Source organism: Chionomys nivalis, chromosome 5, assembly GCF_950005125.1.
Source record: "Chionomys nivalis chromosome 5, mChiNiv1.1, whole genome shotgun sequence".
NCBI lineage: Eukaryota > Metazoa > Chordata > Mammalia > Rodentia > Cricetidae > Chionomys > Chionomys nivalis.
In genome coordinates this window covers 84,685,636-84,823,489 of record NC_080090.1, presented here as the reverse complement: position 1 = coordinate 84,823,489, position 137,854 = coordinate 84,685,636, and the positions used below count along the sequence as shown (strand labels likewise).

General features: G+C 48.3%; 5 protein-coding genes across 10 annotated transcripts; 3 read left to right on the top strand and 2 right to left on the bottom strand.

Moving 5' to 3' along the window:
* Positions 1-26,576: 26,576 nt before the first annotated feature.
* LOC130875046 (NADH dehydrogenase [ubiquinone] 1 alpha subcomplex subunit 1) lies at positions 26,577-26,984 on the top strand. The gene has a single exon (XM_057770671.1). It carries the CDS (start codon positions 26,660-26,662, stop codon positions 26,870-26,872), a length of 213 nt encoding a protein of 70 aa, XP_057626654.1. The 5' UTR covers positions 26,577-26,659; the 3' UTR covers positions 26,873-26,984.
* A 16,557-nt stretch (positions 26,985-43,541) lies between these two features.
* Positions 43,542-45,979, top strand: Myog (myogenin). Its single transcript, XM_057770482.1, has 3 exons — positions 43,542-44,048; positions 44,627-44,708; positions 45,254-45,979. The coding sequence occupies exons 1-3, from the start codon at positions 43,578-43,580 to the stop codon at positions 45,373-45,375; spliced, it is 675 nt and encodes a 224-aa protein (XP_057626465.1). The 5' UTR covers positions 43,542-43,577; the 3' UTR covers positions 45,376-45,979.
* Positions 45,980-51,655: 5,676 nt separating this feature from the next.
* Positions 51,656-98,431, bottom strand: Ppfia4 (PTPRF interacting protein alpha 4). 5 transcript variants are annotated; one of them, XR_009057164.1, is made up of 30 exons: positions 98,296-98,431; positions 86,757-87,393; positions 83,658-83,759; positions 83,167-83,331; positions 82,800-82,874; positions 82,492-82,581; positions 81,756-81,947; positions 81,312-81,458; positions 80,934-81,068; positions 79,156-79,239; positions 78,744-78,875; positions 77,687-77,778; positions 75,703-75,811; positions 74,278-74,489; positions 72,090-72,330; positions 71,691-71,726; positions 71,337-71,470; positions 70,896-71,059; positions 68,232-68,325; positions 67,693-67,774; positions 67,136-67,336; positions 66,696-66,758; positions 66,191-66,217; positions 64,719-64,894; positions 59,577-59,674; positions 58,851-59,026; positions 56,180-56,248; positions 54,184-54,361; positions 53,920-54,028; positions 51,656-53,721 (listed from the first exon to the last, which is right to left on the bottom strand). XR_009057164.1 is itself a non-coding variant. In XM_057770670.1 (29 exons), the coding sequence occupies exons 2-29, from the start codon at positions 86,988-86,990 to the stop codon at positions 53,672-53,674; spliced, it is 3,558 nt and encodes a 1,185-aa protein (XP_057626653.1). In that variant the 5' UTR covers positions 86,991-87,393; positions 98,296-98,431; the 3' UTR covers positions 51,656-53,671. The 5 variants fall into 5 exon arrangements, 1 of the variants encoding a protein (XP_057626653.1); XR_009057167.1 differs by having other exon boundaries at positions 86,757-87,055; positions 98,296-98,369; XR_009057166.1 differs by lacking the exon at positions 98,296-98,431 and adding an exon at positions 96,188-96,208.
* A 1,463-nt stretch (positions 98,432-99,894) lies between these two features.
* Tmem183a (transmembrane protein 183A) lies at positions 99,895-116,659 on the bottom strand. Of its 2 annotated transcripts, none has more exons than XM_057770498.1 (8): positions 116,461-116,659; positions 116,239-116,328; positions 115,163-115,330; positions 112,620-112,776; positions 111,694-111,874; positions 109,311-109,391; positions 103,289-103,444; positions 99,895-101,954 (listed from the first exon to the last, which is right to left on the bottom strand). In XM_057770498.1, exons 1-8 carry the CDS (start codon positions 116,567-116,569, stop codon positions 101,769-101,771), a joined length of 1,128 nt encoding a protein of 375 aa, XP_057626481.1. In that variant the 5' UTR covers positions 116,570-116,659; the 3' UTR covers positions 99,895-101,768. The 2 variants fall into 2 exon arrangements, with proteins under 2 accessions (XP_057626481.1, XP_057626482.1); XM_057770499.1 differs by having other exon boundaries at positions 112,620-112,773.
* A 12,099-nt stretch (positions 116,660-128,758) lies between these two features.
* On the top strand, positions 128,759-131,553 carry LOC130874165 (alpha-1,3-mannosyl-glycoprotein 4-beta-N-acetylglucosaminyltransferase-like protein MGAT4E). The gene is made up of 3 exons (XM_057769148.1): positions 128,759-128,866; positions 129,528-129,684; positions 130,424-131,553. The coding sequence occupies exons 1-3, from the start codon at positions 128,759-128,761 to the stop codon at positions 131,551-131,553; spliced, it is 1,395 nt and encodes a 464-aa protein (XP_057625131.1).
* The last annotated feature ends 6,301 nt before the right edge of the window (positions 131,554-137,854 follow it).

The following is a 137,854-nucleotide window of genomic DNA, read 5'->3' as shown; positions in this document are numbered from 1 at the left end:
TCTCCTGAGTCATTATATCCCTTTCGTATCCATCTTTCAGGAGGCTTGTCAGGCTCTCTGCATTTCCATTTTGCAGATGAAAATCCTGAGGTTCAGAGAAGTGACCCCGCTTCTCCATATCACCACCGTCAGTGCCACACTGTGGCGCTCCTTTCTTCCCCTCTTCTTCCTCCTCCTCCCTTTTACCCTAGCACCTAAGACCACACAGAATCTAGTCCAGTCCCTTGTGTTCCAGAAAAAGAAGCAGGCTGGGAGAGGAAAGGAACTTGCCAAAGACTACAGGCTCCTTAGTCAACCAAGCCGCTGCACAGTGCTCTCCCCACGCTGCCCCTAGCTCTCCCTCACTTGCTTCCAGTCAGTAGGCACTGGCTCACACCCAGCCCCAAGCCTTCCCTCACAGTGCCTTATAGAGATCCCACCCTGAGAAATCCTGTTTGCGTGTTGGGGAAGGGCCTGGGCTCCACAGTAGCTGGATCAGTGAGGCTGGGGGAACCCCAGATCCTACTGCTCCCTTGCTGGATCTCAGGATAAGAAGGAGGGAGAGCCACTGCTTCTGCTGAGATTTGCTGCAAGATCACAGTAGGAAACAGGCTCCAGACCTGGGTCTGGGAGGGAGGGTGAGGGCAATTCAGTTGTCTTCAGAGGAGGAAGTCCAGTGTGGGAAAGACAGCATCTGCCACCATCAGAGAACCAGAAATCTGTGTCTGATCACTAAAGGGCAGTCTTTTTGCAAAGGCCAGCTCACAGGTACCCTCCCTGCCTACCTTCCATTTCTCCCCGCTTCTAAAAGCAAACTGACATTCTACCACTGCCCACACCCTGTCAGCAAGAGGTTGAGGTCTGTGTGGCATCTCTGCCTCTTGGCTCTTTCTTTCCTTGCCTCAAAGCCTTTAAGGCACAAAGTCTTCCTCTTTTAACTAATTTAATTTTTTTAAAGACAAGGACTTGCTATGTAGCCCAGGCTGACCTTGATCTCAGTCATTTTAGCTCCGCTTGCCCAATGCTGGAATTATAGATACAATCCAGTACCATGCTGGGCAAAGAGAGTGGGTTTTGTTGTGATCTGGTTGGTTGGTTTTGTTTTATTTTGTCTTGTTTTGGTTGCTTGTCTGTTTGTTTGGTGCTGAGGAATGGAACTCAGAGCATCATGCACACTAGCAAAGCGTAATACGACTGAGTTATACCTGTGATCCTGTCTTGAGTTTTGATTTGCCTCTTGTTAGTCAACCATATGGCAAACCCAGTGTGGGACAGGCAGAGGCCTGAGGGAGGGGAGGACACTGTGGAAGGACAGAGGCAGAACAGAAGGAGCCAAGTGACTGTCTGGGATGGACGCCGTGCCAAAAAATGTGATGCTGTTTTTCACACATGCCCCAAATCCCTGACTAGATGACCCTTCCTGATTTTCCACACCTCCATCAGAGCCCTGATTTCCTCATCTGTAGGATGGCTTGACCAGGAATAGCACCTCCTAGAAGGCTATGAGAACTGCATAAGCGGGCGTAAGGAGAGTTGCGCACAGACTGTGTATTAAAACGGCAAGCAGAAGGCCAACAAGATGGCCCAGTGGGTAAACGCATTTGCTGCCAGGGACCCACAATATGGAGAGAACTGTTCACCAAAGGTTGTCTTCTGACCTCTACATATGCACTGTAGCACACACACCACACACATGCACTAAATAAATAAAATGTGATATAATCTTTAAAAACAAAAAAGAAGCAGGCAGTGCCAGACCAATGGGGAGAAGGGGAGGGAAGGAGAGTCCAAAGTTCAAAATACTGAAATCTGCCCTGTGCTGATAGTGGAGCTATGTTGGGACCAAATCCCACAGGTACCAGGCTTGAGTGCCCTTAAAGTACCCAAGTAAAAACTTTTACTAAGCTTGAGACACTGGGGCAAGATGATGTCACAGGAAGTGGAAAGGTCCCTGGGCCCGGTCTTCACCCAATTTCTTCTCAATGCTGTCTTTTTCCTTCCAAGCCTCCCTGGCCCTGGTCTCTCCACAGTGGTCTTGGTAAGCGTGGAAGAGAGGGCAGAGGTGGAAAAGCTACTGGGGCAACCCTCTTCAGCAGCCCTGAACCTTCTTTCTGGAGTCCTTCACATTGTCCCCCCAAACTCCCCAAAGCCTACCCACCCTTGGGGACACCAACAAGGAGAAAACAGGTTAAGCTTTAACCCAGTGCTTCCATGGACAGACCAGAGAAGTGAAACCCAGAAATAGAATAAATTTACCCAAACCTCCCTGTAAGTCAGGGCACAACTGAGACCTGGTGATGAGCCAGGAGGTGAAGAGCTCCGGGCCCTATCTGCCAAGGTCTCGGGGGGCAAAGAGAGTCCTCTGGCTTTTATTGGTTAATGAATAAAGAACTGCTTTGATCCTCTGGCAGGGAAGAACAGAACTAGGAGAAAGCTAGGCTGTATGCTGGGAGAAAGAAGGGTGGAATGAGAGACAAGCCATGGAGCCACCGGAGACAGACGCTGGGAACTTTACCCAGTAAGACACAGTCACGTGGTGATATATAGATTAATAAAAATGGGTTAAATTAATATAAAAGTTAGCCAATAAGAAGCTAGAGCTAATGGGCCAAGCAGTGATTTCATTAATACAGTTTCTGTGTGATTATTTCGGGGCTAAGCTATCCAGGCAGCTGGGAACCAACAAGCAACCTTTCTCCAACAGTCCTCAGCTTCCAGCTCTCTCCATCTCACCAGGAAGGGGGACAGGATGCAAACACATCCTGTGGGAGCCAGGGACCCATGCTGATAGCACAAGAAAGGCCTTGCACAAATGTATAGCAGTTTGGCCCTCAGGAAAGATTTTCCCACAGACAGCATCTCTGAACTGCTCACTACACACCTAGGAGGTAGTAAAACTGAAGCTTTTAGCTCCAAATCACAAACAAGTCAAGTTTAGCAAGGCTCAAATGAAGCCATGTGCATGGCTGAGACTGGAACTGGTATCCTAGGTTCAGCAAGGGATGAGATCTCCCTGAAGGAGAACCTCGGCAGCCTACGTCATTTACTCGGCTGTACTGCCTGAAACCCACTGTGGGGGGGGGGTAGTACCACCTGCTCAGAGTCTGCCAGAGCTCAAGGTTGTGTGTTCCAGGTGCCACAGACTAGGCAGGGCACTTCCTGAGCAGGCACTGGCTGGACGGTTTCCAGAGAAAGCAAGTTGAGCCTGGGCCTGAGGAGAGGCAGAATGGTCTGTGTTTGTGGAGAAAGACAGGTGGCATGGGAAGGACCTTTATGGGTAGACAAAACAAACAGCTTGAAGGTGCAAAGTGTTTGCTATATCTTGGGGAAGATGAGGGGCTTGATAGGGTCTGGGCATCATAGTGACAGTGACCAAACCTCCAGGGTGGGGCACCAATAGTGCCAGAGGTCTCAGCTCCACCTTTAGCATAGGCAAGCCCAAAAGTCCCCCCCCCCGTTCCCTGACTCCAGTTCTCTTATCCTGTAGGAGAAATAGCAGCCCTGTCTTTCTTGTTAAAATGAAAGTACATCTCAGAATGTAAAATAATCAACCAACCATAACCTACTTTGTTGGTATTTGAAAGCTCTCAAGGATTTTGAACAGGGCATAGAAGGACCTGGAAGCTGCTACTTTGTTTCTTACGGTTCTGGGGATTGAAGCAGGGCCTGTGCATGTTTGGCAAACACTATACTACTGAACTTCGGTCTAACCCAATCTAACTTAGAGAGACAATCCAAAGGGGCCTGGAGGAAGGAGGTGAAGGTTGGACATGTGTCAGCAGCCTTGGTCAAAGACAGTGTGAAACCGAACAGGAGAGGAGACCGTGGGAACAGAGAAGATAAACAGATGTTGCATGAGAGGCCTCCTGGGCTCCGTGGTTGCCCACGCATAGCATCCAAGGGAAGGTAAAAATGTAAAGACGGTCCATCGGAGACACTGATGGTGGATGAAAAAGACACTGGCAGTGCGGGGTGGGGGGGGCGGTCAGGTGAGATGTGACCCTACAGGGTTCCTGTGGGATTCTGGAAAGACCAAGAGTGTCAACAGGAATCTGGTCATCTCTGTTCAACTGGGAATAAAGACTTTGGGGAAGAAGATTCCCCTGGGAGTGTGTGTGTGGGGGGGGTAAGATTACTGAAGGAATGGTGCGAGGAAGCTGGGCTGTGACTCCTAGAACCAGGAGGGAAAGCTGCCAGAGGGGAGTGGAGGCATTTCGGGAAGAGAGATGCCGAGCAGCCTGAGAGGGAAGCAGTCATATTTGGGTGACAGGAAGGGAATGGAGACCTGGAAGACTCCTCCTGGGTGTGTGAGGGCCTCTGAGGGGTTAAGGCTGCCGCAGTTAGTTCACGTTGGAAGTCGTGGGTGCAGACTAGTCTTTGAAAGAGCTTGGCAGGGAGAAGAACAAAAGATGGATGGTTAGCTGCAGGAGAAGGAGGTCAAAAAGAGGTTGATTTTAGCAGCGGGGAGATCTGAGCATGCTCCCAGCTTCAGTGAAGACGGCATAACAAGATGAATCAGAGGAAGAGATGCTGAGTACAGACCAAACTCTCCACACGGCCTCTGCGTGCCCATGGGGGCAGAAGCAGATATTCACCGCTGACCAGACTCGGCACTCTGCCCGCAGACCTGGAAACCCCTGCTTCCTCCCATCCCCAAGGCTGCGGGTCCTTTGATGAGTGTTTCAGGAATGCTCCCAGATCTTTGCAGGGACCCCCTCTCTATTGATGCACAGCCAACAGTTCGCTAACCTTTCACATCAATAATGACTTGTCCTTGCCCTGCACCAGCTCCACCCCTCTGGTGGCCAGAGCCCAGTCCACACCCAACCCAGCTCAGCAGGCACCCGTCATGGACTTCTTGGCTTCCCTGGCCCTATCTGTAGCTAAAGAGGCCCCTCTGGATGATCTAATTGCCACTCTTTGCCTTCCAAAAGACATAGACTTGATCTGCCACTTGACAGATTGGCAGAACCTATGCCACCCTGGGCAACCCACTTTATCCTGAGTAGCATCCTTCCTGGACTCCTCAACACGACCTCTAAGAAGACAAGAGAAAGTGACCGTCTGCTTCCCCTCCCCTTCACTGGGCAGAAGTGGAAATCAAGGCAGGAGGAGATCATGTTAGAGCTTAGGCCTGCTGGCTTCCAAATTCTCTTTGCCGCCCCCATTTGTTGCCAGCAAGCCATCACTGCCCTTCAATGAAGAGAAGCAGCCCCGGCACATTCTGTGTGCTTCATCATGGAGAACCAGCCCTCGAGATGTGCCAGGAGGAAGGCAAGATGGATTTTCACAGCAGTGTTACTTGGAATAGCTTAAGAGCAGAAACAAGCCAAATGCTCACCAACTAGAGTTACCAGAATATATTCAGGACACCCAGTTCAAAAAATGTTAGCAGCTTTATTGAGAAACAGTCTAAGTATCATAAAGTTCACTCATCTAAAGTGTGCGGGCAGTGGTTCTGAGACGAGATTTACAGACTTGTGTAATCACCACCACCATCTCGTTTTAGAACACTTTCATCATCTCTCTCCAAAAACCCCTGTGCCCATTAGCAACTACGCTCCCTCCCTAGCCCCAGACAACACTGAAAGGCTGAGACAAAGTCTCACTATGTAACCCAGGCTAGCCTCAAATTTGTGATCCTCCTGCTTCAGCTTTCATGACTTGCTAGGATTAAAGGTCTGAACACCATGCTCGCGACAAACTGCTCCTTCCATGGATTTGCCTGCTCCCAGATACTCGCCTGTGGTCCTTTCCTTTGTGACTAGCTTCCTGATACTCAAATACCTTATACTCAACAACTTCCTCCTCCTCCTCCTCCTCCTCCTCCTCCTCCTCCTCCTCCTCCTCCTCCTCCTCCTCCTCTTCCTCTTCTTCTTCTTCTATTATTGCAGAAATCAGAGGGTAACATGGGAGTTCTCTCCTTCCCCCCTGGGCTCTAGGGATCTAGCTCAGGTCACCAGGCTTGCTCATCAACTCTTTTACCCACTGAGCCATCTCACCAGCTGGTTGAATAAGATTTCATTTCATGGACAGTCCACATTTTGACTATCCAGTCTTCAGCTGATGGGCATCTGGGGCTGGTTTCACTTTGGGGCTATTGTAAACAAGGCTGCTACAGAAGTTCAGGCATAAATGTGTACATGAACACACACAGCTCAGGGGACAACAGCAGGGACTGAGAAGCAACAGTAGTTAGGAGCACAGTGGCCTTACAATGGCCCTCCAGTGTGGTGCCATGTGTACCAATCTGAGGCATGAGGGCTGACGCTGAAGCCAGAAAAGCTTTCTCCCTGCCAAGCAGAGTGCCAGCTGGGGTGGAGCACCGTTTGTTCAGCTGAGGCCCCAGGGCAGTGAGCATGTCAGAAAGCCTACGACACACACATTTTCATAGGCTGTGTTCCAATCCAGCAGGCATGGAAGTGAGGCATGCAGACAGTGAACATTCACTCATTCCTCACTCCTCCAAACCGGTCACACAGGCTTATTCCCTCTGCCTGTCTTTTCCCGGCCCCCATTTCCTGATCTTAAGCACAACTCTAAATGCCATCCTACAAACACTCCCTTCAGATCCAGAAGGAACTCGCACCCGGAGCAGGGTCACTTGCTTAATGCCAGGGAAGAAGAGAGGTAGCCTGTGGTCCAGCCATCTGACCCCTCTATGGACCCACAGATCAGAAATTAATTCCTATTCCTAAATGCCACTTATTCGATCTGGTTGCTCATGCTGGTGACACAGCGGGGCCTTCCAAAGACTAGGCTTCTTCATTTCCCCTTCCCTGATACTCAGGGCGTCACCCGCCCGTGCTTAGACAAGCCCTCTACCACTGGGCTATTTCGCTGACCACAAGTTGAACGATCTCATCACACAGAACCGGTGTCTGGGGCACAGTAGCATACGGCCGACGGTCCAGAATGAAGTGCTGTAGGACAGTGTGACCACGTTGTCTTTGGGGGGCTCTTTTGCCCCTCGCGGCTTCGAGAATGACAGGACAACGATTTTCCCTTTCCTCTAACAGAGAAACTGCGGAGCGCCGCCGCCGTTCTGCGCCCTTGGCTGGAGCTCTGGGTCCCTCTGCTGGAGGGATTGGAGCTTGGGCGGGTCATTGAGCCCGTAGGGCGGACCCCTCAGGTGACTTCTAAGAAGATCATCTAGATGGAATACTGTTGCTGGAACTCAGCTGAAGGGCCAAGGGACCAGTCCTAGGAATGCCCAGCAAGCATGCCACCCCGATGGTGACTCTGGCCTCCGGATGCACAGCCCAAAATCCTTTGCTCCCACCCTGCTACCTCGTGTTTTCAGGCAAAATCTCCTGAAAGTGCCCAAAGCGCATGTTCTAGGAGACCCTAAATCCCCCCTCCCCGCGCCCTGGGAAGATCTCCAAAGACAGGATTCCCAGCACCCTCTGCTTCCCGCCAGCCTGCCTCAGGAATCTGCTCTTCATGCTGACCTTCCACCTCCAGTACTTCTGGAAACCTTCATCAGGGCACAGAACCCCTGGTCTGCCAACTCACCTCAAAGGCTGTGAGTTTGGTCTCTAGGGCCTAGTAAATCTGCTCAAACGTCCCGTCTGAAAATGGGACTAAGAAACCTAATTTTTCCTGCCTGTAAAGTAGAAACTACAGAATTTTCTGAATGAGCAGCTAGGAAAGTTCCCTGGTATTGTGGCTGGTAGCACTTGAGCACCGAACACATTCACATGTATTGACATTTGCAGCTCCTCGGCCCCTCCTACCCTAATACTTAACACAGGAGAAACGGGTTAAGTACAGTAGGCAAGAGTGAGTTCTCCACAGACAAGTACGGCACGGCCCTGCCACGTGTTTGAGATTTCCCCAGCCAGGCCACCTCCTTGCTCTTCCACTCTGTCTCCAGGGGGAGGAGTGGCAGCTGCTTCCCTGGGCGGCCCAATCCCTGACCCAGCCAAAGGCCGGGCACAGCTGCTGGAGCGGCCCGAATGCCTCAGGTTTAGGGCTCCACAAAGGACAGCTGGGGCTGGGGCTGGAGAAGGAGGAGAAGGGATAGAAGATGGGCACCCTGCCCATTGAGTGTCTTCCCTCTTCTGCAGCTTCTTAGCCCTTTCCTAGCAGCCAGGGACCTCTGACCTCACTCTTGCCACAGCTTTGGGGGGGGGGGGCTGTCCTCGTTCCCTCCCCCACCCCTCCTGTCTTCTGCTCTCTAGGGCCTCCACCCCCAACCCCCCCACCCCCACCCCCCTTCCCTCTGTCGCCCACATGCTGCCCAGCTGTCCCTGCCCCTGTGCTGGGCACTCAGCCCGCCTGCAGTACTCATGAATCGCCAGCATTCACACTCTGACCCCTCAGCCTCCACCTGTCCCCCTCGGTCTGGGCAGCAGGGCTGTGTGGCCCCATCTGTTGTCCTCCATCTAGGACTCAGGGCAAAGACTCCACTTCAAAACTCCCCACTTCCACCTGCCTACAGTGGGTAGGAAGGCCTGACCAAGAGATGGGTTCCAATCGGGAGGGCTTCATCTTCTTTCTTCCCCAGGCCACCAAGGCTGTCCCAAACAACCTACAACCTGTCCTTCCACCTGAAGAAAGCTAAGCGCCCACTTTCTCCAGAAGGACCTTTGCATATTTAAACACATTCTAATTTCATTTCCTCATGGCCAGGCCCTTTATCAAGGCACACTGGCCAATAGAAAAACAAGATAGTAGGAAAGTGTGTGTGTACATGTGCATGATTGTGTTTGTGTGTGGGGGGGGTGTGCCATAGTGATTGAGGCATCTCCCAGCCAAGAACACGTTAGAATTCTTTGTTCTGCAAGTGATATGGGATGTACTTTTCTTTCATTCACTTTATTTTGTTTTTCTAAGACAGGGACTTACGTTGCCCAGGCTGGCCTTTAGCTCCCGATTCTCTTGCCTCTGCCTCACAAGTGCTGGGATTTCAGGTGTGGACCACCAGGCCTAGGCTAAATATACTTTTCTTAATTAAAAAAAAAAAGAAGTGAACCCAGTACAGTTCAGTTCAGACCAATACCCTCCCCAGATCTTTCGGAGCAGAAGCAACCACTATGATCACTTCGGGGTATTCCCAAGCATTTACTATGTATTTGAATAACCTGCCTGCATGTGTTATATATGCACATATATTACAGCACTCACATTATTATGCAGGTTGGAGTTTGTATTGCCTTTATGTAACTAGTAACCTACAAACAGTCTGCAAATGAGTTTGTTATAAAAAGCTCTACCTGGGCCAGGAAAAAGACTCGGTGGACAAAAGCACAAGATGCCAAATCTGCCAGCCTGAGTTCAGTTCTAGTGCCCCACGCGGGGGAAAGAGAACTGACGCATGAGAGTCATCCTCTGACCTCCACAAAAGCACACACACGCACACACCAAACAAATAGGTGTAGAAACAGAGTTTCAAAGGCCTACCTGTCTCCATCAGCACACACAGCCCTGCAGTCCCTTCTACTGCCGCTTCCTGTCCCAGCATGGGCGTGTGTCAGGCGTCATTTTGTCAGCATTTCCTATTGACAGCTATCTCCTCCACCCCTGTTTTCCTCCCATCGTAAGCAAGATGTCCTTGTAATAAGTCTGAGCCTTCTCCAACCTACCTCTTCCTGGTCCTACTTGGCCCTGGGTCCCTACTGCGTGAGAATAAAAAGTGCTACCATTTACACTGTTTCAAAAGCACAACGCCCTTAGATCATTTTAAAGATAAAATTTTCGTCACCTTTTTCCAAGATCTTGTAGCCTAGTCAGATGATTCCTCTTTCCACACAGAAGGGCTAAAAAGATTTAGAAGAAGAAAAGAGGATGGGAGTGAAGGAGTAAAAAGGAAGAAGAAGAAGAAGAAGAAGAAGAAGAAGAAGAAGAAGAAGAAGAAGAAGAAGAAGAAGAAGAAGAAGAAGAAGAAGCGGAAAATGTGCTTCCTTATACCAGCACTGTCTGCAATAGCACTACGGCCATCTGCCAGAAAGGAAACAGTTAAAGGAAACATGGTGTGTCCACTTGGTGGAATATTATGAGATCATTAAAGTGGTAATTGTGAAGACTGAGGAGGAGCATGGAAAATACTTCTATATTAAATTTAAAAGCAGACTACAAAATTAAAACTCTGTTATGGTTACAAGTATGCAGTGGGAAGAAGGCACACAAAGGTAGGAGGGAATATAGACCAATCCAGCCAGCCCGGTTGGACACCATGGTAGAAGCCCCTGTGCGCTGATACTGTTGCTTGCTGCAGCCGGTCAGCTGCTATAGTGCTGTCTGTGTAACAGACAGCTGGTGTTTAAGTGAAGCAGCAATGGAAAGAAGACAAGGACGGGAAGGAAAGTGAGTGGGGATGGGGGGTTGGCTAGTTTTATGTCAACTTGACACAAAGTATAGTCCTCAAAGGAGGGAGCCTAATTGAGAAAATATTTCCGTAAGATTGGACTGTGGACAAACCTGTAGGGCATTTTCTTAATCAGGGATTGATGGGAGGGGGCCCCGCCCACTGTGGGTGGTGCTATCCCTGGGCTGGTGAACCTGGATTCTATCAGAAAGGCTGAGCAAGCCATGGGGAGCAAGCCAGTAAGCAGCACCCCTCCATGGCCTCTGTATCAGCTCCTGCCTCCTGGTTCCTGTCCTATGTGAGTTCCTGTCCTGACTCCTTTTGATGATGAGCAGTAATGTGGAAGCCTAAGTCAAATAAACCCCTTTCCTCCTCCAGTTGGTCATGGTGTTTCATCACAGCAGTAGTAACCCTAACTAGGACGAGGGGGGAAGAAGAGCTGAGTGGGGAGGAAGATGAGAATGGAAGATTGTGTTTAGAAGGTTGAGCTATATAACAATGTGACAACCCGTGTCATTTAGATGCTTCTTTCTAGACCCTTCGGACTGACAGAGTTCTCACTGCACACAGAAGCTTGCATCCATCATCTGGTCCTCCCTGACTGTTCCTTCTAGTACTATCTGAAGTCCACCAGAGAGCTAAGGCCACCACACATGGCAGTCTAGTGGAGTGTGGAAGGCACAGACATAAATACATGCAGAACTATAACAGCTATTGGAAAGCACTAAAATAATATGCAATCTACTGGAAGTGGAAGATGTTGCATCCCAGAGGGCTTCTCAGAGTAAGAAGATTTAATGTGACCCTCAAAGGGTGGGCAGGAGATTGCGAGGCAGAGCCTTCTAAGGAGAAGGCACACTGGGGCCTAAACACACTAGCACCACATACCTGACCATTGAAGATGACTAGACACGGGGTTCAGAAGGAACAGGGGCCTGGGATAAGTCATGACTTATCCACAGAACAAGAAGGAGAAACATCCAAGAGCAAGAGCACCTTGATTAGTTGGGTAGGGGCAAACCCCTGGGATGGCAAGATAGCTCAACAAGATGCCAAGCCTGATGACCTGAGTTAAATCCCCAGAATCTAATGGTAGAAGGACAGAGCTGACTCCTGCAAGTCCTCTTGTCCTCCCCTCACCCCACCCCCCCCACACACACAATGTAATTTTAAAAATTTCAAGAGTGAGCCCTTTGAGGCAATGAAGAACACAAGCAGGAGTGGAGCAGAAACATCCTCAGGTAGAAACCATAGCATTTTCCATTCGCTCAGTGCAAGCCTTTGGAGAAGCTGAAGCCAAGAGACATCCTGACAGGGTAAGACAGACAGAGAGACAGACCCTTACAGATCAGCCTAGAAACCACACAACAGAGTCAAGCCAATGTGGTCACCACAGTCAGAGATGATGGCTGTGGGTGATATCCAGGCAAGTTTAGAGCCGCTCCTAGGTTGTAGTCTCATGCTTTGAAGGGGAACTGAGAAGGGGCTCAGAGACAGAGCTGCGTGGTAGAAAGAGGCCAGGAGCTGTCTGGAGGCAATGACCATCTTTACTTGGACTTCTGGCTCGGAGCAGTCTAAAAGTACAGTGTGACCTGAGGACCCAGTGATCCTTCCCATGAGTCATTTACACAGAAGTCTCTGGAACACTACCTAGCACAGTGTCCAATAGATACCAACTCAAACAAAGAACACAGAAATGCACAGCAGGGTTCATCTTCATCAGTGCCTTTCCCCATCTCTCCATGGCACATGCCCCTGGCCCTGAAAGGCTTTCCAGAGGAGGCTTCTGACAAAACTATAACTCAGTCTACCTTAAAACTACTAGTAGGGTGGGCGGTGGTAGGGCACACCTTTAATCCCAGCATTTGGGAGGCAGTGGCAGGCAGATCTCTGAGTTCAAGGCCAGCCTGGTTTACAGAGCGAATTCCAGGACAGCCAGGGATACACAAAGAAATCCTGTTTCAAAAAAAAAAAAAAACAAAAAAACAAAAAACTACTAGTATGGCTATAACTATACAAATGCCAAGCTCCCTGCAGTAAGATGAAGGCCTGCAGTGAACAGGAGAAGGGGAGAGGGAGAAGGGTGGAGGCAGAGAGGTCTCAGTGGTTCGTCCCTAGGGAAAGATGGCTGCATGAAAATGGAAGAGCATGTTCTAGGGGCCTGGCAAATAATAACCCTCACATGACGCTACTGAGGAAATTACCAGAATTGTGCATGTTTTTGTTCTTGTGTGCAGGGCTTTGAATGAGAATGACCCCTCTATGGTCATGTATTTGAACATTTGGTCCCCAGTTGGTAGCACTGTTTGGGAAGGCTTAGGGGGTGTGGCCTTGCTGGAGGAAGTTCCTGGGGGTGGAAGTCACTTTAAGGTTTCAAAGGTTTGCCAGTCCCAGTGCTCCCTGTCTCTCTGCTTTTTGCTTGTGGTTTGAAGATGTGAGCTGTCAGCTTCCGGTTCCAGTCACCACCGCCTCCTGCCTGCCACCCTGTAGTCACCACCATTGCGGACTCTAACCCTCTGGAACAAGAAGGCAAAATAAATTCTTTCTGCCCACAAGTTGCCTTGGTTCCAGTGTTTTGCCGCAGTAACAGAAAAGCAACTGATACATTGTGCTTCAGCTCTGAGTTAGCAGATACTTAAGCAGAGGCTGAGGATGGAAACACTGTTTATGGTGATGGTGTTGGTTGGTAAATTCATGGAAACTTACTAGAAAGATTTACTGAGCTGCTAGCCCAGAAGAAGGGCCAAGGGAATTAAAAGGCTTTCAGGGACCCAGCTCGGCAGACTGCAGCTTTTAGGGCTATTCAAGACATGTAAACACTCAAAACCTGCTTGACACACTGCCACCGCAGATGTCCATGTTGAACGTGTGGCCTTAGGGCTGACCCTGGGACTGCGCTTGTTTCTCACTGCAGGACCATCTGTAGCTGAAGAGAAATGGAGAACCATCTGATGGGCACCAAGTCACACGCCGGCACCAAGTCACACTCCTGGAAAGGGACTCAGGTTTGACAAGTATGAGTTTGTTTCAGGCTTATATTTTTAAGAATATTAAAAAAATTTTTTCTTTGGCCATTTTGTACATGTATCTTGAACATACGCACCCCCAATACCACCCTCACTGCCCAGATTCTCCCCAACATGTCCCCTTCCCGCCTCCATGCCCTCTTCCTTTTTGTTAATAAGCTACTGAATTCAGCTAGTGCTACCTGTATGCACATAGCGTGAACATCCTCACAGTGGCCACACCCCCAAAGAAAAATGACTCTCCCTCCCTCCCCTAGCAGTCACCCACTTCCCAGCCAGGGTAAGGCCGGGATGAGGGATGCTGACCGACTCGGTCTTGTGCAGGTGGCCACAGCTGCTGAGTCTGTGCGTCCAGCAGTCCTGTCAAGTCAGAAGAGTCCTGGGGACCCTCCTGGATCCTCTGGTCCTTTTGTTGTTTTGTTTTGTTTTGTTTTGTTTTGTTTTGTTTTGTTTTGTTTTGAGACAGGATTTCTCTGTGTAACCTCCCTGGCTGTCCTGGAACTTGCTCTGAAGACCAGGCTGGCCTCCACCTCACAGAGCTCCATCTATCTCTGCCTCCCAAGTGCTGGGGTTAAAGGCGTGTGCCACTACCACTCACCAATCCTCTGGTTCCTACATTATTTCCACATCATGTTCTGTGATATTCCCTGGCCTTGGGGGGCTTGATATAGACACCCCACTCGACACTTGGTAGTCAATGTTTCCAGCACTCTGGCAAGCTGTGAGTCTCTGCATTAATGCAGCCTGCTGTAAGACTGAAGGTAGCCCTTGTCTGTGGCTGTAACGTAGCAGTTTGATAACATGCCCATTTAACATAACAACAGTCATCAGGCACCCAGGGCCTATGATTTCCTAGCCTTGTGTGTTTATTTGCTTGTTCTTAAGGAAGGATCTGGTAGACCAGGTTGGCCTCCAAATCACAGGAATTTTGCCTCTGCTTCTGAAGTGCTGGGGTTACGTGTGTGTGTGTGTGTGTGTGTGTGTGTGTGTGTGTGTGTGTGTGTGTGTGAAGCATATGTATGCTTGGTGCCCTCAAAGGCCAGAAGAAGGCATTGGATCCTCTGGAACTAGACTCACAGATGGTTATGAGTCGATATGTAGGCATTGGGAACCAAAACCAGGTCCCCCCTTCAAGAGCAGCAAATGCTCTTCAACACTGAGCCATCTCTCCAGTGCCTCACTATGTGCTTTCAATCAGGCTTACAGAACCAGATATAGAATCCTTTTTGCATAGCTGGCCTCGAATTCAATGAGAAAGCCTGCCAGGAGTGGGGGCTCACACCTTTAATCCCAGTAGTCGAAGAGGCAGGCAGGACTCTGTGAGCTCCAGAGCTACACAGTAAGACCCTTTCTCAAAAAAATAAATAAATAAGAAGAAAAGGAAAGAAAGAAAGAAGGAAGGAGAGAGAGAATGAGAGAGAAAGGGAGGAAGAGCGAGAAGGAAGGAGGGAAGAAGGAAAGAAGGAATTGTGCCTTTCATAGAGACACTCAACGAGGTTAATTTCAAAATATAAAAAATGTAAAGCAAGGGGCTGGAGAGATGGCTCAGAGGTTAAGAGCATTGCCTGCTCTTCCAAAGGTCCTGAGTTCAATTCCCAGCAACCACATGGTGGCTCACAACCATCTGTAAGGAGGTCTGGTACCCTCTTCTGGCCTGCAGGCATACACACACAGAATATTGTATACATAATAAATAAATAAATATTAAAAAAAATGTAAAGCAAGATGCACCACTTGGTTCCATCGTGGCATGGCTATTATGAAGGAACCTGATGAGGTGAAAGCAAGCTGTGCTCTCCCAGAAAACAGTTCGTCTGGGTATCGTGATGCATGCCTGTAACTCCAGCACTCAGGAGGTAGAGGCAGTAGTTCCAGACCAGCCTGGGCTATGAGGACACCAAAACAACAGGAAATGGACGAGGAGGAAGTGGGGGAAGGAAGAGAAGATGAAGAAAAAGAAGGAGGAGGAGCCTGCCTTCCTAGAAATTTAGAGAGCACTGTGTAAGTCCCAGAACCTGAAATCCATTGTATTTAGGTCCACTTTTCTCCAAGTGAGACCCATCCTGAGAGCCATCGTGGCAAGTGCATCTGAAGACTTCACTGTCCTCTGAGTACACCCCGAGGCTCCATTTATTATACACACACCTTTGTGGACTCCATGGGTCTCTTAAATCGACACACATCCAGCACAGACCTGCGGGAATGCACGTCTGCAGGCAGCTACTAAATCGAGTTCTTCTGTACTGCAGGCAACAGCCCAGGTATTTGCTCCGGCAGCACAGACCTGCAGGAATGCACGTCTGCATGCAGCTACTAAGTCCAGCTCTTCTGTACCGCAGGCAACAGCCCAGGCATTTGCTCCGGCAGCCCCACGGCAGTTGTTAATCTTTAAAAGTTATAGACGTTAGTTCTGAGGGATAGCAGAGTGGTTTATTGACTAATCCTCTCAGCAAGGACAACAACAAATACTGGACCGCATATTTGAAACCTCTTTTGAAATGCATCAATAAACAAGACAGACTGAAAGATAAACTCCAAATCCTAAGGTCACATGAAAGGTATCCAGAAAGACAAGTGTGGCACCAGCATCACATACATTGGCCTTCAGTTTTCAGTAACTCTCAAGGCTGCAAGGGTTTGTCACTGATGGGGTCTCTGGCAGGTGACCCCACCCTCAGCACAAACCAGTGAATCTGGAGCCCAGAGGCTACAATTCAGGATAAGAGTGATTTCAAAATGAGTCAACACCCTTTCCGCTGGCCTGGAACCTGGAACTGTAAAAAGCCTCCCTCTTGAGAAATCACTGCCAGCTAACCTCATGTAGGTGCACAGTGATCCAAAACTGTGAGGTAAGAATTCATTTTCTTGTGATCCTGGCTGACAGCACCCACGGGCGTCTGACAATATCAGACAAAAGACACTGGGGCAGGAACAGATACAGTTCAGAGAATCATGAGAATGTTTGTTATTCGCTGCCTGTCACTGAGGCGCTGTTTGTTTTGGCTCATGCTTTCAGAGATTTGAGGCCATGTGTGCTCAGCCCGCTCACTTTGGAACTGTAGAGCAATGAGGTGAAGCAAAGCTGCTTACCACACGGCAGCCTGGGAGCAAAGAAGAAAGGAGCTGGGATCTTTTCCCAACTCTCCTAAAGGGGCACACCCCCAAGGGCTTAATTCCTTCCATTAAGCCCCGCTCTACAAAGGTTCAAAAATATCCCCAAAGCACCACCTTCCAGGGATCAAATGTTCAATACATGAGTCTCCGGGGGAATAGTTAAGATTACAACCACAATAACAAGCTTACAGTCAATAAATAAATAAACAAACGTCAGGGGGCTTGCTGACATCCAGCCTAGCTCCAGGCTCAGTGAGGGACCTTCTCTCAAGGGAATAAGGTAGAGAGTTAGAACTGGATATCTGAAGTCATCTGCTGGCTTCTACATGCACACTGATTTATCCTGAATAACACACATACACACAATAATAATAATAAAACAATAAAATTAAAAATATTTCAAAACACAAGAAACCAAACATCATGGGGAAAAACCCACACTGCAAAGGAAAGCCGGGTCATGACAGTTCACAAGCCAGGACACCTTAGTGGGGACGCCTGGAGAGTGGACAGGAAGTGCTGCTGGAGTCCAGTGTATGGGGACAGACAGGGCTGTTGCCCAACATCCCTTAGTAGCCGGGTGTCATGGTGCACACCTTTAATCCCAGTACTTGGGAGGCAGAGGCAGGAGGATCTCTGTGAGTTCGAGGTCAGCCTGGTCTACAAAGAGTTGTAGGACAGCCAGGGCCACACAGAGAAACCCTGTCTCGAAAAACAAAATAAACAAACAAAAATCCCGCAGTATACAGGAAATCCCCCACTACAAATTTAACAGCCCCGAGACAGTCCTGCCGAGGCTGAGAAACCCTGAGGTTATACATAATGTATAGCCCTAAGATTCATTATCGTATATAACTTAGAGCAACTCATGTACATTTGTTCAGATAAACAAAATGTTCAATGAATATACTACCCTTCCAGAAAGGAGGAAAATTAACTCAGGTATCCGCCAAGATCAAATGATAAGTTCTAACAATCAAACAGGAGAAGACTTCACAGCGGTGAAAAAAGATGAAACATGGGTGCACATGTGGATTAGCCTTCTAAAAATAATGTTAAATAAAAAGAGCAGACCCAACTACAACAGTCAAATATAAGTTTACACAGTCGGAACAGCTGATGGGATGATAGATTACTGTAAAAGAGGAAAAACATGAGTATGTGACCATTAGGGCGGTAGTTCTCAACCTGTGAGTCACAACCCATTCATAGGGGTCGCCTAAAACCATAAAAAGAACCTGCAGAAACCACAGATGTCTGCATTATGATTCATAACAGTAGCAATATTACAGTTATGAAGTAACAGTGAAAATAATCTTACGGCTGGGGGTCAGCACAAGACGAGGAACTGTATTAAAAGGCCGCAGCATTAGAGAGATTGAAAACCACTATATTAGGCTTTCCTTAGTGAACGGAATAATAGGGGTTGAGAGAGAAAATGCCATGTCATGACTTTGGAGCTACTGGTAATTTTTTTTATTACTCCAGTAATGATTTGGGTATTTGCTTTATAATTAACTGGCAAAGCATAGCATAGTGGTTCACACCTTTGATCTCAGCATTTGAAAAGCAGAAGCTGATAAATCTCTATGAATTCAAGGCCAGCTTCATCTACAAAGTAAGTTCCAGGACAGCCTAGTACTATATAGAGAGACCTGGTTGGGAGAAAAAAAGAGGGAGGAAGGGAGGGAAGGAAAAAGAAAAGAAGGGAAGGGAGGGAGGGAGGGAGGGAGGGAGGGAGGGAGGGAGGGAGGGAGGGAGGGAGGAAGAAGAGGAAAAGGAAGGAAGGAAGGAAGGAAGGAAGGAAGGAAGGAAGGAAGGAAGGAAGGAAGGAAGGAAGGAAGGAAGGACCTGGAGAGATGGCTGTGGTTAAGGTACTTACCCTTGCAGAGGACCTGGGTTTGGCTCCTAACACCAAGAGCAGCCTGGATGGCCTGGCTCACAATCTTCTGTAACTGCAGTTCCAGCGACTTCAGCACCCTCTTCTGGCCTCCATGGGTTCCTTCATACATGTGGTACAAACACACACATGCAGGCAAACACTTGTACACATAAAATTTCAAAAAAAAAAATCTTTCAAACAAAAAACCCGCCAAGCTTGCATTTATTATCTCATGCTTTTCTGAATGGGGTCACATTTTCCCAACTAAAAACATTCTCAAAGTAAAGTGGGAAAAGCTGAATTGATCATGCTCATACTAGAAGACAGCTCTAAATTATCCAAAATACAGTTCAGAGAGACAAGGGGATGGAATAATGAAATTATTAAAGATCAAATCGGAATTCCAGAAGACTGGAAAGAGTAAAAGGGCAGAGGCAACAGGTGCAGAGTAAATGGCTGAAAATTTCTCAGAACTGAAAAAGAGAGACCTGTGATAGAGTCTACCAACCCACGGTGAGCACCATAAATAACAAGCAGTACTTAAAAACGCCATGCTAAAAGGTTCAGGATACCTAAAACTTTAAATATCAAAAATAGAAAATGCTCAAAAGCAGTCGGAGAGAAAAGGAGGATATGCCTCACTCCGATGGGGTGTATTCCAGAGGCTCTGTCACTAGGATGATGTCATCACTAGGATGATGTCATCACTGCGGGCCTCCACAGCATACTGGTACACAAGCTAGTTGTCCAGGTCAGTCACATGCCACGGCCTCTCGATGCAAGAATTCACTCGAGCATTCAATATCAGATTAAACACCATGCGAGAGACGGTTGGAAAACTAGAATAAGAACCCACAGAAAATACTCAGATTAGAATATGGATTCTAGTGAAGAACCTGAGGAGACAGGTCAGTTGGTATAGAGCTTGTTGCTCAAATGTGAGAACCTGAGTTCAAGGCCCAGGAACACATGTCAAGCATCGTGGCAAACATTTGCAACCTTGTGCTCCAGAGACGGCAGAAAGAATGTTCCTGGGGCTCACAAGCTATCCAGCTAGTGGGCTCAGCACACTCCAGGCCAATGAGAAGCACTGTCTGCAGAAGAAAAATAAGACAGAAACCTCCCAGGGAACAAATCCCCAGATTGTCCTCAGACCTCCACATGCACATACATACGCAGAAGCACACATGCAGCACACACACACCAAAGTAATAAATACAATACCTAGCAAGATATATGCGAGAGATAGGGTTAAAAGTCCAACACGCATGTGCGCGCACACACACGCATACACACACCTGGAGTACGAGAGGAGAAGATAAAATTTGGAGATACCTAGAATGTTCCAAAATGAAACCGCAGATTCAAGAACATCTGTGACACCACCTCCCACCTAAATACCTCTAGGTATAGAGTACAGCACAGCAAGAATACGAAGACCCCAAACGGAGGGGCTCTTAAGATCAGGAAGACAGATGCTGCGGAAGAGTAAGATTGCTGGGTGAGTTTTCAACAGGAAAACAATGAAAGCCTAGAGAAACCAAATGGCATCTCTGAAGCGCTCACCATGAACATAACACAAGCCTAGAGAAAATAGGTCTGGAGAGATGACTCAGTAGTTAAGAGTGCTTGTTCTTACAGAGGACTCCACTTTGGCTCCTAACTGCTGTAACTCCCGCGCCAGGGTATCTGCCTCCTGGGCCTCCTGCACAGGCGTATGGTACTTATACAGGCAAGCAGGAAAACACACATGAAATAAAATAAAATCTTTAGAATGTTGACCACCAGTGATCATAAATGTAGAAAAGAATTAACAGCAAAAATAACCTTAAAAGTCTAAAGATCTTCAAACAAAGTAATTAAGGTTTATCACTAGCATACCAAAAATATACTTGATAATAAAAGCTATCAGAGCAGGCAAAGATGAACAGGACCAAGAGGAATAAAATACGAGCTCATCCTCACAAAAAGTGCCTCTGAGAAAGCAATGTCTTGGAAGCTGTTACCATGGTGACCTGGCCGAGGGGCCTGCGGGTTTGGTCCTCAGTGATTTCTCCTCCTTCCTCTCCCCAGCACCTTTCAGGGCCAGAACCACTCAGAGCTTGTTTATCCTGCTGCTCTTGGGGCAGGGAGAAGCCGTTGCCTCACACGGTTCCCCCAGCACACTGGTTCTTTAAGGTAACCGTCCAGTTCTGCTGTCGTTGGGGATCCAGAGTTCATGACTGCCTCGGGCCAAAATTTCCCAGTGTTACACTAAAGTCTATCTGGAAACAAATATATCTTGTGTGGCTTCATGTGTGTGTAGACTTACCCGATTATGACATAAGAAGGCATACATGAAAGTAGCAAGAGATCTTTATTACCTTGTTTGGAAAACATCAAACACCACTATGCTTGAATCTGACTGTGCACCCCCCCTGGGGCCAGGAGAGAGGGTGGGTTGGGGAGGGAAGTCCATATTTTAAAGACTTTTCCTCTAGTGAGTGGCACTGGAGAAAGGGGATAAAGATTCTTTAGGGCCTAGCTGGAGGAAGTGTGTCTCCCGGGGCAGGCTTGTGAAGCTGTACCCTGACCTCAGTGATTAGCCTGCCCGTCTGGTTGTGTAGAAGCATGCTGTACGGTGTGAGGAGCCTCCAGGGAAAGGGACCGACCCTCCAATGCCTCAAAACAAATGTTTTTTTGTTCAAGTAGTTTCTGTTAGGCATCCTGTCACAGCCACAAGCGACAAATTGAGGAGAAGGCAAGCCAACGATGCAAGCACATTTAAGAGAACACAGTACACCAGGCGGGGGTGGCGCACACCTTTAATCGCAGCACTGGCAAGGCAGAGGCAGGCTGATCTCTTAGTTCAAGGCCAGCCTGGTCTATACAGAGAGTTCCCCAACAGGCTCCAAAACTGTAGAAAAACCCTGTCCTGAAAAACAAGGGAGAGAGAGAGACTACAACAATGCAACACTATACACCGAATGGAGAAGAAGATGATGAAATAAACTGATTAAAAAGAAAATTAAGAAATTTTTTGTACATACAGGAGAAATAAAATACATATAGTAACATGATAGTGTTTAACCTCATATCTGTAACTGTTTGAATAATAATAAATCAATTACTTCAAAAATCAACTTTTTAAATGCTAAGTGATATACTCCATAACTTCCATGAAAATTAAAAGGTTGTAAAAACTATAACATACAAACACTAATCAAAATAAAGTTGGGAGACTGGAGCAATGGCTCAATGGCTAAGAGCGCTGGCTTCTCTTCCAGAGGACCCAGGTTCAATTCCCAGCTACCACATGGCAGCTCACAACTGTCTATAACTCCAATTCCAAGAGATTTGACACACTCACACCAACAGACATAAAATAAAAGTTAAACAAATTTTTAAAAAATAATAAAGTTGGGAAGCCAAGCACTTCGGAGGCAGAGGTAGGTAGATCTCTGTGAGTTCGAGACCAGGCTGGTTCAAACAGTAAATTCTAAGCCAGGCAGGGCTACATAGTAAAAGCCTGTCAAAGAGAGAGGGGTGAGAAAGCAAGTGGAGTAGTAATAATATCAGACAAGTAAGTCTTAAAACATATTACCAGAAATAAAGAGGCCAACAAGAACTAAAAGAATAATTCATATAGAGAAACCCTGTCTCAAAAATCCAAAAATAGAACAAATTCAACAGAAAGATTTTTTTTTTAAAAAAATCTATGTTTGTGTGCCAATAATACAGCCTTGAAATACACTAAGCATCCCTCCCCTCAAATGGACAGATAAACACACAATTAGTTAGAAATGTCACCATAGCTCTATCAGTAGATGACTTTGCGGATTAATTTTTGTCGATGTGGCATAGGCTAGAACGATTTGGGAAAGAGAACATCACCAGACTGACCCGTGGGTAAGCCTGTGGCACATTCTCTTGCTGGATGATGGATGTGGGCAGGCTCAGCCCATTGTGGGTGGTCCTCACTCTCATAAGAAACGGGTTGAGCACAGCAGGGAAGCAAGCCAATGCGCAGCATTCCTCAGTGACCTCTGCATCAGTTTTCTCTTGAGTTCCTGCCCTGGCTTCCCTGGATGATGGACTGTAAACTTGAAGATAAAATAAACCCTTTCCTCCGCTAGTTGCTTTGAGTCATGATGTTTTATTATGAAACTTATTGTACATTAGACCTTTTATATACACGTAAAACATGTAAATGCATGCCATTATCACACCCTAACTTACACAGTGGCAAACTAAAAGATCAAAAAGACTGCAAGGCCTAGAGAATTTGTTTACTTATTTATCTATCTATTTTATGATCACTGGTGTTTGCCTGCGTGTGTGAGGCTGTCAGAAGCCCTGGAACCAGAGTTACAGACAGGTCTGAGCTGCCACGTGGGTGCTGGGAATTGAACCAGTGCTCTTAACCACTGAGCCATTTCTCTAGCCCCCGCCTAGGGAATTTTTTAATGGAATGATTAGCAATCCTGACCCAAACTCTAAACTCACCCGGGCATGGTGCACTTTTCAAACACACATGGGTCGTTAACTGTGCAGCATCTCTCTCGAGCCCCTAAACCTGATGAGCTCAGTGCTACTCTGACCACTGAGGAGTGCCTTAGTCCGGCCTCTGCTGCTGTGGTCTAACAAGGAGCTGGAGAGATGGCTCAATGGGCAGAGCTCTTGCTGCTCTTGAAGGGGACTCAGCTTAGGTTTCCAGTGCCCACATCAACACTAACGCAGATAGAAATGATTTGTTCCGTTTCTAGAAAAGACACAAATATTAGCAAAACGTTCTCACAAGCAAAACTACAGAGTAGACAGGCATGGTAGGTGGTGGTGTAATCTCAGCACTTAGTCTGGAGGACTGAGAGTTCAAGGCCACCCTCACCTAATAGTGGCTTCAATACTAGTCTGGGGAACATGATCCTCTTTCCAAAACAAAACAAAAAAAACAGAAACAGCATCAACAAATCTCTAGCACTCACTGCAAGGGCCCCTAAGTGGAATCTTCTGCATATTTAATGAAGGGCTGAGCACCGATCTGCTTAACAAATTCCTCAAGCTAATGGAGAACACTTCCTAATTTGTATTATGAGAGTAGCATACTCTAGGTGCTGAACCCTTGGAAGGAAGGAAGGAAAATCACACAGCAATCTCTCTCATGGTCATAACTGAACCCCTAAATATAATATCAAATAATTAAACACAGTGATATATAAGACAAAAATTGTAAACATTATATATGAAAATAATCCAACATTTAAAAATCAATGCAGTTATGATAATACATAGCAAAGAACAAAACAAAAAGGGCACATTCTCAACATACGCAAAAACTTTTTTGATGATATCCAAATCTTTTTAAAATATCTATTTTATTATTTTTAATTATGTGTACATGTGTGCCTTTGTGCACATTACTGCAGTGCCCAGAGTCAGGGACCTTGGGTCCCCTGGAGCTGGAGTTACAGTGTGATGTGAGCCACCTGCTGTGGGTGCCAGGACCCAAACTCAGGTCTTTTATAAGAGCTGAGTGTGTTCTTACCTGAAGAGCCATCTCTCCAGCATTCCGCCCCCAAATCTCACTTAGAGAGTGAAACCATTGCAAAGCGGAGCTAGCAAAGAATTCCATTAATCTGATGTTTAAAGTCTCTCTATAAAAGCAACACCAAATATCCTGCTTAGTAATAAAATATACAAAGATTTCTCCTTTGAGATCAGGTATAAATAAGAATGTCTGCTACCCGAGGCTTCAACGTTACACCAGAGCCAGAGGCGCTGCAATAAAGCAACACAAAATTAAAATGGATAAGATGTAATGAAATGTGGTATATGCCTTTAATCCCAACACTTTGGGGGCCGGGGGAGGGTAGACGGTTGTGGAGCTCAAAGCCAGCCTGACCTACATAATGTCTTCTTGTCTCAAGAGAGAGGTAAAAGACGGGGCTAGTTCAGTGGCTCAGCAGTTAAGAGCACTTGCTGTACAATCATGAGGACGAGAGTTCAGATAGCAGCGCCCTGTAACAAGCCTGTAGGTCCAGCTTCAAGTGGGCAGAGATGGAGGGGCGGGGGCTGGGACTCGCTGACGTTCAGCCTGGAGGAGAAAATAGGAGCCTCGGATTCAGGGAGAGACCCTGACTCAAAGATCTGGATAGGCAGAGCGCTAGAGGACACCTAATGCACTCTGAGCATGCAGGGGCATGCAGGTGTCTCCATGCCCCTGTGTGTGTGTGCACACACACACACACACTCACACACATTAATTAATTAGAAAAAGATTTTCAAATCAAAGAAGAAGAAAAGTGGAGCAAAATGTCAAAGGAAAATCCTATTGTTAACTAATAACAGGATCGACTGTTAACAGAGTGTTTCTAAACAATTTATACAGTAACTATTAAAACTTGTAGGCTCATTTAGCACTTACATTAAATTATTATTAAAAACTATATTTATGTATATTGAAAACCTATTTTATCTCAATGCATATGCAATAAACCCACCGTGAATGTGGGCAGCATCATCCTGTGGACCTGGGTCCCAAATAGATGGAAAAGGATCCAAGCATAGGCATTCACCTCTCTCTGCTTGTGAGCGGCGGACGCAATGTGACCGGCTGCCTCACCCTCCACCATGACAGACCACACCTTCAAACTGTGGGCCAAAGTAACCCTTCTTGCCTTCAATTTTCTTTGATACGAATTTTGTCATAGCTACAGAAAAGCAGCTAATAACCCAGGTTATTATTATTGCAGGCATCCAAGCAATGAAACCAAAAAACTATGGACTCACACTGTGTACTGGTGAGTTGTTTTGGTCAACCTTACATAATAGAGTCACCTTCTAAAGGGAAACCTTAATTGAAGGACTGCCTCCATCAGATGGCCTGGAAGCAAGTCAGTCAGGCATTTTCTTGATTAGTCACTGATGTGAGAGGGCCCAGTCTATAATGGGTGGTGCCACCCCTGGGCAGGTGGTCCTGGGTGATGTGAGAAAGCAGACTGAGCCAGGCAGTGGTGGCTCCAGCCTTTGATTTTAGCATGGGAGGTGGAGGCAGGTGGATCTCTGTGAGTTCGAGGCCAGCCTGGTCTGCAGAGCGAGTTCCAGGAGAGTCAGGACTACACAGAGAAACCTTGTCTCTGAAAAAAAAGAAAAGGAAGAAAGGAGAGAGAGAGAGAGAGAGAGAGAGAGAGAGAGAGAGAGAGAGAGAGAGAGAGAGAGCAGCTGAGCAAGCTATGAGGAGCAAGGCAGAAGGCAGGCCTTCCTCTGTGGTGTTTCCTCTCTGTTCCTGGCCTGCTTCCCTCGGCGATGGCCTATAATTGGGTTAGTTAAGCCAATAAACCCTTTCCTCCCAAGGGTTGCCTTTGGTCATGGTGTTTTATCACAGCTATAGAAAGCAAACTAGGACCAGGAACCAAAATAAAGTTTCCCTTCTTCTAAGTTTTGTTTTCTCGGGTACTTCTACAGTGATGGAAAGTTCAACCCAATAAAAATAAACAAAAACGAATTTCACAGAAAAATCTCCATGACCAATAAGCATCGAGACAAAAACTTGCTAGAAGAACATGCAGACATTAACCTTATTCCTTAACCAGTTACCTTATTCCCGTGGGTAAATAATGATAGCAAGAATCTAAGTCTGAGGCTAGGAATGATGGCGCATGCCTTTAAGGCAGAGGTCGGTGGATATCTCTGTGAGTTTGAGGCCTTATTGTCTACACATCAAGTTCAAAGGTAGCCAGGGCTAATAGAGAGACCCTGTCTCAAAAAAACAACACCAAATCAAAATCTAAGTCTGACGATGTCACTATCAATAGGGTTATTTATTGGGGCTGGAAGATGGCTCAGCAGATAAGAGCACTTGCTGATAAAGATAAAGACTTGAGCCTGGATCCCCAACACCCACAAAAAGCCAGCTGAGGCTCACTGTACCCACCTAGATCAAAAGTGGTGAGCTCCAGGTGCAGTGAGAAACCGTCAGTCCAAACCAAGGCAGAAAGGGGTAAAGGAAAGTGGTGGGGGAAGTCCTTCTGTATATGTGTTGCTTTTATTGGTTAAAGAATAAAGAAACTGCTTTGGCCTGTGATAGGACAGAGTTCAGCTAGGTGGGAAAACTAAACTGAATGCTGGAAGAAAGAAGGCAGAGTTAGCGAGATGCCATGTAGCCACCAGAGCGGAAAGATGTGAGCTGCCAGCTGCAACCTTGCCGGTAGGCCACAACTCTCGTGATAAAATATAAAATAATAGAAATAGGTTAATTTAAGATATAAGAGGTAGCTAACAGGGAAGGAAGGTGAAGGCCGGTCACCTTTGAGGAGCCGGTTGCGGTTCGGAGTGCGAGGTACGGTTCGGAGTGCGAGTTACGGTTCAGAGATGTGGTTCGAGATTCTGCCTGGCCTCGCCATTATGGGCGTGTGCTTGACCATCCCCGGGGTGTCCACTGCGTACATCCACAAGTTTTCCAACGGGGGCAAGGAAAAAAGAGTTGGTCGCTTTCGTTACCAATGGTATTTGATGGAAAGAGATAGACGTGTCTCAGGAGTCAACCGCTACTATGTGTCCAAGGGCTTGGAGAACATTGATTAAGGAAGCATTTTCCTGGCTGATGAAAGAAATTACTCAGCTATGATCATCTGTTCTTGCTAAAAGGCAAATGCAGCATATTATATACTATGCGCAAGTTATATAATGCCGAATAAAAAATTAAAAAAAAAAAAAGAGGTAGCTAACAATATGCTTAAGTGATTGGCCAAGCAGTGTTTTAATTAATACAGTTTTGTGTAATTATTTCGGGTCTGAGAAGCCGAGAATGAACAGTCTCCACCAATAGGAAAACACCTTATATCCTCTCCAGCTTCCAGGCGTGGGTATAAATACATGCATATGCACATACTGGGTTATACCACACACATACGCACACAAAAAGGTGTGCATTATGAATTGGTACCATCACTTTGGGAAACAATTTCTACACAATCTAGCCACATTAAGGATACATGGATTCTGGGCCTCAGCAGCTCTACTTCTACATAAAGATTCTAAATAACTCTTCTGCACAGAAAATCAGGCAGCTTGAAACCCAGCACTCACTGAAGCAGTGTCCAATATTCTAAAACTGGAAAGAAAATGTACAGAATTCATTAACCGTGCTGTCATTCCCTTCAGAGTTCACCACATCATACAGAGAAGGATTGTAACACACAGCACCCATGAAGGGCGCGAGTCAGGAAAGAAAACACTCTTCTGATTCCGTAATAAATTATTTAAAGACACATCAACTGAAAAATACACCATCTGGAAATAAAAATGAGGCAATCTTATAAAAGAACCATAAGCACAAAATTAACAGAGTCACCTCCATTCACAGCGGGAACGGGAGGGAATCATCCCAAAGCAAGGACGTGGGACCCTTTCTCAATCCGAGTGGTAGGGAACACGAGGCACGACAGAAGTCTCGAGTGCCAACTGGACTGAGAAACACCTAAGTGGTCAGTAAACCAGAGCTCTGGCTGTGTCCGTGAGGACATGTCTACAGATAATCAGATCGTGAAAACTCTGACCTAGCAGGTGGTTCAGGTCACTGATGGGTTCAAATTCTGAAGATGCTGCTGGAAGTGGGAAGCGGGACCTCCTGGGGGGGGGGGGTGTTCATCACAGGGGGCACCCTTGGGGCTGCCACCACCATTTGAGAGGCACCTGCCACACCTTCTCTGCCATGACAGCCGGAAACCAGAACCTGCACCACTCCTTCCTCCCCGAAGCTGTTTCTCTCAGATATTTGGTAATCACCGGGAAAAAAATCTAGTTAACCCACGATTGTTGTTGACTTGTTATTCTGTCTATTGCAATTTATAAATATCCATCTTTGTTGTTAAATTTTCATTCACATGTGATTTGTGTGTGTGACTCAAACTGGAATGAAGGCAAAGCTGCCTCTGCCCTGGGCTTCACTAATGGAACAGCTACTGTCACTGGCATTGGGTACAGGAAGCCCCTGCAAACACTGTGAGAACACAGTGACCTGCCTGTTTGACTTCTATAGTTGGTCATCTCAGATCGCCATAACAAAATACCAGTGCCTGGGATGCTGAGGCAACACAAATCAGTTTTCTCCTAGTGCTATAGACTGGAATTGGACATCATCGTGCCTGTGTGCTGAGGTCATGGCAAGGTTTCACTTCCGGGTTTGGAAACTGCTTGCTGTTCTCACCACAGCCTTCTGTCCATGTACACATGCAGAGAGAGCAAGCTCCCTAGCGTCTCTACTTACTAGGGTGCTAATCTCATCATAAAGTTCTCACCCTCATAATCTTATGTAACCCTAATTGCTTCAAGCTTTTCCCTCAGATACCATCACACTGAGGTGATGATTCAACATATGAGTTTGAACATTCAGTGCACGGCCTACGGCCATTCCCATTAATTGTCTCTTTGGTAGGTTGAGAGGGCCCAAGGTACACAGCACTGGTGAAGGATATGCTTGCTTAGCAGAAGGAATGAGGAAGAAAGAGCCGTAGGACTCTAATCTCCTCTCCTAACAAGGTTAAGGAGTCACTTGGCTTTGGAGACACAAAGCCAGCTTCTGAGCCCTTTGCCTCGCAGCTCCTCATGCTTTCTGGCCACATCCTACCTACCTTGCAGCTGCCATCCTACCAGCCACGGGCTGAGGAGGGAGCACATCACTTCTGTGCAATTTCTTTAAATGGGCACTTCCTTCCCGGAGAAGTGTTCCCGGGAGATTTCCTCCACATCTGCTGTGATAAAGTGTCTGCGCACAGAAAGCGGCGCAAACAAGAGCTTTACATCTTACAGCAGAGGAAAAGAAAAGCCTGCCAGAGACAGACTAAGACGAGGATGGACGGCGGCAGGGACCTAGGATACGTTCGCTTGGGTCTGCCTAGTGGGGTTTCATAGACAGATGACCTGGGGCTATCTATGGGTCACCACAGGAAGAGATCTGTGAAGTGCAAGAGACTTGGCTAACAATGGTATGGGCCAGGGTAGGACTGAGACCTCCACAAACCCCTGGGATGCAAGGGTTTGCTTGTGTAGACTGCAGGGTTGGTGGCAGGGGTGTGGGGCAGATGCCACATAGAAATGCCATGGAGCCCGAGGTCAACCATCCAGGCTAAATGGAAAGTACTGCAGAGACCCACTACTTTCAGGAATAATTACAGTTCCACCAATAATAAATAACGGTTAACATTCTATTAGCAATGGTGTACCAGGCACCAAGCCAAGTGCCTTATTATCCTTAATTCCAAAATGGAAAAAAAAAAAAAAACAACAACAACAACTAAGGCTTGATGGGAGTGAGGAACCAATGTGGGGCCCGATCTCTGTAAGTAGAGGCTCTCTGCCAGCTCTGTAAAGGAAGGAGGAGCAGCCAAGGGTCTAGACGTCCTTCAGCTTGTCCCATTCACCGCTTGCCGCCTAACAGAGGCAAGATCCTGTGGGGTTTAACTGGATAAGCTTTAACTGTAGTGGATGGAGACAAATCGCTGGCTCTTAGAAAAGTAAGGAAAGGGGGCAGTTCACATGTGGTCATCGTTCAGGTAAAGGTAACGTAATTACTTGTGGAAGGCATGAGACATTTCCTGGCTCTTACGGACAAGGCCGGCCAACTGCTGAAGTCCAATATGGCTCACGCCACTCTGCCATCTGTCGCCTTAGGCAAGGCGCTGCCTATCCTGTTCTTACTTTCTCCTTGTTAAAATGAGACCGCTGGTTTACGACGTTCCCCAGCTCTGGTGATTTATGGATTTATGATTTCACTATGGTTAACGGTGTGTGTGTGTGGGGGGGGGGCTCAAGGTGTCAAAGGCCAGAGGTTGGCTCTCAACCTCCAAGGCCAGGAGCCAAGCCTTGGTGAGACAGCCAGCAAGAGCAAAGCCAAACAAGAACAAGAAGGCCGGAGTGCCACCTGCTGCAGGCCAGGCTCGCAACAGCGTGGGGCAGGGGTGAAGTTCGACCAGTTCCACAACAGCGTGGGGCAGGGGTGAGGTTCGGTCAGCTCTACACCCATCCTCACGGGAGGATGGAATGTTCAGAATCTCATAAATCGATAAGGCTATCTACCTGGAACAAAGAAAGCCCCAGCAACTTTATCAGTTCACCTACCTTTGAGTCAGCATTTCCCCTTAACGATCAAGGCACTGGCCCCTGGCCCTCTTTGTCTACCGTTCTGTGCCCTTCTGAGTGACACCCTCAATTTTCCTACTTGGTGACTATCAAGAACAGGAATTCACCAAGGTAAGAGCAGGAGGCTGCTGTGAAGCGGCCCTGAAGCTCCTCTGTGTGACTGATCGGACTTCTGATACCACGGCTCCATCGCTGAGCTCCATGTGTACTGGATAGCCATGACACGCACGCACACAGTGCCTACTGCAGATACACTCTGAAGATGGCCACTAAGGTTGCCTAAGGCCTGAAAGATATCTTAGCGAGGAGGACTGTCCTTGCCTAGAGGAAGTGAGGCTTGTCTGAAGCACAGGCTTAACATTCCACGAGCACCATTAGCAAATATCGAAGCCATGACTCTCAGTCTGAACGTAGTAATGAATCCTAACTCATCGACTCATTATGGGGACTAGACAATGTGTCCAAAGCATTTATCCTGGCGTCCGGTACTCCTGGCCTAAATGATGGCATAACTGCTGCTGCAGACATCTTCACAGTGTCACTGTCCCCTGCCTCCACACATCCTATGCTGAGCCCAGGGTACTTTCCCTGGCTACCCAGCTCCTATCACATGACACTACATGGAGAATGCAATCAATTCTGGGTTTAAGACTTGCAGAAAACATTGTTCTTCAGCCATGGACCGGGAAGTGTGAGTGCTTCCCTTGCCAAGAGAGAAGTGGCTCCTTCCAGCAATCTGCTTACTGTGCAGGAACATGACGAAAAGATAGGACTTGGAAAGCCAGACATCTAGTGTTGGAAGATCGGCGATTCACAAGGCTAAGGGTGCCAAAGCGGGGCCAAGAAGACGAAGCCAGGGCTGTGGGGAGATAGGGAGAGAGTGTGAATGTGGCATCAGTGAATGTCGGGCTGTGTGAACTCCCTCTGCAAGCCTAGGAAGCAACTACAGCCGCCACCCCCACCACCCCCACTCCACCCCAAATACCAGGAGACCATCTGCTTTCAGGGGCAGAGAGACCAGCAGGCCTCACCACCGGGGGCCTAAGCCCTGTAGGAAGAGAATGCAGACAAGAAAGGAGGCTTGGGGGAAACACTCCAGACCTCAGGGTCAGGAGGGTGGAACGCAGCGTTCCCACAGCCAGCTATGCAGGGAACGCAGCAGATGGACTGCCCAGACTCCAGAGAAGCATTTGGTCTCACACCAACTCACTGGAGAAGGTGGCAGAGAGGGCCTAGGAGAGACAAAAAGAAGATTGGGGAAGTGTAAGGAGGCTGAGCCAAGAAGCTGAGCAGAACTTTACAGTGATCTTTCCATAAGGCGGGTGCGAGAACCTTCTAGAACTAAATACAATTTTCTTATTTTACAGACCAGGCAATTCTGGGTCCTGGAGAATTCCACTGTGCTGTGGCGTCAGAGAGCTCCCCACGCAGCCAGCCTCTCTGATCCTCAAGCTTCTCCTTTGTAAAAGGGGGAGCCTGCCGTCTGCCCCATAGATACGTTGTAAGGCATGAGTGAGGTAATGCATGAAGAATGTGATGGCCAGCAAGAAGTAAGACTCAATAAATATTAGCTTCCAATTCCCAAGGTCGTGTAGGGGGTTAACGGCAGAGCTAGATCTAGAAACCAGACCCAGTGAGTTATGCCGCATTCCCCCATTCCAGCTCCAGAAGAGTCAAAGGAAAGACATGCCTGCCACTTACCATGGGGGTGGCGGTGACGCTGGTCAGGATTTTCTCATGACCAGAGCTCAGGAATGCATTACCAAGGGTTCCATTTTGGGAACTTATTTAAGTGTGTGCCTGGGATGGATTAAAGGCTGAGAATGAACTAAATGTCATGTCAATGACCTGGTCCACCCACAGACACTAGGATTTATCAAAGGCTAGTTAGACCGCTCCCAAATTCCCCCCAAAGAAAGGAAACAAATATGGATTCTTCCATTCAGGCTGCGTTCACAGAGCACATGATACCCCAGAGAAACAGGTTCTCTGGTTAGCATTTGGCCTGTGAGGAAACAAGGTTCCAAGATATTAAATAAAAAAGGTGGCTCAGCTAGCAAGTGGCAGAGCCAGGGCTCCATGGCATCTGGGTTTGCTGTGCCCATGCAACTAGGCATGCCCTGTCTTCTGGAGAGGAGTAAGCTGGATGTGAGTGACCCAAGGGGTCATGGGAGAGCACTCCAGCTCACCCCTTCCTGGGGGGAGAACGGCCCCCGGCGCTGCTTCATGTCTGGTGCTGAGAGCTGCTTGGCGTGGTCTACTTGCCTGCCCTGGATAGAAACCGCTGTCTAGGATCCCATGGCTCCTCTCCCAGGGCAGAGTCTCAGAGTGCCTCCCACAGCTTCCCCATTATCTTCCTGCCGGGTTCCCAGCAAGCAGCAAGCAAGGCAATTCAGGGTCCAATGAGAGATGGCCCCTGTCTGAGGAGACATCAGGAATGATAGGGAGCCATCAGGAACACCCACCCTTTAGGGGAAACGCAGCCCCTCTCACCGGAAAGTTCCCAGGCTGACAGAAAGCTACTACTTGTGCTCTTCCGATGGAGGGCAGGGCAGAAGAATTAGGGTTCACTATGAAGGAAGCTAGCCAGGAATAGGGAGACATGCCTATGGTTCTATCTCAAGCAATCTGGCTGAAAAGTATCTCAAGTGACAGAAAGAGAGGCACTGGACAGTGCCAGTCAGGAGGCAGACACTGACTCCTGGTGGACTCCAAGTAACCAGAGCAGTTTGAGCTAGGAAGACACCTGAGCTGCTCTTACTTAGAGCTCAAGAAGGTCCTTGGACCCTGTCCGGAAGAGCAAGCCTGTGGAGCTAAGAATGGCCAGCCAGGAACAAAGGCAGCAAGTGAAACCCCTGAGGAGGAAGCCCAAGATGACAGGGGGGAAGTCGGACAAGCCCCTAGGGAACATCAGTGAGACATGGGGAGGATGCTCACTAAGCAGGCTCAGGCACTCCCTGTGGCGAGGGCTTGAGGCACAGCCACTAAGAGCCTTTCTCTCCTTGGGGAGCCGCTGGGGAGCAGGTAGCAAATGCATCAGTCATCGGGATCCCAGACTCACTGCAGCTACCAAGGGCATCCTCTCTAGTGCAGTAGTCAGTGGAATCGCCGTGAACCCAAGCTGGGCTTTGGCTCGACACGAATCTGAGCTTCTGCTCCTATGTAGACCACATCTGTCACTTGCCAAGGGCCATCCGGAAGGATCAAATGAGACCTAGCTTAGCACAATTCCTGTTTCATCTTATTGTGGTCATAATTATAAATATTTAAAATTTACTGAGACCCATTTTTCTCCCCAGCATAGGATCTTGAATTGTGTTCCATGTGCGTTTGGGGGAAAAAGTATTCTGTTATTGTTTGGTGGGTGATATTTATACTACAAATATCAATTGATAAAGCAAACAGGGCTTTTTGAGGCCCCTATTTCCACACTGGCTTCAGCTACCTGCTCTACCAATTACTAAGATGAGTACTGAAATCTGTAAGCCTCTATATTTGTCTATTTTTCCTTCCAAGTTTTTGTTTTGTAGATATATTGAAGGCATATCAGAGACAGGACATCCTATCGATAAACCGGTCCCTTTATCCCTAGTGTATCAGGGATAGCGTTTGCTGTCATGGTGGCCAAAGGGCTCACAGAAGTAGCTTAATGGAGGAAGGCTGCACCTTGGCTCGTGTGTCAGGAGCCATCAGTCCATCATGCTGGGAAGGAGACAGCAAGTGTGTGGCAGTGAAAGCACGAACCTAGGGCTCTACACATCTTCAGGGACTAGGGGACAGACAGGGAACCAGAACAGAGCCAGGCTATACCCTCAAGGCCCACCCCAGTGGTCTGTAGCAAACAGCATCAAGGGCTCCGTAATTTCCCTCACAGCATCTCCATGGGGGACCAGGTACTGAAACCCAGGAGCCATGGAGGACATTTCACAGTCAGCCATAACACCCGGTAGAACTCCTCTTTCTCCAAGCTCCTTTTATCTGATACTGACGTAGCCACTGGTCATGCTTATGAACAGTGTTTTCCCATTGTATGTTTTCCCATCCCTTTACTGTCTACCTGACTACATACTCACCATAGTTCCTTCAGGACAGCCCAGAGTTGGCGCTTGCTCTATTCCTATCTGTGCACTCACACATCTCACGAACCATCTCTCCTCCTCTCTCTATTCCCTTCTTCTAGGTGAGCTATTTTTAAATATCCCCACGTATCTTCAGTTTGGACTCATTAGCAATAAGTCTCTGTGCTTCACTTGAGTAGAGCTGCTTCAGTGTTGGCAATGTGCGTCTTTAGCTCACCTCACCTGTCACCCTCACCTGTTACCTTCATAAAGGAGGAGCGCGAGCACAGTGCATCTCGACTTCCCACCTTCCATCTTCTTGCTACCGTTATTAGATACTTTGTTTCTCTCCATATATATGTTATAACCTTTAATGTGTCATTATTATTTTGCTTTAAATATGTAACTATATTTTAAATGAATTTTAAAGTCAAGGTAGTAGCCTTTTATATATTTATCTACTTGTATTTACCACTTCAAGCACTCTTTATTCCTTTATGTACATGTAAGTCTCTACTTTTCTTTTTTAATCAATTTCTTCTTCTCAGGAAATTCCCTGTCACATTTCTTATAGTAAAGATCTGCTGGTGACAAATCCTGCAGTTTCTCTTGGCTGAAAAAGTCTGTGCCCATCATCACTCTTGAAAGCTATCTTCACTGTGTGTAGAAGTTGGTTGACTCATTTTCTTTTCTCCAGCTTTTAAAGATGGTCTGCTTCTTCTGGCCTTCCTAGCAGTTAGTGAGAAACTGGCAGCCATTGTTCATCTTCATTCCTCCACATAAAATGTACCTCCCGGTGTCTCTCCCGGTGTTTACATTTTTCTCTCAGTCACTGGTTTTTAGCAATTTGGTTGTACTATGCCTCAGTGTGGTTTTCTTTGTGTTTATTCTTTAAGGGATTAATCGAATGCTTTAGATATATAAATTGGGTATTTTTATCAACTTTGAAAATTCCAGTTTATTTTCTTCTAATATTTCTCTTCCCCTTTCTGGGACTCAGTCACATATATGTAAATCTACTTGGTATGCTGTTTCCTATAGAACACTGAAGCTCTTTTGGGTTTGGTTCTTTAGTTCTTTTTTCTGTTTCATTTTATGTAACTTCCATTGCTTTTGTGTTTCTATTCAATAAAACTTTTTTTGCAGTGCAGTGTCTAATTATATATTACTCTATTATGGATTGATAATTTATATGTCCCCCTAAATTCAAGTTGAATACCTAACCTCCCTATAATATTTGTAGATGAGGCCTTTGAGACATAGTTAGGTAATGAGGGTGGCGCCTGGTCTAAGGGAACCAGTACTCTCAGAGGGAAAGACACCAACCAGCCAGGGGTAGGGGCACAGGTGTATAATCCTGCCACTTGGAAGAACTTGAGGCAAAAGAATCAAGAATTCAAGGTCACTCTGGACTAGAGACAGTGAGGAGGGAAGAAAGAAGGAGAGGGGACACACCAAAACAGACCACAGCAGCATGAAGGCTGCCATTTGATAAGAACAAAAAAAAAAACCATACTGGTACTTTGCTTTCAAACTCAGCCTCCAGAACTGTTCATTGTATTCCTGTTTTTAAATCCCTGAGTATATCGAGCATATTTATAGGGGCTTCTTAAGGGGCTTGGGTGCTAATCTACCACCCCCGTCATTTCTGAATGTATTTACATGAACTGAATTTTCTTCTAGGGGTCACATTTTTCCTTTGCTTCTTTGCTGTCTACTATTTTTGATTTTCTAGTTTTACATGAGTGAATTGCTGGCTTACCTGTAGATGCACCTCACACATCCATGCAATACCCACAGAGACCAGAAGCGGGTGTTGGACACCCTGGAACTGGAGTTACAGACAGTTGTGTTTGTGGGTGCTGGGAACCAATCCTGAGTCCCTTGCTAGATCAGAAAGTACTCTTAACGATGGTGCCATCTCTCCAGCCCGAGGTCTCCTGTGCCCATGTGTTGTAGAGTACTTCCCACTTTCTCTTCTATCAGGTTCAGTGTGTTCGGACTGATATTGAGGTCTTTAATCCATTTGGACTTGAGTTTTGTGCATGGTGATAGATATGGATCTATTTTCATTCTTCTACAGATTGACATCCAGTTTTGCCAGCACAATTTGTTGAAGATGCTCTCTTTTTTCTATTGTATACTTTTAGCTGAAAGAACAAAAAAATATTGGTGAATGGTGGCATCAGTCATCAATAAAATTAATACTGGAATGGAGGAAATATTTAACTTTAGGAGCCTGTAAGACAGCTAAGTGGAGCCACCTACCAAAGCTATGTATCTGTGATCTGCAACCTAAGAAGTGATGGCAGCAGAGTGGAGAAGTGGGAGTCGCCTGTTCATCACCTTTAGGAGCAACTCGCAGTCACAAGGCATGCGTTCACATGGTCATTGGAGCCTTGGTAAAAGGATAAGGTTGCCAAGAAACACAGTAGAGAACGGGACTAGAGCATCCTCCTAGAGAGTGGCTCGAGGACAGGACTAGAGCATCCTCCTAGAGAGTGGCTCGAGGACAGGACTAGAGCATCCTCCTAGAGAGTGGCTCGAGGACAGGACTAGAACAACCTCCTAGAGAGTGGCTCAAGGAAGAGCCAGAGGAGGACATAAGAGGCAGGAAGGAAGAGAGCAGGTCATAAGACAAGGAAAACCAAAGATGGGGGGTTATGGTGGAAGAAAGGGAAGGGTTCAGGGATGACATGGTCCACACCACCAGATGCTGACCAGCTGTCATCTGCTGAGGGTCTCTCCTCAGCTCAGGAAGAACAGCCTTGGTGACCCATGGGAGGTGGAAGCCAATGAGCTGACGAGTGAATGGGGGGTGAGGATGTTAGTTCCTCTTCTAGAAATGTGGGGCGGAAGGGAAGGCTGGAGACAGTGTCACAGCTGAGAGATCTTCACGAGGGAGGGGATCCTGACACGTTTATTAGGTCAGAAGCAAGACCAGCAGAGAAAGACATCCTCAGAAGAGGCACAAGTAATGGAAGACCTCCCTTAGTCTCTACAGTGGCAAATCAGCAGGGAAGACATCGGTCATCCACTCCATCTTAAAGACAGGAGGGTGAAACCCAACGTGGAGGAAATTTGCTGCACATCACGGAACTCTGGTGCTGACAGAGATTCTACCACCACTGACTTCCTGTACCAAAAGGCTCCATTGGATCACCCTGGAGCCCCAGGCAGTCCTGCAGAAATCTAGACAAAGCCAGTGTCTGGGTTGCCAAGAAGATAATGGAAGAAGCATTCTGGGAAGGGGTTGCTGTCGGCAGAGGGATGGGGCAGAGGACAGAGCCAAGAGAAAGCAAAGACATCTCCACCCAGGCAGCAGCTGCTCCCAAATATGTCACAACTTGTCAAAGAGGCAGAAATAGAAGCAGTTTGGGGAGTGGAAGGGGGTGGGGTGGCATGCTATGGCTTCTGAAGCCATGAAGAGGTGGCCAGGAGAGAAGGGGACAAACAAGGAGGCTGAGCCGAAGGTGAATACAAAAAACACATGTCCCACAGTTCTACTGAGGTTGAGCATGAATTTAAGACAAAATGCACTAAAGAAACCTGTCTATCTGATCCCAGTGGTTCACCCCACCCTTTGGGGCAAGACCTGCTTCAGCTAACCTATAGAGCACTCCTTCAGCTAGGAGTGTTCTCAGGGATAGAGCACTTGCTTAGGCTTAGTGTGTATGCCAAGGCCTTGTCCTCTGTGCCCAGTATCACAAGACCAACCCATCGTCAGCAACCACAAAAGTAATGTCTTTCTACCCCACATTCCATACCGAGAATGATCTGTGCGGGCACACTTCCTTTTTCGAAGGAAAGAGTTTCTCGGGTATGCGGCAAACAGAAGGGAAAGAACACATGGCAAGCAGCCCGTAGAGAACTCCACCAGCCTGGGCACCTACAGGACCAAGCAGAAGTGGCTGGGAAAACCCTGGAGAAAGAATCACGATGAAGCTCCCAAGTGAGATTTCTAGGCAAAGCCGGGCATTCTCTCCATGGATGTTTCTGGCCTCCACCCCCAAGGTGGGCATTTTCTGCTGAGGGATGATGGGATGAAGGACAGCCTCCTCCTCTGGAACTACTTCATCTTCAGTCATTCTCGAGGGCACCATGTTTTTAACGCCCTTAGCGGTCTGCTTCAGATCCCGGAGGCCCGCCTGCCCTAAGACAGGGAATCTGGAAGGACACATGAAATCAACATGGAATTTGAGATGGCGTGGGGCGGTCTGCTCTCAACAAGTACAAACAGCACAAGACAATTTGCCAATGTAATCTACCTTACATCCATTGGCACTTCCTCCAGGGCTACACGTTGAGTGGAGGGGAAGGCCATTTGTTTGGATCACCGGGCCCAGAGGGGCACAACACAGCAGCCTGCCCTGCCTCCTATCCTCCTTATCCATCCACTTCCCAGAAGTTCCCGTCAGCTTCAGCCACAACTACGAGCTAAAGGGCCCATTGTGACAGGGTGTGGCACCCTCACAATCCTTATCCTTACTTCCAAAGGCCCTATAGGAGCCAGGCCCTGGGTTCACATGGCCATGTGCTCTGCTGAGCCCTGCTCCAGTTATTTTGGTCACCAACTCTCTGCTTTGTCTCCAACAACCACCTCTCCTTGACCCCAACTCTCCTGGGACCCAACCTCTTCCGCCTCCAGGTTTGCCCCTTTCCCCACCCCAAAGCCAAAGATTCTTAGAGGATGATCCTGGCTCTAGCTCCAGATTCCAGGCAGGGATGGCATTTCCCCGTGGTCACCTGACACGTTGTCCTTATGGAAACAATGTGGTCCAAAGACTAGGGCCTCTCCACACCCCAGATCTAAACTCTGACCTCGTGTGCCTCTAATGTCTTGTTCTGAGGCCCCAGTCTCTCCTCTCATACTCATCCTGCCTCCACAACGGCTTCTCCCAGGATCTCCCAAGAGTCACAGACATTGGTCCCGTACTCCCCAAGAGCTGGTCACCCACCTGTGGCACCCTTCCTTGCTTGCAACCAGCTCCCAAAGCCTGAGATCAGGCCTTCCAAGAAGAGACTCCCTTGGTCCCCCAACTCAAGTACGCAGCATTCTTGAACAAGTCCCTTTTCTAGACCTCTGTTTCCTTCTGTGTAGAAGGTAAATGGACTAGCCAATCCTCAAACGCCCTGCAGTTTCGATGCCTATGGTCCTGTGATCTGTTCACACCCTACTAAAAAAGCTACCGTCTCATTAAATAGTGTTGATTTGTGCACATTGTATTTATGAATGCTGACTGAAACATATATATATTATCAAGACTCAATCCCCACATAGTCCCAGTAAATAATTCTCAGAAACCTTGTCTAGGAAAGCAAAAGGTGGGGCCTGTTTGGAGAGGTCAGAGGCTGCCCTCTCGATAGCTTCTCACGCCTCTGTTCCCAAGCACATGAAACTCCAGAATGAGACCCTTGCCTTGATTTTAATCAAGCAACCTGGCAGCCCAGGTCAGCTCTTCTGTAGGGACCAGAAAGGGTTGGAAGCCAGACAGCCATGGCCATGGTGGTGTGCAGCAGAAGGGGAAGCAACAGCAAGCAGGTGAAGGGGATTTCTGAAATCCGATGCTACCATGCAAATGAGGTCAGCCTCGCATGCAAATGGCCAAAGTCAAGTTGAGATGGTCAGGGTGGGAGGCCAACAGGCTGGATCTGAAGCCCCAGCAGGAGATGGGGGCTTCCTCTGGAGAAAGCAGGACTGCCTGGGGAGGCTACATCAGGGGCAGGGGCCCCCTATATGCCCACACAGCAGGGGCGGGGATTAAGGTCGGATGCCCTGCTGTCAGGTCAGCGCTGATGGATCACCACTGATGGTGGAACACAAAGGCTGCTCTGTGCCTGGCACCAATGTGTTCCCGTCCATCAGAGGGCAGCTCGAGGGGTGCTGGGGTGTGGAGGAGAGGGACACCAAGGACTAGGCATGGCTCACAGGTTGGTGAGAGAACTAGGTGTCTAAGGAGCCACTAGGACTTTGAAAGATCAGAGAAACCTGAGTGACTCTACCACCTCAGTCCCAAGAGCATCTTTGTCCCACAGTGTGGCTGGGTATGCTTGAGTCACCTTATTCAGACAAACACAAAGACGTCTACAGACAAGGATTCCCAGGGACCTAGACGCACAACTCCCAGCATGCCCTCGCATCCAGTGGTGTTTCCTGCAGACCAGAGTTATGTCCAGTCACAGCCTTCATCCCCACTCAAAGGAGCAAAACAGAGTAGGTTGAACAGAGAAAGGAGAAAGAGAATAGATTTCTCCTCTGGGTTATGCTTGTCATTTTTCTAGACTTCAATATCACTCAACTGTGACGCAGGGTGGCAGGGAGATGACATCTTAGTCAAGTCACCAGGCACCCAGTGCTCAACACACAGTCTCCTGACTGAAAGGATTGGGGGGAGGGTTCCCTCCCCCAGTCCTGATGCTGTGCTCCGTATGGCTAAAGTGGATACCTGATTGGGAAGCATGAGACTAAGAGCAAGAGCGGGCGCAGAAGCAGAGATATGGGAAGGACCAAGTAGGTCTTGTATTCACCGGGTGTTTTCAAGTGCTCGACAAACACACACACACACACACCTACCTACTGGCAGCTTGAAACATGTATGTTTTCCCAGTAAAATCCACCCTCCTGCCCACACCAATGGTTCAGTCCTTCATTGTTTCACTGCTGAGCTACTGCTGTGGGGTTTAGTAGTAATGTGGTTTCCTTGTCTCAGTTTCCAAGTCCCTCCATGCCCAGCTGGACCTCCTATATTGACAGACTTGTTGTCAGCCACGCCCCCTCACCAGAACCCCGAGATCCACACAAACCAACCCATCTTCTCACCTCTTCGTGTCTTTATTCTCCTAGCTCCCTAGGACCTGATCCAGCACTTTCCCCTCCTGAGCCCTCCACAAGGTTTAGCCCTCAGCGACTCTGCCATTTGTTTGCGTGTGATCCACGGTGTCCTTGTATGGTTTTTATTTTGTCTGAGACGGAGTTCCCCAACTAGCCCAGACTAGCCCAGAACTGGCAGTCCTCCTGCCTTGACCTCTCCAAGTATGGAATTAAAGGTGTATGCCACCACGGCCACCCGTCTCATTGGCTGTGGCATTACCAGCTTTGTAATGGAGCGTTCTCTAAGGGTCCAGGTTCTGCAGGTTCACCAGGGTCCTGCAAGCCGTCTAAGAACAAGTCCCTTCTGCTCCCAGTTCCGAGGAAGAAGACATTGTTTCGGGTTGGGTCAGATTGGGTCCCACAAGGACAAAAGATACCATTTTTAGGTTTCAATGGCAACCGTGGCACCTCCCCTTCACCTCCTTCTTCAGGGCTCACAGGACTGGAGCGCAAACTGAAGCAAGGTAAATTTTTGTTTCTTTTTTTTTTTTTTTTTTTTTTTGAGGGGGTAGAAAGTATCGTCTGGCCAAGTTTAGAACACACATACTGGGCTGCACTTTGTATCCATGAGTAAAGGCGCAAACTGAATTAACGCCTCTCTCTGTGTCCCAATTTGCTGGGGGCTCTTTTATTGTCCAGCCTGTGCCCTTCCCACTTGTCCCCACTTTCAAAGGACAGTGGCGTTTTCTTGGCTCTTCCCTGTGGCTTAAGGGAGGAGAGAAAGCTAGTCCCTCAAACCCCACGCAGCTCTCACCTCCACTAGGAAGTGAGTCCTCCTTGAGCCCCCACCACACATATCTCAATTTCCCCTTACTGTCTGGACTGCTAGTCACAGGATGGCTCACACTTAGTGTGCAGGATCCTGGGGAAAATCCTGACCCATGGCTAAGAGATTTTGAATTCCTAAAGCTACGGGTCAGTAGAACAGGCTGCCGTGTGACATCCTCAGGAAGAGGACTCAGGAATCAAGAGGTGGGGTAGAAAGGTGGCCAGCAGCCCGCGGCCCTTCTTAGAACTGTCCTCCCTGATCACCGATGCCTCCGCTGAGGTAACCACAGATGCAGCCCGAGATGAAATGGGAAGCCAAGCTCCCCCTGACATTCTAGAGTTGTATGATGCATTCAGAGATGGTGACTCGGGCAGGAGGGATAGAAGTCAGCCTGGCGGCCTAGTAAAGACACAAACAATACAAAGGACTATTCTCCTTACCACCCCATCTCCAGAGAGGAGTCAAGATGGTCCTTGAGTCAGAACAGGGCAGGAGCATCATTAAGGGGGAAAGCATCAAGAGATGATTAAGAGTGACCTGGGGGGGACACAGAAGACCAAATCGCTATTAACTGGGGGGAAAGATGACAATGCAGAGGCTGTGAGGTCTCATCCTCACTAGACACTGACTTCCCCTGGCCCCTACTACTTAAGAACCAACCCCCCTCCTTACTTAAGAAGTCCTCGAGTTCGCTCGCCTCAATCTATGCACAGCTATGTGAGACCTAAGAGAACATATAAGGTCCAGATTTCTATGGAAACCCAAAAATTGAACCAACTTGCCCTTCTGAGTTTCTGTATTCTGCCTCCATAGACAGACACACACACACACACACACACACACACACACACGCCCCGAATTTGGAGTGGTCCTGCTGTGGTGGGTGGTAAGCCTTTAGGGGTCCACGAGACTGGTGCAGTATGCTTTATGGTGCTCCCAAGCAGCAGAGAGTAGGCTAGATGGAGTCTGAGGGCCGCTTCTAGCCCAAAGCAAACTCTTTCTTGTGTCCTCCTGCCCTGTCCACCAGCTGCCTTGGACCATGGAGGAGAGCAGGCAGGCGGCCCGGAGAGGAGTAATTGAAAGGAGCAGATGAGAGGGGGAATGCATCCACCCCCACCTTCCCTACCCCACAGGGGCTGTGGAGAAAGGAAACCTAATCAAATTACAGCCGTCGGCCTCCGACCCGTGCAAGCACAGGAGCCGCCTGGGCCAGGGGCAGGCAGGCAGGGTGGGGTGGGGGCGAAAGGAGAGGGAAGGGGAATCACTTGTAATCCACTGTAAACGTCTTGATGTGCAGCAACAGCTTAGAGGGGGGCTCAGGTTTCGGTGGCGTTGGCTATATTTATCTCTGGGTCCATGCCAGCAGGGAGGGTTTAAATGGCACCCAGCAGTTGGCGTGAGGGGCTGCAGGAGCTTGGGGGCCAGTGGCAAGAACAAGTCTTTTCCGACCCGATGGAGCTGTATGAGACATCCCCCTATTTCTACCAGGATCCCCACTTCTATGATGGGGAAAACTACCTGCCTGTCCACCTCCAGGGTTTTGAGCCCCCAGGCTATGAGCGGACTGAGCTCAGCTTGAGCCCAGAAGCCCGAGGACCCCTGGAAGAAAAGGGACTGGGAACCCCTGAGCACTGTCCAGGCCAGTGCCTACCATGGGCGTGTAAGGTGTGTAAGAGAAAATCGGTGTCTGTAGACCGGCGGAGGGCAGCCACACTGAGAGAGAAGCGCAGGCTCAAGAAAGTGAATGAGGCCTTCGAGGCCCTGAAGAGGAGCACCCTGCTCAACCCCAACCAGCGGCTGCCCAAGGTGGAAATCCTGCGCAGTGCCATTCAGTACATTGAGCGCCTACAGGCCTTGCTCAGTTCCCTCAACCAGGAGGAGCGAGATCTCCGCTACCGAGGCGGGGGCGGGCCCCAGCCGGTGGTAAGTGGCTGGCGCACCAGTCCCAGGGATAGGGCCAGAGGGAGGTGCCTGGTCAGCTTGGGCTGGAACAGGTGCAAAGCCAGGGCCCTAGGGAATCCCAGGACCCCTTTCGTTGTCGGCTAGGCTATCCCGAGACCTTCTGTGCTCATACTGCTTCCAGACCAGACAAAGGCAATGGATAGTAAATACAGATGGGGAAGTGGGGGGGGGGGGGGGGGAGCGGGGCGCACAAGAGAACAGAAGGGGGCCAGAAACAAGTCTGTGGTAAGGGCTTAGGAGAGCCCAGGTGAAGACGAGGGCTGATTCCCATGCTCGAGGCAACATCTAAAAGGCCAGACCAAGTGGCCAAAGAAACCTGCTTTGTCCTGCTCAGAGGTCACCATAATGAAGCATTGTGGCTTATCGCCCTTATCCCCAAAGTGAAGGCAAAATTCCCATCCTAGAAACCAGGAAAGACCTAGAAAGTAGGCTATCTGTGGAGAACATTCTAGGGTGGTAACCTACCCAGGAACCCAAGCAGAGAGCTGTACCTGAGGACGATTGTAGAATTGACCTTGGATCTTGGCCTTGTCTTGCAGGTACACAGTGAATGCAACTCCCACAGCGCCTCCTGCAGTCCAGAGTGGGGCAGTGCACTGGAGTTTGGTCCCAACCCGGGAGGTAAGTGAATCCTGACCCTGATAACCATGGCTCAAATCGTTTAGACCCTAACTAGGCTGGGCAAGTCCCTTACCTTATTCCATGTTCCAGTCACCTTCCTGTGGTTTCCTCGGGAAACTGCTGACCTGAGGGCCCCAAACGGTGGGCTGGAAGCCCTGTACCGCCCTATAGCCTTGACCAGCTAAGGAGTACTCACAGCCTCCAACAGCATTCAGGCGGTGTCTGGTGGTTGACCTCAGGGAGAAGAGCCTGTCCCTGCCCCAGGGGTCCCTGGGAACTGCTGAGTCAGTGCTGCAAAACTGGGCCCGGTTCCCTAGGATATGCTATCCTGGCTTCACCTTGGGATAGCCACTTCCAAAACCTAAGTGTGTGTGTGTGTGTGTGTGTGTGTGTGTGTGTGTGTGTGTGTGTGTGTGTGTGTGTGCTGGAATGCTAGTGGCTGGGGGAACTCCTGACTCTCACTCTCCTGTCTGTTGGGAAAGCCTATGCCATCCCAAGGGTCCCATGCCCCTTGCCCAGGAGACACTCCCGTCTTCTCCTTTCAGATCATCTGCTTGCAGCCGACCCTGCAGACGCCCACAACCTGCACTCCCTCACCTCCATCGTGGACAGCATCACAGTGGAGGATATGTCTGTTGCCTTCCCAGACGAAACCATGCCCAACTGAGTTTGTCTGCCAGGCTGGGTGTCCACGTTTGAGCCCCCAGGATGGTGTTGAAGGCCACCATTTCTGCTGCAGGGGCCTTTCAAGCGAGGCTGTCCTGGTGCCAAGAAAACAGCCCCAGGCTGCCACAGGCCAGACTACCCACTCCCCATCCGTAAAAGGCTAACCCCCAGCCCAGCAAGGGAATGGATGCCCTTTTAGCTGACTCCTTAGAGCACAGAGTATCCCCTTCCAAGGAAAGAAAGATGGAGTCCAGAGAACCCCCTTGTGGATGCTCCCCAATGGGGCAATCTCGGGAGCTTTTTAAAAAAATCATAATATGCTTCTAATTCCACCCCCCAAATGAGAGCCCGAGACAGCGCCCCGATCTGGACAAGCATGCACACCCGTTCCAATCTCTCCCTGATGCCAGGGGCTGGGCTGGGCCTGCCCTGAGTTGAGAGAGAAGGGAAAGGAACTACCCTGTTCCAAAGTCCCTGGGGGCCAAGCTTTTGCAGTGGATATTGGGAACCTTTCAGTGGTTTGTGTATTGTTTTGTTTTGTTTGTGTGTTGTTTGTAAAGCTGCCATCTGACCAAGGTCTCCTGTGCTAATATTGCCAGGGACAGGCAGGGAAGGGGGTGGGGGCTCTTGGGGCAACTTCTTTTGTTAAACTAAGCATTGTGTGTGGTTTTTGCCAATTTTTTTTTTGTAATCCTTTTGCTAACTTATTTGGATTTTCTTTTTTAAAAAATGAATAAAGACTGATTGCTAGAAAAGTGTCTGCAATGATGTATCGGGAGAGGAGACACTGACAACACTGGGGGTCCATGTGCACAAGTGGAGGGGGACCACTCGGGATGGGTCCCTGTGAATGGAGCTGTGGTCCTGAACTGGTCACCAGACACAAGAGCCAGGCGCTGCACCGCTGGGGAAGAGACCAGATTCCTCAGAAATCCTGGGCACACCAAGACAGAAGTACAAAGCACTCTATTGTACTTTACATCAGACATCATTCACAGTCTGCTGTGTTCCAACTTACCCCAAGAGGTCCACTGAGCATGCTCACACCTTGTGCTCAGCCCACATGTAGGGTTAGGGGTGCAGAGCTGGGTTTGTGGGACTTTCCTTCCTCAGCCCTGTCTCTCCCCTGTATCCACATAACCTTGAGCTCTACAGAGAAACAGGAGGTGGCTACACAGAGCAAATGGAGCCAGACACTGTCATGTCTTCATAGGACAAACAGCATGTCCCCTTACCGCCCTCTGCCCTTCCCTCCAAGCACAGGGATACTCCTGTCCCCACCTACAGCTCAAAGACAGGCGATTGTGCTGAGGGAACCGAGAGACAAAGAACAAACAGGCGGGCTGGAGAGATGGCTCAGCGGCTAAGAGCATAAGGACCTGCTCTTCCAAAGGTCCTGAGTTCTATTCCCGGCAACCATCTGTAATGAGGTCTGGTGCCCTCTTCTGGCCTGCAGGCATACACACAGACAGAATAAGCTATGCACAGTTCTAATTGTTCGGGAGACTACTTTTTCAAGGGGAGATGGTGGATGGGAAACTGAGAGTGAAGATCACAGCTAGAGGAGGTCCGGCCGGGCGGTGGTGGCGCACACCTTTAATCTCAGCACTGGGAAGGTAGAGGCAGGCGCATCTCTGTGAGTTCGAGGCCAGGCAGGCTCCAAAGCTACAGAGAAACCCTGTCTCAGGGGAGGGAGGGATAGAGGAGATCAAAGGAACTAGAATGGGAAAGGACCAAGAACTTCAACTTTACTAATTCCAGTTGTGTCGTGCCAGATTGGTTTACTCTGGGTTATTTCCTAACTGTTGAGGACAGGGCTTTGGTGCAGGGACCCTTTGGCAACGTGACTTGAGCCAGTTTAAGAGAGTAGGCACTGACGGTCATTCTACACTTGCTCAAGCTCAGATGGGCCCCTCCCCAACTGCCTCCCCAACCTTGCCTGGACAGTATGAGGGAGATTTGCCAGAGCTTTGGGGGACTGCCACCCTTACCTCTAGTCTAGTGTGCTCTCTTATAACCACAACACTCGATTGCACAACCAAAAAGGGCTCTCCTGAGATTTGTGTCCTCTGCCCCAGTGCCTCCCCGTGTTCTTAGGTGGGCACTGCCCCACTGTCTTCAGCTGTGATGCATCTATCCCTAGTCCTCCCAGGCCCCTACAAGGGTCCAGTGCTAGCCAAGAGCAAGGGCATCAATGAATACCATGGAGTTCACGGCTCCTGCGGTTGTTGGATATAGTGTTAAAGCCCATTCTTTTCAGTTACGTCAACTGGAAACTGAGATGCATATTCACACTTGAAAGAATAACCAGGTCGTTAGAACCAACAGAACCCTGCACAGGCAGGTGTAATCATGCTTGCAAGGCCTCAACTCACCACATGCCAGCACAGCCAGATGTGAATGACTAACCCTGCCATACAGGAGTCCAGAATATTTTCACAAAATAGATGTTATTAAGCGTAAGGGTTTCCTTAAATTAACAAATTCTCAACCTTCACAATAGAATTAAAGATAACACTCAATGTTAATGAATAATGAGCTGGAGTTCTTTAGGGAAATTAACTTAAATTCCCTCAATCAGGGGAAGTAACTACGATAAATCAAACTGGGTTAATCAAATGTTGCCTAATAATAAGCTTTAAGGAATACACAGAATGAAGAGGCAAGAATTACTTAAAACTGGCATGCCAGTGTGGATGTAGGCGCTTCCTGGTGTTTGGCTAATTATTATAAATTATAGGACGCTTGCAGCGCCATCTGTGCGCTGCAGCAAACATTCTCAGGTGTCTGACTTCCCAGACCTTTCCACTAGTGGCTGCAGGTGTACTAGATGGTTGGGGCAACTGGCGTGGAAGAACAATGATAGGAGAAAGAGTCCCCTCAACTTGGGTGTCTGTTCCATGGAAGTAATGCCACCCTACTATCCCCTAACATGCCATGCCCCATGTTCTTTAGTTTCCTGGTTTCGAAGGCTCAAGCTGGGGCACAGATGCCTAGGGGAGCCAGAGCACCACATGAGATTGGCCAAGGAGCCCAGGTCAGGCCTGATAGGAACATATATCACCATCCTTTGTTGGCCTCCTCTCTGCACTCCCTCAGCTATGGGTGAATACCCAGACCCAGACTCCTGGTCTCTCACTCTGTTTAGAACATTTCCAGCGACAGCAAAGGAAAACCTTTTGAGGACCCTTCCCTAAAATGATTCTTCCCTGTTTTCTCCAAATGTTAAAGAAACATAATGATAAAGCTGGGAGGTGGTGCACGCCTTTAATCCCAGGCGGATCTCCGTGAGTTTGAGGCCAGCCTGCTCAACCAGGACAGCCAAGGCTACGTGGAATGAAGGGAGGGAGGGAGGGAGGGAGGGAGGGAGGGAGGGAGGGAGGGAGGGAGGAAGGAAGGAAGGAAGGAAGGAAGGAAGGAAGGAAGGAAGGAAGGAAGGAAGGAAGGAAGGAAGGAAGGAAGGAGAAACATGACACTAGCTAGGGTCTTATCTGGAGCCCAGCATCCCTGAACCACTTCCATACAGGACTGCTCTTCCTATATCCCCAATCCAGCGCTGACAGCACTGAGAAGTCATGGCTTTCTGGAACCTTCAGACTTCTTTCCTGTAGCCAGCTACTGCAGCTCAGCTCCTCAGTTCCACCTTTGACCATGGCAGGTGGGGCACTGAGAGGCTTGCCTGGGTTCTGCCTAAGTTAGATCTGGCTCTCTTCCTGTCATCTGTGCCCACGGACGCTCACTCTTGCCTCAGTGTTTGGGGCCCAATGGCTATGGAAGGGACACAAGAACGCAGTGTGCGTCAGGCCACATGGTTAACCACTCAAGTGAGTGGACTGTGGCCCCAGGATGATTCACAGGTAAAAAGGGCCACTTGAGGAGTTACAAATGAACGTATGAGGGAAAGAGAATTAGGATAGCTGGAGAAATCACGACGCTCTCTCAGAAGAAGCAGTTAAGCTATCAAGCACTCCGGGTACTAGATCAGGAATCCACCACACAGATTACAGTGAAGGACAAGGCATTGGACTCAGACCTAGGCTTCAGACCCATGTCTTTCACAAGGTGTGTGATCTTAACCTGACAGTTTCCTGTTCTATAAAATTGCAGTGATACCACACTGCTGGCTTCTGAGGACTGGATTAATTAATTAACTAATTTTATTACTATAAGTTAATCTGTTTACTACAAGTTATAATTTGGATGCTATTTATTTATTTGTTTGTTTATTTATTTATTTATTTTGGTTTTTCAAGACAGGTTTCTCTGTAGCTTTGGAGCCTGTCCTAGAGCTAGCTCTTGTAGAGCAGGCTGGCCTCGAACTTACAGAGATCTGCCTACCTCTGCCTCCTGAGTGCTGGGATTAAAAGCATGCACCACCACCGCCCAGCCAATTTAGATGTTTGAATTTCTTCAAAATTCACATTCAACCCATGTTCAGGGCTAGCTAAATGGCTCGGCAGTTAAGAGGGCTTGCCACTCTGCACAAGCTTGCATACCAACACCTGCATCGTGCAGCTCACAAACGCTGTACCTCCAGCTCTAAGGGACCCACGTGTCTTCTGACCTCCACCAGCACCCACACACACATGCACATTCATACTTAGATTGAGAAAAAATTAATCTTTAAAATACCTAATCCCTAATGCAATGGCATTAAGAGGTAGGCCTTCTGAAGGTGGTTAGGATATGAGGGCTGTGCCCTCATGAACAGTGTTTAGTGCCCTTATAAGAGGCACCTGTTTGGCCCTTGTTACCCTTCAACCTTTTCTGTTGTATGAGAACACCTTGACAAAGTACCATTTCTGAAGACTAAGCCCTCACTGGAGATTAAATCTACCGGTAGCTTGCTCTTGGACTTCTCAAACACATTTCTGTTGATTAAAAATGACCTATGTAAGGTTGTTTTGTAATAGCAGCTAGACCAGGCAAGGGTCTGGCACCCAGCAGTGCTTAGGGATTTGTTGGCTTTTGTTAATATTAATCCTTTCAATGATTCTTCAAGATGAGGTCCATCAATGTAAACAGTCAAGGAGACAACACAGACACCTGTTCAACATGTATAGAATGTTCACGAAACTGAAGGATGCTGGTTACCTAACTCTACTGCAGTGCCAGCCATTGCCTCCCGTGAGAGACTTAGAAAGGAGTTAAAGGGTCGAAACTACCAAAGCAAAGAAAAGAGCCACTGAGCTGTCTTCTGGAGGAAGCACTGTTGGACAGAACATTTCCGATTAGGCAGATTCAAGCTAATGGGAAGAGGAGAGGGCCAGGGACTCAAAGTCATGAATGGCTTCCTAAGGCCATGGAGGGGCTGGGCCCTGAACTGAAGCAGTGGAGACTATGGTGGTTTAAATTAGAATGGTCCCAGCACAGCGGTGGTGGTGTTAGAGAAGGTAGTGCAGGCAGCACACACCTTTAATCCCAGGCAGAGGCAGGCAGATTTCTGTGAGTTTGAAGTCAGCCTGCTCTAGAAAGTTCCAGGACAGCCAGAGCTGCTATGCAGAGAAACCCTGTCTCAAAAAACAAAAAACAAACAAACGAAAGAATTACTCCCATAGGCTCACATGAATGTTTGGTCCCCAGTTGGAGGAACTGTGTGGGAAGGATCAGGAGCATGGCCTTGTTGGAGAAGGTGTGTCACTGGGAACCGGCTTTGAAGTTTTAAAAGCTCATGCCATCCCAGTTAGCTCTCTCGCTCTGCCTCTTGGTTGTTGTCTCAGTATGTAAGCTCTCAGCTACTTCTCCAGTGCCATGTCTATCTGCCCGCTTGCCTGACCACCCTGCTGCCATCCTCCCTGCCATGATGGTCATGGACTCTAACCCTCTGGAACTGTAAGTGAGCACCCAAGTAAATGATTTTCTTCATAAGTTACATTGGTCATGGTATCTTATCACAGCAACCAAAAGGTAACTAAGACAGCTCCTAGAATGCAGAGATGCACAGAGGAGGCTGGGCAGCAACAGTGACTCCAGGCTCAGTGTGAAAGGATCCAGGTAGAGAAGGCCTGGACAGAAGAATAAAGGTGAAAGGGGAACCCAACCAAGCCTGAGAGCAGGCTTCTCATCCCTTCACCTTGCTCAAAACACTTGGTACACGCCACCCAAAGGCTACCTTTCCCATCAATCCTGTGCGTGCATAATAAACAGAAATGTGTTGTTCATATGCTTCAAAACTCTGATACCTCCTTCCCAGAGCACAGCAACCTGGAGGTCTGTGAAGGAAGCCGGACACATCAGGTGAGCTGAGTGTTCAAGAAAGAAACGGAGGCCATTTGTACATTGTCTTAAAACCAGGTTGTTTATTGGTACATAAACACCCACTCACGCCCACACACACCCACACACACTCGCACACACACTCCTGAAGCACTGAGCCAATACAGTACTGAGAAGGGACCCGGTGAGACACAGGAGGCTGGCAAGGAGGGCTTGGGCCACTGGTTACTCTCCAGAAAAAAAAATATATGCATATATACTTTAACTGTGAGGCAATGGGTACACCATGACAGCAGCCTTCCATCACTGCATGCAGAGTCCCCGTCCATCCTCCCTGCTGACCCTGAAAACACCTGGATCCCCAGTCGCTACCTATGACATCGAAAACCATGACAGAGCTACACGGTAGAGGAGGGGCAGGGCTGACTCTCTCACACAGCTAGCCCATAGAGAGTCCTCAGAAGGAGTCAGACGGGGTTGTCAAGCTCAACTCCTTCCGTCTCAGGATGCTGGTACTTCTGTGCAACTCCAGAGATCAGGATCGGGCTTTCTCACACTCTAACCAATTCATATTCTACTCAATTGTTTCTCATCTTCATCCCCAGCAGCCTGACTGGTAGGGATGCAGAAACAATGGGATCAAGGACAGGTAGCTTCCTGCCCCAGCCCAGGGGAGCCCATTCAATCACCCCATTAGCCAAGCTTTCCCCTACTGGGCAGCAGGGAGTTCTGGCTCATTTCTCCACATGCCAGCCTAGCCCCTGCTCAGAATCCCAGTGAATGAGACGGCATGCCAGTTACTCCACTTGCCTACAGGAGGGCAGGAGGGTACTGTCCTGCCTGCCTCCAACAAACACAACCCAGGCACGTCCTTTCCTCTCCCGTTAGGTATCAGCTTCCATCGACCCACCCTGATATGAGGTCCTGAGATTTCCTAAGGCTAAGGAATGGGTCTGGAAGAGGAGGTGAATGGTATTCCTCACAATCTGTCCTGCCCCACCATGCTGCCAGAAAAAGCAATTAAAATAGTGGGGAGAGAGGCGATCAACAATTTCTTGAGTAGATAGCTGACCCCCAAAGAACACTAATGGAGGACTGGACGGCATGAGGACGGACACAGAAGGAAGACTGCCTCAGTCCACATTAGATATCCTGGACCTGGGACATGGGTCCCTAAAGGGACCCCCCTCCCTTTCAGGGCAGACATAACAGCTCACGATCTGACCCACTCAGCCCCGCAGCAGGCTCCACTGTGGCTGGGGCTGAACCATTCCCACTGCCCTTTGGGCTTAGGTAGTAAGGCCATCTGTTCTCCTTCTAGTTTCCCTGACTGTACCTTCTACTGGGCAAGGAGTTGAAGATTTTCCCTTGCCTTCGCCCTTAGTCCAAAGCTCTGGGGTCCATTTCTCCCACATATTTGGGATTCTGCATCAGCTGGGGCTCAGAGTTTCCACCTTAGCCTTCCTCAGTTTCCTTCCTGGCGTGTCCTGGAGGGACTCGGGTACTCACCCCTCATTGCCCCCAAGCACGACCTAGAGGCAAGAGCTACAGACACTGTTGACCGGTTTGGGGAAGAGGCAGGGGTGATACTGTGAAAGGGTGTACCAAAACCACTCCGACCATTTGACACAGCCAGAGTGGAGGGGACCAGAAGGCCAACTAGTCCAAGCAGGACAGAGTCCGAAATGGCCTTTTATTGGAAGGGCCATCTCAGTCCTTGGCTTGGGATCATGAGCCTGATGAACCCAGAGTCCAGACCAAACTAGGTCCAGAAAAGTAAAAGGGGGCGACACTCACTCAGTGTTACCTTTTTCTCCCTCCCACAGAATCCCAAGCACCATCAACCTGGGTGCCGCCACACACAGGAAACCTTGGCCACATCCACCAGAGACTTACAAAAGGGGCACGAAGTAGGACTCGGATAGTGGGATGCCAAGGGAGTAGATGAGCATATTCTGAGATCCCGGGCAACTGGAAAGTCACAGAGAAGAGGCTGGGAGCCAAGGGAGAAAGGGAACGAGCAGGAGGGGTCAGGGCCGGTTGAGCCTGCGAAACCAGGGCACCCACCCTGGGGACCGTGGCTAGTCCCGGAAAGCGGAGAGCATGTGTCCGTAGAGATAGTGGGAGTGAGCTAAGAGAGAAGAGAGAGACAGGCTCTGTAAGTGGAGGTGGTTCCCGGAAGGGCAGCAGGTAAGTGCAGCATGCGGCCAAGCACAAAGCGAAGCGGGAAGGGCAAGCCGGGCGGTGCTGCAGCGAGGGTGCGGCGGCGGCAGGGCGGGCCGGAGCAGAGGCAAGGCGGGCGAGCGCAGCCACGGCCAGGCCCACTTACCCCGAGCCGGGGGCACACCCCCGTCAGACCCGGGGCGGGAGGGTGGGGGGTCAGCAGGAGTAGGTCCGGACCGTGGAGGGCTCCAGTCTCTGCGCCCCCGCCGTCCCAGCTGGCAGGAGTCGGCAGCGGCGGGAGAACACACAGAGCGCGGGTTAGTGCGCGCCCCACCGCAGCGTTAGTGCAGCGCAGCCTCGGCCTCGCCCCTCTCCAGCCCGCTTGGCCCCCGGCTGCGGGAGGGAGCCCGCGGCCAGTCCCTGCACTCACCTTCCGGCATGATCTTCTTGGGCGGAGGGGGTGGGGGCTGCAGCGGACCCAGCGTGGATACACGGAAGCCCACCGGGAGGGTCTCTGCCGAGGTGCCCAGCATGCCACCACTGTGGTGATCCCGGGGCCTGAAGCGTTTCCTCCAGGAGGGTGCTCGACGGAACACCTTCTCTTCCCCCTGCATCAAGGGACATATTGGAGTTGCCACTCCAACCTTCCCAACTGAGCTGGGAGAGCCCACTGCTTTTTCAAAGTATTTCTCTTCCTAGGCTCCCTGCGGGAGGTCACTCACTGGTCAGCAGCAGTCCTGCTATCCTGTCCTGGGGCCTCAATAAAGATACTACCCAGGTTGCTAGGAAAACACTGCCAGAGATCATGAGTTCTAGGTTGCCATTCTTGGTTCGGTGACAGGACCTCTCCGGGCTTCAGTTTTCTTATCTGTCAAATGGGAAGTCCAGCATCTGCCTCACCTATTTATGTCTCAGGCTACCTTCTCCAGTTGAACCAGAACACACAGACAGCGATGGGGCCAGACAGATGAGCCTCCGGAATCAGGCTCCTCCAAAGGACACAGGCCACCCTTCGGAGCCCACCTTTGTGTTTTCAGAACTGTGCAGTCCCCCCAGTATGGGAAGAGTGAGAAGGAACAGGGCCGCTGACACCTGGTTTTGCCTCGACAGTCCCTCCCATTGGGGTTTGTAATCTGTGCTCTTGGAATGATACATGTTCTAATCACCTCTAAGCCTGTCCTAAGACCTGTCCCAGGAGCATTGACAAGAGTATTCCATTACTGTTCCTTCCCCTCATCTCCCCCTGCTCCCCCCAGTCCCTTCACATTCTACTCCTTCTGTTTTCTTCTCCTTTCTCTATCATGTTCTATGCTCTTTGGAGCAATGAATGATTTTTGTTGTTCCAAAGAATGCATTCCCTGATCCTGAGTGGTGTCGTGGAATGCTGTCTGCCTCACTAACTGTTGATGAATGGATAGCTGGAGGCCCATTCCTTAATTTAGCAAGGTCTAAAGATGGAGAACCTAGAAATAAATGTGTGTGGGGTGTGTTCACACACGCGACAGGACATCTGTGGAAGTCGGAGGACAACACTGGGGAGCTGGTTATCTCTTTCTACCTTTCTATAGGTTCCAGAGATCAAGCTCAGGTCATCTGGCTTGTACGGCCAGCGCTTTCCTTCCTGTGCCGTCCTGTCAGTCCCGGGCTCTTTTTAACTTGCTTAAGCACAGTCGGGTAAGGCAGACAGACTGGCACATTCAAGGAAGGTTGGTGACAGGGAAACAGGTCAAGAGGTGGAGGAGGGAGTGCTGGCAGGGCCCTCCAAGACTTCCCTGAACCCCAAGGGAAGGCCTGATGAAATGAAGGTCAAAGGCTACTTCTACAGATCAGAAGGGCTGCAGAGTGAAGCTACGGCGAGATCTGGGGTGTCAGCTTGACTTTTTGTTTAGCAGTGTGCCAACTACCCTGAGGAGCAGAGGGTGGAGCTGTCACTCAGCACCTCAGCAGAGCGTCTGTCCTCAGACACCACACAACTAGAGGGCAGGCTGCAATCCCGCCCAGCAGGGAAAGACACAGAAACAGAAAAGTCACCCCGAAGAGACAGCCTCTGGGGAAGACCTTTGACCCTGCATGGCCGAGAAGGCTGAGTTTTGAGGTGGAAGATGCCAGAAGTATAACACGGGCTTTGGTTTTTATACCAGAAATGATTTTCAGAGACTTCCCCACAGCCTGCTGCTGCACAACCAACCACATGCCTCCCCGCCCCTTGCCATTCCTCCCCGCCCCCTTGCCATTCCTCCCCGCCCCCTTGCCATTCCTCCCCGCCCCCTTGCCATTCCTCCCGGCCCCTTGCCATTCCCCATCCCTGCTGGCTCTCCTCCCTTAGGCTAGCCACCACTCATCAGCCCTAGGGTGGGAGATCTCATGACCCTCAATCCAATCAGCCTACAATGACCAAGGCTCTAAATTCATATCCAAGTACTCACGTCATCCAACTTCCTGTCTGTGCCCAAAGCCAACAGGTTATTGAACTCTCTCTCCATCACTTGACGGGCCTGAAACCCACAGGGTGAGAGGAAGGAAGAGAGGCTCTAGTTAATAACATTTATGGTATCTTTCTATTTAAAAATTTATATTAATTCAGTTTTTATTATTATGTGTCTGTGTGTGCGTGTATGTACATGTGTATGTGTATGCACGCACACACATGTGGGCAATTGTGACTATGCACTGTGGAGGTTAGAAGAGAATGTGCAAGAATTGCTTCTCTCTTTTCACCATGAAGGTCCCAGGGATCAAATTCAGGTTATCAGACAAATTAGGGGCAAATGTCATTTTAAAAGCTGGATTACAGAGTACATGAATAGACAGGCTTTATCTATTGGAAAAAAACTATTTTCACTAATTGGACTCACAGAGTTATCAATAACAAAAAGAAAGAGGACAGGAAGGTGTGAGGGAGAACGGAGGCACCAGTGGGAATTGGAGGGAGGTGACAGACAAAGATGATCAAAATAAATTGTACAAATATGCCAAATTTTCTATGCATAAATAAAAATTATTTTTAAGCCTATATTTGTCTCTACTGGGAAAACATGGCTGAGCACCCACTGGTGAGGGCAGAAGGAAGAGCAATAAACACGCACACGTGGGTACTCAAGACTGCCCGGGAATAAGTGAGTTCATCTGGCAAGGCACACATTGCAAACTCAGACTAAAAGAATCCCCAGTCGCTGATAGTGGAAGCCCTGAGACACTTTTCTGGACCTCCTCAGAATTAACTCAGTAAGGAAACTACCCGCGTGGGTGCAGAGGGGGCTCAGCAGTTAAGAGCACTTGCGGCTCTTGCAGAGGACCCAGGTTCAGTTTCCAGCACCTATATCAGGTGACTGACAACTCCCCGTAACTACAGTTCCGGGGAACCGGAAGCCCTTTTCTGGACTCTGCAACACCTGCATGCATATGGTACACACACACACACACACACACACACAGAAATAAATTAATCAAAACAAAGAAACAGGAAGGTTTTCATAACTTTCTGTCACCAGATATTTTCAACCATGGTCCATAAAGGATTCCAAACTGTGTCACACAAATAGGTCAAGAAAATGCCAGGTGCTGGTAGTGGATGCCTTAAATCCCAGGAGGCAGAGGCAGGTGGATCTCTGCGTTCAAGGCCAGTCTGGTCTACAGATTGAGTTCCAGGACAGACAAAGCAACACAGAGAAAGCCTTTCTCAAAAAAAAAAAAAAAAAAAGTAGAAGGAGGAGGAGGAGGAGAGAAGAGGAAATAGGTAGGCATCCTTAGACAGGAAGTAGGAAAGAGAAAGCCCATTTCTGGGGGGAGTATGAAGCCCAGAGTTCTATCAGGATAGTGTTCGTCAGAGTGGAAGCAGCATGTCTTACAAGTGATCAGAGAGGAAAACGGTTGTAACGTTTCAGATATTCTGGGAAGTGAGAGGTTAAAAGGATGAGCATCAACTGTAGAGGAAACCTGCAAATGAACTTAGAGGTGGGCAAGTATAGAGAAACTGCATTTGGAGGAAATCCAAACTCTTACTAGAAAGGAAAGGTTCCATGCTATGTGTTTTGACTGGTCAGTGGGCGTCACAGCAGACGGTCTACAAACACATTGGCCCTGAATGCTGTCGTTGCCCCCAAAGCCAGCGCTACCCAGAACTGAGAGACAACACAGCCCCACCCTCGGTCAAGCCAAAGAGTGTCTGTTCCCAGAATAGCCAGCACAGCTAGTGGCTGAATTTCAAAAGCAATCTGACAGCTGCGAACAGTTCAGACAAGGGCAGCTAAAATGATCAGGGGCAGCAGCTCGTCTACACGAGGGACAGCTAAAAGAATTAAGACCATTCTGTCTGGAAAAACAAAGACTTGGGCCCAGAGGCAACATAATCAGAGTTTATGAAATTCACAGTTTTTATAAAATGGGAGAACAGGTCACATACAAACATCCTCATCAGGGACAGCCTGGCAGAGGCAGATTTAGGACAACTAAAATCAGGAAGTATTTTACCCGAGTGCATCTAGACTCCATTACCCACAGGAAGTCAGAAGGGCCAAAAATATAAATAGGGTCAAGAGACTTGAGATATATTCCTAGATAATCATTGTAACAATAATCATGAAATGTAATTGAAGGTGATGTCTAATCTTTTGAGCTGCTGACAGGAAGACAAAGCCCTCGTATGGAGTGTCTCTGGGCTGTGCCCACTGGTATATTTAGTCTGTTAAAGCCTAGGAGCTCAGGAGCAGATCCCTCGGGTAGGTACAGGCTCTATGGAACCTGCAAGGCCCAGCGCTTGTTCTTGCCTATGAAAAGATGGGTCAGAGAAGCAACTTAAGGAAAAGGAAAGCACCAGGCCTCAGTTTGGGAAGAGCTGGAGTGACTCACAGCTGTGAGGCCACAAGAAATGTAACTGCATGTGAAAGACACACATTCCCCAGGGGCACAGGCACCACTCAGGTTGGGACGGACAGCACGCATGTGCACACACACACACACACACACATGCACCCATATGTGTACACATACACACATGCACACGTGCTTGCACGCATGCACACGCGCGCATGCACACACGTGCACTTGCGCGCACACACACAGTAGGGGGAGGCGGGTGCTGGCGGACTGGAGGCCTACCTGGGTGTTCTGTGTGGGGATTTGCAGAACCAAGGCCAGGGTGTTGTGATCAAAGTTCTCATCCAGGGCCAGCAGAGCACCGTGCACACCACTCTCATGCAGATTTCCTGCATAGTCCCTCAGCCCAATAGACTGGACCCAGTGAACCACCTGGTCATTGGTCCAGACCAGCACATCTGGAGGGCAGAGGAAGAAACGGACAAAAAAGAAACATGGCTGGCCCAGGCTCTTCCAGGCACAGAAGGGATTTCCTACCCACAAAGCCCCGGCTACCCCTCTCTCCAGCTCCTACTCCATCCCTAGCTTCCTCCCTGGCATCTGGGCTCCCCCAGGGCCAACTCCACCTCACTGTATCTCTGCCACTTTTTCCCCCAGGGTCCCAGCTTGGGTCGTCCCCTCACCCCAGGCCAAAGTGGCCTTATTCTTTCTACTTTCAGGGTCTTATCTAAAACCTGCCTCTTCCCCATCCAGCACTCCCCTCCCCCACCACCAGGTCACCAACTTCGGTGAGCACATCAGTCTACAGCACCATACCAGAGGTCTCGTCAGTGTGGATGGTGGCCACTGTCTGAGGGAAGTGGAATCACATCTGAGTGGACATGGAATATTTCTCTTCCATCGGACAGGCTGGGATTGTAGCCACCTCTCAGCTCTGAGTCTTCCCTGAGGCTCACTGGGCCCCAGGCTGGGGGTGGAAGCAAGCTTCCCCAGACCCTACCAGCTTACCCTTGATCTCATGCTGACTCTCCTCCCGCCTCTTCTCCAGCTCCTTCCGGTCATAATTCAGCCTCTTCAGACACATGATGCCATACTGGAGACTGGTTCTGTAGGCACACAGCAGCTGAGCCAGGGCTCTGGTGTGGCCACATTCCCGTCTACATGGCCCCCATTCTGTAACCAACCATAATAGGCACAGACCCACTGCACCCAACACAAAACACACCCTGGGCCCTTCAGGCCCCTGCTGCCAGCGCTGCACTGATTCATTCAAGGCTACTTCCACCTCCTGCTGCTTACACCCCAACCCCCTCAGGCAGGTAGGGCATTGAAGGCTAATCCTGTCGGTCACCTTGGTTGAACTGCACCACCTAGCCTAGCAGATTAGGTGTCTTCAAGGGCATTTCCAGAGGTGATTAAGGTAGTGGTAAGACCCATCCTGAATACAGACAGCTCCATTTCACAGGCTGGGAACCAGATGAAATAAAAGGGGAGAAGGAGACAGCCTAAGGGCCGAGACATTCTCTCTGCTTCGCCCTTCACAATGGGCTCAACCCAGGAGCAAACCAAATCCTTTCTCTCCCAGGGTGTGTCAGATATTCTGTTACAGCAAACAGAAGCCAACAAAGGGCCTGCCTGGCGGAAGGGCTTTGGAGGAAATTAGCAAGCCCCTTCTTTGCAGCGTTGGGATGACAAAGACTAACAACCACTCACAATCAAAGTAAAAGGAAATCTAAGATACTCCTTAATATTGCTAGTTCACTCAGGCCTTTCAGTGGCCTACAAGATGCCACAGGTGTTCCCTTACCTGTCCAGCCTGCTGTCTGTGCTGCAGCCGCTCCTCAGACAGCAGGCGTCTGAGGCCTGGGGACCTCAGGGCCTTTGCACTGCTTGCCACCCAGATCATCCAACCCCCAGTTTTCTAAACAGTTCGCTCTTTCTTCACCTTTAAGTCTTTCTTCACGCGTCTCCTGCTCAGCCCAACTCAGAAGCCACCTAAAGCAGACTTACACTATACCATTACCTCCTCCACCCCACACTAACGAGGTCAGATTATATTCCTAGCTCCTTAACCGTCTTGCCTCGCCAAGTCAAAATGTACACTTCCGAGGACACGGACCATTTAACTTACTGGTCACAAATCTCTAGGGCATCTGAGGTGCTCTATAAGTGCTTAACGATGAAATGACACAATTTACACAACTTATTAATTGTACCAAATAAAACAAATATTGCAGTTCACAATAAGCAGTGAGTGGACAATAACTCGGGCAGAGGAACCTTGGGTTAGAAGGGACCCCACAGCCTCTAATGTGGGCTCCTCCGAATCTAGGACTCATCCACCCTACAGCACTTCCACAGTGGTGAGCAACACCAGAACCCTCCCAGTGACGGGCAGCTCGTTCACACTGGGACAAATGTAAGGGTCCTAGTTTGACTGGGCCACTACCTTGTCCTTTCCCCTTTCTGGGTTTTCCTTTACACAGAGCAACAGAACAGAAGGCCCATCCATCTCCAACAGCTTTGAGATTAAATTATACAGACTGCTCCCAAAGCCCTTCTGCCTGGAACACTCATGCTCAGAGACACATTTCTAGGCAGCCTGTATTTAGGGTGCAAGCTGCTGTCTTAAAGTTCTGGATGGCTATCAAGAGGCATCAGCTCACACAACCCGTGATGGGCTACGCCCTTGACATGAAGTCTCGCTGTAAACCTTTACACAGTTCCTGTGACTTTCAGGTTGTCAGACAACACAGCAAAACCATAAAGTCCTTGTGGTTAGGTCAAGACACGTCTGAATGCCAGCTCTGCCACATTCTCCCTAAGGACACCAGGCGTCTGTAAGATGGAGTCCCACCTCTCTTTGGTGAGGATTAGAAGTGACCATGAATGGAAGGGCTCAACACATCTCGGGGACTCAGAAAAAGGACCACTATTAGGAAGGTGTGATTGATATATGTGTGGAGTGGGGGTCAACCCAAACAGCAATACTCAACAGACTACCCCAGTCCAAGGAGAAGCACTGGGCGGGATGCCAAAAGATGAGGGCATCAGCCCGACCTGGCCAAGGAAGCAGGTAGAAACAACCTCTCCTTGATTTGCTACCTCTGTTGGTAGAGTAGGATGTACACATCCATTTCTTGTCATAAAAATAATGACTTACATGAACGTCTCCAAAAATGACTTGGTGGTGCAAGTCGGTAATCCAAGTTATTCGGGAGGCTGAGGCAAGAGGACCCCAAATCCAAGAGTTATTACAGAGTAAGTTTAAGACGAGACAACTTAGTGAGAACCTGTCTCAAAATGCAAAAAAGGATAGGGAGGCCAGGCACAGTGGGGCATGCCTATAATCCCTATGCGTGGAAGTAAAGGCAGGAGGATCAGAAACTCGAGATCATCTTCTGCTACACAGAAAGTTTAAGGCCATCCTGGGTTACATGGGTCCCTGTTTCAAAAGCAGGAAGGGGGCTGGGGATGAAGCTCAGTGTCAGAAAGCCTGGCTGCCCGTGTGGAGACCCTATGCTCGGTCCCAAGTGTTTCAACAAAGGAATAGCCAAGAACATGCTTTTGAGGCTAGACATGAGGGCTCACGCCTCTAATCCCAATATCTGGAGGATGAGGTGGGAGGGCTGTGAGTTTGAGGCCAGCATAAGCTGCAGAGTGAGTGTTTGTCCCCAAACTCCAAGAAAAAAGAAGGAAAGAAAGAAAGAAAGAAAGAAAGAAAGAAAGAAAGAAAGAAAGAAAGAAAGAAAGAAAGAAAGAAAAAAAAAAGAATGTGCTATTAGAATATTGAGCAGAATAACCCAGAGTGAATGGCAGAGGCAAAGTGTAGTGACACCTCAGAAGCCTGAAGCACCCACGCTTCAGAGCTGCTCTATAGCCCCTGGCAGGCTGGCTTTCTCCATGCTCCTCACAGTGGGGCTGCGTGCAGGAGGGCTCTGTCTCTCCTGCTAAGACAGGAGGGCCTTCTCCAGCAGTCTAGGCACACATCAGCCGGGCAGAGGAGCGGCACATCTCCCTGCCTATCAATCACACAGGAGGAGACAGGTGCAGCTGGGCCTGGCAAAGACAAAAGACTCCCTTTCAGCGAGGGGTGCTGGGCAGAGAAGACACAGCTTCCCTGCAGCCCTCACAAGTCGCTGTGGGGTCAGAAAGGCTAAGGGGTGCAGGACTGAACCTGAGTCCTCAGACTTAGTTCCGCCTGTGCTCTGTCTCCATCCCTAAGGTACTGCTCCTTCCTAGGCCTCGGTTTCCTCATCCACGCGGAAGTTAACCAGATCCCATCCAGATTTAAATCTCTACAGTGTCAACTGGAAGGCGTCCACAAAGTCCTGACGGAACTTGAAAAGCCACAAACACCGGGCGCCACCTGCTATCTTACTCTCTACTTGAGGCAAAGCCCTAGTTTAAGTGGCTGTGCCCACCAGCCTCACTCTGCAGTGCTGGTGGGGAGGGATCAGGCTGTCATATTGCTTGTTGTTCATGAGCAAGCTGGGAAGCAGGCTGGAGGGGCTGTCGAGTCCAGGTGGCAGTGTGGCCACGGAGCTGCCTACCTTTCCAAAGAAACCAGAATTCCAGACATCTAGATAGAAATTACATTGGCAGCTGAGGCTGGAGAGATGGCTCAGTGGTTAAGAGCACTGGCCGCTCATCCAGAAGACCTTGGTTCAATTCCCAGCACCCACACGGTGACTCACGTCAGCTCCAGATGATCTGATGTCCCCATCTGGCCTCCACAGGCAATAGGTACACATGTGGTTCACAGACATACATGCAGGTAAACCACCCATATACAAAAACAATAAAAGTTAAAACAAAATATTGTCAACCAAATTCATGATTTTTAAAAAACATGGAGGCTAAATAAAATGTATCTCTAAGCCAAATTCTGCTCACAGGCTGCCAGCTGTGACAGGTTTGTACAGAGCTTTTCAGTCAAAAGAAGACATGGATTAGATGTCACTCTGCATAAAGGGACAAAGCTGAGGGACTCCCATCGGCGATGCAAAAGTGTCACGAGCCCATTGCCTCCGTGACGGTGCGCGGTTTGTGTGTTTGCACACTTGGTCTCCAGATGGTAGTGCTGTTGGAAACGTCACGGGACTCTCAGGCGGTAAAGCCTCAGTAGGAGAAATAAGTCGTGGGGGTGCTTTTGAAGTCTGGTCTCACTCACTGTTTTTTCTCCACTTCCTGGGTGCAAATGTGATCCGATCAGCCAGCTTCCTGCTCCTGTGCCATGCTTCCCCTGCCTACTGCCATGTCCTTCTCACCATAATGGTCTGGGACTATAGCCCTAAATAAATCCTTTCTCACAGGCAGCCCCACTGTGAGGAGCAGGGAGAAAGCCAGCCTGCCAGGGGCTATAGAGCAGCTCTGAAGTGCGGGTATTTGTCAAGGTATTTTTATCACAGCAGCAGGAAAAAAAAATACAGATGCTCAATGCTGGTTATCAATGTAAGGGTATCTGCAATTGTCTAAAAAACGATCCCCAGGGCCCTGGGAGGAATTAATTGATTAGATTATGCTCTAGCCTGTCTTTGAGGGATTATCTTGATTGGGTTAATTGAGATATGAAGTTTTTCCTAAAAGTGGGCAGCACCTTTCCCTGGGCTGGGGTCCTAGACGGTAAATAAAGGAAAAAGCCAGCTGGAGCACCAGAATGCATCTCCCTCTTCTTCCTGACTGCTGGAGCAGAGCAGCCAGCTGCCGTCTTCACTGCTCCGTCATGACGGACTGTACCCCACAACCAAGAGCCAAAATAAGACCTCCCTTCTCTCGGTTGCTTTGGACAGGGTATCTTATAACCTAGAGACATACAGTCCCTCAGAGTCAGAGCCACTGTAAGGCTCCTTGGTGAACACAGAGAATTCAGCAAACCCAACGACAAGCAAGGAAATTCAGAGTCCAGAGGAAACTCTCAAAGATGATGCTAATGAAAACAACTCGTGCCCTGTGGGTTTAAAGGGACAGGATCAAATTCACAAACCGCAGAATAAGAGAACATGGGAACGTTCCATAACAGGAAAACATATTACTACCCAGAGCGGGCCCTGGAAAGAGACAAGGGGCCCCTCCATTTCTGAGGACAGAGCCCCAGGGCTTGGGGAGATGCCACACCAAAGAGGTAGCCCCAGCTCCAGCCTGGCTCACCGATGAAAACTGTCCACCATCTTGAGGTGGACCCGTAGGTCCTTCTTGGTGAGGTGATCCAGCATGCGTGCATCCACCAGGCACTCCATGAAGTAACTGCGGTACTGAGGGAGCCCCAGGCTGGGCAGCCATTCATTTCCAATCCACTCGTGATTCATGTCTCCATAGGCCAGGGTCTGGGGACATGAGAAGGAAGAGGACATGGCGGGGCGGTGCCGATAGGCCACAGGTGGCATATCTATTTGGGAGAATCCTAATCCCCCTCCACCCGTGAGGAAGGGCAGGCTGCTCACTAATACTTCAGCTTATTTGTGAGAAGCGATAGAAGTATTTCAGGATCTCAAAATGACCCAGTTCTGCTCAGGTACCAACTGTCTTTGCCAGCAAAGGAGCGACTGCCCATGGAGTAGAAAACAGTCTTTCCTGTCACCTCTGCATGTGTAGTGGTGTGTGGACGACATGCCTTCCTTACATCAGCTAGTCTCGGAGGCAAAAGAGAGGCCAGGTTCAGGGGGCCTGCGAAGCATGACAGCTGGTTCTGGGGAACGGCCAGCTCCACAGTCCAGGGAATGAGTAAATGTTAGCCGAAGATAGAAAACAAAGCAAGGGACAGTATCCTGAGCCTGAACAGTCGGTCTGCTTCCCTACGGCCTGCTCAGCACTCCAGGAGTCCTCCGGGCCCTTTGTCGGTGCTCCCACTCTCACGACCAAATGCAGGGGATGCATTTGCCATGTAATGTAATGTAATGTAAACAATACATTAGCTTTGTGTGTGTTTTATTTATCAAGTTCTATAAAGCCATCAGGATCAACATTTTTTCCTTAACTTTACATTTCTGATTCCTCTAGTGTTGTATCATGAGAACGTGCTATCCAACACCGGTGTGACCAGCGAGTGCAAGCATGGCTGCCCTGTCTCATTCTCCACCACAGTAACAACTATTCCAGACTATCCCTGTGTTCGTCAACACTGTCCTTAGATTCCATTTAAACTGCTCATTGATGTTATTCCTTTACTCATTTAGAAAGTTTAGAAAGCCTGATCTTGTAGATGCTCAATAAAGATGTGCTAACGAGGTAAGCACATATGAATGAATGAATGAATGAATGAATGAATGAATGAATGAATGAAGAATGAAAGTTTCATTCGCCAGAGTGCCCTTTGGCAGAATAAGGAATGGAAGAAGACTGTATGAATCTAAGTCTCATCGTTCATGAGGAGAGTCAAACTGTGAAGTGTCCAGCATGCTAGGGGCCCAGCCCCCCACTGCTCCTCACCTGCCACCAGTACAGAAGCAGAGAAGGAATGAAAATGGAGTTTGGGGACAAAAAGAAGAAACTTTGTCCAGGCCTCCACATGTGACGAGGACATGCACACACTGGACTCGGCCAGCTGAACCATCCAGGGAGCCTTGTGGAAGGATGCTGCCCTGACCTGAGAGGAGTTCTGATGAGGGAGGGAGGGGTCTTACCTGGGCCCAGCTGCCCTCCTCACTGTCCTAGCAGGAGCCAGTGCCGCATGTCAGGGGAGACACGAAAGTCAAGAAACCCGGAGCCTCCACCCAGGCTATCCAAAAGAGGGGAAAGCCACCCCGGTAGCTCATGGGTGACCAGGGTAAGCTTGCTGGGGCAGTTGAGAAAGCTGGCACATTATGTGCATGCTTGTGGTGGGGGTAACAAATTGGTGCAGCTAAACCATGCTTCCGCGGTTCCCAGGCTTGACTGGGGGTTAGCACGATGCCAGAAACTCCCATTCTTCCCTCCTTCTCCACCAAGGACCAAGCCAAGAACAGGGAGCTTGTAACTCAGGCCCATAACGGGGTAGCGCCCCCTGTAGCCCAAAGATGTCAAAGTCTTATGACCCCTGGGCGCAGAGCCTCCCACAATCAGGGACGCTAGGTCTCTGCCGGCCCTTCCGGCTTCCCACATTCCTCACTTCATCTTCAGGGCTGTCACTGGGCCAAGGGGCAGACTCACTGTTTTGGTAGATGTTGCCAGAGTTTCCATCTCTTCATGGGTCACCCAGACATTCCCTGAAGACTGCAGGCAAAGAAGAAAGCATCCTGGTCCTGGATGTGCCCTGCCCCCACACCGAGCTCCCCAGCAGAAGGCCCCAGGTACAACTCTCCCTTCCCCTGACTCCACCCATGGGTCAAGCTCATGGTTCCCCACAGTCCAGTTCTAAGCAGTCCATCCTAGAAACGACCCAGAGACCTGCAACTATTGTCAGGGAGGCATGGAGATAGGGAAGTCATGGGAGCCCCCTAGAATCAACTCTCCTAAAGACCAGGGAGAGCCTTCTGTGGTGATGGGAAGTTAAGGCAGAGTTCGATGTTCCCTCTTCCTGGAGACCAACGGGAGACTGTATAAACACCGTCAGGACCCCTGTAGATTTGAGGGTGAAAGAGGCTACTCACAGTCCTGGAGGTAGGCGGGGCTGAGGGGCTGGTCAGTGACACCATCTCCTGGATGGCCAAGCGGAGCTTGAGCCGGTGCAGGGCATTGCTGATGCCGATTTCCCGCTGGATCTCTGTGTCCGACAGGGCGGACATGATGGCACCACTCTTGACATTGGCCCGGCAGGCCGCCACATACCAGGCAGGCATTCCTACCCAGAGCTGCAGACGTGGGAGCACAGGGGAGCAACTCAGCATCACTAGGATGGTTACTCCTAGGGCAGCCTGATGGAAGAGTCAGTCAGCCTGTGAAAGACTGATGCCTCTATAATCTGCCCCCTTATTCTTGGTATGACACATACGTGTCTATCTGGGAGAAACACTCTGGTAAAGGTATAGGGACATCGTGTCTGCTGCTCAGGAGTCCTCATCCCACCAAACAAAGGTGTAAAGCAAACCCCAAGAGCAGACACAAGAGACTTAAGCTCAGAGAGGACCATCTAGACTTGGGTGGGGATGGGGAGACCACACACGGTCTTCCCTCGAGACCCCCGAGCATCTCCCCTTCTCAGGCTCACCTCCAGCCAGGAGACCACCGTGGGGCCATCCCATTGAGCAAAGGGCATTCCTTTTCGGCGAGCATCTTCAAGCAGCTGGTGTCTTGGGGGGAGGAACAACAGGCTCACTAGTCTTTTTTTCTCTGAACCAGGCTGACTCCTGGGGACCACTCCAGGCTGGGCCAAGAGCTGGCATTCGTACTTCCCCAGCTCCCCACCCTTGAATTCTTCTGCTCTATGCCTGAAGCAATCTGAAACTTCGAAGTGGGGCAGGAACACCCTTCATGCCCACAGTGCTCTCACACCTCACACACACTGACTTAGCCATCTCCATGTGCCCTGGAAGAGAACCACGGGTCCCAGATTACTCTCCAACAGCCCTCCTGCTTCCTGTTCCCTAGGATCATCCTAAGACCCTGTTCTCAACTCAGGGCCGCTCAGATGTGCCCGCATGGACCAAGTCTTGCCGGGCTCTGTCTCTCTGAGATCAGTCTATGACAAGACATGGGAAGGAAAGCAGCCGGGTGCCCAGGCCACCTGAGGTGGCCTGAGACTCTTACTTCTTTTTCAGTCGCCGGTCCTTCTCTGCCTGGGTCCCAAGCTTGGCAGGTACCAGTGGTTCCTGAAGACTGAGCTCGGAGTCTGTGAGCAGAACTGAAAGGAAGACATGGACATGTCAACAGCCATTTTGCTTCTGCCTCAGCCTGGACCAAGAAAGCGGGGAAGCAACAACAGATGCCTCCTCGGCACAGAGCACCCCAACCAAGTCTGAAGGGTCCCCACTCATTCCCTGGGCTGTCTCCCAAAGTCTCTGCACAATAGGCAGCCCCAGAGTGATACCAGTTGGTTTATCCCCTGGGGATCCTCAGCCCTAGGGAGTGCTGTCTAGAGAGATGGACCAGACTTGTCCCACTCTAGAGTCCTAGACAGAGCTCCTGACTTCTCTAAGTCAGGCTGCGAAGCACACCCTGGGTAAATATGAATAGACACGGACAAGATTTCAGGAATAACTACCCTGACTTGATAAACTCCTGGGCAAAATCTCTGGCTATACACACTGCACACCCCTCTTTCTCTCCCTCTCTCCCTCTCCCCACCCCCGTCCTCCCGTGTGTATCTGTCTCCCTCTGCCTTTCCGTCTCTCTCTGCGCCCCCACATGCGTTCATTTCATAGCAATCTCGCTCTACGTGCACTCACCACACACACACACACACACACACACTCTGAGTGTGCTCTCCACACCAGCCTCTTTCTCCAGGTGCGTCCACTTGCACAGGCTACAAAGGGGAACACTCGTCACTCTCTCCTATGGACAGTCTCCCAGATTCATGATGAAACCCTGGAGAATTCCTGAGAGAGGGCATTGTCACTGACGTCACTGTAGACCTGGCCGCTCAGGCTCACACGGCAGCAGACGTGGAGAGGGCAGAAACTACTCCGAGACACTGACAAGCTTAAGTGTCAGCACTGTGCGGGGAGAAAGAAATCACACAGCTTCTCACAACGCACCTCTGCCACCAAGCAGACTTCCTCAGGTTGGCTCTGCATGCCCTTCTTGCCTGCTTTGCCTTAGCTCCAGGCTAAGACACATCTCGAGCAGCAACACCCACCCTCCCAATCCTCCTCTTCACTCAGATAGCTGTGTTCTGATTCACGCCTTGCCTTTCCGGAGATGTGAAGTCAGGGAAGGTCTATTATGCACCATTATCCAAAGGTCCTTCTGATCAAGTCCCTCCCCCGAGGGATTCATCAGTGTTCCCACTGCTCTGGGGGACTTTGAACTCTCTTCTCAGGCTGAGGAGCTGGTCTGGGCTAGCCATCATTTCTCTACTCCCATCTTTCCACCTTGTCCTCCTCTACTCAAAGACAGTGGCACACACAGGCCTCCTCCCCACGTCTTCCCCTTCCTTAAGCTGCACCCTCCCACAATATCCCCCTCTCACCTTAGCTAAATTCTGTAAATCCACAAGCCTCAGCTCAAGAGTTCCCAGGGAATAAAACCTGTCATCATCCCAGATCCTCCACAGACAGCTACTGCCGGGTGCTGAAGCACCCAGGCCATCTCTACTATCGCAGTGTTTTGGAATAATCTCCTTGTTTTCCTCTTTTTATTAACTGCCAGGCCCCCTGGAGAGCTATGTACTGTGCTGAGCTGGGGTTACTCAGTGTGTGAACAATGGCTGGGGAAATGATGGAAAGAAGAGGAGGGAGAGAAAGGGGAAGAAAGGAAAGAAGCAGTGGAACAAGGAAAGGAGAAAGCAAATGTTTCTGGTGTGTCTCCCACATGCCAAGCATGACTGAAGCTTCGCACCAGACATATGGCGACAGAAGAGTCACCCCTGCTCAACCACCTTCTCCAGGAAAAACGCTACTAGGCCTGAAAATCCCAACACTCAGGATGCAGAGGCAGGAGGATTACCACGAGTTTAAGGCCACCTTAGGTAAGTACCAGGCCAATGGAAGCTACATAGCAAGACTCTATCTCACACATTCACATGCACACACACACATACACCCACACAAGCAAATAAACAAAAAACAACAACAAATACATTAAGCTATAATTAGAACCCAGCCTGGTAGCTCAGGCCTATAACCCTAGCCATTGAGAAACTGAAGCAGAAGGATCATAAGTTCAAAGCTAGTATGGACTACAGAGTGAATTTCAAGGCCAGCTTGGACAACATAGTGAAACCTGGTCTTAAAATAAACAGAGGGCTAAGGGAGATAGCCCAATGGTAGAGCATTTGCCTACTATGCGGAAGGCCCTGAATTCAATCCCTTCTAATGAAATAAAGAAACATAGCAGATTTCATCCTGAGTCCTGTGGAAACCAGATGTGCTTAGAAGCAAGTTCTAATGGAGATCCAACTCTTAGGAGCTAGGACAGCTGCCCTGAAGGTCCTATGTAATGCACATCAGGAAGCATCTGCAGGGAGCCAACGTTGACTCCATACAGACTCTCTACTGTGGTATGCCAGGTCAGTGGTCACCAGCCACTGCCTGGCACTTTTAGGCACAGGAACCCACCACCTCATAAGGTAACCCAGCCCAGCATGACGCAGCTCTAAGAAAACCTCAGTCTCTCCAGTCAAAAGTTGTTGGTGTTTGGTTCATATCCACAAGCCCGAGAGACAGGTAAACAAGGCCACACAGAAGCAGATCCTTCCGCTGCTGAAGCCCCAGTGCCCACCCAGCCCCCTGCTGGGAAGGGGGCAGAGACCATGGCCTGTGGCATCCCGGCTCAGCTGGATCAGCCTGCCTTTCTCCTTCTTCCCAAACAGACGGCCAATGGATGACTTGATGCCCTTGCGCTTGGCACCCTTGTGCAGCGAGTCTTGGCTGCTGTTGCTGCTGCTGGGATTGCTGTCCTGACCCTCCAAGGCACTACAGGATGACAGGCAGGAGGGGGTGAATAAGTAGAAATATACTTCAATGACAGCAAGAGAGGTAGAAGTCAGAGCTCTGGAAGGGGTTGAGCATCAGTGCTGGGGTGGGGGGTAAGGGGATGTGGCTAAAGCAGGTGACCAAGGAAGATGTGGGAACATCCATCCTTGATGGTGTCCCAAAGAGAAATGAAGCAGTCAAGCACCTAAGGCAGGTGAGACGCAGCCCCCTCGGAGGCTGTGGGCCCAAGACCGGATCTGCAGTCTGCCACACTTACCTCTTGCCTTCTTCTTGACTCAGGGCTGGGTGGCCAAGTTTCTCTAGTCGCAGCGTCCTGGGTGAGGAAGGAGGAGAAGTCTCACATTTTATGGTGGCTTTATCCTCTCGGTTCTCTTCCCGAGACACTGGCGACTGAACAGACAGTGGGGTTGTCAGGGGGTAGAGGAAGAGAGCTGGGGGCCTGCCTACCCAGCCCAGACAAGGCAGAGGATCAGAGAACCGGAGAACGCAGCAGAGGGGCCCTATGGCCTGGCAAGGTAAAACTCGGACCCCAGGGCTGGGGGCGGAAGCCCAAAGAGAAGGGCCTGGGAGCTGGTAACCCTCTAGGACCTGGGTGAAAGGAAGCACTCACCAGCAGCTTCCTCCTATGTTTTCTTAGGTCGCTGGGCTGAAAAAGAGAAAGAGAAGAGGGCGAGCCTGCTTAAGGTGGCAGCAGAGGAGCCAGGGACTCACACCAGCCTGGGAAAAGTACCACAGCAGAACAGAGCACCTGGAAGGATAAATCATGGCTCCCTTGAGGAAGAGAGCAGCTGGACAATGGGCATGGCTCTAAGCCTTCTGTCATCATCCAAGGAGGGAGCAGGGAAGATGTTACAAACCCTTTCCTACCCAGAAGGCCATGCTGCTGACCTCGTATGTCATGTCATGGGGGAAAGCATGCCAGCGTGATGGAGAGAGACCAAGCCTCCCCTGTAAACTCCCCAGCACAGGCTTATGGTTCGCAGGCCTCTCATACACCGCACAGACTCACCAGGGTCATGACCCCCATTCGGTCCAGATCCTGGGCAGCACTTCGAGAGGTGAGCTTGGGTGTGGAGCGGCCACTGAGTGGAGGAGATGCACTGGCCAGGGAGAGGGCGGTCAGAGAGGTGGGGATAGAGCCGCGCTTGCGCAGCTGTGTCAGGTTGAGGGCCTCCATGCTGCCGCTAGTCACACGGGTCTCAATCTCCTCAGCACGAAGCTCAGTGGACTCTTTCTCCTCCTGGATCATCCTGCAGGTCGGCAAACCAGATCTGGCCATTAGTCCAGAAGACCAGGCAGGGGGTGGTTCTAGGTGCTTGTACTCACCACCCTAGTACCAAAGGAGGGTAAAACCTAAGGCACCACCGGGTTTCCATGGTCTCTCTGGCTAGCCACCTTCCCAGCTGAACGAAAGCCATTTCTAGGAAGAGGCATGTTTGTCAACAAACTATAAATCATCTCAGTGGGGATCCCTGGCCTGCCCTGGCCACAGGAGTGACCCTGAGCTGGCTCATTGCTCTCTTGAATCTCAGCTTCTCAACAGATGCCATATTTGGGCTCATCTTTGTCAGGAGTGCGCAAGCAGGGCTTTTTTTTTTTTTTTTAAATTAATGCCAGCCCCTAGTGATGTTTCCTCTGTTCCACTGAAAATGAGAGACACAGGGGGATAGTGTGTTGTGCCTGAGGGACGCGCAGAGAGAGGGGTGTATGCACATTCACACACACTGATGGGAAGGCCACAGCTGTGCTTCAAAGAGAGGAATGTGTCCTTACTCTGAGATGACTCCTCTCCCACTCTGAAGCCGCTCAAATGCCTTTTCTTTTTTTTTTTTTTTAATTTTTATTTTTATTTTTCGAGACAGGGTTTCTCCGTAGCTTTTTGGAACCTGTCCTGGAACTAGCTCTTCTAGACCAGGCTGGCCTTGAACTCACAGAAATCCGCCTGCCTCTGCCTCCCAAGTGCTGGGATTAAAGGTGTGCGCCACCACCGCCCGACCCTCAAATGCCTTTTCTTTTGGGGAAAAAATGGTTGTGATGCTGAACGGGAGCTATCCCTACGGCTGTGATGATGAACAGTTATCCCTACAGCTGTGATGCTGAACGGGAGCTCTCCCTACGGCTGTGATGATGGACGGGAGCTATGCCTAACGGCTGTGATGATGAACAGCTCTCCCTACGGCTGTGACGATGGACGGGAGCTATGCCTATGGCTGTGATGATAGACAGGAGCTCTCCCTACGGCTGTGATGATGGACGGCAGCTATGCCTACAGCTGTGATGATGGACGGCAGCTATGCCTATGGCTGTGATGATGGACAGGAGCTCTCCCTACAGCTGTGATGATGGACAGGAGCTCTCCCTATGGCTGTGATGATGGACGGCAGCTATGCCTACGGCTGTGATGATGGACAGGAGCTATGCCTATGGCTGTGATGATGGACGGCAGCCATTCCTACGGCTGTGATGATGGACGGCAGCTATGCCTATGGCTGTGATGATGGACGGGAGCTATGCCTACAGCTGTGATGATGGATGGCAGCTATGCCTACAGCTGTGATGATGGACCTCGCCCTACAGATTACTCTGTAGAGCTAACACTGGAGTCTTGTTTTAACATGTGTGTCTTGATGCTGATTTCTCAAATTTGGAAGTCTGACCTCAGCAGCCTGTCCATTTTACCTCACTGCATGACAGTGACATAAATAAGCTCACTAAGAAGGGCAGGATAAGGTAAGGGTTTCGACAACTTCCCTGTCTCCGCTTCTATCTGACATCTCCTTAGAGATGAAACGCATGCCACTGGGGCATTTCTCCCTGAGCTTGGATGCTGACTCAGCCACTTATCGTGTGGCTTTGAGCAAGTCACTATACTCTCGTCAACTGACTGTACCACTGACGAAGCTCCCATCCTTAGCTAACTCTGTCACAATCAAATTGAATACCAGGAGCACAGGCAGCTCTATCTTCCCAAGCCCTGCCATCTCCCAGCCTGGAAAGGAGAGACATCACCTAGACTCATCTGTAGCCCTGCCCCTCTGGGATCAGTATTAGTCCAAACCCTTGTCTGATGCCAATAAAGCATCCCAGGATTGTGGTCCTAAACTGTAAGACAGGACAGAAACCAATACTTTAACTGTGTGCCCCAACACAGAGGGCCCCTCCTCCCAGGCACCTTGCAAACTTCACCCCTACCCCACCTGATCTCCTGGTTGATGGCATCCAGCTGCTCCTGCAGCATCATGGCCAGGGTCTGGGCATCAGAGTGGCCACCAGGTGAGACGACATCAACTTGAGTGCCCACCAAGCCCCCAGGTTCATCCTCATCCACATCAGAGATCTCAGGGTCACTGTCAAAGGCAGGGGTGGTGGTGGTGGCCAACACCCCCGGCAGTGGTGATGCCTTCCAGTCCTTAGCAAACAAAAGGAGCAGCAATAAGATCCCTGAATAGCTAGGCAGTAGGACATGCTACCTTCATCCCACGGCATCAGCATCTCTGGAAGCCAGCTGAAAAATGGGCCAGAGAAGGGCTCTAACACAGCCTCTCTGATCCAGGACCCCAGGGTCCCCTTGGGGCTATGTTCTAATCACTGCCTACTTTGTGCAGAGCTCCTGGGTGATTGCTGTGTTCTTGTAAGAAGCAAAGAGTCAGGAGAGGTAGAAAAGGAGAGGCCTTCAGACTGTGATCAGACTCACCTGCTTCCTACATGCCTGCCTCCTCCCTACATGCCTGCCTCCTCCCTACGTGCCTGCCTCCTCCCTACGTGCCTGCCTCTTCCCTACGTGCCTGCCTCCTCCCTACATGCCTGTTTGCTTGCTTGCTTTTTCTTTATTCTGCCTTCCTTCCTTCCTTCCTTCCTTCCTTCCTTCCTTCCTTCCTTCCTTCCTTCCTGTCTTTTTCTTTCTTTCTGAGGACTTGCCATGTTGCCCCAACTGGCTCACAATCCTCCTGCCTCAGTTTTCTAAGTATGCTAATACATCTACTCACCAAACTCAGCCTAGGTAATTCTCAGAGGTGAAGGAAGATAAATCTTCCCCCATCAGACTAGTGTTCCCTCCTCCATCCACACCTCCTGGAACCCCAGGACATGTGAGGATTAACAACTGGAGGGCAGTAGCTCTCTTCTCCTTAGCTTCTCTCACTGTCGTCGTCCCGCCTCCCCACCACCTCCCTGGGGCAACTCAGAAACTGGCAGCTGCTTCTCAGGTGCCATTCCCCAGGGCCAGCTAATCTGTCATCGCTCCCTCCTTTCCACTATAAGCCATGCTTTTGTTCCAGGAAGCTTGTTAATTCCATTTTGCCCCTGCAACCCTCTCTTGGTCACCAGAAATGAACAATGCACACCCAGGCACACGCGCACAAGCTGTAGTGGGGCCTCAGGGACCACTGGCCGTCTTCCACCCCTACCTCTCGCCCACCAGGAGGTTGAGGAAAGCGGGGGCGACAGCTGTTGCAGCTGACAAGAGCCCCAACCCCAAGGCTGCAGCTGTCATTGACAGGGGAGAAGGCCGGGCAAGGCTTTGCACCACACGCCAGTCGTCTGTGTAACTGGAGCCAGACACACGGCCGAACTAACCCCAAACTCCCCAGGGAGACCCACACACACATCCCTCCACCCCTTACCTTGGCAGACTCTTCCCTCAGCACCGCATAGCGCCGATGCAGACCCGGGGGTGCGTGTGTGGCTGCACTCAGAGAGAACCGCACGTCTGATGCACTGCCCACGTGTGACCTTGAGTGGCAGGAGGGAAAAGATGAGCCCTGAAGACTGACAGCCCCAGCTTACACTCAGAGGGCCCCACGACTGGGGAATGGCCAATTTGGAGAAAAGCAACCTGGAACACAGCTGTCTCGAACATCAGAAGAGCTGCCATGGAAGCCCAAGGCTCCACCTACGCCCTGGAGCTCAGGGGTCAAATTGACCCAGGGGAAAAAGCTGTCGGGAGCAGTGGTCCATTCTGCATAAGCAGGATCTCCTCCTGACAAGAAATGGATTAGGATGCTTTCAAAAAGTTGAGCTCCCTGTCAGAGGAGCATTCTGTGACAGCAGCCATGCAGGATGGCTCTGGGCCTGGGGGACAAAGAGGAATCCAAAGAGATGAGCTCTTGGGGCCTTTTAACTCTGAGGCTCTTTGCTTCTGGTGTTCTCTCTAGCAACTCTCTCCAGGCCTCCTGACAATCTGAACTGAACACCTGGATAAAATTTAACCCAGATGTGTCATTTGCATCCCCAGGAAGCCCTGGAGAACCTTGTAGCAACATCACAGGTACAGGCTAGAGAATCCATTCTGCCTTCCCCAGATGTCTGTTCCAGGAACAAGATTTTAGGGTCCCAGGGATAATGTCTGAGGTATCTAGGAGGCCCCTCTGTGACACTTCCACTCTGTCTTCTCAGTTCAGAAGCCTTGAAGGAGCCCAATACAGAGAAGCAATGGAGCCTACAATCCATACCGTGCAGCTGGGAAGAGGGAGCTCTTACCCAGCTCCCCCACCTCAGTTCTATGAAGAGTCCAGTGACTCTATGGACAAAGTCAAGAATTCCTAGTCAGCAAGGAAAGCAAGCAGTAGCAAAGGCTTGGTGAGCTCTGGGTCAGTTCTCACTCATTGAGAGCCTTCTCCATCTGGTCAACCAACAGGAAAGGAGAAATTGGAACAATCCCAGCTCCCTTCTCTTCATCCCCCTCCTGATACAAGAGTAGAATTCCTGGTGAACTTCCATGTCTACCAGCTCAGACCTCCAGAGCCTCTCACCTCCATTCCAGCATCCTTTTCCCTTGCCGAAGCACTGCCCATCCACACACATACATATAGGCTTAGCCGCCTTCCTAATAGCTAATGTCCACTTCCTTGATGCATCAAGAGCATGGGATGAAGGGAATGGCATGTCTAAGAGACTCTGCTTTACAGAGACAGTCAGGAACCGAGAACATTCAGCAGTAGCATCCAGTCATCTTGCTCCTCAGCCTACCTCGCTGAACTGAGAACTGAGTTCAGCGCCAACTGCTTCACACAGGACGGCTGCACGCCCCACTCAGCACGTCTTACGGTGCTTTTGGGTAAAGGGATGCCGTGGCCACAGGAGTAACACAGCATCTCAACTTCCAAGAGGAAGGAGCGTTTGCGGCTCCATTTCACTCCCCCTGATGTCTCTCTGTCCGCTGGCTCCTACTTGAACTTGGGTGGTCCTCGGCTCTCAAAGAGAAATCCTAAAAATGGTGTCTCAAGAATTCCAGTGAGAAGTAAACTCTACAGAGGGCCCTGTGGGATGGGGAGAGGGGGTGACCTCTGGCAAGGATCCCAGAAGCACACACTACTCCCACAGCTGAGAAGCAGCACCATTAATTCCTTGCCTTTCAGCGCCCCCTGGAGGACATGTGCTCCCCTCCTAAGTGTCCACATGAGCTGAAGGACTGGCCAAGAGCTCTGAGCCCCAATGTCCCATCCTGAATAGAAGAAAGACTCTGAGGTCCTGGCAGTGTTTTGGTGAGGGACTCTCCTTTCTCAAGGTCCACCCAGGACCATAACCCAGCATGCACTGAGTCCCATCCTTTCTCAAGGTTCATCCAGGACCATTACCCAGCATGCACTGAGTCCCTTACTCTAGTACCTGGAGTGGATGCCATCCACAAACGGCCCCCCTCGGCACTTCAGTTGGTCCACCTCTTGGCGCAGCTTCTCAATCTCTTCAGACAGGCGGCCCTGTGCCAGGCAGATCCAGGGTGGGACAGGGCCAGGGAGGGGCAGAGAGGGAAGAGTGGAAGTCAGAGAGGGGCAAAGAGGGCACTAGAGTTGGGGAAAGTAGAAGAATGCCCTGCAAAGTCCAAAGTCAAGGGCCCCACACAGGGCCCAGACGACAACAAAGAAAGAGGCGTGACTGGAAAATGAGCAGGAGATTGACAGAGGGGCCAGGCCAGAAACAGACCCTGCCTAGAGAAGACATCTACAGCCAGTTGACCCCTCAGTGCCAGACAAATGCAAGGCAAATGGAGTTGGGCAGCAGAGAAGACCAGGCTTTCGTGATACACACTGCTAATGACAGTGGCTGCAACTCCCAGCATGTAGGACTCTGCCCAGAGTAGAGCCAACCCCATGGCGGATATCAATGACCTCCATTTCTCTAGCCTCTGCATGGATAAAGCGTATGCACAGTCAGTAGCTTCTGTGTTGGGCAACAGTGGAGGGCGATGGCATGATGTGTGCATGAACTAAGAGAAGCCAGCATCGAGCAGCTGCGCGAACACCAGGCGTCGTGCCTGGGGCCCTCCCTTGCGGGTAGGGCTAGACAGCAGCTAGGTACCCTGTGGTAGTGCAGCTCTCCTACGTCCTGCTGGGAGCTCTCCAACTCCGGTACCAACGTGTTCTGAGGGAGAGCAGCTGTGAACCAGGAGCCCTGACTGGCCAGTGACCCTGCTCTCAGCCACCTCTCTCTCCCAGCCCACCTCTCCAGGACAGCATGACCTTCCCTGACCGGAAACGCTCCTCCTTTCCCCAGCTGTGGCCCAGGTGGCCTTATCTCTGTCCTTTATACGCCCTGCCACTAGTCACACACTGCCACATCCCAAGCCTGCTCCTCTAGCCAGCTGGGCTCCACCTTGACTGGGTCCTTTCAGGCAGCCACAGTCCCATGCTCACCCTGTCCACCCAGCGTACCCAAACCCCCTCACCTTCTCCTCCAGGGCAGCCATTCGTTCCTTGAGGTGGAGCTGCAGGCGCTCATTGGACTCACTGAGCAGACGGTCCACGGTGTCTGACAGTCGCTTGTTGTGGTCTTCGTTCATCTTCTCCCGCTGACGCACCTGCGCAGCCCACCCATCTTGTGCTAGGCCACCTCAAGACTTTGTCACCACCCTCCTCCAGAACCATCCATTTCCACCCGGGTTCTATGCCTATCACCGTCCCCTTGTCCGCCCTCTGGGACTCTCCAGCTCTTCTGACCAGCTCCTCCCTAACTGTGAGCCACCTCTTGCCCCATGCAAGCTTTCCCTGGCCAAGCCCTTCTTCTGTGTCCCTCCACAGACCATCCCATATCCTGCCCTGGAGACAGAGGAAGCCAAGATGACTGACTGGTGCCCTCACCCTTGCCAGCTCCTGGTTCTTCTCTTCCAGCTGCCCTTCCAGCTGCCGCAGGTGTTCCTCAATGTTGCCATGACGTTCCTCAGCCTAGGTGCAGGGACAGTCAGCCAGCCACCTTGGAGATCTTTGTTCCTTCTGCTCAAGCCCCATAGGCCACATACCCTGGTGTCAAGGCGGTCTTGGGGATCAGGGTCTCAGGTGCCACAGAAACCAATCTCCATCCTGCCATCTTGGAGCAGGCCCATTGTCACCTTTGCCCATCTCCTTCCTGCTCAGAGCTAACCTTAAAATGTATGCCCATCGGACCCTCGCAAGGACTAAAGGAAACATCCGTGGTAAACGTGGAAGTACAAGAAGCATGCCATAATGCTATTACCTCAACTACTAAACAAGCCCAGGTGGAAGCTTCTCCCTTCCTGGCCATTATTTCCAGAGATGGAGACCCTGTCATGTCTGCTTACAAGGTCTCCAGAACCTTGCATCCCTTATAGTCAGGAAACCCTTCCTTCAGATCCCACTGCTATGACTCACTGGAGCACATTAATCCCGCAGCCCACCCCTTCTCTGTTTATGCTCAGCACCCCACACACAGCATCCTCTACTGTAATGTAAATCTAGCGCCCCACTGGAGGTCTGAAAAGATCGCACTGACTACCCTAGCCACCATCAGAGGTCAGGAAACTGAGGCCCAGCTAAGGAGACGTTAACTTCTCTCAAGTCACAGAGCCAGTGGGAGCAGGAGCAGACGTGGCCCTGGGTCTTCAGAGGCACAGTCAAGGCCGTAAGCAAAGCTGTAAGTCCAGTCCTTGGGGCAGCCATCTGCCGTACTAGAAGTCTCTAAACGTCAAGCTCTGGGTCAGGCTCCAGTGTCTGGAGGTAGCTGCGGTGATCACACCTTAGCACCACATCCGGAAGCTTCCCACCAGTTAGGACTCCTAAATTCCTTGATTACAATACCATATCTCTAGGTCCATGCATTCCCTCCTCTCTTCCAGGGTCCACTGTTTCTAGCCTGCACACCTCTCGGGGACTATTGCTCCAGAAAGATACCTCTCCATTAGGCAGAATTATATCCACCTTTAATTCATTCTACAGCTACAGCTTTTCAGGCAACCAGAGCTGGCCTCTGTGTCTAGAATGTTTCAGTTTGGTAAAGAAAGATGCACTCGGCCTAAAATTCTACCTGCTGCCTCTTCAGGGGTACGCAAATTTTAATGGTATCTCCTCTGGGGTTTCATCTTTCCAGATGAAAATCCTATAACCCCAAACAAAAAGATGTGTCAGCTGGAAAAATACAGATGATGGTTAAAGTGCCCTGCGTCCATGTAGCGGTGCCTCCTTAAAGGACTTGCCCTAAGCCAGGTGGGGGTGGCACACCCTTTAATCCCAGCACTCAGGAGGCAGAGGAAAACAGATCTCTGAGTTTGAGGCCAGCCTGGTGAACAGAGTGAGTTCCAAGACAGCCAGGGCTACACAGAGAAACCCTGTCTCAAAAAACGCCCCCACCAAAAAAAAAAAAAAAAAAAAAAAAAAAAAAAAAAAAAAAAAAAAAAAAAGGAGGGGGAGGACTCTTCCTTGAGAGGTAATGAGGGTGAGGATTACTCTTCCAACTGAGAGACACAAGGAGGTGTGTTTAATGTCTCACATTGGGGAGCAACTCCCTGGCCTGGCCTGGCCTGCCCAGCCTGATATGCCTCCCACTCTCCTCATAGTCTGCCTGACTCTGTAAGAGCCTCTGACACAGGAGATGGTAGAAGATCTCAAACCCCTGGCCCACTTGCCTTGGTGAGGGCTGCAATCCTCTGAGCCAGCTCAGCCTCCACCTCTGGCAGAGTCTCTGCCTTACGCATTGTCTGCTGCAGCTTCTGCTCAGCCACTTCCAGGAGCTCCTGCAGGTGCCGGGCCTTCTCCTCACACTGGTAGTACAGAGAGGAAAACAAGTCAAGAAAGAATGCCAGGTCCCCTCCTCCACCCCAGCCTTAACAGAGAGCAGGTGGCCACCGAAAGAATCTTTCCTGTCCAAGGCTCCAGACTTCCTCTTCCCCAAGTGAACTTGCAGAATCCCAGGGGCTCCTGGCCACCAAGGAATAGTTTCCACAGGATCATCAGGACCCCTAGGATCAGATACAATGTCACCCCACTCCATCTAGTGGAGTTACCTGGCGGTGCAGGGACTCCTTGTTAGCCAGCTCATTCTCTAGTTTGTCATTGAGGTCATGGATGGATGTGGCTTCTCGCTGAGCAGCCAAGTAGCGCTTCTCCAGTGTGGTGATCCGCTCCTCCATGTCCTCCTTCTGAGCGAGAGCCTGGTGGAGCGGAGGGTATGAGGAGGAGGGTCGCCCGTCTTTCTCTGCCCACCACATAGCTGCACCTCCCAGACTGCAGCTGACGGCCATAGCCCAGAAAGAGCCGTGATCTGTACTCACTTTCTGTTTCCGGCCTTGATCCCACCCTCCCATCTTCCTCCTCACACTGGACCCTGCCAAGGGCTCAGTCTAACCCTGCTCAGCTGTCGCCTGGACCTCTCTTCACACCCTCCTGAGTGCCAACACCTGTACCCAGCCAGACGCAGTTGCTGGGAGCAGGCCTGGGCCCTTGCCCACCTCTCGGAGGTCCCGCTGATGCTTGCTGCTCAGCTCCTCAGACTTTATGAGGTCTCGGCGGGCTGTGCCCAGGTCCTCCTCAAGCTCAGTCACAGTTGCACTCAGGGTGACCAGTCGCTCACGGGCCTGGCTCAACTCATAGTTCTGCTTCTCCAAGAGTCCTTGTAGCTCTTCCGCCCGGCCAGTGTCATCCTCCAGGGACAGTGGACCATCAGTCAAGGAGCCAGAGAATCCCACACCCCACCCTGCTCCATCCCAGGGAGGCTGGGAGGAAGGAGCACATGCCCACAGGTCACAGCTCTGTCCACACATTAGAGCTCAGGTCCAGTACACTCTCTTCCCTCTGAACCAAGGAGCTCACTCCTGATAATGGACAAACACCCTCGCTCTTCTGTGCTATCTCTAGCTTCCAGTTTTTCCTTTTAGCTCTGCCTCTTGTAACCCAGGAAGGGACAGATTAGGGGAAGAAAGGCTCAGAGACAGAAGGAACCTTGCCTGATTTTGACACACAAAGAAGATGTGTGGACGTGCGCACTATATGCATTAGCACTAAACTGAAAATCTATAGATTACTTTGCTACTTTGCTAGGAAGTGAGGAGGAGAAAGAAAAGCAGGAATATCACGAAGAGCCTCAAGTCTAACTCAAGCAGTATCCTACTGAACCTAGGCAAGCAGAACCTCCCATTCCTGTCTTGGGGACTCCAGGCTCCTTCTGAACAACTCCCCATTACCCACTTTCCACAAGCGTTTTGGTCCCAGCTCCATGGCCCCTTCTTCTTCTGCCACTCCATCTCGAACTCCTGCCCCCTGCTGCAGGGCAGATACCTAGAAAACACAGCAGCACCCCCACCCCAAAAAGCAGTAAGTCAAAGAAGAGACTTCCTGCGCATTCCACACCTCTTGGGAAGACATGCCTGGCCTAGCTTCAGCTACCGGTGCCCAGCCACGGCAGGCAGAGATCTGAAGAGCACAGTGAAACAGAGAGGGTAGGCAGCCAGCCGGATTTCTCAGAGCTACAGGGCAGACCCAGTCCGGCAGCTTACCTGCTGGTGAGCCCCTGCCAGCTGCTCCTCTAAGGTGGTGACCCGCTCTAGAGCTGCCCGGAGCCGTTCTCGCACCTGCCCAGGGGAAGGAGAGATGGAGGGAGAAAGCTTGGCCCCACAGAACTTAGGCTGGAGCGGCATAGGCTCGGTCTGCCTCTGTCGGGCATGGGAAAACACGGAGGGCCTGTGGAGAGGCAAAGGCCCCGGAGAGAACCTAGAAGGGCTGGAAACTAGGCCAGTGGTAGGAAAGGTCGTGGGGCTGGGGACAAGTTAGTTCCCTGACACCAAGTGTGGAGATCCCAGGAAGGAGCACAGGAGACTCAGGGAAGCCTGGGTGGACTAGCAGAAGGGGGGAGTAGGTAGGTACCTTCTCATCCAGGGCCTTGTGATGCTCAAATAATGACTTAAGGGCCTTCAGCACCTCCACCTCACTGGAGACACCCGAAGGGGACTGGGCCTGGCGCTTTACCACCGTCATCCGCAGCGACCGCTCATGGCGGGACACCAGACATTCCAGATGTTCCAGAAGCAGCTGGCAGAGAGCAGGGGAGGGCAGGAGGGAAGACAATGGACTTGGGCCCCAGGAGCTACAAAGCAGGGCCCACAGAGTCACAAAGTACAACGCTCTCAATGAATACCAGACCCCAGCTGGGCTGCCCTGGCCTCTTCCCCAGAACTTCAACCCTGCTGAGACTAAGGAAGCACAAAAAAAAAAAAAAAAAAAAAAAAAAAAAAAAACAGTACTGGGGACTAAGTAGTTTTCCATGACCCCAGGATGGGAGGCAGAACCCATCTAGCCAAGGTGTTTGGTCAGAGTGCGCGCACGCACGCACACACACAAGGACACCCCTTACTTACCCTTGTATTATTCCGTTCTGCTTTCAGCTCAGATATCTCTTCCTCCCGCTCCAGAAGCTGCTCCCGACACATGCTCAGCTCCCGAGTTAAAGTGGCAAATTCCTGAAAGCCCCCAAAACCCACAGTGCTTGGGATTCACCTCCAACTGGTGCCCTGAACACTCAAATATATGGCAGGCTTTTCTCATTCGCCCCTTACTTCTATCTGCCCACGTCCCTCAAATCCCGGCCTGTCCCCATTGCAGGGCAGGAAGCCTGCAGCTAGTGCGAGCTTCCCAAGGGGAAGCACATATTAGGATTCCAGTGAACAGGACTGCACACAGAAATGATTAAGTCACTAAGTTGGCCCTGCAAGGCCTGCCTCTCCAGCCATCAGTGACCAGATTACACGCTCCCTCCCACTCCATCTTTGTACTCCTCCAGCAGCTCAGTAGCCGGCTCCTTTGGAATCATGGAGGGCAGGGCCACTGCGTGTCTGGTGGAAGAAGGCCCATACAGAGACTGACAGGAGTTAGAAAGAGGAAGAAGGGTGCTATAAAGCTCACACGTGCATGCTTCCCAGGAAGCTCTCTGCCACCCCCTTCCCAGGACTGTGCAAGCTGCAGATGCCCAGGATAACAAACTGGTTGAGAACACATGTGCATGCAGCCCTGTGACGGATGCAGTCCTGGCTTCTGGGAGCCCTGTTCAGTCCAGCCAGGCTTACAGTCCAGCATCTGAAGGCATATACTAACTGTCCCTGCCTGGGGGAAGCTCTCCCAGCCCCTGCGCTTCTATGAGGATAAGCAGCTAAGGAAGAGTGCATGGCCTTAGAGTTACAGGCTCATCACATCCCACTGTATGATGACATCATACCAGCCCCCCCAAAAAAATTCTCAGATGAGTAGCTGTTCCCTGTGGCCACAGAGTCTAAACATTACTGTAGAGGCTGGGCCCCACCTCTCCTCTGCAACCCCCTTTAAACACCAAGAATTCATAACCACAGGACGAATTCTCAAAGCAGTATCCCCTTATCCCTACAGACCAGGCAAAAAGCAGCAGAAGGAAGTGGCCATGGCCCAGAGAGCAGAGCAGGAAAAACTGAGCCCTGTTCCTTGAGTACTGCCTTTCTATCAAGGCCACAGCCAAAGTGCAGGGAAGTTAAATGTTTCATTATCTGGAAGCTGAGACCGGGGCCTGATGCCTCTTTGCCCCTCAGCTTACACAAACATACACACGTACACACCCACACACACACACACCATCTAGAGACAGGACTTGAAGGCATGTCCGCACCTCATGATACCATCCCATCCCTAATGGGCTATAATGCTGTCCTCTCCTCTACCCCAAGCTAGGCAGCGGCCTTCTTTCCGTACCCTAGGAAGCTGTGCCCTCCCTTTCTACCCAATACATCTGATAGCCTGCTGCCAGGAGAATCCCCCAAAGAACAATACCATTTAGAAAGTTAAGCACAAACTCCTCCTAGTTTCAAACTCTTCTTTCCTGTCTTTTTCTGTGTACTCTAAGACCTGGCCCACCTGTGTGAGTTACTGTCTCCAAACACCGACGAAACTTCTAAGAACCACACCTCCACTGACCAGGGCTCCCCTGCACAGCTCACCCCTCTCCCACCCCTAAGGAGGTCACACTCTACTTCCAAAGACTATCTGCGCAGGGTTCTGCTGGCTCATGGGCTCCCCAGACTCCCCACTGGAAGCATTCCTCCCTGAAAACCATCAGCTCCTTGTCAATCACTGTGGGTAGGTGATGAGAGGCACGACCCCTCCCCTTGGAAGCTTCAAATGTAAAAGGCCGGGAAGGCCTGGAATCAGATCCGTTTCAGCTCTCCCACAGTTAGCTATGCAACCTTGCACATAATTCCCAGGGCTTGTGATAGACAAGGTAGGAGCGGCCCACATGCCCACCACTCCTCTCCAGCGGGGTCCAGATTCTTAGAGAGAAACCATTACAAGACTCTGACCCCTAAGTTGAACCTCAGAAATCCAGGCCCAGCCCTGGTTCTCCCTGAATTTGGAGGAAGGACCTACAGCTGAGGCTTAGGTTATCTGGTATCTCAAGGCCACCTCCCCTAATCCAAGCAGCACCCCCACTGGCTCAGGGCGGTCTGTGCCATACATCCAAAGCCACCTCTGTCCTGAGAGGGCAGGGTGGCCAAGTAGACTACATAAGTACTGTACAGACAGACAGACAAACCCCAGCCTCCCTGGACCTGGTGACCTGGCAGACCACACCTTCTCCCACAAGCTGTGAGAGTTACATAACATGTAACTCATGTTCCTGTTCCTGTCTCCAGCCTCTATGCATCTCCACCCTATCCCAACCCCAGAACATCCACCCAATGGGCACTAAGCAGGAAGCAACTTGGATTTCCAGAGCCCATGTGGTGAAGCAGAAATAAAATAGAACAAGACAATGTCTTGGGGGTCTGGGAGTACACAACCCTCAAGCCACCACTTACTCCCTGCAGAGCAATGTGCAACTGAGTGATCGCCCTAGGCTTCGGTTTCATCGCTGGCAGAACAGAGCGACAGTGCTGTTAGCACAGGCTCCACGGTGAGAGTCTGCTGAGATAATCTCTACAGATGCCTAGCCACAGAAGGTGAGCAGCAAATGGTTACTAAGTTGTAGCTACCGGAGGTGTTGCTGAGGACCATGAACTGGCATGCAGGGCACCTGGCTTCAAGGTTCAGCTCAGCCTACAACTATCTGGGTGAGATCTCGCTTTCATCTGTGCAGGAGAGACAGTGGAAAACATAGTCACCAAGGCCTCTCCCATCTCTGATTTCCTTGATTCCTGTTCCTGGCAACTCTTGGTCTCTGGCGAGAAGCTGTTAGAAATGGGGTTTCCTTCCAGTCTAGTGTGCCACCTACTGGCAGTCTGGGCTCCCTACTGTTGGCAGTCAGCGCAGGATTTTCTTTCTGCATTCGTTTCTCCAGGTAAAGCCAATGTAGGCAGTGACACTTAGGGAGAGGGTTTATGCAGGAACATGGAGATAAAAACGCTCTGTGAACTCCACTACCCAACACGCAAACAGATGAGGGACTGAGGCCCGAAGGTGCTGAATTCAAAGGAGCTGGGGAGAGTCTGCATTCTTACCTGGGGGAGGGCGGAGTTCAGGTGGCGCTGGAGCTGGTCTCGCTCGTGAAGGGCATCCTGGAGCCGGCTCTGGGTGGCTACCAAAGTTTCCTGACTCTCCCGAAGGGACTCCAGCAACTTCTCTCGCTCATCCAGCATGTTCACCATCAGTTGCTCAAAGTTGGCGTCGGCATCGGCACCATGGGGGGGCCCCAGGGGGTCCCCCTCATTGATTGTGGGCATCACCTCACACATGATGGGGATGGACAGAGCCTCTCGGCGTCAGGTCAGGGGATGGGGAGAGCTCACAGGGTTGGCACCTGCAGAAGGACCCAGGGCATGGGTCTCAGAACAGGCAGTGCCAGGCAAGTAGACAGGTGGGTAGGGGTTGCTCCCATGGCATCAGTTGCTCTTGCTCTGAAAGAAGCCTAGGGCCTGTAGTGTCCCTGTGGAATGGAGCCAGAGGGCCTGGCTTAACCTTTCAGGGCTGGGGCTGGGTGCCCTGTGTCCCCACACAAGCGGGAGGCAGCGGTGTGTGGCCATGACAGGCTGGGCGAGCCGGGCTGGGAGGCAGCCCTTGTCTTAGACTGAGCACCAGAGCTTGGCAGAATCCCAGCTGGGTCTAGCAACACCCATGGTTTCTGGAGGGCGGTGTGGTCTGTGGGAGAAGAGAGTGCTGTGAGGACCAGCTAAAGAGAGCAGGGCATCTGGCGAGGGGCAGAGGAGGCAGGCCCCGAACCAGAGAGGGAGAGGCTGGGGGTGCTGGCACATGCCTTCTCTCAGGGCTTACTTACCTTGGTGGCACCTCATTAGTTTTCCCAAAGAGTGCACATGCCTCCTGCCTAGCCTCTGTGCCTGCAGCCCCTGCCCCCCACCCCCTGCAGCTGTCAGAAGTGCAGCCGCAGTGGTTCCCCACCCACGTGGCTTGCTGGCCAAATATAGAAATGATTCAGTCAGCGGTAGGGGAGCAGCCGGCAGGCTGCCCAGAGTCCTCCTGAGACCTGAAGGTGGGAAGCGAGGAATGGGGTCTCTGTCCTCCCCCCATAGCGTCCTCTCCTACATTCAAGCCAAGGCAGGTACACAAGGGGTTAAAAGGCTTAGAGGGTGGACATCCCACAGAGGCTGGACTCCCATGACATGGCTGAAGTCTTGGAGAGGCACCGGCTGGGCACTGGGGCAGGCAGAGAGCCCTGACCTGCTAGGATGCTCATAATTCAGGGATGAGGCGGGCTTGTCAGCACCACTTCTGAAGTCTGCCAGCGCTAGTTTGTGCAAACCTAGTGGATTCACAGCCTCCAGCTCTTTGTTGGGGAGTGAATGACAGAGAAGGCCCAGGTCTACACGGGGATGGGAATGCAGGTGATACTTCCAGAGGGAGACCTTGTGCGAGGCTGCGTGCTCATGGCTAGGAATCTACTCCCTTGGCAGAGGTAACTATCTAATGCAGGTGCTAGCGGAAGTCACCAGCCAGGTCAGGAGCATAAGCACAGCCCAGGGGTCCAGCGGTCACAGCAAAAGAAGACCAGACATGGAAGTCGGGATACCGCTGGGAATTCCTCTACCTACCATCATTTTCAACCTTCCTGCCCGGGGCTAGGCCACTGGCTTCATCAGTTCTCAGAGGGAGTATCTTCAGGTGGCCCACGTAAAGGCCCCAACACCACAGTGGGTACACTGCAGACCTACATAAGTGGTGGTATCCTTCCTGCCTCACCCACCCCCTTTCTAAAGACATGGGGCAGTCGGTGTATACTTCAACAGATAGAGACAGGCAGCGTGGAGGTCAAAATCCAGTATGAGTGCAAGATCAGACAGAGCTGAGTCCATCAAAGATGGGGAGGAGGGGAGCAGGTAAGGAAGAGACTGAAAGGCAGCTAGAAAAACCCAGAGCTCACAGTCATTTCCAGAGGAGCCACAGCTTAAGCCAGCACCACACACATGCACACACACACACACACGCATCACACACACACACACAAACACACACACATATACGCACCATGCATGTGCACAAACACACACACATACATGCAACACACACACGCACACATACACGCACCATGCACGCACACACTCACACACACACAGTAGGAGGGATCACATACACATCCTCCCAGATGGAAAAACAGCCATGAACTCTTCTCTTCTCATGGGGATCCTTTCCGCCAGCTGGACCGAGGTGGAAAGTTGTGGTCAGGCAGCTCATGCTCCCTCTCCACTCCACCCCAGGGCAGCTGGGAACACAGGAGATGGAAGGCCACTCGGCTCTGATAAGCCGCCCTAGGGAATGCTAACAAGGGCAATTCCTCCCACCCAGGGCTTCAGAGCCCTTCACCCAGAGTGCTCCAGGCCCTGAGACTGACAGGCTTGGGCCCATCTTCCCTCTCCAGACTTAACCACAGCAGAATCACATTTTCTCTGTAGCCCCACACCACCTCTTCATTTTATTTTATTTTCCAAGTGTTTCTGGAAAGCTTGAAAAAGGAGAGAAGGCTAGGTGAGAGCCCCTTAGACGTAGTCCTATGGACAAGGGCAGCTTGGGGTGCACCTCAGTGATACAGGGGTTACCTACCATGTGCAAGGCCCTGCCTGGCCTTGGTCACTAGAGGGGCATGGCAGGAGAGAAAGGGAGAGAGATGGGGGAAAGGGAGAATATTCCCAGAAGCTCAGCACCCTGCGGATGGCTTCAGGGCCAGATTCCTAGGGATCCTGCAGGACAGCACCAAAGAAGTCCAGAGCCAGACCTTAAGAAATATAGGTACAGTTCTGCCAGATGGATGAACTTGGGCATGGTACCACTCCAGAGGCCTGGGCTGTAAGAAGGAACCTGTACCCCTTGTTTTGCCTGGCTTTGAGGAGAAAGCACTCTACCATGGCAGAGAAGGACCTGCGCTAAGGAACACCTGAGGGTGGAGGAGGTTGTGAAGCTCTTCTGTTCTCGGCCATGTCCCGGGATGCCACCCCTTCTCATCTAAAAAGTTTCAGGTGAGACCAGGTGAGACCTGGGTGAACACTGGAAGGCGCTGGCTATTTGGTCCAACCCAGCCTCCCCAAATCCTCTTGGCCACTCTGACAACTGACAAGCCGACTTTGGAGACAGGAACCTTTTCCCAGCCTTCCTGCAAACCAGGTGCCAGGTGGCAACTCCGCTTCCTCTGGTGAAATGGCATACAGAGCTGGCTGGAGACGAGCCCAGAGAAAGGTGCCAGGCAGAAAGCCCTAGAGGACCTCGCAGGACCTCCCACCCACCCCAGTCCTTATTACACAGTGGGTGAGCAGAAGAAACTTCAGACTAGCCGCATGGGGACACCTGGCTTCTCTGGCTCCGGGGCCAGCTTTAAATAGTGCAATTATCATCTCAGCTTAGCAGAAGCTACAACTCCCAAACTCACAGGTCTTGATTCAGAAGAGAAAGTGCCAGTCCCCAAAGCCAGCATTTGCAAGGGGCTTTGCCAGGAAGGGTGTGGGGTAGGCTGTGAACAGCAAAAGAAGGCTCAGGAGTGAGTGGGTGTGAGAGTGTGTTGAGGAGGGAGGGGCGCCTGGAAAGTAGGCCTATGGCTTTATAAACATTAAAGGCACCCCCATTTTCCCCTAGCAAACAGGAGGGCTGGACACTCCAGTCTGATGTCCTGGCTAGCTATATTTTCACACTGGCCTGACTCCCTACTGTCCTACCAGATGGCAGGTCCCACCTCTTGCCTAGCTTAGCAGAGAATACAGCCAAGCTGCTCGGAACTATGCTCACGCCTGAGTAGACCACGACTGGACAGAGAAGGAGCGTCAGGGCAGGAGCCTCTCTAAAGCCAACGGAATGGGAGGGGGTCTCACATGCCCTAGACTAAGGGAGGGTGGGGGTCTAAGGACATGGAAGAGGTGAACCAGAAAAATGGCAAGGACCGTTGCCACGGTGGTGTGTAAGCATTTATCACATGCCAGAACGGTGTTACTTTCACCCTCACCGTCCCTTACAGGAAGACACAATCCCTCTTCCCATGTCTCAGATATGTTAACTGTGACTTGGGCTCACAGATAAAGGAAAAACCAGGGTAAGTGGCACAGCTAACACCAAAGGGGGTGGGTCTTCCAGGCATCTTGTCACCCCTGAGAATGCCCTGCCATGCCCCTCAGGGTGACGGGTGGCCTGTGGAGACCTAGCTTGGGTCCTTCCTCTGACATTCTCCTCAAGCCTGTGCCATCATGCTCACAAAGGTGGCCATTTCCCGGCTAGCATGACCTGCCTCCAGAGCCCCCCACACACACCCAAATCCCTTCCTCCTGCTTCGGCTGGCTCCACACAGAGTTAGAAGCCTCCCCTTCTGTCACCCACCACCAACTCACCTGCACACACACTCTAACCACACATTTTTCTGAGTCATAGAATCCCTTAACCCCAGTGGCACCAACATCTGCTCACGCCATCAGACTGCTCCCCTGTCCTTCCTTGTCAGTCAGAGCTTCTCCTCCTCTGTCCAGCTCATCACCCCAAGACCTTCCCTGGCCTGCGACTTCTAACGAACTTGGATTGCCCAAGCTCATCCCATACTTCCCCGATAGAGCCTTGTCTGATCCCCTCACAACGGAGAAGGGTACCATTTAGAGACCTGTCTATATACCTCTCACTGGCGCTGGCCTTCCTTTACATCACCCAGGTGGGCAGACCCTACGTAAGAACCCTAGGCAGCTTTGGAAGCTCCAACAGCAAGTCTTCATGGGAAGAAACTGAACACACATGGGATAGTTGGAGAGACTTCTAGACATTCATATCTGATAAAATTCAAAGAACTCCAAGGAGGAAGTCCTGGCCCAGAATTATGGTCATGGAACTCGCCCCCTGAAAGCTACAGTCTCACACCAGCACCTGGGGCCACCCCTCTACTGAAAGCACTCTGGAGCAGGCTGTTCATGAGACCCTGGGAAGGCACTTCTTCTCTCTGAGCCTCAGTCTCCCTCCGTGAGATGGCAGTGACAGCTAGCAGCCCCCACTTCAGACTGCTGGCAGAGGTCACCATCCAGGAAGTGTAAACACCACTTCCTGGCCACACAAACTGTGTTAACTCACCGTATTGAAGGCTCCTGGAGCCCTCAAGGGTGGTCAAGAAGCTCATGGGAGACAGTGACCAAGAAGGGGTTTTGAAAGGGTATTACTTGTGATCAAAGTACAAGTTGGCATCAGCTGCTAGCCTCACCACTCCCTACTACCTGGCACATTCACGCAGGCACAGGAGGAGGCATTGGCTTATCCAACAAGCTCCCCTAGGCCAGAGTCCCTGAAGTCCAACTTCCCGTTACTCCCTAAGAAGACAGCTATGGGTCACTTCTTCCCAAGACAGTTCATTTCACAGATGAGCACACAAAATCCTGTACCATCTAAGTCCCTCTTGACAATGAAGGGAGGCACTGCAAGCCACACCAAGACACTGGTAGAAACCAGGTCTCCCTGGAACCCCTGTCAGCTTACTTCCTCCTCTGTGACACTCAACTCCAGTGATCACAACTCTCGTTCTAACTTGAAAGGCTGTGAATTGGGCTTTTCGGACACAGCACCTTGAGAACAGGCACAGCGGAAGCAGAGTGACTAACTCAGGCTCTAAACACCCTTTTATTTATCTTCTGAAATTCTATTTGTTGTATGTGTGCATGTGCCGGGGGAATCTACATGTGTGCATGTGGAGGTCAGAGGGCAACTCTCAGGAGTCAGTTCTTCCTTCCACTGTGGGGTCTGAACTCAATCTCAGGTTATCAGTCTTCATGAGAGGCACCTTTAACCACCAGACCACCTCATCAGTCCACAAACCCCCTTACCTCAATCTCATTGATTACAAATCCATCCTTTTACAGGACACTTGGTTAAGGTTTCATTTGTATTAAAGGGATGTTAGTCTACAAGTGGTTTGGCATTCCTGGTTTAAGTACTGTCTATGAAGATACTAAGTTTAATTCTTATGTTCTGCTAAAACAAAGTTTCAAACAGACAGCCAGAATGTCGGTGCAACAGAACACTAGACCTGGGACAGCTACAAAGCTGACACTAGGGTCTGCCAACCATTTTCCACATTCCAGCCATCTCATAGAGAGCATATATTACCCAAGCCAAGACATAAGAATGCAGCACTGAACACAGACAGCTCTCTGCCTCTCCAGCGCTCATCACTGACAACAATCATTCTAGGCACCTCAGACTAATCAGAGTGTTCTCAAACAGTTTTCAAAAGAAGACACAAAGCAATGTGGATGGTATATTTGGAACATAAAAAATCTTTCAAAGCCAGGGATCTGCGCCGGACAAATGTTCAACAGGGTTCTCTGGCATGGGAAAAAAATAAGTGCTCAGAAGTCACTGTATTAGTAGTGAGTCAATCTTAAGATTAGGGAGCTATCACATTGCAGCCGACCGTACCGGTCAGAGTGCTGACAGGTGTCAGGATGAGGCACAGAGTACAGAACTACTGAGAAACGCAAGCACTGTAAAAGGTGTGTGTGTGTGTATGCGCGCGCGTACATAAACAAAAGCAGCATGTGTACAAGTGTTTATGAAACAGAGAATGAGGGTGTCATGTGTCTTTATGCAGTCAGATATGTGAACATGTAGTCATGAGAATGCTCGGTATATATGCGTAGCCATGGAAGAGTTAGGAGAGAATGAGAATGTGGTAAGAGTACAACACACGCCTTTAATCCCAGCACTCGGGAGGCAGAGGCAAATGGATCTCTGTGAGTTCGGGGTCAGCCTGGTCTACAGAGCAAGTTCTAGGACAGTCAGGGCTATTATACAGAGAAACCCTGTCTCAGGGGGAAAAAAAGTATGGTCATGACAATCAGGGCCTGAGTGTGTGCACAAAAGCCAATGAGTATATAAACATTCACAAACATAAACTATGAGTCATAAACATTGTGGTTATAATTCTACGTCAAGGCTCGTGACTCTATCGACGGTGTGTGAGCATGTGCACAGTCATGAGAATGAGCGTGTGTGGTAAAGACAGGCATAGGAATCACAGTCATGAGAATGAGCGTGTGTGGTAAAGACAGGCATAGGAATCTAGGAGGCAAGAAATCCTGTATACTCCTAAAAGCGCACACTTACATGTATGATCATAAATTTTCACTGTTGGTCATGAAAGAGTCTAATTGAACCTACGTGAGAATATCTGAGAGGGAAAGGAGAGAGAGATGGGGATGGAAAATAAACAATTCTATTTGTTCCAGTGTTCTGCCCCTTGTAGGGCCAAAAGATTGAGACACACCACACTGGCCTTGTGTGAGCTGAGGTCATAGAAATGGGCCCAACCCTCCCTTTGACTACTTCGATCTATTGGGGATGCATTGCAGGGTCTCTAAGCACAGGTCTCTGTGTCCATGAGAGAAGGCTGGTTCACCCCATGTTACCTCTCAGAATGCCAATTAGCATGGGCCAGCCCTAGTCAATCTCAGACAGCAGGCTTCCCAGCTGTCCACTCTCAGCCCTGCTCTTCTGAGCCAAACATGGAAAAGCGCTCTTCCAAAGCAGCGACCATGGTCCATGGTACCCATCACCTTCCGCCCTACCACCACCGCCACCCCACTACCTGTAGTCACACATTCCCCATGCTGTGTTCCCTTTATATCTTACTTAGGAATAGGAACTCAGTGCCACACAAGGGGACTTCCATCGTTCTGTGCGAGTTTTTCTTAAAGTGGATGGAAACCTATTTCCCCTCTGGAAAGACGATGGTCTATGTGAAAACAGTGGCCATGGAGGTGCATCGGACGTGCACACAACTGCTCAGCTGCAATACTGGCACTTGAGTATGAGGGCAGAAAGGTCATAAATTCAAGGTTATTCCCAACTGTACAGCAAAGTTTAAGGCTAGTCTGTGCTACATGAAACCCTATTAAACACACACGCACTCGCCGGGCGGTGGTGGCGCACGCCTTTAATCCCAGCACTCGGGAGGCAGAGGCAGACGGATCTCTGGGAGTTCGAGGCCAGCCTGGTCTACAAGAGCTAGTTCCAGAACAGGTTCCAAAGCTACAGAGAAACCCTGTCTCGAACAAACAAAAACGAAAAAAAAAAACCACACACGCACTCATAATTTATGAGACTTCAACTCACTGGCTGGACAAGATAGCAATAAAGGCCTCTAAATACAAACCAGCTACTTTATCTGACAATTGAAACATTATTTCAAAGCTGGGCATGGTGGTGCACACCTTTGATCTCAGCGCTCAGGAGACAGAAGCAGGTGGATCTCTGAGTTTGAGGCTAGCCTGGTCTACATAGTGAGATCCAGGACAACCAGGGCTATGTAGAGAGAGACCTTGTCGCAAACAAATAAATAAATAATAAAATATATTTTGTATGCATACATTTCAAGAGGATGGAGAGATGGCTCATTGGTTAAGAATATTGACTGTTCTTCCACAGGACTCACGTTCAAGTTCCAGCATCTGCATGCGGCTAACAACTATCTATACTCCAGTTCTGGGGTATCCAATGCCACCTTCGGCTTCCACAGGCACGAGGGACACCTGGTACATAGTCATATTATACAAGCAAAGCACCCATACACATTAAATTTAAATTTTTTAAACTTTTAAAAATCATTTGATTGCTTTTTAAAATTGCCATACAATAATGTTACACAGTTCTATAATTAATAAAATATGTATATATAAGCTGCACCATATCTATACATTTGTTGTATCATTCAAGGTCATGAACCCAAACCTAAATATTCTTCTTCATGACAGATTTAGGGATTTCCATGTCATCTACTGCCAATTTGCCCAACGGAATGTAACAGTGTGGTACTGCATCCCAACACTTCTCTGCTGCAAGTTAAATATCTTAATTGCAAGGAGATCCTGCTTCACAGAACCCAGGGGACCAGACGACGGATGACTTCAATTCAATACTCACTCAAAGAGTACTGTTACAGGTAGAGAAAATGCATAAGGTCCATCACAGGCTTCTTGGGAGAATCCCGTACAGGGTAGCATTTGAACAGCATGGGGTCTAGCCTGGGGTCAGCGCTGAGCATCACCTCTGGAGTAGGAGGAGTAACTGAAGCTCTCAGAGAAAGTGACCCGAAGCCAAGGCCTCTCAGCCCCTAACTAAAAGGCACGCTGCTGCCCTGGGCTATAAGCGGCCTCAACTCGCACATAATTCTCCCTTAGAGCCCTCGTCCCAGCTCTGTTCCCCTACCAGCTCTACCTCACTGACATTCGCAGTTCCTTAAGGCCCCTTCCCACTTCAGCAATACGGAGCCCTTCTCAGACTGAAGAATTCGGACAAGTCGCGGTCCCGGGCACACGGTCCTCAGCACAGAACCACAGCCCCTCTGAGGGTTCTTTACTCTGCTGGCCACCCCAAGTGCCACACTCCTGTGAGCCAGCACCGTATGCCCTCCAGAGCTAATTATAGATCAGTGAGCTAGCAGGCGGGGGGGGGGGGGGGACAGATGGTGACTTACGTGGTTGCAATACACACTTGTCTCTCCCTCTGACCCCACTCCCTCTTCTCCATTTCTTCCGGTTCCTTATGTGGGACCTATATGTGGGACTCTGGCCGATTTTTCTCTCTCAGTCTTCCTTACTCCTCATTTCCAGCACACACATTTGTACAAGCACACACATGCACACCAGGCAGGTGAACACACACACAGCCTCTCTGCGCTGCTCAGTCAGCACGGCACACCTTGTTCATAAAGCAAATCCTCTACCAACTTCATACAATACAGCTCTCTGAGGCCCGGGGAGAGTCTTTCTGGCATAGCAAGGCCTATCCTGTCTCTTAGAGCTCCTTTGGTACCCAGCTGCCTGGCCCTTCTGAGCCTTCACCCTCCCAGGCCAACTACCCATCTTCTCCCCAGCTCTAGTCTTACTATCCTTGGAGGCTCAGAAAGATCCCACAGCAAACCTCATAAACTCCTTCCAGTGCTAAGATTTCAGCCATCAACTCAGAGGGGACCCAAGAGCCTGCCTGCCCCTACTCTGCCCCTCTGCTCCTTCCTTCACAAGCCAGTCGCTGGACAGAGCCCATATACTTCCATCATGGCATACTCAGCAGCACAGACCCAAACACCTCCAGATGAGAACTCCCCTCATGGCACTCGCCCATACCCACACATTTTCCGGAGACGGTGTCTCCTACTGCACAGTGTCTAGGCCCTCACAGCCCTAATAACCAATGTGCTGTCCCTCATCTCGTTACTTTGAGACATCATTTATCTCGGGAAGCCTCCTCAAACCTGAGCACAAAATCTAAGAAAATAGGCAATGAAAATCATTCAAGCTTTTTTTTTTTTTTTTTTTTACTTAAGACTATAGGACCAGCTAACGTGGCAATAGGGGTTCTGTGGGTTGAAATCCGGTTGGGGTCTTTTTGTTGTTGGGGGGGTTGTTTTGTTTTGCCAGGCACTTAGCAGTGTAACTAAATTATACATGGGAGGATAGCGCCTAATACATGTGCTACTTCGGCTATCATTCATTTGCTCCATGGTCCTAAACTGCTTTTGGATGACCAAGTAGTTAGCAAGGTGTCTGGCACGTAGTAGGTGCCCAATAAATGTTTACTCGATATTGAACAAAGTACCAAGTGCCAATCCCACCTCTGGAAAGGGCTGCAGGGAGTCCCTGAAACCTGGCTCCAGGAGCAGCCTCCTCCAGCTCACACCAGGAGGGAATAGGCAGGCTAAGCACAGCCCCCTTAACCACTTGCTCTCCACGAACAAGTACTGAAGAGCTGCCTCAACTCTCCCTCCTCTCCAACACATCTCTCTTCAAAGGTGACATCAGCACCTAGTGGCACTTAGTCCTAGATCCCTCCTCCTCCTCAAAGAAACCACCTACAACACATATCCAGGTCTTCCAGCCCGACCTCCCTTCCTACCCGCCATAAAAGCTTCAATAAGCGTGCTGGGAAATACCCCTACTGTGTTCACTAACCAGCCCCTCACCCCCAACCCACACCAGTTCAGGAATCTCTTTTACGTATGTCTTTTCCTGTTGCGCCCACCCTTATCCCCACCCCCACCCTGGCCTCGGGCTGGCCATTCCTTCCACCCCACCGCCCCAGCACTGCGGAGATGGGGGGCATCTCTGGTACGGCCTGACACCCTGACAGATCCAGGAATGCAGAGCTGACGATAGTTACCAAGGGCGTAAAGAGGCACGCGGGGAGGATGAAGACACCTCGGGAGGAACGAAGACCTCAGCATCACAAGCGCTCGCCCAAAGGAGCAGAGTTGGCCCCCAAGCCCAGACGCGCTTTTGCTCTGACTCCTGGAGAGGATGTGGGGGCGCAGTCTACCCGGCTGCCCCCTTCCAGGAAGCCGATGGAGCTGAGGAAAAACTCTACGCCCTCCCTGCAAAACGGGCATCGACCCCCATCCTCATCCCCAAGGGCACAGGGCACAGGAAAGGCGAGGGGCGATGAAACCCGCGCCCCGCAGAGACACATCCAGACCAGAAGAGGCTGTTTCCTAGGGCGCACTAACAGAGACTCCTCCTCAAACTGTGCAGGGGAGCTGGAGCTGGGAAAGGGGAATCCTTTCCCGCGGAGTGGGCTGTGGGCGCTCACCTGCGTGGAATCGCGGAAGGCCCAGCGGCAGCAGGGCGCCGCCCCCGACCTCGGCAGCGCAAGGCGTCCTCGAGGCAAGCGCGCAAAGGTAGCTGCAGCCTCCGCCGCCTAGTACCCGGCCTCTAGGACCCGCCCCCTTCCTCCGTGGATACCCCGGACCCACCCCCTAAGGGCGGGGCCCGGCCGCCTCTCCCAAGGCCACGCCCCCCCACACCCGGGCGCTGCCTAGACCGGGTTCACACGTGACAAGGGCGCTGCTTTGATGCTGTGCGCCATCTTGGTTGGGCCTGAGAGGGCAGGGCCAGCATTTAATCTGGTAGGTGTTTAGGCCTCAGTACTGAGAATGCAGAGCACAGCCTACCGCTTCTAACCCCTGAATCCACCTTCCCAAGTCTAACCTCTTACCTAAATGGCTAGCCGTTTGTCACCTTCACACCTGTTCTCTCCCACACGTCTTTAAATGGAGAAACTGGAAAGCCAGCTACTCTTATAGTATGTGCTGCAGTGAATTATGACTTGCTTTTAGGCATGTGACTGTCCTAGCACTGTTACTATAAAATGAAGTGTTGTCTATGATACATACATCCTATGAAAACACGCTCATAGCCAAAATTCTGATTTTAGCTAAACCGATTTTCCTGAATTGTTCCCTTTCCCTGCCCCCGTGGCTATTAATGTATCTTTCCCATCTGGTTTGTGAAGTTTCCTTACAGTGCCTACTCAAATCCTTTACAAATACCCCATAAGCACTGTTATAAGTGTGAAGTACTGGTCGTGGGTGTGGGATTTGTTTGGTTTTGGTTTTTTGGGGGGGTGGGAGGTTCGAGACAGGGTTCTGTGCACTCTGTAAACTGGTGTAGCCTGGTTGTCCTGGAACTCGCTCTGTAGACCAGGCTGACCCAAACTAAGATCCACCTGTCTGTACCTCCACCTCCAAGTGCTGGCGTGAGCAACCAGGGCCCAGCAGCGAAGAACCGTTGTATACATGCAATGTGCAGTTGCAGATCTATGCACATCCTGCAACAGCAATGTCTGTAAAGGCTGTAGCTGGGATCAGTTAACAGTCTTTCATTCACTTTCTCCCAATATATTCAACATAGGCTTTGCATCTTTAAAGAAAGGCAAGGAAATGTAATTCCTATAGGGTTTGGGAGACGCTAAATTTGTATTCTTTTTTTGACCCTTTGAGCAAGAATATATAGAGACAACGTATATAACATACATGTGTATATGTATGTACATATATAGCATATTTGTATATACATCTATATATGTACATTTCTGTATATACATCTATAACATATGTATATGTATATGTTCCAATTGTCCTCCTGGTGGTCTAGTGCTTACCAAAAGGCAATCCTTGAGACTCTTCAGATCCTGTAATTAACAAAACACGAACAATGCCAGAAAAAGCAACTCAGTCAATGCTGAGAAGGCTGAAGCTATGGCAACCATGAAAAACCACTTTACCAAGTGTTGGCAATGTGTTAAGAAAACAGCAGAGGCAGTAACTTCAAAGGCAGAATATAGTATCTATGATCATACTATGGAGTTTGGCACAAGAACTCAGAAGTTGAGCCAGACAACAATTATTAAGCCACATTTATTTCACCCCTGAAGTAAACCTAAATTGTAGACACACACCCACAAGGACAACATCCCCTGTCCAGGGCATCGTTTTTTTCAAGGACTCCAGACTGTGCTTCTTTTTCGGCTTTAAAGAGACAACTTTTGATTGCAGAGATCTGTAAAGGGCTCATTGCCCTTGGGTTTCTGTTTGCTTTTGTTAAGTACCCAAATTCTGGTTGTCTTTTTTACTGACCCAGGCTTACTTTCTGTTCAACCAACGTTAATATTCCCGAACCTCAGTGTGGGGTAAGGCTAGCTGTCAGAAGCAGTATTAAACAGATGCTTCTTAAAAAAGTTCTTTAACTAGCATGGTTGGGAGAGTGATAAAAACAACACACTAACTTAGCAGTTTAGCTCACAGTAGTTTTACCCCACAATAATTTTATGTTTAAAGAATATTGTCTTCCCAACATTCCAGGAAGCTATCGTAAAAGGATTAAATTCAAGGTCAGCCTGGGCTACACAGCAAGACCCTGTCTCAAGAAGTCTCCTTTTTGTGGGGCAGGGAGGCTGGACTGCTGTGCAAGGGGTTGAACTCAGAATTTTGAGTGTAAGAATATTGTCTTACTACCTACCTCCTGCCACATCAAGGTGGAAAAAGGAAACAAGGTTCTCTTCTTAGCAAAAGAATAAACAAAAACCCACCCATGATCCTTTTCTCAGAGCATACCAGTGACAGCAAGAGAATGACCAAAGGAGGAGGCCAATGTTTCCATACAGACGGAAGATCAGACTCCTGAAAGCACACAGGGTGATTTTAAAACAAAAACAAAGGTTGCAAAGTACAGGACAGGGCAGAGAAAAGCCACTAATTGCTTCTAGTTTAAGGCTGGTTTCAACATGCAATGCTTTTTTTTGAAAATGACCTTTAGCATAATAAAGGCTTTCTAATAGTTTAATGCAAACACCACAATTCTTCCTAAACTGTGTTTTACCTTTCAGCTAATGCATGTCTATCTGAAAGAGTCAAACTAACTCATTCTTTACTTTTTTATTTATCACATTCTGCCCACTCCCTTTTAACACTATGTACCACAAGAAAAATGGTTGGCCTTTGGAGTTGTGGCATAGCAAAAAAGACATGAGTCAGAATCCTCACTCTGCAGGGATAAGCAGTTCTGGCCTTGGGTAAGTCAATGATTCAGCTTCTCCACCATAACATGGGAAGGATTACCTTGCAAGACACAAGGATTAGAGACACAATATATAAAGTTCTTAGGACAGTACCAGGGGCACATAATCATTACCATCACTATCAGTCTCATGCAATAAAGCAAAAACCCAAAATACAAAATCAGCAAAACAATCAATATTCATGTAATAAATATCCAAAAAACATTTTTTTTAAAGATGCACAAGTCAGTCTTGTAAGATTCTGACAACCCTGTCGCCTGCTTTATTTCTGGAGAAGGGAAAGGGAAAAGAAAAAATATTCACTTGAATTTGAGGAACAGCAACAATGCAGCAACCATTTTAAACCTCTGGGTTCCTGCAATCCACAAGGGAAAATTTCCTTGCTTGAAAAGTTAAGTGTCTAATTTTTCCCTGGCGCAAGCTCATCCATTTTTGTTGAGATGAAATAAAGAACAAGCTCAACAGCACCAACTGGGGTTTAACACAGAAAATGAGGCCGGGTTTCTCCTTTCAAATATGCAAATTTTACATGAAAATGTTTATAAATCATAGGTGTTTTTCCTCTTGATTCAACCTTTCCACCTCCTGTAATAGGAGCCCCAGGAACCCAACAGCATGTGCATCACTAATCAGATATACAATCCCACAGAATCTGATTACAGAATGGGACTAGACTGGGAGCTGTCCCAAGGGACGGGAAGCAGTAACTATGCTCTCAGGGAGAATGGATACTGTGGGTGCCACCAGTCAAAGAGCCGGACACTGTGCACTGGGTCCAGGACGACTTGCACACCCTGTTCACTGCGCAGATTCTGACCACCACGAACAGGAGAATCTTGGAACACCAATCTCACTCGATGATGCCGCATGTCTGTACTCACATTAATAGTAAACTACGAGAGAAAGGCACAGTCAGCATCTAATTGAAATTAAAATATGGTTAGTATTTAAATAACCCTTGGTTTCTTTTGGGCTCTCCTTGATTTGGTCTACACATAATACACCCTTGTTCAGTCTCAAGGTTCATCTCTTTTATGATATCAATACATTTGTAATGATATAAAAGGTTCAGGGTGATTTTTATGAGGGTTTTTATTCTTTGTGTTAAAGGGCCTTACAGATAAAAAACTTAAGATATATGCACACGTTCTACCACAAAGCCACTTAATGTGCTATACATATAGGATAAAGATGGCATTCTGGTAAGATACTGATGAAAAAGTCAAGCGTGAAACCTAATACATGAAACCTCAGCCTGACCTCATTTTTTTGGAAAATAAATCAAAAAACCTCCAAGTAGTTATATGCAAGTTTATACAGAACTAGTGCAGCATATACAGAATACGAGCTACCAGTGAGGTCATTAATGTGGCTTACCATGAAAGGAGGGAAAGTGCTACAAGAGGATGCACACTTGAACATGTAAACAGACACACTTTAGAAACATCCCAGAAGTCAGCTGTAGTTAGAGGACAGTGGCAGTTCAAGTCACATCTACTTTCCAATAAATTCATGTATTACTTAAATTCTTCATGATATATAATACCTATCATTTAAAAATTAAGCTTTTTCATCATAGAGAAGAACTCCATACATCTCTGATGATAAGTCACATAGAAGACAAACGGCAAATAAAATGAACTTTCTGGCCGCATTTTTAAAACACGCAAAGTATAAGCTACAGGAACATCTATTATTTACTCCTCTAAGTCTGGCCACGTTCTAAAGAATCAGAGCATCACAAGGACAAAGTTAGTTCTCTATTTTAGTATTCTATTAAGAAAGCACATGAACGCCCAAGGTCCTGACAGTGCTCGTATGTGTTTCTCAATGCTCCCTTCAAGATATCATTTCTCAACCATTATAATCACTGCACATACAGGAAGATGGGAAATCCTTCCCTCTCTTACAGAAGAGACAGGCAAAACATCCTCAGATATAATTAGCTTCACCCCATATCTGTCTTTGTAATATGCAAATCTGATTTCAGACTTTGTTTTATTTTTATCTGGGAAGTGTTTGGGTTATGTTTTTTCTTTTGTGAGTTTTACTTTGGTTTCGGTATGTGTACAGTCACTTGATGTGGGAGAATACCTGTGTATTATTCTGGTTTTAATTTCTGGCTTTATTATTCTTCAGAGATTTCTTCCCAATAGTTAAATCTACAAATCCTTTTACAAACTACAGATACAATGCAAATCTATAAAAGAGCTGAATCCCCACTTACCAAGGTAAATATCATTCCCATGACAATAGGAACAAAGATGAAATTGAGGGTGGTAACCTGTAGCAGGCAGCAGTCCTGGTCAGGGTTGGTATGAACATCCTCATATTGAATGGGTGGCTGCAGTCGTTCCGTACACTTGCTCTTTAATCTAGGGGACTAAGGCAGCTTAAGTATTAATCTAGTGGCTTAGAGGAAATACGTATACTCTTTAAGATGCTACAGAGTAAAATCCAACAAGTAAACTAAAGTTAGTGAGATAAAATTTTCTGTCACTTCCTTATTATACATACTAGTTTCTATGCAGAGATCAAAGACAATATACCTATTAAGAAAAGGGAAAGGGGCTGGTGAGATGGCTCAGAGGTTAAGAGCACTAGCTGCTCTTCCAGAGGTCCTACATACAATTCCCAGCAATGACATGGTGGCTCACAACCATCTACAATGCATCCTTCTGGCCTGCAGTGCAGGCATACATGCAGGAAGAACACTGCATACATAATAAATAAATCTTTTAAAGAAAAAAAAAAGGATAAGAGCATGTTTAGATTAGTGAATATAGCAATGAGTTTATGTTTCATTTAGACAGTACTTCCGCCATCTACAGTAAGTGGCTCTGCAGCCACTTGCCATTGTTTGAAAGACTGCAAAATTCCATGTAATTTGTCAGACTTCAAAGAATATCTGCTGCAGAGAAGGGACAGATGCAGAATCAACCTCCAAATTCCAGGAACCACAAAACAGGATTCATCAGTCTCGGGACTAAAGGAACTCTTAGCATTCAATTTCCTGCAGTAATTCTGATCTCCTGTCCCATTTCTCTGCTGCTAGGGCTTACCCTGAGTGGAAAAAGGCATCTAATTGATATTACAGACTGCAAGTTTCTTATAAACACTTTCATGAAAGTCAAATTTCTTCATGAGAACCATGTTTTTAAAAATAAATTAACAGAAAAATATGATGCCTGACTTTAGTTAGAAACTTTGTGGGACAAGCAAGATGGCTCAGCAGTGAAAGTGCTGCCTTGCCTATCATCAAGAGAAGGTGAGTAGCCGGACAGTGGTGGCATATGCCTTCACTCGGAGGCAGGAGCAGGCAGATCTCTGAGAGTTCAATGCCAGCCTGGTGTACAGAGCAAGTTCCAGGAAAGCCAGGGCTACACAGAGAAACCCTGTCTCAGGGGGAGAAAGAAAACAAAAACAAATCAAGAGAGGTCATGAATTTGAAGGACAGCAAGGGCTGAGGTTACACGGGAAGGTTTATAGGGAGAAAAGGAAAGGGAGATGATGGAATTATATATAGAATTTTTGCTTTGTTTTATTCTGTTTGTTTTCAAGACAGGGTTTGTCTGTGTAGCCCTAGCTGTCCTGAAACTCCTCTGTACACCAGGCTGGCCTTGAATTGAACTCACGGAGATCCACCTGCCTCTGCCTCCCAAGTACTAGGATTTAAGGTGTGCACCACCATCTCTCAGTAGAGAAACCCTGTCTTGAAAACCAAAAGAGAAAAAGAGAGAGAGAGATGATAAGTAACTATACACATCTCATCAGTGAGTTAAGTAGAGACAAGTTTGACAGGAAAAAAAAAAAACAGATTTTCACTGTGACCCAGATCACAGGCAGAGTCAAGCAATAGTAGACAGAATGAATAAGGATATTTGAACAAAACTTTTGGCAATGTGTTTCCAAATTACCTCAGATGCAAAACAATGTATATGATTATTGTTCAAATTTAAAAAGCATTTTAATTCATGTGTGTTTGTCTCGACGCATGTGGGTGAACATGTGCAAAAGTGTATGGAGGTCGGAAGACGATTCATGAAGTCAGCTCTCTCCTTTCATCATGTAGGTCCTAGGAATGAACCGGTCATCAGGCTTGGTGACTAGTGCCTTTTTACCTGCTGACCCATCTCTCTAGCCCGGATATCTTAAGCATTTAACCAAAAGGGTCTGTAAATAATTTCAGTACATTACTAAAATGTCCCCCTTTTCCTAACTTTTAAATATGTATACACATAAAAAGCTCAAACACTGAGTATTTTGCCATGATTTACCTTCTTTCCTTCCTCTCATTTTGTTTTGGGTTTTTTGTTTGTTTGTTTTATAAATTATAATTAATTACACATGTCTTTAATCCCAGAACTTGGGAGGCTTGGTCATCAGGGAAGGTCATCAGCACTATTTGGGAGGGATTAGGACGTGTGCTTTTACTGGAGTAGATATGGCGCTGTTGGAGAAAGTGTGTCACTGGGTGTGGTAGTTTGAATACAACTGGCCCCCATAATCTCACAGAGTAGCATTACTAGGAGGTGTGGCTTTGTTACAGTGAGTATGGCCTTGTTGGAGGAAGTGTGTAACTGTGGGGGTGGGCTTTGAGGTTTCCTATGCTCAAGATACTGCCGGGGGAATCAGTCAACTTCCTGTTGCCTACAAGATGTAGTACTCTCAGCTTAGTACCATATCCGCCTACACACTGCCATGCTCCCTGTCATATTAATGGACTGAACCTCTGAAACTGTAAGCAAGCCACCCCAATTAAATGTTTTCTTTATAAGAGTTGCTGTGGTCATGCTCATCACAGCAATAAAAACCCTAACTAAGGCCCTGGGGGGTGGGCTTTGAGGTTTCAAAAGCCCAAGCCAAGCTTAGTGTCTCTCTCCCTGCTGAGATCCAGATGTAGAACTCTCACGTTACTTCTCCAGAATTATGTCTGCCTGCATGCTAGCATGCTTTCCACCATAATGATAATGGACTAAACTTCTGATCTACAAGCCAGCCCCAAGTAAACACTTTCGTTTATAAGAACTGCCATGTCATGGTGTCTCTTCACAGCAATAGAACAGTGACTAAGTTATTATGCATATTTAATTTTCCTTAGCTGCCCACAAAACGTGAATGGGGGTGGGATGTGTGAGGGTAGATGTGTGTGTAAGTGCATGTGGAAGCCAGTGTGATGTGGGAGTGTCATATATCAATCTGTTGATTTCATTGGTTAAGTAATAAAGAAACTGCTTGGCCCTCATAGGTTAAAACATAGGTGGGTGGAGGAAAGAGAATAGAATGCTGGGAGGAAGAGGAAGTGAGCTCAGATGCAGGGCAGCTCCTCTGAGAGACAGACGCCATGCTCTCCTCTCCAGAGCAGACACGTGAAGCTCCGACCCAGGATGGACGTAGGCTAGAATCTTCCCGGTAAGCACACCTTGGGGTGCTACACTCATGAATAGAAATGGGCCAAGCAGTGTTTAAAAGAATACAATGCGTGTGTTGTTATGTCGGGTATAAAGCTAACCATGCGGGAGCCGGGCTGTGGGAAGAGGCCCACAGCTCCCTACTACACCAGTGAGCTCTAGCACTCTGTCCATTTCTATCTGCCCAGCACTGGGTTTACAAAAGCATATGGCCACATCAGTTTTTATATGGGCTTGGGTAGCCAAATTCAGATCCTCATGCTTGTGACAGGTATTTTATCTCCTGAGCCAAAACTACATATACACAGACACCAAACACACATACACACAGAGACACCAGACACACATATACACAGAGACACCAGACATACATATTCAGACACCAGACACACGCATACACACCAGACACACATATACAGATACCAGACACACACACACAGACACCAAACACACAGAGACATACATACACAACAGACATACATATAGACACCAGACACACATATATACAGACACCAGACATATATATACAGAGACACCAGACATATATATACAGACACCAGACACACACACAGACACCAGACACACATATACAGACACCAGACACACATATACAGACACCAGACACACACACATACACACCAGACACACACACAGACACCAGACATATATATATATATATATACAGACACCAAACACACATACACACAGAGACACCAGACATACATATACAGACACCAGAAACACATAGACACCAGACACACACATACAGACACCAGACACACACACAGACATACCAGACACACACATACACAGACACCAGGCATATATATAAAAAGACACCAGACACACATACACACAGAGACACCAGACACACATATACAGACACCAGACACACATACACACAGAGATACCACACATACACAGACACCAGACATATATATACACAGAGACATCAGACACACGTATACAGACACCAGACACACATACACACAGATACCAGATACACATACACAGACACCAGACATATATATACACAGAGACACCAGACACACACACACACATACACACACAGACACAAGACATGTATATACACAGACACCAGACACACACATACACAAACACCAGACATATATATATACACAGACACCAGACACACATATACAGACACCAGTCACACACACACATACACAGCAGACACGCACACAGACACCAGACATATATATATACAGACACCAGACACACATATACACAGAGACACCAGACACACATATACAGACACCAGACACATATATACAGACATCACACACATACACACCAGACACACATATATAGACATCAGATACACACACATACACACCAGACATATATATACACAGACACCAGACACACATATACAGACACCAGACACACACACATACACAGACACCAGACATATATATATATATACACATATATACATAGACACCAGACACACACAGACACAGACACACACACACACCTTTTATAGCTCTGTTCTCTAATCTGGAAATCTGTCGAGGCTTATCTTGGATAAAAACCTAAAGTTGCTCATTTTTTTTCCCTCCAATATAAAATAGTTCCTGCCAGGCACAGTGGCAAACACTTTAATCCCTGCATTCAGGAATAGAGGCAGGTGGATCTCTGTGATTTGAAAACAACCTTATCTACAAAGTGAGTTCCAGGACAGTCAAGGTTACACAGAAAAACCCTGTCTCAAAAAAAAAAAAAAAAAAAAAAAGGAAATAAATAACTCCCTCCAAAATTTATTTTTATTTTGAAATTTAACCTACTGTCACATAAGAGATGGAGCCTTTAGAAGGCGATAATATCATAAACATAAGGACTCCTCTTTCGTGAATGGGATGAAGACTCTTATTAAAATAGGGGCTTTAAACCAGGTGGTGGTGGCACATGTCTTTAATCCCAGCACTTAGGAGGCAGATGCAGGCAGATTTCTGTGAGTTTGAGGTCAGTCTGATCTACAGAGTGAGTTCCAGGACAGTCAGAGCCACACAGAGAAACCTTTTCTCAAAAGGGTGGGGGTAGGGGACTTTAAAAGGGATTCAGCCCCTTTTAGCTCTCCACCACAGCTATGCGAGAATATACAGGGTTCAGTAAGGCACCATCCTGAAAACAGAAGGACCAGAGCCTCATCACAGAACATGCAAGTACCTTGATCTTGAATTTCCTGGCCCCCAGAACCATGAGAAAACTAATTTCTGTTCTTTATAAATAACCCTATCTCTAGTACTTTGTTAGGGCATCACAAAAGGACTAAGACATAGGGAAACTCATTAAATAAGATATCTGAAGGATGTAGAGATGCCTCAGCATTTAAGAGCCCTTGCTATTCTTGAAGAGGACTCAGGTTTGGTTCCCAGCTCCCACATAGTGGCTAACTGTCCATAACTCCAATTCCAGGGAATTTAATACCTTCTTCCGGCCAACACAAGTACAAGGCATACACATGGTGCACACAGATACATGCACGCAAACACTCAACAGACAAGGCAGATATGGTGCACGCCTTTAATCCAAGCACTTGAGAGACAGATACAGGCAGATTCCTGTTAGTTTGAGGCCAGTCTGATATACACGGCCAAATTTCAGGATAGTTTTAAGGTGGGTGTAGATAGTGGTTTGAACATTTGAGTGCGGTCCCCTAAAAGGCCAGAAGAAGGTACTAGATGCTCTAGAATTTGGGTCCTTTATAAATGCAGTACTCTCTCTTACCCTCCAAGCCATCCAGCTCTCCAAATAAACAATCTTAAAAAAATAAAATTAAATTTATAAAAATATAGAGACAAAAAGGACACATACCTGTTTTTTGAACTTGAAGTTGAACTCCCACATTGGTTCTTGTCTGTTCCCAACAATCTTTCTGAACCAGAAAAGTAAGCACTGTAAGAAGAGCAAAAATAAACTATGGGAATAACATTAAAATGCATTATTAAGTAACAAAATTAATAAGCAAAAAAATCTTTGACAGCTCTAAAGCCAACTACAGTTGCGATGCAGAGGGTTTACTTTGGTACCCACAGACCCACACTTGCCACTGGTACACCATGAAGACAGTCACAATGCTATTCAGGAAGAAGAGGGACCAATACAAGTCAACCTCAGAAGCTTACTAAGATCAACCCCTATGTTCTCATCTTTAAAGACAAAAATATGTAACTACAGTGTGGGGCATTTTCTCTGATTCAGCAGCCACTGCTCTAATTAAAATATAAAGGCAGCCAAGTAGCCACCAGGCAAGATGGTTAACAAGGCCACAAAGCAGGCAAGGAGGGCTAGCCCTATAACAGGAACAAGCCACTCAGGACCTTCTGGGAACAGACAGCTGTTATGGAAACCAATGAGCTAAGCTGAATTCAGTCCAAAGCAAGCCCCTCAGTGAAGTCAGACTATAGCTAGGGTTAAGCACAAGAAGTGAAGTACCTCCCAGGGGACAAGGGGTGGGTCGTCCGCCGTGCCAGCTGTCCTGCCTTCAGACATGCCCTGTACGTCCTGTTGCTCCATCAAAAATAATGAGCTTGGCTTTTAGGGGAAAACACTTCTGCTGCCATCACAACGGCTCCAGTGTCCCACACAAGCTATGCTACTGAAAAGAGAGAAAGGGGATCAAATACAAAAAGCTGGTGTCCGGAAAATGGGACAACTTCCTTTAGGCATGGTGGCAACTGAGTGCCATGCAATTACAGGCATGTAAGTGGTGAGGCCATACACCAGGCATCTGCCACTCTACAGGACCCATGTCCTCTTCAGAGGATCTTTAATAATATAAAAAGAGGCTGCCAGGTAGCCTGTGCTCACTACCTGGATTAAGAGCTTATTTTTCAATCCACTTTGGCTTCATAATCTACTTTTTAAAAAAAAAGACACAGTAACAAGAATATAAAGCTATGGATATTTTAGAATTTAAGCAGTAGCCCTTGCATTGTGCACTGGAGCCGCTAAGATGTGTCAAGCATGAGGAGTTTGCCCAATCAATGCTTCCCTGTGCCACACCTGGCATGGTTAACTCTGTAATGATTACCACCTTCCTTGGTAATCAGATAGGGAGGAAGACACTGTAAATGTGAGATGGGACACTGTCCACTCACATTACAGTAGAAGCCGTTTCAGGGTAACACTGTACCCATGCAGCACACTACTCCTGCCCTAAATCCATCAGCTAGCATTATAACTAAAGAGTTAGGTCAAAGGGCCTGAAAACCTCCATTGGTAAGTGTTGCAGGGGGGAATCTTGGTTACCCTGAAATCAATAAAACGCTTTAATTCCTGGAATTAGTACATGCTTAGAGCTCAACTAGGAGAGGAGAATTATACGATGTCTATGAGCATAAAGGCAAAGTACAAGAGAACAGGAAGTGCTATGCGATGGACTAGAGTGGGCAGAACGGAGTCGGGATAATTACCAATAAATTAAAAAGATAAGAAAATTATACAATATCAGCTGGCTAAGACATCAACTGGCCTAAATAACCATTAAGACTACACTCATCTAGCTTGGTAAAGGGAGGAGAAAATGGGCCAAGAACTAATAGACCTGCTTATTATTCAGAAAACCAGAAACTTGAATACAGTGTATGAATATAAACTATGCAGAGAATCCTAAGATAAAAGCAGACTGAAACAGAAGATTTTGGAATCCTAAGAACTACGAATTGGAGTACCTTATAGTCTCTGAAACATATTACCACAGAGCCTGGCAAGCACCCAGCATGGGGCTTACCAGGTAAAGATGTCTATACCAGAATCCTTAAAGGAAGTCAAGAATGAAGTGGAATCTCAGATGCCAAGGTTATATTAAAAACAGAAAATCAGTCGAGTCCCTCGTGCTATCTGTGTCACTCTGGGAAAACTGTAGTAGCCACCGACCACTCAAGTTCTACTCTTCCTAGCCAACTATCAAAACTCACCTATCTACTGGTCAAATGTGCTGTGCATAAAAATAAGCTAAAGAGACTAAGAAATACTCTAAAAGCACAAGGAAGCTCTAAAGATACCATAAACCAGCCCAGGACACAGAAATGTGTTGGGAGAAATGAAACTTCTGAACCCCCCCCCCAAGTTTACATTAACCCCCTAATGGGTTAGGGGCAACAGCCCTCCCCATCAGGAAGCTACAAACAAGCCATAGAACAGGACCACCACACAAGAGTCCATTAGCCAAACCCCAACAGCAATTTTCACTTACTTTGGAATTCTTCAGTGTGCTGGGAGTGCTTTCCGGAATGGCTGGATTCTTGGAGATTCGAGCAGCAAATGGTTCATACATATGATACAGAGATCGGATCACACATGCCCGGAGACAGCGTAGCTTCTCCATGGACTCTGGGCGCAGCCGCAAGGGCAGAGAAGCATCCAGCGAGTAGTGCCTGAAACATGACACATGACTCCTACCAATATGTAACCTGTCTCTCCTGCTCAGTCCCCCGGGACGCTGGTTTCCATGGGAACTCTGTTCTACTCCATTGCTAGGTACTAGCTTGCCGAGTTCTCACAAATACCATCATCATCACCAACCATTTCCTTAAATTATTGACGACTTTTGTTTCTTCATCTTGTGACCCTGTAGTTCTCCACCTTTTGTGGTTAAATTTGGACTATTTCAAGCTCTTCAAAATTACAAGCCTCTGAACTGAAGACAGTGTAATATACTTTAGTTGCTCAAAGAGAGCTTGTCCTGGAGAAGCGCCACTGGGCTCCCTGTCAGACATCTCAGCAAGTTCTCTATTCCCTGATAACTTAGCACCCATCCCTGCCACAGCTAAACAGTTCAGAAAGGTCCCTAAGCTCTGTAGCCCACATTAAAATCCAGCACTTTCACTGACCATGTAATAAGATAAACCCCTGAGGGAAAACCTAAGTTCTTTCTGGGCCTAAAGTAATACTGCTTGCAAAAAATAACAGACAGTAGCCAGGGTATGGTGGCAGCCACTGGAAAGACAAACACTTGCATGAATCAGTAACATAAGACTTAGAAATCAAGAAGTCCAAAGCTAGGGTCATGCCAAGGCATAGGGTAAAGAAAGTGAAAAGAGCCCATCATCTTGGGCACAGCTCCAAATCACAAATAGCAATGAAATCAGCTACAGAGAACTGGCAGTCTGTTGGTCGCACCTTCGGTACAACCTGGTCCAAAAGGCAGCAGTGCAAGTGACAGTCCAAGCATTCTTACAAATCAGGGAAAAGTTCACAATGTCCTCAGGACGGATATAGGAAGCCAGCAACAGCCAAATATCCATAGGATACTCTTCTCCAGCCCCATCCAGGTCTTCTGAAACAGAAAAAAGAACAATATTCTGTGTTCTACTATTACACATATACCTAAAGACATTCATTCCAATTCTCTCATAGCTTGTACATTTAAGAAAAGGGTTTTAGCCAGGCAGTGGTGGCGCACGCCTTTAATCCCAGCACTTGGGAGGCAGAGGCAGGCGGATCTCTGTGAGTTCGAGGCCAGCCTGGTCTACAAGAGCTAGTTCCAGGACAGGTTCCCAAGCCACAGAGAAACCCTGTCTCAAAAAACTAAAAAAAAATAAAAAAGAAAGAAAGAAGAGAAGAGAAGAGAAGAGAAGAGAAGAGAAGAGAAGAGAAGAGAAGAGAAGAGAAAAGAAAAGAAAAGAAAAGAAAAGAAACAGATACTGGAGCTGAAGACAGCTGAAGAGCTAGCTCACAGACGAAGAGCACTTATTGCTCATCTCAGGGTTTCCATTGCTGTGGTAAACACCATGACCAAAGCATCATGAAGAGAACTGGCTCATTTCTTCCTACAGCTCTCAGGCCATAGCTTGAGGAAGGAAGTCAGGGCAGGAAGAGAAAGAGAAGCCATGAAGAAGTGCTGTTCAGTGGTTTGCTTCTCAGGGCTTGCTGAGCCTGGCTTTCTTTTAATCGCATTTTAATTATTTATGCCACAGACTGTGTGTATGTGTGAGGGCACAAATGTCACAGCATATGTGTTCAGATCAGAGACAACTTGCGGGTGTCACTTCTCTCCTTCCTGATGTGGGTCCCAGGGACTAAACTCAGATAGCATGGGACAAGTACCTTTCCCAGCTGAACATTTCATCAGTCAGGACCATCCGACAGGTGGCACCACGCACAGTGGGTCAGGCCTTCCCATGTTAATCATCAATCAAGAAAACACAGCACAGGCTTGCCCACAGGGCAATCAGGTAGGGACATTTTCTCAACTGGGGTTCTCTGTTGCCAAATAACTCTACCTTGTGTCAGGCTGACAAAAACAAACCAACAAAAGCTCAATCAGGACACTGCTCTTTCAGGGGACCAGTATATCACATCAAGCAACTGACAAATGCCTGAAATCCCAGCTCCAAGGAACCTGACACCCATTCTGGCCTCCATGGGCCAGAATGCAGACATAGATGTACACACATACATCCTTTTTCTTTTTCTTTTTTTTTTTTTTTTAATGAAGGGGCTGGAGAGATAGCTCAGCAGTGAAGAACACTTGCTGCTCTTCCCATTTGGTTCCCAGTGTCCAACAGGCCACTCACGACTACCTATAAATTTAGAGACAGGGAATCTAACTCCTTATTCTTGTCTCTGCAGGCATACATACAAAACAAATATTCACTAAAATACATACATGTAAATAAAAATAAAGATACTAGTTCATATCCATTATAATTTCACAAGTAAAATAGTTAAGTGTTGGCAAGAATGTGGAGCTAATACAATGTTGGCATGCTATTACTAGGGATACCAACACAGCATGCATGACTACTTACTACGATTTAGAAATGAAAGTATTTACCACCCAAAACTTCTCCTAAAGTTGCTTTATAATGCAAAACAGTCAAACATAAGGCAGTAAAAATAAACCATTAGGCCTGGCAGTGGTAGCGCACACCTTTAACCCCAGCACTTGGGAAGCAGAGATAAGCAGAACTCTGTGAGTTGGAAGCCAGTCTGCTCTACAAAGCGAGTTCCAGGACAGCCAGGACTGTTTCATAGAGAAACCCTGTCTCGAATAACCAAATAAAAAAAAGAAAAAAAAAAACTGTTGGTACATATTCCATGTAGATGAACCTTAAACAAATTAAGCCATGTGAAAGAAATCAGACCTAAAGGAAGATGTTATCATTCCATGTGTATGGGATGTCCACAGCAGGTAATCTACAGAGAATGAAATTAGACAGGGGCAGGGAGCACTGACGCTAAAGCCTTGACAATTCTTTCTAGAGTGATGGGAATGTTCTATACTTAGCTCAAAGACAGCAGAACAATTGAGAAAATAGTAAAACTACTCAATTATATACTTCAAATACATGATACATATACACATAGACAAACACTCATATTAAGTATCTAAAAAAAACCCTTTAAAGCATAAGTTGGAAAATTTCTGAAGAATGTACACATATACACACATATGTATACATATATAATGAAATATGTGTATATATATATATATATATATATATATATATGCGTGTGTGTGTGTTTCCCTAGAAGAATTAAGAAAGAGTAAAGTATTATAAACGTTGCTATCAATTTTAAAATCCTGGAAAAGAGGGCTATCACTGACAATAACTGGTACAATACCGCTATCACTTCTTAGAGCTCCCCTTACATTGAAAAAAAGACAGCATCAGACACCACAGACAGAACTCAGAATCCTCGGGAAAGAAAGCCCATACCTTTGTGTCTCTTGCTTTTCTTTTTTCTGGAGACTGATCTTTCATGAGTGCTTTCCCCATGAGCGTCCATCTCATCACTGCTGTCCATGATGTCACACGGCTCACCCACCCCGGAAAGAGCCTCCTCTGCAGGAACCTGGGAGGCTTCCAAGCCACAAAGAGATTTTACTAGGAGAAAGCAAGGAAAGAATTAAATGCACTGGTCCCATTCAAAAACACTCAGCTAATGCATCAGCAACCATGGAGGAGGGAGGCAATGAGGAAGGGTGCTGAGGACTTTTAACAAAAGCTGAAGCAAAATTATAGCATTTTAATAATAAAAAAATGGAAAGCAATCGGCAAACTGTCTCTAAAGTTGCAGAAACAGACTCCTTCAAAGTGCCAACTTGGGGGGGGAGGTGCAAAATTCACACACTGAGAGCCCTGCAGACAAAAGGTCAAGTCTATTCTCATGCACCACAACTCTGAGGAGCAATGGCTTAAGAGAAACGGGATCCAATTCAGGCCTGCCCCTGCACTGGAGATTTGTTTTATGTCACAGAAATCCAACTGCAAAAATCTTGAAAGCTAGACGAACATGGCAAAAAGAAAATAATATGCCAAAGTAATGAATGTCAACTGCATGCATGGTAAAATATACATAAATTACAAAAACTGGTAAAGAAGAATGAGTACACAATGTTGTGTGGAATTTTGTTGTTTTTGGGTTGTTTTTTTGAGACCGGATCTCACTATGTAGACTGCTGTGTAAACCAGGCTAGCCTTGAACTCACAGAGATTCACCTGTCTCTGTCTCCTCAATGCTGAGATTAAAGGAAAGCCTACCCTACCTGGTCACAAAGTTGTCTTTTAGTTCAAAGAGGAAATAAAATATCTCAGCTCTAGAACCTGCCTATCAGGGCTACACACACCCATTTCACCCTCAACACGAGAAAGTAAACAGTGAAAAGAGCAAACACGTTCATGGCCAGATGCCCAAAGGGCTGCAGGAAAAACACCGGGGCAAAATTCAAGGAAAATAGAACACCTGATGTTGTCTTAAGGGCGTGGGACCAAAAAGATCCGCGAAAACCTACCTTCCTGCTGAACAGCGTTGGCCACGGCTTTCTTGACCCGTCCAGACCTCACCACCGCCGGATCCGAGTTGGCATAATCCGCCACGGTCACTGAAACAGAGCACAGCGTCAAGGCCACCTCAGACTTCGGGCAAAGTCTCCCCAGCCCCTCCCGGTGGAGTCTTCGCCCGTCCGACCCTGCTGCCCAACCCCCTCTGCCGCCCGACCCCGCCCCTCGCCCACCTCGGCCCGAGCAGGCGTCGTGGGCCCGGAACTTGAGCCGCTTTCCTCTCTTGGGCATGGCGACAGTGTCCGGATGAGGCCGGCTTAGCTGGCCGGGGCCCCGGGCCATGTCTCGGCCCCGAGAGCCGGCTCCCGGAGCCGCGGAGCACTTCCACCCGGCTCCGCGGCCATCCCGCACTGAGGTGGCAGCTATCGCGATGATAAGCGAGGGTTCTGGGCCCGGTTGGCTGCCGACGCCCATCTCGGGGAGCCAATCGCCTCCGGGCCAGGATACGTCATCGGAGGGCGCCCTCAGTTATAGCTGAGGCTGGTTCCCTAAAGGCAGCGGGCAGTTAAACTGGGTGTGTTCCTCAAAGTCTTTTTCTGGGGCGATTGGTGTGCTAGACTCGGTCCTCCTCCAACTGGCGTTAATTAGAACCATCAAATTATTCCTGCAAATGATTCTTATCTACACTTCAGGTCCACTTCGGCGTCTAGATTGCATATACATTGTTATCTTCATTCTCTCTTTCCCACTTATACCAGGTAACCTGAACGTAAATATCAAAGTGTCCGCTCTAATTTCGTTTACAAAAGCTTCGAAATTCTCCATCAAGACCTGTGGCTAACGCCTGTAATCTCACCATGTAGCAGGTGGCGGAGGAGGGAAGATTGGAAGTTCAAGGTCATCCTCAGTTCGTAGCCATCTGGGCTATATGAGATTCTGTATCAAAAATAAGTAAATAAATGTCCGAATTGTCATTCGTAAAAGGTTTTTACATCACTATCATCCAAGCAAATTCTAGGGTAGATGAAAAAAGAGTATCATATTTCCTTTACATTGAAAGTAAAGTCGTGAGTTGTGCCATCCTAATTTCCTTCCTGCTCCCAAAGTGTAGCAGTACCTGGCTCAAAAAAACAGTCCTTTTCAGGGCGGTGGTGGAGCAGGCCTTTAACCCCAACACTCGGGAAGTGGAGGCAGGTGGATCTCTGTGAGTTCAAAACCAGCCTGGTCGACAGAATGAGTTCCAGGACAGCCAGGGCTACACAGAGAAACCCTGTCTCACAAAAGCAAAACAATCCTTTTAACCCAGGCATCCAACTGGCTAGATCCGTCCAGAAAGCGTCCTCTAAGACACTTCAAAGGGACTCCATTTTAATCTAATTAAATAGTACGCTGCATAGAAGTTCATTAAGAGCAAATCACTGGCTTCTTAACAAAATTAAGAAACAAAATTAGTACAGATCCACCAGGGATCATGTATTAATGTTTGGATCAGTTAGAAATGATAATTGAAACAAAATAATTGGTTATAATTATAATATACTCTATCTAAAATTCTAAGAGAAAGCAAGGGTATGATAGACTAAAGTTGTTTCAAATAATTTTCCATGCATACATAATTCATGCCTGTAGTTGAGTTCAAAATGCAGCTGGTCAGTACTGAGCCCTCTCTTCTCACATTACCAGTTAAAAATTAATGACGCTTTCATGCGTGTAGATCTCTGCTCATGTGACACTCTTGAAGACTCACATCCGGGAGTCTGGAGGGAATCAAAGATGCAAGAGACTTTCACTGCTTTAAAACAAAATTTTAGCTGAAATGTTCCAATGTTCTCTCATTTTAATACTTTGGAATGAAAGAAATTCTAACTCCCCTCAAATTTCCTTTTTCAAAATTTGACAGAAAAATCTCAAACAAGTTTCCTCAGGCTCATTTAACCACTTTAGAGAAACAAAGGCTCCCTGGGTCTTCTACTCCTCCTTTCATTAAAAAGCAACAGCTGGTGACCAGGGAAATGGCTTGCCATGAAAGATGCTTGGCATGAACTTTATCAGCTGCACCATTTCTGCAACCCCCACGTAAAAAGCAGCGGTGGTTGTGGTTATGGTGGTGGCTATGGAGGCTCACTGGGGAGGTGGAGACAGGCTAATCCCTGGGGTTTCCTGGCCAACCCACACACACACACACACACACACACATTTGAGCAACAAAACTCAATTGTTAGTATTAATTGTCAGACTCAAATTTACAGGTTCTTTCTAGAAAGATACACTGTAAAGTTACTCGAGATGCTATTTAAAGGAAGTTGTTTAAACTAGCTTTTAGGGGAAGAGTGGGTTTTTCTCAACCAGACAGGAAATGTAAAAACAATATGTGAATAGGTGAAGTATTAATATGTACTGTATTCCTAGATATGTCCACAATACTCCTGGCATTGCAATGTGCTTTATTTTGTGTTAACAGTAAATAGTGATGTGGGTACCTTTAAGGCCCTTTCTTTCTTTCTTTCTTTCTTTCTTTCTTTCTTTCTTTCTTTTTCCTTTCTTTTTTTCAGTTTTTCGAGACAGGATTTCTCTGTGTAGCTCTGACTGTCCTCGAACTTAATTTGTAGACCAGGCTGGCCTTGAACTCAGTGATTCACCTGCCTCTGTTCTCCCTAGTCCTGGTATTAAAGGCATATGACACCACCACTGGGTTTAAGGTCCTACACTGGTTTTTGGTTTTTTGGGGTTTTTTTGGTTTTTCGAGACAAGGTTTCTCTGTAGCTTTGGAGTCTGTCCTGGAACTAGCTCTTGTAGCCCAGGCTGGCCTCAAACTCACAGAGATCCACCTGCTTCTGCCTCCCGAGTGCTGGGATTAAAGGCGTGCGCCACCACCGCCCGGCCCTACAACTGTTCTTGAAGACATCCCCCAAAGCGCAACTTCTATTGGAGGAACATCAGTAACATGAAAATCTAAAGAAATGCAGATTGTTTTCTCCGATGTCCTGCTTTTCAGAAGGAAGAGTATATTGAGGAGTGGTGGCACACGTCTTCAGTCCTAGCACTCAGCAGGCAGAGGCAAGGGATCTCTGTGAGTTCTAGGAACCTGTTCTATATAGCAAGTTCCAGGCTAGAACTTAACAAGACACTTCTCAAAAATAAAAATAAATTTAAACAGCCGGGCGGTGGTGGCGCACGCCTTTAATCCCAGCACTTGGGAGGCAGAGGAGGCGGATCTCTGCGAGTTCGAGGCCAGCCTGGTCTACAAGAGCCAGTTCCAGGACAGGAACCAAAAACTACAGAGAAACCCTGTCTTGAAAATTCAAAAAAAAGAAAAAAGAAAAAAATAATAGTAAATTTAAACAGAGTATAGATCATGAAGTTAGACTTGCTTGCGTCAAAAATCTACAGGTGTAGTACACCCCTGTAACCCCAGAATTTCTGAGGCAGAAGGTCATGAGTTTAAGGCCAGCCTGGATGGGAACTTGTCTCAAAAAGCCAAGGGCTAGAGCTGGGACTCAATGGCAGAACACTTGCTTAGCATATGACCCTGGGTTTGATCCCCAGGGCTGAAAAAGAAAAAAGCCTCTGCCACTTGTTATACATGTAACTTTATCCCTACACAGCGCAGGTAATATCACTTGCTTGACAGAATTATAAAATGATTACATTAACTCACAAAGAAGCACTTAAAATAGCGTACGGCAAGGGCCCAATAAACATCAGCTATTGCTATTATGGTAGTAGTAAAGAGTTGTGGCTGCTGTTATTTAACGACACCTAATGGGCTGAGATGTCTCCGTGGGTGCTTTCCATCCTGCCTCTGCATCATGAAGACAGACCACAAAGCTGAGTCACAGTTGAGACTGTCCATTCCAGCAGATTAAAATGCTAACAGACTAGCTGGTGTTTGTTGAGTCCTAGCCCGCAAGTGGCAAGATTAGGTTTCAAACAGAAGACTATGTACCAAGCCCATATCTAAAGCCAGTATGCTATGTCACCTTGACAATGAACATTAATAGCCTAAAAAAAATCAATTTATCATGCAGATATAGAGCCAGATGGTGGCATCATTGAGAGAATCCGTAAGACAGAAAGCAAATGGCAAGGTCACTTAACACATTCCCATTATCTGTCAAATGGATAAGGTCTAAGAAGAATTCAGTTCAGAGTAAGAGTTCAGTGGCTTCAGAGAAAGTTTATTAATTAAGTCTAGCTAAAAGTGCTTGTGCCTAGCTTTATTTAAACTTTATAGTTTTTAAAAATAGTTCATATTGTTAAGTTTAGGTGTTGAAGTGTTTCCCAGTTTAAAAAAAAAAAAGAGTAGCTGAATGAAGGGGCCTTAGGGCTATTTTCTGAGTTTGAACTGTAGCACAAATAATAAAAACCCAGAGACAGATATTGGGGTTCAAGCTGAAGATCAGAAAAGCAAAGCAGCCAAGTCACTAGAGAGTTCTTACCTCTTCTAGGGTTCAGACAAACAAAGGGACAATCCTGTCCTCAGTGTGACTGCAGACTGCAATGTTCTCCACCAAAACTCAGACTGCAGACTCTTACATTCCTCTCTAGTGCTGGGATTAAGGCATACACCGACACTACCCGACCTCTATGGCTAGCTAGTGTGGCTGCTGGGATAAAGGTGTGTGCCACCACTGCTGGCCTGTATGGCTGACTAGTGTGGCTAGTTTCACACTCTGATCTTGAGGCATGCATTATTTATTAATAATATACCATGATATTGAACCATTGTCCTTCCTATTAACAGTGATTTATCATAAATTTCATCATCTCACGCTCTAAATATGTAAAATGGGCAGAATCATGGTACCCAATTCATAGATTTGTAAAGGTTAAATGAAAAAGTATACAGGAAGCTCTTAGCTTAGTTTATTATAGAGTTATAGAGTATGTACTCAATACATGCCAACTACAATTAATTATAAGCAGAGACGTAGTATTTGAATTAACATTCTCACAATAGACTCCTCGGTGAAGTTTTATAACAGACAATTGATCTGCCCCACACCAAAGATTCTAGGCACCTAAAAATTTAAAATATCATCTCCAGGGGCTGAAGAGTCAGGTACTTAAGAACAGGTTTAGTTCCCAGAACCCACACAGTAATCGTAGCTATCCATAATTCCAGTTTCAGAGTGTCTTATAGTCTCTAAGACCACCACCAGGCACCGAGAATGCACACGGTGAACAGACACACAAGAAGGCAAAACATTTACACACTTAAAGCATTTTGTAAGTGAACGTTTCTGTCCTGCCCAGTCCTGCAGCTGTTCAGTCCCAAATAAACACACAGAGCCTTATATCAATTATAAACTGTTTGATCTATTGCTCAGACTTATTACTAACTAGCTCTTACAACTTAAATTAGTTCATAATTCTTATCTATGTTTAGCCACATGGCTTAATACCTTTTCTTAATAAGGCAGTTTTATCGTGTTTCCTCTGTGTCTTGCTGGTGACTGCATCTCTGCCTTTCCTCTTCCCAGAATTCTCCTAATCTGGTTGCTCTGCTTATACTTCCTGCCTGGCTACTGGCCAGTCAGTGTTTTATTAAACCAATACCAGTGACAAATCTTTACAGTGTACAAGAGCATTATCCCACAGCATCTTTCCTTTCATTTAAAAATCTCATCTCCAGGCCAGCAAACCAAGGAAAGACTGCAAGTCCAATCTGACCCCTAACTGCATAAAGTTTTATTGGAACACATCTGTTTGATCTGTGTTTACTTTCTCCCTTTGTAATTAACTCAGAGAGACAGTGTCAGAGCTGCTGGTTACTTCTCTGGTTCTCATGGGGGTCATCTTGGATTCTCCTGAGTCATTGAACCTTCATCCCAAGGAGTTTCTCTCAAGGAGCCATAGATCTTGATTGGATCCAAAGTGTTCCTTTCACTTGACCTCTGATGCAATCAGCACACATCCCTGTCCGTGGCTTTCCCTGTGGCTACTCAGAGTGACCCTAATTCTAAGACTTCGCTGAGTCTACTTCCCCTGGTGTCTTTCCACTCTTTTTAAAACCACACCTGCAAATCTGCAGAAGCTGGCAGACAGACCAGAACTCGGCGGCAGCTGCAACCACATCTTCCTCAATGAATCATCCGTGGCTACTTTCACTCTACAAGAACACTAAGAACCTCAAGCCCTAAAAGTCTAAAATATACCCTTATCCCTTTACAGAGGTGTTCGGGCAGTCTGTACCACATGGGGGCAGTAGAGCCTCATTAGAGGATCGAAATGTTAGGACTTGTGAAATCTGATTGCAAAACTAAGCACACCAGCTACAGAACTCAGAGATCTGCTTGCCGCTGCCCCCCACCTTTTTTTTTGTTGTTGTTGTTTTTGGTTTTGTTTTGTTTTGTTTTGTTTTTCGAGACAGGGTTTCTCTGTGGTTTTGGAGCCTGTCCTGGAACTAGCTCTTGTAGACCAGGCTGGTCTCGAACTCACAGAGATCCGCCTGCCTCTGCCTCCCAAGTGCTGGGATTAAAGGCGTGCGCCACCACCGCCCAGCTGTCGCTGCCCCTCTTGTGCTGAAATTAAAGGTGAGCGCCACCACCAGTCAGCTAAGTAGGCATTATTATTGTCTTCATTTTATACCTACTCTACTCTGTATTCCATATGTATGATTTTTTTTTTGTAAAGATTTATTTATTATGTACACAGTGTTCAGACTCCATGTATGACTGCAGGCCAGAAGAGGGCACCAGATCTCATTACAGATGGTTGTGAGCCACCATGTGGTTGCTGGGAATTGAACTCAGGACCTCCTGATGAGCAGCCAGTGCTCTTAACCTCTGAGCCATCTCTCCAGCCCCTCCATATGTATGATTATGAATATTTAAATCTAAAACTTATTTGTGGTATAGCAATTTCCTCTGAATTAAAAATCCTTTCATCTTGGAAAGCAGCCCATTAAGACTCAAGAAGTTCTAAAGGGAGGTGCTTAAACCCCAGGAAATTAACAACTCAGAACTCTTAGGATGTCCCTGAAACTGACCAAATGTTCTAGGCCCTTCCCTTCCCAAGGCTTTATAAACAGTAAGGACTGAGAGACTGCTGAGAGACATCAGCCAAGCAGCCAGGAAGACAGAGACCAGCCCAGCTGCATGGGAAAGGCTCAGGCCAACTGACTGCCTGAAAGAGATCTCCAGTCTGTGAAGCTGCCGGTAATTGTGTGGTGAGCTTTTGTGATTTCCAGCTGTCCTGGGATGTCACCCCTGCTGCCGTGGTCTTTTAGTGCTGCAGCTGCTTTTGAGTCATCCTGGTCCTACAATTAACCCCTCACCCATATCCTAGGAGTAATCCCAATAAAAACCGATGGATTCATGCTCACGGACTTTGGTGGTATCCTTATTTTGGCCTGTCATCGGTTCCCTATCTGAGGGGAGCAGACATTTCTTCACATCTCCCCAAGAATAAAGTCACACAATATTGGAACTTCATCCACTAAAAAAAAAAAATCTGAAAATATAGGTTTTATTTTTTTTATTTTATTTTTTAATTTGTTTGCTTGCTTTTTAGACAGAGTATCTCTCTACATATCCCTGACTGTGCTGGAACTCACTATGTAGACAAGGTTGGCCTAGAACTCACAGAGATCAGCTTGCCTCTGCCTCCTGAGTGCTAGGATTAGAGGTGTGCACTTAATCTGGCAGCAAACCCTGGTGTCATTCACCATACTGAGTTTGCAGACAAACAGAATACAAGAGTTACAGATCATGGAGGCTTGCACCAAGAGTTCAAAGCCTGGGATATCAGATCATGTGTAGCATGGTCAGGATTTCTGCAGGGAGTTGCGAAAAGGAATTTTTTTCTTTCTTCCTTATTAAGATTTGTTTACTTTCGTGTGTACAAGTATTTTGCCTACATGTATGCTTACAATGTGACTGCAGTACCTGAGAAAGCCAGAAGGGGGCATCAGATCTCCTGAAACAAGTTATAGATGGTTGTGCACCACCATTAAGTTCCTGGGAATTGAACTGGGTCCTCTAGAAGAACAGCTAGTGCTCATAACCATTGAGCCATCATCTCTCCAGCCCTACAAGGGAGATTTTTGAAGCTAGAACAGTAAAGTGTAAGCTTCAGTGATATCTCCAGGATGTTGGAAATGCTAGATGTGTGAGACATAAGCTGAAGAGAGTCCCTGGCCACCAGGCCGTGTGCACGGCAAGTGGGAAGTGACGCTGGCGGAGCTGGCCACACCACAGGGGCTCAGACAGTGCCGGGTGCCCCAGATTCCAGACAAGACCTACAGGATCTCATGCTTGCCCTGATGGGTTTCCTTGATTTGGTCCCAGTCTTCCTTTCTTCAATGCCCCTTTAGAATAGGACTATTTCCTCTGTACCATTGGAGTTACATAACTTATTTCTTGTTTTTGTTTTGTTTTGTTTTTTGTTTGTTTGTTTTTTGGTTTGTCGAGACAAGGTTTCTCTGTGTAGCCTCAGCTGTCCTGAAACTCTGTCAACCAGGCTGAACTCAAACTCAGAGATATGCCTGCCTCTACCTCTCAAGGGCTGGAACTAAAGGCATGCACCCCATAATGTCTAGCTGCTTTGAGACACAAAGAAATGTTGTACTTAAATTTTTGAATAATGTTGGAACTGTTTAAGAGATATTTTGAATAATGTTGGAGATAATCTAAAGGTTTTTTATTCCATTTTAAGATATCCATGAGCATTTCGGGGACAAATGCAGAATGTTTTGATTTGAATATGGAATGTCCCTACAGGTTCATGTATTCAAGGTTTAGCTGTCAGAGGATGGGCTTTGGGGAGGTGACTGAATCCTGAGGATCTGACTGGTCTAGACAGTAGCGTAGCCACTTGTTGGATTAATAAATATGATGTTATTGTTAGGAGGTGGTGAAAAATGGGTGGGACCTAGCTGGAGGATTTAGGTCACTGTGAGATTGTCCTTGAGGATCCAGCTTTGCTCTGGCCGCTTCCTGTAGCCCCTCTCTCTGCTTCCTGTCAGCCGTGCTGTGTGTATCCACTATCATAGTCACGCACAGCATGAGGCTCTGCCTCCCCATAGACCCAGAGCGACAGAGATGACTGCCGCGACTAAACGATTGCACGGCCCCCCAGTTTTATCTTCCTTTAAGTTCTCCATGTCAGATGTGTGGTAACAGCAATGCAAATACATCACGTGACACATCATTGGATGGGAATCATTTTTGTTTATATTTATCAGTTGGTGGATATTTGAATTGTTTCTATTTTGGACTATTTTTGTTGTCAGTGATTTTCTGAGACAAATCTCATGTAACCCAAGCTGACATCAAATTTACTATGTACCTTAGTGTGGTCTCGAACTCCTGATCCTCCTGCCTCCACTTCCCAAGTATAGGGATTACAGATCTGAACCACCATACCGGGCTGGGCATTGAGCTATTTTGCACAATGCTTCTGGAACATTCATTGGAAAATTTGGGGTGAGCCTATACTTCAGTTCTCTTGGGCACATACCGAAAGTGGTACGTTATGTTTGTTTTTAGAAATGGTCTCCCGTGAGCCCTGACTGATAGGCAGCTCACAGATACATCCTGCCTCAGCCTCCCGAGTGCTGGGATTGAAGGCATGCACTACCACCAATGAGGTCCACCTATCGAAGTATTGAAGTTCAATGTTGTGGGATATTTTTACACTCTGTGAAGGTGCAGATACATGCAGCAAACCCAGTTCAAAGGGGTCATTGACAAAGATTCAGACTCTTTGGGATGTAGGCTTGGATCATATCACCAGACGTGATACCAAAACCTGCTGAGGTGATAGAAAAAGGAACTTAAAATGGGAATCAAGTTGTAGCCCAGGTACCAACTATAGCAATGAGGACATAGCTGATCCTTCATAGTTTCCTGTAGATAGAGAGGACAATGGGGACGAGGAAAAGGAGATGAGGAAAAGGAATGGGGGAGGGGAAGGAACACCATTGTTACTTTTCTATTGCTGTCATAAGACACAATGACCAAAGCAACTTTACAAGAAAGGATTTATTTGGGGCTTAGCATTTCAGAGGGTTGGAGGCCATGCCCATCATGGTGGGGAGCATATCAGTAGGTATCCAAGCAGCTCTCATGTCTTGAGACATAACCACAAGGTAGAGAGACAAGGAGGGTGGCACCAGGTTTTTGAAACCTCAAAGCCCACCTCCAGTGACCCACCTCCTCCATCAAGGCCACACCTTTTTCCTTCCCAAACAGTTCCCCCAACTGGGGACCAAGTATTCAAACATGAACCTACGAGGGCTATTCTCATTCAGACCTCCACGGGGTGGGTGGCGGCAATAGTATTGAAAATGCAGTCCCAACAGTGAAAAGAACGGATAAAGAGATATAAAAGGAAACTTCAGAGGGCCAGTGGACACTTCTAAGTCCAAAGGAGAGCTAGATACTTGAGAACAATTGTGTGGTAATCCACCAGCTAGCACAGCCAGCAGGTAAGAACACGGGCAATGCTGACCAGCCCGTGGGGCCCTCTGATAAGAAAGGAATAACTCAGAATCTACACTTGTTGACTCAAACTAGCAGGTAACATTCCAATTTCAAGTCGCAAGAGTGAAAAGATAGTTTGAAAACTATGGCCCTACCTCACCTAGAAGCAGGCACCTGATGTAAGGCCAGATTGACACACAGCACCATTCAGGCTGAACAATGGTTGCCAGGTGGGGTTTCCTGGCAGGGGTTCAGCAACCTCAAAGAAGCCACTCTGGGACTACATCCTTCTGCATTAAGTTTATTTTTCTTCTTGGTTTCAGAGAAAATCCTGATCCAGTTAACCCTCAAGCAGCATTTCCTACTGGCAGAAAGACTTCAATCGATATTGCACCCAAAACTTGGTGAAGATGTGGTCCTGGGTGGAAATTTCTGGTTTCTTCCAGGTTTGTATGGATTCCTGCAGTCCACCATGGAGTAGATACACCAAGTCCTACTGACTTCACGCAAAACCTTGTCTGTCTGCTTGACACAATCCTGGAAAGGATCAGATCCAAAAGTAAGTATGGAGTTGAAAGGTAAGATCTAATGTATTTATCACTAATCCCTACTGGAAGATGTTGGTCTGAATTTGATACTTGGGTGGGAATACAATTAACACTTAACCTTAAATATCCTCTTCATTTAAATTTTGTTTTGTTTTTGTTTTCTTCCAAGACAGGGTTTCTCTGTGTAGCTCTGGCTGTCCTGGAATTCACACTGTTAAACCAGGCTAGGCTCGAACTCAGAGATCCATCTGCCTCTGCCTCCCAAGTTCTGGGATTAACGGTGTGCGCCACCACCACCCCATCCATTTAGAAAATTATTATGGGGGCTAGACTCAGTGGTTATGAGTTCTGGCTGCTCTTCCAGAGGACTCAGGTTCCCAGCACCCACACAGTGACTCACAACCATCTGTAACTCCAGTTCCAGGGGATTCAACACCCTCTTCTGGCCCCTGCATGCACCAAATACACATATGGCACACAGACATAGTTACAGGGGAAATACCTATACACATTATTTTTTTTTAAAAAAAAAAGTGTATTACTATCACAACCTGCCAGTGATCATTGCCAAGGAATTGAAGTTGAATTTGAGATTGAACAGAACCAGAGGACTCTAGGCTAGTGCCTTTACCAGAATTCTGTGAAACTTTTATTCCAGCGAGCTCACAGAGAAACAGCGAGTGGTTCTCATACTGAGTGGTTCTCATCACCGTCGGCAGGATACAGACGGTCTCATGGTGAAATGGGGCTGTTTACATGTTTACACAATGCCTAGAGCACACGATGCTGCACTGCTGAGAAGGAGAGAGGAAACACCTTGCTCAGGGCATTCCTCCCAAGGGAGTAAACGAAGTTATATGGGAACAGAGTTCACATAGCAGAATAGTATCAGAAAGTCAAGTATTCACTTAATTTAAGTGGCCGGGCGGTGGTGGTGCACGCCTTTAATCCCAGCACTCGGGAGGCAGAGGCAGGCGGATCTCTGTGAGTTTGAGGCCAGCCTGGTCTACAAGAGCTAGTTCCAGGACAGGAACCAAAAGCTACAGAGAAACCCTGTCTCGAAAATCAAAAAAAAAAAAAAAAAAAATTAAGTATTGTGTACACATATGTAGGCACATGCACATGATAGCGTCCATGTGGAGGTCAGAGGACAATTTCCAGGAGTCGATCCTCTCCTTCCACCATGTAGATCGCAGGGTAGAACTCAGGTCATCAGGCTTGATAGTAAGCGCCTTTAGCTATGAAGTCATCTCTACAGCCTCCGTTTCCCCTTCTTGGCAACATGCCCTCTGCAGTTCACCTTGGGAGCATGGAGAAGGCAGGAGCTCCACAGAATGAAACCTTTGTTTGTTGATTTTCTTGAGATGGCTAAAAGCAGGGGCAAGAGAAAATTTGGACAGAAAAGGTTAAGACAATAAGCAGGCATTGAGAAATCTCAGTCCAGGAAGGGTGGGCTCAGGACATGGCATGCCAGGCGGGCAGGGCATCCCTGCTCTCTGAATAGGAGGCCATCGGGGTCTACTCTGCTCACCTTCCTTCTGCAGCCGCTCGGCACCATGCGAGGTTGCCTGTGGAGATGCGTCGGAGTCCTGGCATCCTTAGTCATCCTGGGGTTCTTCAGTGGGGAGAATAAGGCAGCTCGTGTGGAGTCCAATGCATCACTGGTGAGTACCAGGCCTAGAAGCTTCTCCCTTCACAGGGGAGGGTTAAAGGCTCTAGGCTCATCACGGGCACCCTAAAGGGGAGCATCTGGGGCATCCAGACAGTGCCAGAGAGGAGGTTACCTTGGAACTGGACTGGAGACAGATAGGGTTGGGGGAGGGCAGGAAGAGGATCGGGCATTCCAGACATAAGGTGAAGCACAGCCACCGTAGGAGGAGGAGGTACTGACCAGCAGACATGGAGGAGGAGGTGTCAGCAGACCCGCCATGGCAGATGCTAGTCTTCCCCTTTCTCCTATGAGAAATCGGAAGTGACGTCCCCCAGTGTAAACCTCAGCCCACACAAAAGGGTTTTCAGGCTGAGGCAGTGTGGGGTGGACGTTAAAGATGGCCAGGCTCTGTCTTTCAGAACCCAGCAGAGGCCTGAGCCAAGTTAGAACATGTTTGCCCACAATGACACATGGGCAGTGACTTGGCGGGCAGGTTCTCATTCTATAGGACTCCAAGGCCACATGGCTGTGGCTGAAAAGTTCTGTGTGGGACTCATGACCAGGTGGGGATGGCAGAAAGCTGTAATGGCTCCTGGGAGAGGCCGTGTGCCAGTTGTCTCCAGAGGATCCTAACACTCACCCTTGGGACTGATAATATACCGTCTTATATTCAGAATGAAAAGAAAAAAATAATACAGCAGATCGCTCAGGAACAGATCAGCTCTGAAGTCAAGAGTCATATGAAATACTTCATCAAGATGCAGGAAAATTCCCAAGCACTCCAGCGTGCCAGCTACACGCTTCTGGCTGGAACCTCTCCCCAGGGAAAGTGTGAGTCTGTGGGAAGAGCCATTAGACATAGAGACGGCCAGACAAAGTCTTTCAACCAGAAAAGGAGAGTGGGGTCTGAAGGACGGAGCTGGCAGCTCGAGGAAGCGAGTACGCTGAGTGAGGACTAGCTAGGACAGGTTCCACTTAGGTTCATTTGCCTCCCCCCATCCCTCTTGAATGCCCAGCAGGACCTAAAGGCCAGGGTAACTCTGTGAGGGAGCCTGTGGTGACACTCATTCATGCCAGGCTTCCAGGAAAAGGATGGATGGATGGAAGAGGAACCAGGGGGACTTGGGACGTGGGTGGAGGAAGAAGCGGGTAGTCAAAAAAGAAGAGAGTGTGAACTTATGGTCCTCTGAACGGCATAGCCCAGTGAACTGAACTGGCCAGCCGTGCGGATTTAAAGGGGCCTGAGGATGCTCTAGTCCAGGACTGGGTAAACCACAGTAGTTGAGATAACTCTGAAGGTCAAGGCCAGGCCAAGATCATTTGCTTACATGGTAATAGCTACCTAGTTCCATACCAAAGAAAGCCTTATCCTCTGTGAAGCTTCTCCCATGAGCCTTTCAAAGTATTGAACAAGCAAGTGAGACTTTATACTGTTGAGCGGGAATTCACCTCCCACAGACCTATACTCCCCGGAGAAGATGTGAGCTTGGCTTAGGTGAGGGGCTGGGAAGGAAGTCCTTGGGAACCACCTACTTTGCTGAAGTACTGAGGGTATCCCTGTGTTTCTCAGGGCTGCTGACCGTGGGGATCTCCCCAGTGCAGCGAACCCATGGGAGTTACCTCTTGGACACCCTGAAGTCTCTTTTCCAAGCTTCCTCAGAACAGGACCTGAAATATATGCTGGTATTGGTCCTCCTGTCAGACACTGACCCCACATGGCTCAACCAAATAGTTGCCAACATTTCAGGTCTCTTCACGCCACAAATTGAATCTGGGAGGCTGGCGGTAGTCCACGGTCTGCTTGGTGGCTCCCTAGCAAAGAGCAGAAATCATACCTCACCCTGTGGAGAGCTTTATGCTAGGCAGAAAACAAGTTCTGTCCTCCTCATGAATTTTGCCAGCAACCTCTCTGACTACTTCCTATTGCTAGGAGATAATGTGAGGTGTGCCCCCAGGTTCGTGTCTAATATCTACTGGGCAGTGTCGGCCTGGAAAGAGCTCCCTTGGGTGATCCTGGACTTCTCGGGCCTGAAGATCTCTGGGAAGGTCTTCCACACCAGAGACCTCCCCCGCCTGACCTCCTTCCTGCTCCTCTTCCCCAAGGACGTTCCCACTCACTTGCTTCTCTCTGAATTCAGTCTTCTCTTGTCTCAAAATGTTCCAATTCGCTTCAGTTCCTCCATCTTCTACCACATGGGCAGTTACTCTGAGTTTGAAGGCACGTGCTTTCCTGAGGAGCAAGACAAGGACTTGGGGGAACCAGACAACCCTGCTGCTACTGTCTTCACAGACATGCTCTCGTTTTGGAATACCATCCCACAATATGCCTACATTCTCAACGATGACTGCTTATGGGTCATGAACCCTTTGGAAGGTAACTACTTGCTGGTGGTTCTGGATAAGCCACAAAAAGTCATCCGGGTAGCAGTGCTGACGGGCTCTGCTCACAGTAAGATGAACTTCTTACAACAGGGACAGATACTGTTGGGCTATAGCCTCATGGACTACCCCAAACGCTGCGCTCACTATACCTTGGTAGGACCTGTGGTGAGAGGGCAGTTGGACCAGATGGTATTTTACGAGGAAGATGCTGTGAAGGAGATTAGCTGTATAAAACTTCTGGTGACAGCATCTCATGACTCTGCCATCAGGATCCTACAGATCAGGGTCTGGACAGAGGTCGAGGAAGAGGAGCCTTAGAGATTACCGTGAGATTTCTGCAAGGACTGGCTCTAGGAAGAGAGAAATAAATGCATCAATGGACCAAGAATTTCTCCTCCTTGTGAATACAGTAATTATGTAATTTATTCTCTGAAGTGAGACCCTATGCAGTTGGTTCTTGTAAACTTGACACAAACCTAGACACATCTGAGAGAAAGTGCTTCTGTAAAGCTGGCCCATGGGCAAGTCTGTGGGGCATTTTCTGAAATAGTGTTTGATGTCTTAAACACACAAAAGTGAGCTCCTCAAGAACATCACAGCAGGTCACTCTCTGGCCTCCTGCGCACATACACACACACACACAAACTCTGCTAGGAAGTCAGATGTCATGGCCCATGCCTAGGGTATGGGGGCTCAAAAATTCTCAGTTACCTAATACTAGAAGGGCTATTACATAAGACCCCATCTTAAAAAAAAAAAAAGAAAAAGAAAAAGGAGCTAGATGTTGTGGCGCACGCCTTTAATCCCAGCATGGGGAGACAGAGGCAGGAAGATCTCTGTGAGTTCAAGGTCAGCCTGGTGTACAGAGCTAGTTTCAAGATAACCAAAGTTACATAGAGAGACAATTTCAAAAAAAGAAAGGAAGGAAGGAAGAAAGAAGGGGGAAAAGATGACGTAGGTGTTAATTCTCTAATGGAGAAGAGATGAACTTCAATAAAAATACAAATGAGAGTGTTTTTACATTGTCTGCTTTTTCATTTAAAGTATTTTTTCATACAGAATACTCTGATCATGGTTTTCTTCCCCTCATCTCCTTCCAGATCCTCCCACTCCCCTATGTAACCCCAGCAGTCCAACTCCATGCCTTCTTCCTCTCTCTCGTTAGAAAACAAGGAGCCAAATAAACAAACAACCCAGAATAAAACAGACAAAAAGAAAGTGCAAGAAACACATGTACATGCAGACACACACACAAAAAAAAAGCCATTAAAACACAAAAGCAGAGACCATAATCTATAAGTAAAAGACAAGTATGGTGAACAATGACCAAACAGCAGGGTAGTGGTGGCACAAGTCTTTTTAATTCCAACACTAGGGAAGCAGAGATGGGCAAATTTCTGTTGCCGAATATTTATACGCTGAGAAGATGTATCTTTGCCAAGGTGCTTTCTAATTGGTTTAATAAAGATCTGAATGACCGATGAGAATAGGCAGGATTTCCGGGGAAAGAGGGACAGACACCAGCAAGATGGGGAGCAAGTGCTGTACTGAGGAAAAGAAAAAGCCACGTGGCAGAATGTAGATTAATAGAAACAAGCTAATTCAGTTATAAGAACTAGTTGGGGATAAGACTAAACTAAAGGCCAAGTTTTCATGATTAATAATAAGTCTCTGTGTCATTATTTGCGGACTGGTGGTCCAAGAAAGTCTAACAAGAAAGCTTACTACATATCTGTGAGTTCAAGATCAGCCTAGTCTACAGAGTGAGTTCCAGGACAGCCAGGGCGACACAGAAAAACCCTGTCTCAACCTATAGTTCCCACACTTGGGAGGCAGAAGCACAAGGATCTGTTTAAGTTCAAAGCTGGTCTGGTCTACATAGTTGCAGAGCTCCAGGCTAGCCATCATTACATAGTGAATTCCTGTCTCAAAAATAAATAATAAACAATACACTTACATTAATTTTTTTGAGACGTGTCTGACTGTGTACCCCAGGAAGGCTATGTAAACCCAGCTGACCTTGAGCTCACAGAGATCCACCTGCCTCTGTCCCCCGTGCCAGCCCTCCAGTGATAATATTAAAGTCATGTACCACCTTGCTGGCTCATTACTTTTATGAGGGTGTTTTGTCTACATGTATGTCTGTGAACTAAGTGCATGCACAGTAAACACAGGGCCAGAAGAAGGCATCCATCCCCTGAACTGAAGTCACAGGTGGTTATGAGCCACCAGGAATTGAACTCAGGTACTCTGGAAGGGCATCCATCTTTCACACCCTCTGGAATTCTTTTTATTTTACTTTTTTATTTAGATTTTGTGTGTGGAGATGGGGAGGTTCAAGACAGGGATTCTCTGTATAACTCTGGTTGTTCTGGGACTCTCTGCACCAGGCTGTCCTTGAACTCACAGAGATCCTCCAGCCTCTGCCTCCTAGTGCTGGATTAAAAGTGTGCGCCACCACCACCATCCTACCCCAGCTTTTTAGATTTTAAAAAGTCATTTTTAATCCTGTGTTTGTACGTATGTGTCTGTGTATTGGTATCAGTATGTTCACATGAGTGCATGTCCCTGCAAAGGCCAGAGGCAACAGATCCCCCCGGAGCTGAGTTATGGGCGTTAATGAGTCACCTGACAAGGTTACTAGGAACCAAATCTTCAACTTGGGTCCTCTACAAGAGCAGGTCACACTCTTAACCACTGAGCCATCCCCAGCCCCCCTCCTTTTTTCTTTTCTTTTTTTTTTTTTTTTTTTTTTGACTCAGGCTAAAAACAGCCCTAGAACTTAATGTCTTCCTCCAGGGCACATGGCAGATTTGTTTATAAAGACAGTGACTCCCTGTGCAGAGATTTAGAGGCTGCCTCTCCTGCGATATGAAAGCTGTGAGAATTCTCCTTCCTCCCTAGAGAAGATCTGTTTGTCCCCTAAGCAGAATAATAAAGGTAATGTCTCCCTCTGCGGTGAGTTTGATAGTGATCCTTCTCTGTACAAAACCAGACCTTTCCTTAGGTTAGCACGTCTCAGCCATGGTGCAGACCCTCCATGTGCGCAGTGTCCATGCAAGCCTTGGTGAATCATCCTACACTAGGTTCCCCCTGGAACTGGAGGGCAAGGGGAATTGTGGTCACATGAAGCCTATAGCGTCTGCATCACCAGGGAAGTCTGGCATGTCCCTGGGAAAGCTATCTTCCTGGCAGTGGTTACATTTTCTTTCTTTTTCAAAGATTTATTTATTTATAATATACACAGTACTCCTCCAGCATGTACACTTACATGCCAGAAGAGGGCACCAGATCTCATTTTGAATGGTTGTGAGCTACCCTGTGGTTGCTGGGAATTGAACTCAGGACCTCTGGAAGAGCAGCCAGTGCTCTTAACCACTGAACCATCTCTCCAGATCCCTGATTACATTTTGCTTTGTGTGTTTTTCCTAGAACCCTTTCTTACTTTATTATTCATACTGTTCAAGGTACTTAGTAAACAGAGACTGTTTTCCCCAGAGGCCTGTGCATGGAAGAGAGCAGAAACATTAGATAGATACATGAATGTGTTCCAGAGGAACTGCAGAGGTTTTCTCTCAGCAGAGTGGCACAGTATGCTAAAGTGATAGAAGGAAGCCAGCCAGAGCACTCCAGGAAGAAGCAGGCAGATCTCTCTGAGTTCAAGGCCAGCCAGGACTACATAGTGAGTTCCAGGACAGCCAGGACTACATAGTGACACCCACTCTAAAAAAGTGAATCAATTTAATACATTAATTGCAATTAAAGTAACTGAAGGAGGAAAGATATGGAAATGACACTAGGTAGGATGCAACTATAAGAATCTGCAGAGAAGATGGTGGTGCTTCAGCCAAAGCAACAGCAGGTGGTGAGACTTGGTTAAATGTTGAACATATTTAAGATTGACCAAGATTAGTGAAGACTGTTTGAGGGTTTGAGAAAAGGAGAAAGCAACAAAATGGATTTTTCAATTGACAGAGAAAATAAAGTCATATACAATGTAATATATTTATATACATATATACTTGAATAGCTCTCACTAACATGTACTTCACCTTACAAGGTTCCTTGTTTTTTGAAAAACAAAGAATTGAGACTGTAAAATAAAAAAGCACAAGGGAGCTTTGGAGGTAAAAATTATCCTATATCTTGATTGTGGTGATTACACAAATCTACACATGCTCTAAAATTCATAGAACAATACATCAGAAGCCTACTTCAATGTATAACAATTTGCAATTATTGTATTGTAACAGTGGCATTATGATTCTTCTTAAGGCCTTATCTTTCCAAGGTATATGCTTAAAATATTTAAGAGCAAATTACATGAAACATGAGGTGTTATGGAATATTAGTTTAGGATGTGTTACATTTGTGTTTATGCTATGGAATATTTGTTTAATGATGCAAAGATGTGCTGCTTTCTTCTATGTTTATTGTATTTGTTTACCTCTGTGAAGCTGTGTTACTTTGCCTGTCTAAAACACCTGATTGGTCTAATAAAGAGATGGATGGCCAATAGCTAGGCAGGAGAAAGGGTAGGCGGGGCTGGCAGGCAGAGAGAATAAAAAAGAGAAGAGCTAGGAGCAAGAGAAGGAGAAGAGGATGCCGAGGGCCAGCCCCCTAACCACACAGCCAGTCATGGAGCAAGAAGGAAAGAAAATATATAGAATAAATAAAGATATATAGAATAAACAAAGGTTAAAAAAAGCCCAGAGACTTTTAAAAAGAGAAACAGGATAATTTAAGTTAGAAAAGCTGACTAGAAACAAGCAAAGCTAAGGCCAGGCATTCATAAGAATAAGTCTTTATGCCGGGTGATGGGGTCCCAAAGAGTGAAAAAAACAAACAAAATAAGATTTGCTTCAAAATCATACTGGAAGGGATGAGCAAATTGAATTGCCCAGTGAGCAAAGTGCCTGACGCGCAGGCACGAGAACTTGTGTTTTTCACCAGTGCCCATGAGAAAAGATAGATGTGGTGGTGTGTAACTCTAATCGCAGGTCTAGGCAGTGGAAATGGGAGGATCCTGGGGTTTACAGGCCAGTCGGTGGGTACAGGCAATCAAAGAGCTCCAGGTTCAGTGACTGACCTTGTCTCAAAGATATGGTAGCAGTTGGGTATAGTGGTGAACACTCTAATCCCAGCACTTGAAAATCAGAGGCGCATGGATCTCTGTGTAGACCAGGCTGGTCTCGAACTCACAGAGAACCACCTGCTTCTGTCTCCCTACTACTAGGATTAAAGGCATGCGCCACCACTGCCTGGCCCCCAGAGATTTACTTAATTTTAGGTTTTTCGGGGAGAGGGGGTTCATGAGGTGCTGAGTCAAATCCTTGTTTAAGCCAATAGGGTGATGTTGGGGGTGGAATTGAAGTAAAACTTTAGTTCCCCCTTCCATGCAAAACAAGGTCTCTTTTTTTAAGGCTCCTTCAGAGGAGGTAGAAAAGGGGAATGGTGTTCCACTGTCAGAGTAATGAGCCTGGTTAATATGTGACCTGCGGAATGGCCTGTGAGGCAGACAGGGCTGTTAATATGTGACATGGTGAGGCTGCTACTACCGAAAGGCATGGAGGCTGGGTATGGTCCTGTCAGCTCTTTGTGGCCATGGCCTGTTTACCTGCAAGGCCTGTTTCTCCGCCTGTGCAACATGACTGTTGAGAGCACACAGTATCCAGGATAAGCCATCTCACCTGACCCAGTGGTCCCCAGAAATGCACTCTGTGCGCCCCTTTGGCTGTCATGCTCTCCTCTTGCTCTGTACCTCTCCCTCCCTGCCACATCCCACCCAGGAAAAGGAGGAGGACCTGGAACCGAACCAGGCAGTAAAAAGGTCAGCGGTGTGATCTCTGAGCGTTAGCAAGTCAGAAGCTCCAGAACATAATCCCATGGGTCTCCTAGAACAAAAAAGAAAGAAAGGGCTGGCTGTGGTGGTACATGCCAATAGGATATGCTAAAGAGGCAGAAGCAGGAGGATCACAGATTCGAGGCCCGGTGGTTCACAATCATCTGCAACCCCAGTCAATTTTCCTGACTTATTTGGGCATAAGACATGCACATACATACATACATGCAAAATATTCACACACACACAAGACAAAATGAGGAATTATTTTTAAAAATTAGAAAGTATGGCTTCATCCTCTCCCTCTCCCCTTTCAACTTCCTACACTGGGCACACGTTCCTTTAGTCCGTGTTTCTGAACGGTGTTTAAACAATGTTTCAGAGCAGACATTCTAGCTGCACTCAAAATTCTGCGTGGTGGCGCACGCCTTTAATCCCAGCACTCGGGAGGCAGAGGCAGGCGGATCTCTGGGAGTTCGAGGCCAGCCTGGTCTACAAGAGCTAGTTCCAGGACGGGCACCAAAGCTACAGAGAAACCCTATCTCGAAAAACCAAAAAAAAAAAAAAAAAATTCTGAGTGACATCTTCAGTCAGCCCAGAGAAAAAAGCCAAAACCTTTCTTGGGTCACTCAGAGTTGACTGAAAACCAAGGCTTCATTGTCCCTCATGTCCCAAAGGTATTCATTTCTGATGTCGGTAGTGTCATGTGTGGACCGTTCATCCATCACTGTATCTCAAATAGCAAGTGCCACTTTGGGAAACATGTCTGAGAAAGCA

Bases quoted from the DNA above. Each gene is read 5' to 3' on its own strand.
- Myog (XM_057770482.1), top strand. From the start codon at position 43,578: ATGGAGCTGTATGAGACATCCCCCTATTTCTACCAGGATCCCCACTTC. The intron at 44,049-44,626 runs GTAAGTGGCTGG...CTTGTCTTGCAG, and splicing joins GGGGCGGGCCCCAGCCGGTG to GTACACAGTGAATGCAACTC. The intron at 44,709-45,253 runs GTAAGTGAATCC...TTCTCCTTTCAG, and splicing joins GTTTGGTCCCAACCCGGGAG to ATCATCTGCTTGCAGCCGAC.
- LOC130875046 (XM_057770671.1), top strand. From the start codon at position 26,660: ATGTGGTTCGAGATTCTGCCTGGCCTCGCCATTATGGGCGTGTGCTTG.
- Tmem183a (XM_057770498.1), bottom strand. From the start codon at position 116,569: ATGGCCCGGGGCCCCGGCCAGCTAAGCCGGCCTCATCCGGACACTGTC. The intron at 115,331-116,238 runs GTAGGTTTTCGC...GCTTTCTCCTAG, and splicing joins CAACGCTGTTCAGCAGGAAG to TAAAATCTCTTTGTGGCTTG. The intron at 109,392-111,693 runs GTAAGTGAAAAT...CTCTTCTTACAG, and splicing joins GCACACTGAAGAATTCCAAA to TGCTTACTTTTCTGGTTCAG.
- Ppfia4 (XM_057770670.1), bottom strand. From the start codon at position 86,990: ATGTGTGAGGTGATGCCCACAATCAATGAGGGGGACCCCCTGGGGCCC. The intron at 68,326-70,895 runs GTCTCTGCCCCC...TCTTCCTTTCAG, and splicing joins CCGGGATGCCACAGGCCATG to TTCTGCTCACAGACTCCGAG. The intron at 66,759-67,135 runs GTGAGTAGCCTC...CTTTGCCTGCAG, and splicing joins CCCCGCCTACCTCCAGGACT to TCTTCAGGGAATGTCTGGGT.
- LOC130874165 (XM_057769148.1), top strand. From the start codon at position 128,759: ATGCGAGGTTGCCTGTGGAGATGCGTCGGAGTCCTGGCATCCTTAGTC. The intron at 128,867-129,527 runs GTGAGTACCAGG...TCTTATATTCAG, and splicing joins TGGAGTCCAATGCATCACTG to AATGAAAAGAAAAAAATAAT. The intron at 129,685-130,423 runs GTGAGTCTGTGG...TGTGTTTCTCAG, and splicing joins AACCTCTCCCCAGGGAAAGT to GGCTGCTGACCGTGGGGATC.